The sequence below is a fragment of the Salvia hispanica genome, chromosome 3 (assembly GCF_029641045.1).
Source record: "Salvia hispanica isolate PSC_SH4W2 chromosome 3, Shi_PSC_v1, whole genome shotgun sequence".
Lineage (NCBI taxonomy): Eukaryota > Viridiplantae > Streptophyta > Magnoliopsida > Lamiales > Lamiaceae > Salvia > Salvia hispanica.
Genome location: NC_142694.1, coordinates 30,353,884 through 30,470,205, shown reverse-complemented (window position 1 = coordinate 30,470,205; position 116,322 = coordinate 30,353,884). Strand labels below are relative to the sequence as shown.

The 116,322-nt window shown below is 36.0% G+C and overlaps 17 protein-coding genes, 1 long non-coding RNA gene and 1 pseudogene across 27 annotated transcripts; 9 read left to right on the top strand and 10 right to left on the bottom strand.

The window, feature by feature from the left end:
• The first annotated feature begins 19,569 nt into the window (after window positions 1-19,569).
• LOC125215274 (beta-fructofuranosidase, insoluble isoenzyme 1-like) lies at window positions 19,570-23,719 on the top strand. 2 transcript variants are annotated; one of them, XM_048116646.2, is made up of 7 exons: window positions 19,570-19,790; window positions 21,540-21,548; window positions 21,638-22,497; window positions 22,585-22,743; window positions 22,880-23,124; window positions 23,192-23,288; window positions 23,371-23,719. In XM_048116646.2, the coding sequence occupies exons 1-7, from the start codon at window positions 19,619-19,621 to the stop codon at window positions 23,554-23,556; spliced, it is 1,728 nt and encodes a 575-aa protein (XP_047972603.1). In that variant the 5' UTR covers window positions 19,570-19,618; the 3' UTR covers window positions 23,557-23,719. The 2 variants fall into 2 exon arrangements, with proteins under 2 accessions (XP_047972603.1, XP_088923953.1); XM_089067827.1 differs by lacking the exon at window positions 19,570-19,790 and having other exon boundaries at window positions 21,091-21,548.
• Window positions 21,782-26,231, bottom strand: LOC125215273 (pentatricopeptide repeat-containing protein At2g01510, mitochondrial pseudogene; annotated as a pseudogene). Its single transcript, XR_016136785.1, has 4 exons — window positions 24,315-26,231; window positions 22,567-22,639; window positions 22,328-22,481; window positions 21,782-22,219 (listed from the first exon to the last, which is right to left on the bottom strand). The product of XR_016136785.1 is annotated as a pentatricopeptide repeat-containing protein At2g01510, mitochondrial pseudogene (transcript).
• A 3,378-nt stretch (window positions 26,232-29,609) lies between these two features.
• On the bottom strand, window positions 29,610-30,460 carry LOC125215689 (uncharacterized). The gene is made up of 2 exons (XR_007175295.2): window positions 30,345-30,460; window positions 29,610-30,187 (listed from the first exon to the last, which is right to left on the bottom strand). It is a non-coding gene; the product is annotated as an uncharacterized LOC125215689 (long non-coding RNA).
• Window positions 30,461-30,964: 504 nt separating this feature from the next.
• On the bottom strand, window positions 30,965-37,203 carry LOC125210996 (P-loop containing nucleoside triphosphate hydrolases superfamily protein). Its single transcript, XM_048110666.2, has 23 exons — window positions 37,007-37,203; window positions 36,790-36,919; window positions 36,371-36,529; window positions 35,931-36,280; window positions 35,703-35,841; window positions 35,453-35,550; window positions 35,196-35,352; window positions 34,927-34,996; window positions 34,754-34,830; window positions 34,475-34,528; window positions 34,319-34,399; window positions 34,138-34,249; window positions 33,967-34,053; window positions 33,710-33,885; window positions 33,396-33,557; window positions 33,203-33,310; window positions 32,961-33,119; window positions 32,793-32,876; window positions 32,508-32,713; window positions 32,331-32,432; window positions 31,932-32,041; window positions 31,632-31,783; window positions 30,965-31,381 (listed from the first exon to the last, which is right to left on the bottom strand). The coding sequence occupies exons 1-23, from the start codon at window positions 37,063-37,065 to the stop codon at window positions 31,184-31,186; spliced, it is 3,030 nt and encodes a 1,009-aa protein (XP_047966623.1). The 5' UTR covers window positions 37,066-37,203; the 3' UTR covers window positions 30,965-31,183.
• A 4,919-nt stretch (window positions 37,204-42,122) lies between these two features.
• Window positions 42,123-45,317, top strand: LOC125209071 (uncharacterized). The gene is made up of 3 exons (XM_048108669.2): window positions 42,123-42,940; window positions 44,341-44,506; window positions 44,725-45,317. Exons 1-3 carry the CDS (start codon window positions 42,155-42,157, stop codon window positions 45,189-45,191), a joined length of 1,419 nt encoding a protein of 472 aa, XP_047964626.2. The 5' UTR covers window positions 42,123-42,154; the 3' UTR covers window positions 45,192-45,317.
• Window positions 45,318-45,974: 657 nt separating this feature from the next.
• Window positions 45,975-48,973, top strand: LOC125211196 (uncharacterized). Its single transcript, XM_048110906.2, has 3 exons — window positions 45,975-46,830; window positions 47,531-47,699; window positions 48,377-48,973. Exons 1-3 carry the CDS (start codon window positions 46,042-46,044, stop codon window positions 48,823-48,825), a joined length of 1,407 nt encoding a protein of 468 aa, XP_047966863.1. The 5' UTR covers window positions 45,975-46,041; the 3' UTR covers window positions 48,826-48,973.
• Window positions 48,974-49,858: 885 nt separating this feature from the next.
• LOC125210607 (auxin-responsive protein SAUR21-like) lies at window positions 49,859-50,460 on the bottom strand. The gene has a single exon (XM_048110148.2). The coding sequence runs from the start codon at window positions 50,451-50,453 to the stop codon at window positions 50,070-50,072; it is 384 nt and encodes a 127-aa protein (XP_047966105.2). The 5' UTR covers window positions 50,454-50,460; the 3' UTR covers window positions 49,859-50,069.
• A 2,324-nt stretch (window positions 50,461-52,784) lies between these two features.
• Window positions 52,785-57,331, bottom strand: LOC125208971 (phosphoribosylaminoimidazole carboxylase, putative / AIR carboxylase). The gene is made up of 17 exons (XM_048108520.2): window positions 57,141-57,331; window positions 56,755-56,972; window positions 56,266-56,481; window positions 56,073-56,184; window positions 55,853-55,915; window positions 55,596-55,734; window positions 55,301-55,356; window positions 55,135-55,208; window positions 54,885-55,032; window positions 54,628-54,801; window positions 54,395-54,482; window positions 54,192-54,308; window positions 54,015-54,112; window positions 53,792-53,909; window positions 53,615-53,709; window positions 53,335-53,441; window positions 52,785-53,214 (listed from the first exon to the last, which is right to left on the bottom strand). The coding sequence occupies exons 2-17, from the start codon at window positions 56,952-56,954 to the stop codon at window positions 53,121-53,123; spliced, it is 1,899 nt and encodes a 632-aa protein (XP_047964477.2). The 5' UTR covers window positions 56,955-56,972; window positions 57,141-57,331; the 3' UTR covers window positions 52,785-53,120.
• Window positions 57,332-59,169: 1,838 nt separating this feature from the next.
• Window positions 59,170-60,677, top strand: LOC125211897 (putative small nuclear ribonucleoprotein G). Its single transcript, XM_048111857.2, has 4 exons — window positions 59,170-59,308; window positions 59,392-59,414; window positions 60,266-60,387; window positions 60,495-60,677. Exons 1-4 carry the CDS (start codon window positions 59,274-59,276, stop codon window positions 60,555-60,557), a joined length of 243 nt encoding a protein of 80 aa, XP_047967814.1. The 5' UTR covers window positions 59,170-59,273; the 3' UTR covers window positions 60,558-60,677.
• Window positions 60,678-60,997: 320 nt separating this feature from the next.
• Window positions 60,998-66,383, bottom strand: LOC125212090 (signal recognition particle subunit SRP54, chloroplastic). The gene is made up of 15 exons (XM_048112133.2): window positions 66,175-66,383; window positions 65,945-66,080; window positions 65,365-65,432; window positions 65,185-65,286; window positions 64,881-65,033; window positions 64,690-64,767; window positions 63,919-64,044; window positions 63,747-63,849; window positions 63,288-63,388; window positions 62,838-62,975; window positions 62,601-62,744; window positions 62,223-62,298; window positions 61,771-61,856; window positions 61,563-61,688; window positions 60,998-61,432 (listed from the first exon to the last, which is right to left on the bottom strand). The coding sequence occupies exons 1-15, from the start codon at window positions 66,328-66,330 to the stop codon at window positions 61,328-61,330; spliced, it is 1,698 nt and encodes a 565-aa protein (XP_047968090.2). The 5' UTR covers window positions 66,331-66,383; the 3' UTR covers window positions 60,998-61,327.
• Window positions 66,384-67,169: 786 nt separating this feature from the next.
• Window positions 67,170-72,332, top strand: LOC125212091 (RNA-binding (RRM/RBD/RNP motifs) family protein). Of its 4 annotated transcripts, none has more exons than XM_048112137.2 (9): window positions 67,170-67,297; window positions 68,764-69,198; window positions 69,274-69,390; window positions 69,503-69,643; window positions 69,769-69,939; window positions 70,434-70,641; window positions 70,753-70,925; window positions 71,852-71,937; window positions 72,020-72,332. In XM_048112137.2, the coding sequence occupies exons 2-9, from the start codon at window positions 68,800-68,802 to the stop codon at window positions 72,162-72,164; spliced, it is 1,440 nt and encodes a 479-aa protein (XP_047968094.1). In that variant the 5' UTR covers window positions 67,170-67,297; window positions 68,764-68,799; the 3' UTR covers window positions 72,165-72,332. The 4 variants fall into 4 exon arrangements, with proteins under 4 accessions (XP_047968094.1, XP_047968093.1, XP_047968095.1 ...); XM_048112136.2 differs by having other exon boundaries at window positions 67,182-67,297; window positions 68,178-69,198; XM_089067379.1 differs by having other exon boundaries at window positions 67,218-67,297; window positions 68,189-69,198.
• Window positions 72,333-73,503: 1,171 nt separating this feature from the next.
• On the top strand, window positions 73,504-74,761 carry LOC125209729 (uncharacterized). Its single transcript, XM_048109314.2, has one exon. It carries the CDS (start codon window positions 73,717-73,719, stop codon window positions 74,581-74,583), a length of 867 nt encoding a protein of 288 aa, XP_047965271.1. The 5' UTR covers window positions 73,504-73,716; the 3' UTR covers window positions 74,584-74,761.
• A 5,382-nt stretch (window positions 74,762-80,143) lies between these two features.
• Window positions 80,144-82,455, bottom strand: LOC125212255 (alpha carbonic anhydrase 1, chloroplastic-like). Its single transcript, XM_048112363.2, has 6 exons — window positions 82,310-82,455; window positions 81,789-82,006; window positions 80,950-81,056; window positions 80,771-80,873; window positions 80,512-80,691; window positions 80,144-80,404 (listed from the first exon to the last, which is right to left on the bottom strand). Exons 1-6 carry the CDS (start codon window positions 82,374-82,376, stop codon window positions 80,276-80,278), a joined length of 804 nt encoding a protein of 267 aa, XP_047968320.1. The 5' UTR covers window positions 82,377-82,455; the 3' UTR covers window positions 80,144-80,275.
• Window positions 82,456-91,277: 8,822 nt separating this feature from the next.
• Window positions 91,278-93,570, top strand: LOC125212514 (myb-related protein 2-like). Of its 2 annotated transcripts, XM_089067244.1 has the most exons (7): window positions 91,278-91,401; window positions 91,479-91,697; window positions 91,779-91,855; window positions 92,104-92,161; window positions 92,247-92,319; window positions 92,408-92,477; window positions 92,733-93,570. In XM_089067244.1, the coding sequence occupies exons 1-7, from the start codon at window positions 91,383-91,385 to the stop codon at window positions 93,441-93,443; spliced, it is 1,227 nt and encodes a 408-aa protein (XP_088923370.1). In that variant the 5' UTR covers window positions 91,278-91,382; the 3' UTR covers window positions 93,444-93,570. The 2 variants fall into 2 exon arrangements, with proteins under 2 accessions (XP_088923370.1, XP_088923369.1); XM_089067243.1 differs by lacking the exon at window positions 91,278-91,401 and having other exon boundaries at window positions 91,421-91,697.
• Window positions 93,571-96,347: 2,777 nt separating this feature from the next.
• On the top strand, window positions 96,348-96,761 carry LOC148930539 (uncharacterized). Its single transcript, XM_089066519.1, has one exon. It carries the CDS (start codon window positions 96,348-96,350, stop codon window positions 96,759-96,761), a length of 414 nt encoding a protein of 137 aa, XP_088922645.1.
• Window positions 96,762-97,551: 790 nt separating this feature from the next.
• Window positions 97,552-100,699, top strand: LOC125210297 (iron-sulfur assembly protein IscA-like 2, mitochondrial). 3 transcript variants are annotated; one of them, XM_048109850.2, is made up of 6 exons: window positions 97,552-97,710; window positions 97,812-97,962; window positions 98,401-98,594; window positions 98,886-99,010; window positions 99,126-99,234; window positions 100,208-100,699. In XM_048109850.2, exons 3-6 carry the CDS (start codon window positions 98,418-98,420, stop codon window positions 100,268-100,270), a joined length of 474 nt encoding a protein of 157 aa, XP_047965807.1. In that variant the 5' UTR covers window positions 97,552-97,710; window positions 97,812-97,962; window positions 98,401-98,417; the 3' UTR covers window positions 100,271-100,699. The 3 variants fall into 3 exon arrangements, with proteins under 3 accessions (XP_047965807.1, XP_047965805.1, XP_047965808.1); XM_048109848.2 differs by having other exon boundaries at window positions 98,396-98,594; XM_048109851.2 differs by having other exon boundaries at window positions 97,557-97,710; window positions 97,809-97,962; window positions 98,396-98,594.
• Window positions 100,700-103,001: 2,302 nt separating this feature from the next.
• Window positions 103,002-103,846, bottom strand: LOC125212948 (protein BIC1-like). Its single transcript, XM_048113260.2, has one exon. It carries the CDS (start codon window positions 103,507-103,509, stop codon window positions 103,195-103,197), a length of 315 nt encoding a protein of 104 aa, XP_047969217.2. The 5' UTR covers window positions 103,510-103,846; the 3' UTR covers window positions 103,002-103,194.
• A 6,476-nt stretch (window positions 103,847-110,322) lies between these two features.
• On the bottom strand, window positions 110,323-112,306 carry LOC125216203 (uncharacterized). The gene is made up of 4 exons (XM_048117859.2): window positions 112,228-112,306; window positions 111,603-111,761; window positions 111,325-111,410; window positions 110,323-111,226 (listed from the first exon to the last, which is right to left on the bottom strand). Exons 1-4 carry the CDS (start codon window positions 112,303-112,305, stop codon window positions 111,208-111,210), a joined length of 342 nt encoding a protein of 113 aa, XP_047973816.1. The 5' UTR covers window position 112,306; the 3' UTR covers window positions 110,323-111,207.
• A 48-nt stretch (window positions 112,307-112,354) lies between these two features.
• LOC125216202 (protein ABSCISIC ACID-INSENSITIVE 5) lies at window positions 112,355-115,120 on the bottom strand. Of its 2 annotated transcripts, none has more exons than XM_048117858.2 (5): window positions 114,873-115,120; window positions 112,983-114,053; window positions 112,833-112,904; window positions 112,719-112,748; window positions 112,355-112,628 (listed from the first exon to the last, which is right to left on the bottom strand). In XM_048117858.2, the coding sequence occupies exons 2-5, from the start codon at window positions 114,009-114,011 to the stop codon at window positions 112,527-112,529; spliced, it is 1,233 nt and encodes a 410-aa protein (XP_047973815.2). In that variant the 5' UTR covers window positions 114,012-114,053; window positions 114,873-115,120; the 3' UTR covers window positions 112,355-112,526. The 2 variants fall into 2 exon arrangements, with proteins under 2 accessions (XP_047973815.2, XP_088925530.1); XM_089069404.1 differs by having other exon boundaries at window positions 112,983-113,998.
• Window positions 115,121-116,322: the final 1,202 nt, after the last annotated feature.

Sequence of the window (116,322 nt, the reverse complement as noted above, 5' to 3'; positions counted from 1 at the left end):
TTTTACTACTATAAAAATTTATATAAATAGTTCGACACACATTCCATCCACTACAATTCTTAAACACCAAGTTGTATCAATGTACGACTTTTTTTAGTATTTGTTGTATAAATGTTAGACAATAGTGTGAGTATTATGTAATCAATTGCCGATAATTGCGGATGTAGGGAGTGTTTACGTAAGTATATGATGAGATAATACGTGAGGAGTATAAAATTATAAACAAAAATTTACTAGTTTAAAAGAATTTCCAATTTTTCCAAGCTCAATTTATCCAAAATTTGAAAGTTTAGGTTTATAACTAAGAATTTTTAAACCCAAAATAAGATTATAATAATGTATATAATTTTATGATTTTATGTTCAAAATATATTTGATGTAAGATAAGATTATTATTATATTCAAATTAATTCAGTTACGATCTCACAATTTTTAATTAAATTCAATACTTTTAATTAAGTACTTCAAATGTATTGTGAATATATGACGAGATAACACTCAATTACGAGTGTGTTTATTTGTAAAAAGTAGAAAATTATAAATAAATAAAAAATAGTTTAAAGAATTTCCAATTTTTCCAAGCTCAATTGATTAGGTGGGTTAGTCCAAATTTTGAAAGTTTAGGTTTATAATTAAAAAATTTTGACCCAAAATAATTTCAGCCCTAATGACTCGTAATCTTATATAGATAGCTTGACAATCCGATAAGAATGCAATTGTGTGGTTATAATCTAGTATTGTAGTATATCTTTATTTTCATTACTTTTAGTTATAATAATGAACTGTATATACTTTTATGATTTTGTTCAAAATATATTTGATGTAAGATAAGATTATTATTATATTCAAATTAAATTTCATACTTTTAAGTAGACTTCGAATATGCCATTCCTCTTGGTACCAAAAGCCATGGAAGTTTTTATACATTTTCTGATTTTCATGCATATGAAAACTTAAATAACGATGAAATTCATCTCTTGACATTTCTAGGCGTTATGTGCATGCTTAAATATTCTAGCTCATGGTCAACTGTTGAACCATTCATGGCGATGAATTGATTATTTTGATTCTCTTTCATTTTTGGCGTTTTCATCCCTCAATTCACTTGAACCCTTAGTAGAATTTACACAAAGATTCCGTATTTTGACTTAATATAAAATTTAAAAAATTCGAAATTTTATTCAATATGTCATTGTTCAAGTACGAAGAAAAAGAAAAGTCTCGTTATTGATAATTTCTACATGGACAGTGACCTTTGGAAGACTTGGAAATAGAACATAATGTATAAAAATACTCACACGTTTCTTATAATTGTGATTGAATTTTGAAACTCTAGATTGGTAGTAATTGATAATTGATAATCATTTCGATCCATCTAACTCAAATATACGTACGTTTCACTATACTCAAACAATGCAAATTTACAATGCAAACAGTGTTTGTTGCTTGTTGTGTCGTTTGGTTTTTGTTTCTTTTCTAAATTTTGTTTGGCAAGGATATATATCTCTTATCTTAGTTGTTTTGGTTTTATTTTTAATGTGTTCTGACCGTTGCTTACTAAGATGGTTAGAGCCTTTTTTTATGTATTGAAAAAGGATTCAAATATTACAGCCTTCCTCCCCGAACAACAAAAACAAATACACAAAGATCCCGTGGAGTTGAATATGTTAGACAAAATATTAGGAGTACTAAAATACAATAACAATAAGCCAAAGTAGAATTTATCTAAGATTAATAGTCATATGGGTGGGGGGTGGGATAATTAATTATGAGATAGAGTGTAATCTAAGCACTATGGAGTCCGACCGAGATACATTTTCATGGGCCAAGTTAATGAGGAAAAAAAGGACAATCAAACAAGAGATAAAATAAACATGACATCCAGTAATGAGCAATAGTAGGAACCGAACGTATCCAAAAGGAATAAACTTTCTAGCTTCAATCTTACAGGCCATAAACACAATGAGACACAATTTGTTAAGATTCCAGCGACCGACGACGAAACAAATCGGAATAAAAGAAAAACGCAGAGAATAGATGAGACGCGATTTATGTGGTTCGGTTTTTCAACCTACATCCACGGAAGAAGGAAGAACGAATTGTATTGATTTTGCTTTACAAAGTGTATCACTCTTGCTGAGCTCTCAAACTAATCTCAAGATGAGATAACCCTCAACAATGATTCCTCACTCAAGACTAACTAACTCTCTCTCAAACTAATCTCAAGATGAGATAACCCTCAACAATGATTCCTCACTCAAGACTAACTAACTCTCTCTGCAACACACACCCTTTTAATCAACTACAAAGCAAGCCGATGCAAAACTAACTCTTCACAATTCTGTTATAACTGCTTCTAATGGCTAGTATGCGATCACTTCTTTGAGCTGAGATCAAACGCGCCTCTGCCTGAGTTAGCCCACGTGGTTCATGCACAACACGTGCATAAACAGCCTTGAGTCCTCCCGAGCCCATCAAGCAATCCCAGCTCGATTTTAGCTCGGACATAGAACCTACAAACTCCACCTTGTCCTAGCAAAAAATCCAACACCATCACTAAGCTTCTTCAACCACCCCTCTTTCTTCAACACTTAACAACATCTACCAAATCCAAGCAATATTTAAACTTGGAAACTGGTAATGCCTTTGTTAACATATCGGAAGCATTCTCCTCTGTGGGAACCTTCACTACTTTGATCATACCCTTCTTCACTTCATCTCTGATAAAGTGTCTCCTAACATCCACATGCTTGCTCCTTTCGTGGAACATTTGGTGTTTGGCCAAGCATATGGTTGAGTTACTGTCACACAAGATCTCCACTCCATCTTGTTGAATGTCAAAATCCTGAAGTATCCCCTGCAACCAAAGAGCTTCCTTAGCTGCCTCTGTCAATGATATATACTCAGCCTCGGTGGTCGATAGAGCAACTACTGACTGCAGATTCGGTTTCCAGCTAATAGTCGTGCCATAGAGAGTGAATATGTATCCACTTTGCGACTTCATGTTGTCCAAGTTTGCCGCATAATCCGAATCACAATAACCTCTCAATGCCACATCCCCTCTGGACCATCCTCCACCTCCAAAATGTAAGCCAACATCCACAGATCCCTTAAGGTATTTGAGTATCCATTTCAAAGCATTCCAATGCTCTTTACCATGATTCGACATATACCTACTGGCCACACTAATTGCATGAGCCACATTTGGCCTAGTGCAGATCATGATGTACATTATACTACCAACTATGTTGGCATAGGGTATTGAGCTCATCTCCCTTCTCTCTGACTCTGAGCTTGGCATTTGAAGCTTACTGAGCTTGAAGTGTGCAGCAAGAGGGATAGACACTGACTTAGTTTCATGCATCTGATACTTCTTCATAACTTTACTGATGTAGTCAGATTGCACCAGCTTCAACTCCCTCTTGCTTCGGACAAGAGGAACAAGTACTGTAAATGCTTGAATGCGTGAATGCACCGATCGATTAGCCCGGTTCACTGATATATGAAGAGTCCAATTAAGCACCAGGAAGGCGAAGACGGAAGCTGCCCGAACCTTTACTTAACTTTCGAAGGGATGTCAACTAGTGAAAAAGTCCTTGGATTGGTGACTAAACCCTGCCAACCATTCTATTTCTCAGAATGTCCATCCCAAGAATCCTCCTAGCATTGCCCAGATCCTTCATGTCAAACTTCTGCTTCAACCCATCTTTAACCACTTGAAGCTCCATCTTGTCAGCTTCTGCCAACAAGATGTCATCTACATACAAAAGCAAGTAAGCCACAACACTCTGCCCCTTTCTCTTGATGTATACACAGCTGTCAAAACTTGATCTTACAAAATCCATGCTCTCCATATGTTCATGGAACTTCAAATTCCACTGCCTACTACTTTGCTTGAGCCCATACAAACTTTTCTTTAACAAACAGACTTTTTGCTCATTTCCAGCCTTAATAAATCCCGTTGGCTGCACCATGTATATGGTCTCTTCAAGATCTCCATGGAGGAAGGCTGTCTTGACATCTAACTGATGCAGTTCCCAATCATGGAAGGCAGTGAGTGCTAGTAATATTCTGATTAATGTATGCTTTACAACGGGTGAGAAAACCTCAGTGAAGTCCACTCCCTCTACCTTTGTAAAACCTCTTGCCACCAACCTAGCTTTGAAACGAATTGTCTCAACATCCCCAGCCTCTACTTTCTTCTTAAAGATCCACTTACAGCTCACCAACTTCTGAGTGCCTGGATTTTTTACCAAAATCCAAGTTCCATTCCTTAGCAGAGACTCAATCTCTTCCTTCATAGCCTTCAGCCATTTCTCACTCTCTTTGCACCTTATGGCTTCTTCATAAGTTGCAGGCTCTGAATACACCATAAGCTCTGCTACACGTAGGGCGAAGAAAGTCATATCATAATCTGAAACTTTGCAGGAAGCTTGGCATTCCTTGTAGACTTTCTGACCAGCTGTTGTTGTGTAGTTCTTGGAGCTTGATGCTGATAATCAGCTCCACCTTCAGTCTGATGCTGGGAACAGCTCCACCTTCACTAGAGCTCTCCCCATCCTTAGACTCATTGTCAGATTCTGCATATAAAGGATCTTCAGTAACAACCTCTGGATACATCAGCTCAATGGTGGCAGAATTGTCCTCCTTTTTCTTTAGTGGCATTTCATCTTCATCAAAAATCGCATCCCTGCTCACCGATACTTTCTGGTCTCCTTTCTCTAGGTTCCACAATCTGTAGGCTTTGACCCCATCTTGATATCCCAACATGATGCATTTCTTAGCCCTTGGTTCTAGCTTGGATTGCCTCACATGTGCATAGGCTGCACATCCAAACTTCTTGAGCCTACTATAGTCACCAAGCTTCCCATACCACCTTTGATCAGGTACATCATTCTCAATGGCTGACGAAGGAAATTTGTTGATCAGCACAACAGCAGTGGATAAAGCCTCTCCCTATAAATTTTTAGCCAAGCCAGATGAGATCAACATACACCTAACTCTTTCTAGAAGTGTCATGTTCATGCGTTCAGCTACGCCATTTTGCTGTGGGTTCTTGGGAGCAGTCCTATGCCGCTTGATTCCCTTCATTTTACAGAAATCCTCAAACTCAGATGACAAGAATTCCATGCCATTATCAGTCCTCAAGCATTTCAGAGCAACACCTCTTTCATTCTCAGACTTTATGCACCATTCTTTGAATTTAGCAAATGCTTGTGACTTATCTCTCAACATTGAAATCCAAACCTTCCTTGAATAGTCATCTATAATGGATATAAAATACCTGCCCCCACCCATGGATTCAACTTGGGAAGGTCCCCAGAGGTCACTGTGAACATACTCCAGTGGGGCTCTTGAGTTGTGCACTGCAGCAGAATATGGGAGCTTCTTTGCCTTAGCAGAAATGCAAGGTTCACACTTCTTGAGTGATCCATTTGTGTCAATCTTGATGGCCCCTTTCTTGGCAAGCTCCTTAATTCCCTTTTCACCAACATGGCCCAATCTGCTATGCCATAAGTCCAAACAATCAGCCTGAGCAAGATTTGCAGATAGTAGAGCCTATTCCTCCTCTCTGCTTCTAGTATAGTTCTTCCACCTTTAGAGACCCTCAGAATGCCAGAAACTGAACTGAAACCACAGCCTTTTGACTCCAACATCCCAAGAGAAATCATCTCAGGTATATACCTCACTTCTGTCAGAACCTTGATGGTGCCATCTGCTAATTTGAGTCTGACCTTGCCGATTCCTTTCACCTTGCAGACTTGATCATTACCCAATAACACTGACCCCTCATGATCATCAAGAACCTCAAACCAAGATCTATGTGAGCATATGTGGAAGCTGCATGCTGAATCCATTATCCAGGAATCTTCAACCGATCCATCATTGATGTTCAAGGCCTCAGCAACCTCAACTTCTTGTGCAACATCGGCTGATTCAACCCCTGCATCCTTATCTTGCTCCTACTTCCTTTTCCAAGAGAAACAATTATTTTTCAGATGCCCCGGCTTCTTGCAATAGTGTCAAGATCTTGTCTCCTTCCCACCATTCTCTTAGCTCTCCTGAGCCTGTTGTTTCTGGCCCGCAAAACCCTCCTTCTTTTTCTTCTTGAATTTTCCAACAGTCAGGGCCTGACTCCCAACATCTTGTTTCAATGAGGATTTTTGCCGCTCCTTTGCTTTGAGTGCACATTGAACTTCCTCCAAAGTGATGGTTGTCTCACGCCCATTCAACATGACATCCTTCAAATGATCAAAAGAAGATGGCAGGGCATTTAGGAGGATGATTGTCTTGTCTTCATCCTCCATCTCAACATCAATGTTTTCTAAGTCATCGATTGCCTTGTTGAATTCATCCAATTGCTCACTAATGGATTTGTCGTCGAGGATCTTGTACGAGTAAAGCTTTTGTTTCATATACAGACGGTTGGCCAAGGATTTGGTCATGTATAAGCCTTCCAATTTGAGCCATACACCCGCGGCAGTCTTCTCCTTCGAGACTTCACGAAGCACTTTGTCGGTCAGATTTAAGATGAGCAGACTATGAGCTCGATCCATCATCTCCTGCTTCTTGACTAGATCTTTCTGATCAAGATCCCCTTCCTGCTTCTCCTTCGATCCATCCGAATCCAGAGCGCCGGAGAGACCTTGATGAACCATCATCGGGCGCATCTTGATCCTCCACAAACCAAAGTCATTTTTGCCCGAGAACTTCTCCACTTCCCATCTCGTCGTCGCCATTGATTCTCCTTGGATTCGTGGGCGATTCCCACAGACGGCGCCACCTGTTAAGACTCTGGCGACCGACGACGAAACAAATCGGAATAAAAGAAAAACGCAGAGAATAGATGAGACGCGATTTACGTGGTTCGGTTTTCAACCTACATCCACGGAAGAAGGAAGAACGAATTGTATTGATTTTGCTTTACAAAGTGTGTCACTCTTGCTGAGCTCTCAAACTAATCTCAAGATGAGATAACCCTCAACAATGATTCCTCACTCAAGACTAACTAACTCTCTCTCAAACTAATCTCAAGATGAGATAACCCTCAACAATGATTCCTCACTCAAGACTAACTAACTCTCTCTGCAACACACACCCTTTTAATCAACTACAAAGCAAGCAGATGCAAAACTAACTCTTCACAATTCTGTTATAACTGCTTCTAACGGCTAGTATGCGATCACTTCTTTGAGCTGAGATCAAACGCGCCTCTGCCTGAGTTAGCCCACGTGGTTCATGCACAACACGTGCATAAACAGCCTTGAGTCCTCCCGAGCCCATCAAGCAATCCCAGCTCGATTTTAGCTCGGACACAGAACCTACACAATTTAGTTGGTAAAATGTTCCGAGTAACCCAGGTCCTCGAAAATATTTGCTTGGTAAAATCCTTTTATTACGTAGTGTTTTGAGTCATCATCACAAGAGCTTAATAAAGGAAATAGTTGACTCTTTTTTAAAATCATAAATTTATGGGCCATAGAATTATCAAACGATCCATTTGTAGTTGTATAATTGTGAACCTTAGCCCATTAAAATATAAACAGTGCAAAATGTATTAGTGTGCTAAATCGCCTTGATTCCTGTGGCTGGTCCAGCCCAATATATTTTGGGGAAAACTATACGTAGTTTATATGAATCAAAAATTTTGTAAAACATTTTTTATTTTTTTTATTTTTATCAGTGCTGTTGGATTTATTGCGATAAAAAAGCTATTGCATTTACGAAACTTTGCTCAATTTTATTTTCATTTATAAAAATGTTATGGTACCAAAATAAAGTTGTTTAATGGTAAAAAAAATTATAAGTACTATGTAAAATCTCTTTATGGTTAAAAAGATCATTTCCATACGAATACTTCACAACTAAATTTTGAAATACAGCCAATTAAATCCAAAAAATTGTTTGGTAGAATATACTCAAACCAATAAATTATACTCCTACTTGAATGAGTGTGGAACAGTGGTACTGGTAGTATATCTTAATGTTGATATGGTTGGTAGTTTTCAATTTTAATTAATATTTTATTTTCTCGATGCAAATTAAAAGTGCACGTATTTATGATTTTTTTGCATAAAGTGTATGCAGTAGTCAGAGTATATAACTTTATATTATGTTGTCTGACCAAGACAACTCACGTCTGTATAAGCTTAAATGTAGTTCTGCTTATTCTTCTGATTATTAAAAAATGGAATACAGTTCAAAAATCTGAATATTAAAGAATGAAATATAGTTCAAAAATTTACATGCATACGACAAAACTTTGACACCACACAATGTTTGTCATTTCTTTCCTTATAATAAATGTTGTGTCACTTGTAAAAATAAAATATTTGATAGATACAGTTGTAATTATCGAATTTTCGATTTGAGATACGACAAAAAATTATAGCGACTTAATGCCGTGAAATCTTAGTAATTGCGAGAAGAAAGATGGCTATCATTTATCAGTACGGACAGAGCCAGGAATTTATATCGAGGAAGCAAAAATATGTATAAACAAATTTTAGTAATTTAAGATGGGGTATTTAGTGACAGATTATGGGTATATTTTTTTAATAATTAGTTAATTAATTACTATAATATATGTGTGTGTTTGGGACAAAATGACATTTTTAAGTTATATTCATCAATATTCCTAAAGTGGAAGCTATACAAATGGATAGCTTATGACTTGTAAGTCCAATATTGACTGTAAAGTATTAATATTATCATTATGCAAAGCAATCAATTCCAAAACAAATTTGCCACTTATTGCATCTCACCTTTTCTCATTGTATCTCGACTCCTCTGACCATTCATAATTCAACCTTGTCAAATTTCACTTATGATTCAAAATTCCTATTTAAGTATACCATTAGTTGGAAACTATTCAGAAAATATTCAGCATCCTTTATTATTCATAATTAATTAAATAATAAAAACAATGTAGACTAATCTATTTTATAGTAATAAACAATAAATTAATAATGCATAAATAAAATAATAGCATTTCATTTCAAGAGTTAACTATTGACATAATGATGTATCAAAGTTTTGTCATAGACGTCAGAAACAAACATAAATGTTCTTCCGAAACCATTAATCTATAATATGATTAAATTAAGTGGAAACATGAATGATTGCATCACGGATATGTAATGCATGGTTTATTATTTCTAATGAATAGAAACATTGTAAGAGTTTGGAACGTCATTTCAACCACCAACCTTATTTAGGTATTTGCTGGCTCATGGGCCTCAAGAATAACAGCTAAGCTATCTTAGCTAGAAGTCACAAATTTAATTCATAATGAATGAATAAAACAATTTCTTTTTTGATAAATATGAAACAATAGATCGCTGATTTAGAGGCTGAAAAAAAAAACAGGACAACAACTATGAGAATAAAACAATGGCAAATTACACCACCTTTATTAGATTATTTTTTATTTAGACATTTAATTACAATATGCCATTTAAGTTTTGACAATTACCTTCTTATTATTACCAATAGTCCCGATAGTGGATGATACTTATAAGCTTAAATGCAAAATTGGTTAAATATGAATATACTTCAAGAGATACTATTTACGGAAGGGAGGAGACTAATTTTTTTGGTGAGATAAGAAAAACATAGCTATTTGCTATGCACGGATTAAGGAATCACTAAAAAAAAAACTAAAAAAAACTTAGTATCTGTTAAGACACAAAAATTTAGACGGTGTTATTAGAGTTTGATTTTTTTTTTAAATAACCATAATTAAGGATGAAAAAAAAAAGCGTCCTTAATTTGAGGACAAATTATCATAATCTTTGGCTTTTTAATGGCGCTTCTATTTGTGTCCTCGAATTTTAGTTGAGATGCCAACAATAAGGATACTTTATGAAGCGTTGGGGATATAATTATACACACAAATTAATGTCTTTAATAGCATTAAGAAAACGTCTTTAGCTGTTTTGTTTTTTTTTGTTAGTGAGGTTCACAATGTTACCATGAAAATGATAGTACTATTGAAACAATGGAATATCTTACTGTCCAAAATTTTATTGCAAAAAAACTTATAATAGTTGTGACGCAATTTCGACGTTTAAAAGTTATGTGAAAGTACATATATGTTTGTTTGTTACAATTATTATAAAGATTAAAATGAAGTAAAAATGGAAGAGTTTAACTCTGATGGTGGAAACTGAAAAGTGGTTCTCCACAAAAGCAGCAGTACTAATAATTTAACAACACGCATTCATTAAATTTGATATATGAAGAAAGCACTAATATTGCATTATATCTTTTGACAAAGATTTGTCGATTTCTCCACTAGAATTCCAAGTTATATACAAACAAAGGTAAAGTGATTTATGTGACAAATGTGGAAACATGTATTTAGGGGAAGCCTACCATGTTAATATTATATGTATATGTTTAAAAAAGTTGTGAGCACGACATTTGTCATGTCCAAACTTGATTTCATCGATATTTTCATGTTACATTCTTTTTGCATTTTATCAATTTATATAGTTATGTTTTTGTATAACATGTATAGAAATTCATAAATAAATTGGTGATAGAAGAAATGTCTCATAAACTTATACTATAATGGTTGTAGTTCTATATCCATCAGTATGAGATATTAAAATATCTGTTACTATATTATATATTTTTATTAGCCAACACCAGTTTTGCACTAATACGCGTACCGTCACTACTAAGACTACTTTTTTTTATGGATGAAGGTATACTACATTTTATTTGTCTATTTGCCAACAAAATAAGATTTAGCCAATTACTAGAACGATGCATAAAGTCAATGCATCGTCATATCTAAAACGAATTGATTCGATCGATGATCTAAGTAGACTTTGGCAGCTAGGTAAGCAACAAGTTAGGTATCAAAGAACCATTTCCACTTTCCAATTGATTCAAAGGTGAACTTCATCTCAGCTCGTTTGGCTTTTGTTTGCTACTGGGATTGTCTTGGTTTTTGGCAGGAGTGCTGCTTACTCTTTGTTGCTTTCTTTGTTGGCGGAAGGTGTGTTGGTCGTGGCTTTGTTGCTCGTTTCTTTTGTGTCTTTGTTTTAGGTTTGTTGCTTGTTCTTGTTTGGCGCTCTTGTTGTCCGTTTTTTGTTGGGTCGAAACATTTCTGCTCACTGCTGTTGGTGGTTTGAGCCTTTTTTTCAATTAAAAAGGTAAGCAACAAGTTTCAAAGCGTCCTATATAGCGTCATTCGGCAGCAACTTGAGACTTTAATTGTGAAAATGATTAACTAATTTAGCCGCGTGATGCCTAAAGTTGAAAGATCGTCGTACTAGAAATCAAATGACTCGCTAAATATGTTTTATACCTTTCCTTTAATACAATGCATTGTGCATATAAATATGGACAAAATTAAAACTTATCTTGATATCTTTTCATTTATGCATACCTCACTTGGATATGAATTTCATTTCCATCCACTATACCAAAATTTGTTGAAATGCTTTTTGTTGTGGTGCTATAGATTGACAACAATGCATGTCTCTTTGGATGCTACATCACAAATGGAGTGTATATGTGATTCAATTATTTAACGAGAGAATCTAAAGTGGGCACCTTACATAGCTTTGAGCATGCCATTTTGCTAACCTTCAATTTCACTTGAATACATATATATAATAACATGGGAAAAGACCGATAAACTACAATTGTGTATATATAAAAACATTATTTGAAACCCTAAATAGTATTGGTTCTATATAAAATGTTTTCAGTTTTAAGAACTACTCCCTCCGTCCCACATAATTTTGGACACTTTGACCTGACACGGGTTTTAAGAAATCTAATGGAAAGTGAGTTGAAAAAGTTGGTGGGATGTGAGTCCTATTTTTAAAGTATTAGTTTTATAATAAAATGTGAGTAGGAATGAATTAGTGGAATATGTGGTCCACTACTAAAAATAGTAAAAGTGAAATGAAACAAATTATGTGGGACACCTCAAAATGGAATACTGGGTCAAATTATGTGGGACGGAGGGAGTATTTATTTAAACATTAAGTTTTTATTTATTTAATAAAAAATGTCGTATGTCCATTTTACGGTATTGGTTCAGAACTAATCGATTCTTTTTATTTTATTCAAAAAAGGATATTAATTTCGTGAGTAATATTAATTTCTAAAACTTTGGTCATCAATTAATCTAAGTTAGTTTATACAAGTAAAGTAGTAAATAGTACTAATTAGGTTTATATCTTTTACTTCCCTTTTAACTTTTACCAACTTGACATAACTCTTCATCACAATATGGCAATGATTTGCATACACACTAAATTTTAGTACATAACTTAACTTGTGTAAATTGATCGGCCAAATCTGTATCTAGGCGAGGAAATATCCATTTATTCTGCTCACAATTTCTTATAAAATTTCAACAGCCTATAAAGTAATTAATTAATTTGTGTCTAATTTAAAATGTTCCACCTAATTACAAATCAACCATTCAAAGATGTAGCTAAAATATAGAAATTTCAAAAGTGTGTGGTGCTATAGTGTATCAGTGACTTATCACAATTATGTGAGTAACAAAGATGCAGATTTTTTTTAAGTGGGTGGTGCTATAGTCCATCAATGAGTGCATACTCAATTATGTAACTTTTGTAACATAATATCTCTTTCATATTTAATTATAAATTTTAAAAACATAATATTGAATTAACAAATTTGAGAATTTGGAAAATTTTCTTGTATTATAATAAAAATAATTTAATTGCTCGTAAATACACAAATTATTTTCTAATTTGGATTATAGGTTTGTGTTAAAATGACAACACCTCTTAAAGTAACACCGTGACACCACATATCCAGCAATATTATGATCGCTACACAACAATATTATAAACGCTACACAACAATCTATAGATTATTGTATAGCGTGTTGGATATTGCTGGCCGAGAAAAAATTGATGTATACAATGATGTGTATTGTTGGCCGAGATTTTTACACTTGAACATTTTTTTATCGCCACATGGCAGCTTATTATTTGTCCACGTGTACAAATGATTGGCTAGGAATGGTGGTATGGTGTTATTTTAAGAGGTGTTGTCATTTTAACGCACCGGATTATAACTATAACTTGATCATTTTGATAATACATGTATTTTAGTAATATTTTTTAATTTGGCTCCGGAGAGTATTGAAAACATCAAATGTTCTCGTTGGAAAGCTCTCTTGATGATAACTTTCTAATGTCACCCATAGGCCATAATATTGAGTTTTGGTCGCCGAAAGTAGTCAAAATTGGCTTGAAATACTTCAATTTATATACCACGTATCATTCGAATAGAGGTTTCCAATTTAAATCTAAATATGAAATAAAACTCGTATCCCCTACTTTTATGGGATAGAGAGATTTTATGGGATAGAGAGAGTATTTTTTTTTCTTTAATTTCACTTCTGTTTTTGTTTCTATTTGTATAATGAATCTCGATAAATCCAGTTAAGAGCATCCACAATGTCGGCTAGCCAATTCGCGTCGCTAGCCGGTCGGCTAGCCGAACCATTGCAAGCGGTCAGCCCCAAATCGGCGAGAAAATCGGCGTGGGCTAGCCGATTGGCTGGCGCTGGCCGCCATTGTGGCGTGCCGATCGGCCAGCGCCCTTTTTCGTTTTTTTATTTATCTTTGAATACCTATACAAACGCGATTTTAATTTCATTTTCATTTGCACCACTTGTTTTAACGAGTTTTCTCTCTATCTAAATTTCTGTACAAGAGCATCATCGAGCGATGGATCACAACAACGAGTCCAGTCCAGCGACGAGTGGATCTCAGACTCCCACGGTACCCGTGGGATCTGGATGGGGCCAGATGGGCAGGCAGATGGGCCCAGGGTTTAACGTCCCTTGGAATCAGTTGATGGGGATGATGGCTGGAGCGCAGGGGAGGGAACCAGGGGGGATGTCGGGCGGCGGGCAGGGGTGGGGAGGTATACCCCAGATACAGCAGCAGATGATGGGGATGATGCCTGTCTGGCAGGGAGTGATGCAGGGGTCGCCGGGGGGGGGGGGGGGGGGGACACGGTCTATCGTCCCTCTCTGTATTTTTTGACGGCTTCGTCTCACACGTCGACCCAAGTGGAGATGCAGTTCATTGGCGATGACCTTTTGTCATTGCATGACATGGGGATCGACACTCCCGTTCCAGCAGGGTAGGCCGCGCCGAAGAAGAAGAAGAAGACGAAGGGGAAGGCCAAGGCGGTCGGCGAGTCGTCGCAGCCCGTTGTTGACGACACCCCAGCCCGGAGGAAGTGGACGGAGGATGAGTACGCCGGGGTGGCCAAGGCGTGGTTGACGGTGTGCGACGATCCGCTGGTTGCCAACGACCAGCGGGTCGCCAACATGTGGGCGAAGATTAGAGCTGCCTAAAGGAGGAACTGTCCACACGGGAAGGACTACAGCGGGGAGGAGTGCCGGAAGGGGTGGGAGCACATCAGGGCCGCGATCGGCCGTTTTTCAGGGTTGTACTCCAACGCCCTCCGTCAGCTCACTAGTGGGCAGAATGAGGATGACGCCCGGAGGATAGCGGAAAGTCAGTTCCCCTTGGCGGGGAAGTATAAGGATTTCAACTTCTGGGAATGTTATGTGTTGCTAAAGGACTCCGAGAAGTTCCGGGCGGGGTGCGACGCTGGGTGGCCGAAGAAGCAGAGGCTGAACTATTCCGGCGACTACAGCGGCAGCAGCGGCGGATCCCACGACCTCCCCCCGGATGCTGAGCAGTTTCCGTCCCCTCCGTCCTTTGCTCGTCGCCCTCGGCCGGTTGGACAAAAGCGGGCGCAACGGGTAGCGAGGGGAGGATCCCTCCTATCGCCCCAGGAGGTCATCTCGGCACCCCCCCACGCGAGTACACCTTATTCTCGCGTCAAAAAACGGAGGAACGGATGTACAAGGTCTTCTAAGAGTGGAAGGCCGCAACTGACCCCACGGAGAAGATGTTTCTCCACTCGATGCTCGAGAACATGCGGGTGGATTTGAATGCCTCGAGGGCACTGGTGGGGGGTTCCGACGTTGGCTCAGATACCCCGGGTGGCGGCGGCGAGGACGGCGGCGGCGGCGACGAGGAGTAGAGAGTGGTGGGGCTCGTGTGTGGAAGCCCATTTTTTAAAAAAAAATCATGTATTTTTTTTTAATCTTTGTACTTTTTTTTAATGAAATGAATAATTTTCCCGTATATGTGTCGTAAATTTAATTCCGTAATTTAATCGTAATTTTAATTCTGTATATGTAGTATTTTTTGAATTATTTTTATTGCGGCTGGCCTATGGCTGGCCTAAATCTGATGTGGCAGGTGGATTTTTAGTGCTGCTGACGTGGCAGGGAGAGACAGTGCTTGACCTATGGCTGGCATAAAGCCAATGTGGATGCTCTAAGAGCATCCACAATAAGAATAGGCCAGCCACTCTCTCTCTTTGCCACGTCATCAGCACTAAAAATCCACCTGCCACATCAGCATTTTACTCAAATAGGCTAGCCTTAGGCCAGCCATAGGTCAGCCGCAATAAAAATAATTCAAAAACAACTCCCTCTGCATTCTAAAACGCCGCCTGAACATGTTGGCAGGAAACCACGGGTTCTCTGAGAAGTAGTCGTCAAATAGCCGCTGATGCGCAGCTACGTGATCCCGATCAATCACTGCTCGGCGGTGGACAACGGGAGGAGGGCGAGGTACCGCCTGCTGTTCGACCCTTCGCATGTACCGCTCTAGCTCGCGGTTCATGTAGGCCTCCATCACCTCGTTCATCTGCCGTTCGTACTCCTCAGTATCCCCACCACTACCACCACTGCTACCACCCGCGTTACTCATCGCTCGATGTTGCTCTTGTACAGAAATTTAGAGAGAGAGAAAACTCGTTAAACAAGTGGTGCAAATGAAAATGAAACTAAAATCGCGTATATATAGGTTTTCAAAAAAATTTATAAAAAAAACGAAAATTGGGCGTTGGCCGATCGCTGGTCAATCGGCACGCCACAATGGCGGCCAGCGCACCCAAATCGGCTAGCCCATGCCGATTTTTTCCCCGATTCGCGGCTGGCCGTTTTCAATAGTTCGGCTAGCGACGCGAATCGACTAGCCGGTGGGCTAGCCATTATTGTGGATGCTCTAAGACTATGTTTTAAGATTTTGAAAGTAAGCTGGGCACTATGTGACTCTTCAAGAGGCCAACAACGTGGACAGAATTTTTTATCTTCCAAGAGTATAGTAAAAGGATTAATTTATTTTTTTCTTTGACAGCCACTGACTGGCTTTAATTAAATCAAAAATATTATTAGTACTATTATCTTGAGTGAAAACAAATTAATACTACAATTATTATCACTTTATCAACCTAGACTATTCTAGATTTTGTCTGCTAGAAAAGGTGTGCGTGTTTCTTTTCCAATATTAAAGTATGCCACGTTTTTTGTCATCCATAATAAAAAATTAATTCAATTGTTAATTACCTCGTAAATAATCTATTGTCACGTTTTTTTTCTTTTTCGTACATCTTTTTGAGATTATTCATTTACTACTGTTTCAAAAGTGGAATGGCTCTCAATTGTGGTTCTATACTAGGAAAGTCAAAAATGGCAAGTTCCTTTTTCAGTCTATCATAATGATAATTGGATTTTAAAACAATTATATTTCATGAATACTCGTATCATCTATGCTCTCACGGGGCAAAAAAAGAAACAAAAAGTATAAAATTGGATTAGTAGAGTTATTGAATTTTTCCTTCAAAAAAAAAGAAGTTATTGAATTGTCAAATATTGAACTTATTAGATAGGAGTATCTAGCTATTATTCACAAGGTTCAAAAATTTGAAGAGATAAAAGGAGTCCATTTTTTCTTTTCTATTTCAAACTAACTACCGTGGAACGTAATAAACAAAAATCCATTTTTTTCTCATAGGGAAAATATAAATGTACATAATATTGCATTAGCTCTGAAATTTTAAACTGGTTTTGTATTGCTAACTCTCCCTATTTTTATGCATTTCGGCATCGAGTTATAACTGAACTGAAGTCAAATCTTAAATTTAAAATATGGATTACATGTACATAACTGGACATAATTTATAAACTTAAGAAAACATTTATCACATAATTATTTCCAAATTAAGCTCAAAATTGTACGAATTTATCATAAAAATTTTATTCATCTATTTTTTAAAGTTATATAAATTTAAAGTATAAGGGTGATTATGTACGTGTACATTCATCTTTATTTTTAAAATATTGCGTCGTACTCGTACATATATTTAGATGGAATCAGTCACACTGTTTCAATGTATATAGACAAATTTGACACTTGACTTATAAGAATCTCTTGGTACTTTAACTTTATTACTTGAGTTAGGCTTCTTTCTCGATAGAGTTGACATGAATCAATCAACCAAAATCTTCAACATAGATTTTATGATGGGTATGAATAAATTATTTATGTTATCTATAATGTACATATTGTTGTGATTATACCATACTGTCATTTAATTTATTTGGTGGATGCAAAATTTGTCTTCCGTACGTGGCAATTTTTGTCAGGTATGTATTAATGAATTTCAGAAAATTAAGAATCAATAAATTGATCATGAACAACCAAATAAATAATGTACTTGAACGTTGGAGTGAGTCAGTGAACAACAATATGCATTCTACAAATTAATTTCAATTGAGTTTAAAAAATTGAAAACAATTTTCTCTTAAAAATTAATATTAGAGCATCCGCAATGGTCGGCTAGCGACCGGCTAGCCGATTCGCCGCGCTAGCCGAACCATTGCAATCGGCGAGGACGAAATCGGCGAGCGGATCGGCGTGGGCTGGCCGATCGCTCGTCGCTGGCCGAAGCGCTGGCCGATCGGCTAGCCGCCATTGTGGCGGCCCGATCGGCCAGCGCTATTTTTTAATTTTTTTTAATTCTTTTTTAATTATTTTTTTAATTCTTTTTTAATTCTTTTTTTAATTCTTTTTTTTAATTTTTTTTTATTCTTTTTTTAATTTTTGAAAAATTATATAAACGCGATTTTCTCTATCTCTAAATTTCTGTACAAGAGCAACATCTAGCGATGGACAACAACAACTAGCCCAATACAAAATTAAGACCTAAAACAAAAACATGTCATACCGTCGGGTGGACAACAACAGCGAGACCCCCGTTCGGCTAGCGGCAAACTATAACGGATTCAAGGCATACTAACATTTTTTTATGTATTTTTTTAATAAATTAGTGAGGAGTAGAGTGGGGCGGTGGCTCGTGTGTGGAACCCTGGATTTTTTTTTATTATGCAATTTTTTTTATTTTTAGTTAATGTACTTTTTTTAAAAAATAAAATTAATGAATTTTCCCGTATATGTCTCGTAAATTTAATTCGGTAATTTAATCGTAATTTTAATTCCGTAAATGTAGTATATTTTGAATTATTTTTATTACGGCTGGCCTATGGCTAGCCTATGGCTAGCCTAAATCTGATGTGGCAGGTGGATTTTTTAGTGTTGCTGACGTGGCAGGGGAGAAAATGGCTAGTCTATTACTGGCCTATGGCTGACCTAAGCACCATTGCGGATGCTCTTATAGCTAGATTTTGCGTTACATGTATTGCCTACCACCCACGATATATTTATGTAGTAGAATTTAATTTGGAACTTTCTTTATTCTGTTTATACTAATATTATTTTATTTCATTATTTCTTGACCAATCTATGATAGCAAAAATTTCATTGATTTGTTTACGGCAGCACGCGACCGGTTGGGATTTTTATTTTTCTAATTCTTCTTAAATTTTATTTCAAGGAATCCAATTTGAATTAATAGGTCACATAAACTATTGAAAAAAGCAAAAAAGACAGTAAATCAATTTTAATTATGTATCCATGAAATTGGACCGGGATTAAAAACCCAAAGCATGGTTCTATTTAATTAGACTTAGAAATATTTTTTTATTATATTAGATTTAGGTAGTTTGAACGTTGTTTAACCTAATCATTATGAGCAAAACTGAATTTATTTTATTTTATAAGTCCAAAAACATAACTTTATCACCATGATATTAACATGATACAAAACTAAATTTCTAAAACAATATTTTTATCATCATGATACAAAAGTGAATTTGTTTTACTCCATTTTAGAAGCAAAATATTTTAACTTTAGCAAACTGTTGAGGGAAAAAAAGAGAGAGAGAACCGTCCCTAAATTTCTACTTTTATTATAAGTCATGTCTTTTGTCTTTTATTAAAATCCAAAATGTTGCTCCTATCTTATTTATTTACGAGAATTAATAACTTAACTTTTTAATTACAATCATAGTCATAATTCCTGCACATATACATATATTCTCCTAATTCTTTCACTAGCAATAGCTTGAATATCCTATCCAATAATCTCACATACAAAAAGGTTAAATAACTAAATATAAATTCTACAAAACATTATTTTATTTTGACTAAAAATAGTGTGATCCGATCCTTAATTTTTTTTTTTTAAAATACGAAAAAAACTCTATTGACTTTTCTCATCATATACCAGCTATTTTCCTCAGTTTGTTTCCTATAAATTCTCATCTTCTTCCTCCATAATCGCACTCAACTACTTATCTTTCTCTCTCTCTCTTCACTCATTCCTTTTTTTGGTAAACATGAAGCTCTCTCTCTGCCTCTATCTTTCTCTTTCAGCTCTGATTTTACTCAACCATGGCGTCGACTCTTTGCATAAAATCTACCCCGAGTTTCAGTGCCTCGCTGCCACTGATGTGCAGCCTCTTTACCGAACCGGCTACCATTTCCAACCCGCTAAAAATTGGATGAATGGTACGTCCAATTTCTCCCCCTCGTTTTAAACGTCACCAAAAATGTCGTTTTGTACATGAGTGAGACAAATTATAGTACTAAAGAGCTAAGAAATTTGACCAGATTTCGTGATTTAAATGACTGTTCTCATGTGATTATAATAATGGAATATGTAGTACATACATAATTGTCTTAGTAATTTTTTTATTTTTTTATGGATTCATTTTCTTGCATTTGCATGTGTGTTTTGTACGTGAAAACGTGACTAGATTCGATAATTGGATCAGATTTTTTCTGAGGATACAACAAATCTAGTGTTTTTGTTTGAATAAAAGTAGTGTAGTATTTTCAATTTTGTTATGCGATATGTTGCATATACTGACATTTATTTCACTGTGATTTGATTTTGTGTTTGCTGGGAATTTTTGTCTTGTTTGGTGGAAGTCAAACATTTCAATTTTACTCAATTTCTTGGAATTTTCGCATATTAATGTCTGGATAGTTTTGATTGACTAGAACTATTAGTATATCTTAATTAATCTGTCCAATGAGTTATTGTAACTTGTCACATTTTTATTTATGTGCATGCGTGCAAGTATAATAGTATATATGACATCTACCAATAAACAATTTTTATAAGCACCAAATTCAAAAGAGACTGAATTTATACAAAAGATGGCATGGGCAAGAAAAAGGTTAAACTACTAGTACAAAATATAAGGTGACTAGTGCTAAAAAAATCTATATGATGCACTTTGAAAGTACTCGAAAAACTTAACGATGAGCCTAATAGAGCACTATTGTGCTCGGAAGGTGCTTGGTATTTTTTGTTTATTGACAACTGTCAGGCTTATACTTACTATTTTTTGTGCTAGGTAAACAAAGTTTTTCACGTGACTGATAATTATTTTCTAGCTGTATATTTTAACTGCTCATAAATTAACGCAATTAGTAGGCCCTTTAAACAAAGTAGTAGCTCCTAACACAGTTATTACTTATTAGTGTATTGCAATATCATTATAAATTAACACACTCTAAAACTATATACTCCCTCCGTCCCAGATAATTTGTCCCAGTTTTCTATTTCGGTTCGTCCCATAAAATTTGTCCCACTTCACTTTTACCATTTTTGGTAATGGACCACATATTCCATTAACTCATTCCTACTCACATTTTATTATAAACTAATATATAAAGGTAGGACCCACATTTCACTAACTTTTTCAACCCACTTTTCATTACAATTCTTAAAACCTGTGCCCGGTCAAAGTGACCCGAATTATCCGGGACGGAGGGAGTATTCCACAACCAGAGGGTCCCACCAAACTCAAGTAGATGCCAGCTAATTTTGAAGTTAAGTATGATTAAGGTTCTGAAAATTCTGTAAATTTGCATGCATGCAAGTATTATATTTATAGTACTACTACTATATGAAATGTTTCAAGTATTTCTTCTGTGGTCCCTATACAATTTGAATCATACTTTCTGGCCATTTCAGAAGCACATAATGCAAATGAAATTTATTACAGTAGTTATGTCTATGGCTGAATCATGCATTATTTTCAGACTGTATATACATCAACTTCAAAAAACACACACATAACTTACTCTATTGATTGTGTGAATTTACTCCACTATAATTAAGTAATCTGCTTTAAATTTGATGAATCCCAACACTCTAAATTCTTGGCCCACTGTAGTATGTGATTCTAATGGATTTACCTCTTTTCATGTACCTCGATGGCGATTTAAACGGTGCACAAATACCAGATCCGAATGGTGAGTTCTTTCTCCTTCTCCGTCTACGTCTCTTGGTCTGTTGTTTTTGTGTGACATGTGGCTAAAAAACTCGGTCTGGTCTTGAACAGGGCCGATGTATTACAAAGGATACTATCACCTCTTCTATCAGTACAATCCGAACGGTTCTGTATGGGGAAACATAGTGTGGGCTCATTCCGTCTCACAAGACTTGATCAACTGGAAAAAATTAGACGCAGCAATCTACCCATCACGGCCGTTTGATAAATTTGGGTGCTGGTCGGGTTCAGCAACGGTTCTTCCTGGTGGTAAGCCCATCATCCTATACACAGGCATCACAGACGAGCACAACACACAAGTCCAAAACTATGCTATCCCGGCCAACCTATCAGATCCATTACTTACTGAGTGGATCAAGCCCAACAACAACCCCTTGATCGTCCCAGATAGGTGGATCAACAAGACTGCGTTCCGTGACCCAACAACAGCATGGTTGGGGAGAGACGGTCTCTGGAGAATAACCATAAGCGGTGTTGTTAGGCAAATGGGGATCGCTCATTTATACAAGAGTCGGGATTTCACGCACTGGATTAAAGCCAAGCATCCGTTGCACGCTGTGGCTGGGACTGGGAATTGGGAATGTCCCGAGTTCTTTCCTGTTTCAGAGACTGGAAGCAATGGACTCGACACTTCTGTTTTGGGGCCAAGAGTTAAGCATGTGTTGAAAATCAGCCTTGACGATACTAGATATGAGTACTACACAATAGGGACATATTACACCATAACTGATAGGTACATACCTGATGAAGGCATGATTGATAACCGGAATGGATTGAGGTATGATTATGGCAACTTCTATGCCTCCAAATCCTTCTTTGACCCTTCTACGAATAGAAGGATTGTGTGGGGTTGGGCGAACGAGTCAGATTCGGTTAACGATGATGTTAACAAGGGCTGGTCAGGAATCCAGGTAATAAATGTTGATAAAAATTAGCTTAAATTAAATATATATACATATAAATATACTAGTTTCACTCACATGATGTTCATATTGCAGTTGATCCCGCGTACAATATCTCTTGATCCCAACGGCAAGCAATTGCTATTGTGGCCTATTAAAGAAATAGAAACACTAAGGGCAAACATGGTTGAATTGAACAACAAGAAGCTTGTAAAGGGTGAGATGGTTGAAATCAAAGGAATAACAGTTGCACAGGTATTGTTTTCTCTCCAAATAATGCAACCACTATTGCTTTGATGCTTTATACTATATGGGAAGTTCGTGTATACATGACTGCTTTCATGTTAGATACCTACTACATATGAATTGATATGGAATGTAAACATGACAGGCCGACATAGAAGTGACCTTCTCCTTTGATAGCTTGGACAAAGCTGAACCATTTGATCCTAGTTGGGATAGATATGATGCGCAAAAACTTTGCAAGCAAAAGGGTTCAACTGTTCAAGGTGGATTAGGGCCGTTTGGGTTATTAACATTGGCTTCAAAAAACCTTGAAGAATACACCCCGGTTTTCTTCAGAGTTTTTAAGGCCCTAGACAAGCATATAGTCCTTATGTGTTCTGACGCAACAAGGTTAGTTTACATATATTACAAAGGCATAGATTGATAAATATGTGACGCATTTGAATTAATCTTACAGGTCCTCTTTAAATAACGAAGAAGGCGCATACAAGCCATCATTTGCAGGATTTGTAAACGTAGATCTGACTCAAAAGAAACTCTCTCTCAGAAGTCTGGTATGTTTTTTATCTTAGCTTCTGATGAAGATTTTATATTCCAAAATAAGAAATATGCATTGATCATAATTATCATTTGCAGATTGATCATTCTGTTGTAGAGAGTTTCGGTGTTCAAGGCAAGACTTGCATTACATCGAGGGTTTATCCCGCGCTAGCATTAGGCGATGAAGCACATTTATTTGCATTCAACAACGGCACTCAATCCATCAAAATTGACAATTTAAAAGGTTGGACCATGAATAAACCAGAACATATGAACCAATAGTTAATGAGACAATGTATCATTAAGAGTAGTAAGTGAGCATAGTTTCGCATATGTTGCTGCTATCTTTATACGCAAGTTCTCGAATTGCGGATGTAACTTTCAAAGCCTATCATTTTCATTGGAACCATGACTACTTAATACATATGACATGTATTATGTATAATTTTCTGTATTGTCTATGTTCAAAAGATAGATAGGAGAATGCTTAACAAATGAACCTTCTTAAACAATGCAACATTGTAGAAGTATTGTGCCTTTAGGGATACCAATCAATGGTGTACACAATATCAAACACAACTATCTCATTACAACCACATACCTAATGCCATATATATAAGGAACACGGGTTAGTTCTAGGATAATCTAGTTCATTTCACAAATTTGCAACTTGTTTAGTGTTAAAGGCTCTTAATTGGTCCAGAAAGTTCTCCAAAATTTAATTCCTGTTGAATGCTCTCCAACATCGGTAGGACCCTTTTTCAACAAAACTATGTTTTTATTGAGTTTACGTAGAGGAGATAATTGGTTAATTCTTACAAATAAATCAAACATCACTTAGTGAAAGTACTTACTACATGCAAATTGAAAACATTATCACACTATGAATAACTCATTTCGGAATAACCATCAACTGAGTAACCCTCAAAGCAAACTACGCAAAGATGGCCATGTTTCATACTTCCGAGATATCAAAACAGTTGCATAAAGGAGAAGAAACAAAGCACGAAGGATAAAGGAAAGGATAGCTTTTAGCATACCAGACAATAGCAAAACATTCACCAATAATCACTGCAAGAACAAGCTCCGTCCTTGAAATGGTGGAAGCGATTTGCATCACGAACAACAAGTAACCTTTTCATGATCAGAGACACAAATTTGATGAACGTGTGACAGTCACCACAAACTCTAAGATTTTTCGTAATTCTAATGGGAGTTCCCTCAGGTGTGGCAATTAGTCCAAACGCAATTGCCAGCTTCTCGCTGTGTGTATGCAAGATATCCAACTTCAGTTCATCATCAATGTCATGTAGCACGAAATTCGTATCTGGAACATAGCCAGCCAGCTCCAGTTTCTCACGCAATTGCTTTAGTTGCTCGTATATCTCTCTCGACTGAACATGTGTATGGTCTCCAACGCCAAACTTATGAATCTTGTTTTCCACTTCAATCCAAGTCCAACCCGGAATTTTCTTTATACTTTGACGAGTCATTAGTTCCCTAACCTTGGCCACTTCTTTCCATCGACCAGCTTTGGCATAAATATTGGAAAGTAGTATATAATGCCCTGCATTCTGGGGTTGTAATTCGAGGAGGGACATTGCAGCCTTCTCCGCCAGTTCTACATCACCATGTATCCTACAAGCACCAATCAACGCAGCCCAGAGCCCCGCATCTTTTTCAATATTCATATCTTCAATCAAACTTAAGGCTCGTTCAAGTTTTCCAGAACGACCAAATAGATCAACAACGCAAGTGAAATGCTTCACATCCGGCCTCACTCCATACTTCTCTTGCATTAGCGAGAAAATCTCTAGACCCTCGTCAACCAAACCAGAGTGACTACAAGCGTGCAAGAGGGAAACGAACGTGATGTTATTAGGCAACACTCCATTTCCCAACATCATGCCAAACAAATCAAGAGCTTCCCGGCCTTCCCCATGGTAGCCATACGCCGCAATCATCATGCTCCACGACACAACGTTCCTCTCCCTCATCCCGTCGAACTTCTCCCTCGCCAACTCCAAGCTCCCACATTTCGCATACATAGCAATCAAAGCAGTACCAAGAATCACATCCAACAAAAACCCCATCACCTTCACGTAATCATCCACAACCCCCGCCTTATGCATCGACCCCACCTTTGCAGAAGCATTGACAACATTAACCATCACAATCTTATCCGGCACAATTCCACCCTCTCGCATCCGATCAAACAACTCCAACCCCTCCTCCGGATTCCCACATTCAGTATAAGCCCCAATCATCACAGTCCAACTAACAAGGTCTCTCTCAGGCATTTCATCGAACACCCTCCCCGCATCCCCAATCACCTTGCACTTCGCATACATATCCACGAGCGCCGCAGCAACAAAAGTATAACAACAAAATCCACACTTGTAGACAAAACAATGCAACAATCTCCCCATTCCCAAATCCATAAAATTCCTACAAATCTTTATAACCACAGGCAAAGTGTAATCATCAGGCAAATCACCAGACCTCACATAATCCCTAAAAACTCTGCAACAGCTGAAAAAATCACCAGCTCTGGCAAACCCACCAATCATAACACTCCAAAAGTAAGAATTTTTCACATTAACATCACAAAACAATGCATACGCACTCTCCAAATCTTTGTGGAGTGTGTATGCGTGAAGAATTTTGTTAGCGGTGGAAAGCTCTGAGATTAAACCGTTGACAATCAGCTCGCAGTGAAGTTTTCTCAATTGGGAGATATTTTTGCTTTTAGGGAGTGAGGAAAGGTTGAATTTTTTTGAAAATTCAGATGCTGGAGCTTGAATTTGTGAGTGGGCTGCGGATTCGAGCACGGAGAGGAATCGGCGGCGGCCATGATTTGAAGGTAAGAGGATTTGTAACGTGAATTTGAGCATTGTTTATTGTGGCGGGAATGACAAATTCTGTCGTCGGAAACTAATTGAATGCGAAATTCGATTTAAGTTTTTGAAAAGAAGATTTTCGATATTAAAATTATTAAACAGAACAGTGAAATATTACGACCAATCAAGCATTTTCCATTTGATACGGGCAAACATAATCATAATTATATTGATAAAAACAAGCATGGGTTAGTTGTTAAATCATTACTCAATTTTAACTAAATTTTTATTGTCTTCACATTTTGATAAAATTTATGGATAGTAACTGTGAAATTAAATTTGGTACTTATGATATTAATTAAGGAATTAAGCCGTTAATATAATTTTAATATGTGGGGCACCATGAAAATCTTAATTTGTTTTGCAAACATTCTTGTTATTTAAATCCAGAAATGCAACACAAATCTTGGCTATAGGATTAAGTATTCTAATGATCAATAATTAATCAAAAATACGGAGGGTCATTACTAAGCAATTTTAGGTATTCTGATTTGATGTCGTGTTAAGATCATTTTAAGTCATCCCTTGTTAGGAGAAAGAATTGACCTAAAAATGTCCTATATATGATTTTGTTATGCGATCATGTATTTCCTAAATCTAGTTTTGCATAGATCAAAGCTCCTTCACCCATAACACATTATTTACAACAAATCTAAACATAGCTCACCATACTACTCTCTCTATGCAAATATAGATATCACGTTTTCCTATTTAGTCTGTTTTATTAAAAATATTATACTATTAGAATACTATATTTTCTTTTTCCATTAAAAAAATACTTTACCCACATTTTTCCTATTTTTTTGGAAAATATTTCTCAAATATTACTATAAAATTATATTTTCTTTTTCCATTCAACAAACAACAATATACTCTATCATCAATCAACTTTATTATGTATCAAATGAAATCTAGTTTGGGACGAAAGGAATTACTGTGATAAATTGTGGTCATTTTGTCCAACTTTTATTAAAAGATGTGTTATACTAGTAGACAATGCATTTTTTTTAATATCCAATGGAGTACTTGTAATTTATTCATGAGATTCTCATCATATATTGTAATTTTCCATACAATTATAATTTATCTATGAGATTCTCCTCATTTATACATATTTAAAAGGTGAATTTTGGCCATCATTGTGAACATTTGTGAATTTTGGGCAAACTATTAAATATTTATAAACTTTGGATTTTGAATGTAATTTTTTATTTATTTTGTTTATAACGTTGAATTCAATCATGACATTGTAACTGAATTCTCAGCTATTAAATACTCAATAAATCACATGGAGTAACAATGAACGATTAAATTAGACATTAAAATATAGCCGTTACAAAAACTCCCTGAATTCTCAGCCATTTCCATTTCTTCTTCTCAAACATTTATTGGCCCTATTAATTTTATATAATGCTCTTAACTTTTTTCTCCCTATAAATATTCTCATTTATCAAATCATCATACATCATCAAACAATTCTACTTTCGTAACTAAAAATATCGATAGAAAAATTCACGAGCTTTCTCTAATAAATGGTCATTGTGTTAGCATCATCTACCATGATTTCAGCAAGAAAAACTAGAGTTGAGATCGCCTGAAAGTACAACTCAAAATGACGATGAAATGTTTGGAAAAAAAGACTTAGAGATGGTGCTTTGGCAACTAGGTCATCAGTTTCCAACTTTTATATGTACTATTATAAAGTATAATGAGTAAGGTATTAAATGTGGTAATTGACATTAAAAAAATATTGTGATTGACTAAGTAGTGTGGGTAATTGATACTCCACTAAATAAGAAATTGTGATTTATTTAGTTTTCACACTAATTACTTACTCTTCTTATTGATTTAATTAGTATAGATTTAAGGATTTGATTAGTATAGATTTGATTTTGCAAAATAATCCGTGAGATTGCAGGTCACGTGTTACATGTATGTATGTTGTATTTTATTTTTCTCCCAATGTAAGTTTCCAAAGCTATATTTATTGAGTATTTTAAAATTAATTTTGTGTGTTTTTAGTATTAATTTATTTACTTTTAGAATAGATAATTATAGATATTGTAAAAACAAAAAAAAATATCAACTACTAATATATTTTATTTCAATAAAAAAGCTATTTGATTTTTTTATTTGTTTAATTATTTATGTTTGTAAATTCCTATATTTTTGAGCATTTAATAGTTAAAGCTAACAAAATGCGTGTACTAATACAATTAATATTCCTTATTTGAAAATGTTATTAAATTGGAATTGCATTAGACAAAGCCACGTATGTGTAAACATCGACATTTTAAAAGAGTTAAAGAGCAACGCTTAATATAATTAATTATATCAGTTATATTATCACATAAAATCAGCATCTAAAAACTCTTCAATTTATCGCATTAATTAATAGAAACGTAAATTATAAAGCGAAACGTTAATGAGTTTAACTTTTTTTAATGATAACCTATTTAATCTAGAAAAAATATTTTAGCAGCTGAACAACATTTGGTTTCTAACTCTTCTTTAATTTGATTTGGATGGTTTTTGTTATGATGTATTAACCTTCATTTAATTTAATTAAATTAATCTTTCTAATTGTATATTGTTGAAACTCACAGTAGAATCCCAAGTTGGCATTTCCTTGATCTACTACTATAAACATTCATTGCTTATTATACTACAATTCACAACCGAAATTATTTGGGAATTAACTCCAAAAATGTGTCCTAATGATTATTCAATCCTATTATAATTAAACTCCAATAACTTTTGAATCTTGAGATACAAAACGCAGTAAAGTTTAGAATTGATTGATCAATCCATAAATAAGTCCAAATGAATTTTCAAATCTTACTATAATTAAAAATTATTAATTAATTAAGTTTAAGATAGATATTTTTAGATTTGGTCGTTTAGGGTGTAGGGATTAAGTAACGGTCCATTTTATTTATACTCTTGAATTATGAAATATTTTTGAAATAAAATAAAAAAAAATTTATATTAATCTAAAATTATAAATGTATTTAATTAGAAATCGTATGTAATAATGTATCTGATGATACAAAATTATGAGTTCAGTATAATTCGAGTAAACATTTTGAGATAAGAATTAATTCTATTATATATACTTCATAAATGTGAATCCACAATTTCAAATTAATTAGTCTAAATATACCAGTATACTATAATTTTCAATATAATTAAATCAGTGTGTGCGGTGATAGTAGAGGATGAGATTCACTTTTTCTCAATCCGCATTTTCTTTTATTCGGGAAGCTGAACACAAATAATCATTAAATTATTTCCAAAATTAGACAAAACTTATTCATTAAATCATCAAAAGAATATTCTCCAAAAGGATTTACATAAATAAGATATACAAATAGAACATAAAGATGAAAGGATCTACGAAAATAAAGTAACTCTAACTTGAATGACTTGAATGAGTTATACGAAAATAAAGTATCTCTAACTTAAATAGTATAAACATTCTAACTTAAATAGTATAAACATTCAAGATATCACATTCTTATCCTCCAAGATGAATCTACGAAAATAAAGTAACTCTAACTTGAATGACTTGAATGAGTTATACGAAAATAAAGTAACTCTAACTTAAATAGTATAAACATTCAAGATATCACATTCTTATCCTCCAAGATTCAGTGAATGCACTGAGGATGAATGGATTGATAGCATAAACATTAGGTTTGCAGCTGCATCTTTACACGAGACACAGCTTTGCATAACCCATTAATCAACACATTATATTCATTAGACTCACACAGTTCCTCTTCCAACAATTTCCCCATGAGATTTGCAGCCACAAGGATCTTTCCAACCAATAAAAACCCTTTGACAAGAGTGGTAAAGGTGATTTACCAAATCAGGCTCGCACCAACCCTTCAAAAAACTGCCTGAAACCGGAAATCCAAAATCAGGTCCTTTCCAACTGGAAAAGGACCCAATCGCAACCCTCTGAAGCATTTCGTCAAACATATATAGTCAGCATCACAGGCAAAGATCTGAAATAGAATTTCGGATATGCTCAAAAGGAGTATCTAATTTGGAAAAATAAAATCAAATGGATCTGTGTTGGAAAAGAAAAGGCATAACAGAATATAATAGAAATAGCTAAACTGATTGAGCGATAACAACTAACAAGCGTAGTTGCAGAATTACCTCGGCGGCGGCCTTGACCTAGTGGTGGATGAATTGTGAAGAATTGGTGAAGGGAACGACAAATAAATAGGGAAATGGAAAAGCAAAACCCTAATCATAATAAAATAATAATACTATTAATTAATAATCGATATAAATTTAACAAATACTAGTACTAAGATTTAAAGAAAAATTGGATACGGTAAGATTTAAAAGCAATTAATTATATCACCAAATTTGATCAAATTCTACTAATCACAAATTTAATTTCGAACATATACAAACAAAACTATGGATACAAATTAGTATTGAACAATCTACATATTCATGTTGAACAATATGAAGATTTATCATTTATGCATATTCTTTTCGTAGTTTAGTCAAATTTTAGATGATTTCATAATAATTTGACATTAAAATATTAAATTATAGTTTCATTTTTTAAAACTGTCAATAATCTCATTCGTATATAAAACGGTAAGTTTTAGTTATGTTAAAAACACTTAGTAAAATTAACATTAAAAAATATTTATTTTAATCATTTTAAAAATTACCCAAAGTCAGACCGTGTTTTATACACATGATAAGTACAATTGCAATCATTTTAGTCATTTTTTATCTTTCAAAAGAAGATTTCAATCTGACAAATTTTCGCTCTTTCTTAAATAAGAGTGGCTAATGGAAAAATGATAAGTTTACAATATTCAGTAAATCCCAAGAAAGGATCCATTTGTATTGGATAATCCCTACAACAAAGACCAACAACTTTTCCCAATTCATATTGATGTATACAAGAACAAGTACAAATCCAGAGTTAGTGAGTGAGTCATCATGCCAAAAAGGTGAAGCCATGGCTGCTCCTAGTTGATCTCCGACAGCGGCTCACGAGGAGCAACCGGAGGCCTCACTTGCTTTGCATGAAAAGATTCAAATGGATGGTTTTCCCTGAACTCCTCTTGAAGGGCCTCCATTGGCACTGCTCGCAGTGACTCGATAGTCTCCTTGCCCGGAATATCAGGCTCACTTCGAACAGGTGTCATGCCAGTAGGCTCGTAATCCTAGCATCACGAAAGCAAAACCGAATGTCATTTTTGAGTAGGCTTAAACAGATTGACTGATATTAATGATGAACACAAGCTAAATGAAGCAATTAAACTGTGATATGTTTCGTGTCATTTCTTAAACTACACGAGATTTTCAAGAAGGATATAACCTGATGAAACTGAAACTTGCAAACTAATGAGACAGAAATTCTATACACAGCAGTTTGACAGGATAAGAATACTAATGAAGTAGAAAAGAACATACCGCATATTTCTGCCCAAAAGTATCAATAGCATGTTGCTCGATGCAGGCTGACTGCTGGGAATGATCGTTGACAAGATTCTGAATCGTTTCTGAGTGCTCTTTAGAGGTAGACAACACTTCAGAAACAGATGATTTCTCTTGTTCTGACAAGCCTGGATTAAAATAGATATAATGTCAATCCGAAGTGCATACCCATTTTAAGGTATAAACCATTCCATCAAATGCACAGCAAAGAATTCCATAACACAAGATTAAACATTGTAATTTTCAATTACTGTAGGAATATCAGGAAAAACTGACCATCAAAACACTGAATAATATCATCGCTATTTCTTTTGATGTCCTCCTCAACCAATTCTCTTGCAGACCCAATTTCAGCATCATGCTGTTCATTGCTATAATGCATATTCCTGAAAAGATGCATTCCACCAAGAATAAAGCACTTAATGCATACAATAATTTCAAACAGAATCCATTAAAATCCATTAAGATCATATATCGACAGAGAATGAACACAGAGTGTTTGATACCTACTGATCTTATAGCTATTAAAAAGGAGCAGGCGTCACAAATGGATACAAATTGTAGGATCCAGAAAGTAAGATGGTATTTGGATTAGCCAGTGAGTGTAGCATTTAGTCTGTCCTTTTTCCTTTCAGAGGAATAATCGAACAAGTCTTTTATAGTAAATGAACCAACCTAACATGTGCATCAATGGCTAATGAATTTTGCTTTCCCATGTCATTTAAAGATTCTTGCATTGTATGCCACCGCTTCAAAGCAGTATCAGCACTGCTTCCACTGAGTAAGAAAGGACAAGAAATCAGTAAAAACGGATAAGACAAAACAATGATTTCATAGCAGCAATATTCTCACCATTTCTGCATGAGCAACTCCATACGACAATGCTTGGCTGCAGAGAAATCAGCATTTTCCTTAAAACTACTATCTGCATGTGAAAAGGAATCCTGCCACTTTCTTTTAAGATCTGTTGTAATTCCATCAATTGTAGAAACATGGCCATCCAAGAATATCTTATTTCCGATTGCACTATCCTTAAGACTATCCAGCTTTGCTTCCACCTGTAAACAAAAGATTGCATATCAATAGAATGCAAACATAAAAAACAGACAACTGAACTGAAGAAAAAAATATCAGAACCATCTCTTTCTGACGAAGCATGCATTTAGAAACAAGAGAGGTCATATCAGCAATGAGCTTCTCTGCTTCTGACTTTGATTGTTCCTGCAAACATCAAACGTGTTAGAGACTTAGAGTAAAAAGAGAGTAAAATTGAAGCATAGTAAAAAATGTCAACTAGAGGGAAACCTCATAAGAATTCCGAAATTCTGCTATGCTCTTCATCTGAGTTTCATCAACTTGAGTTGCATGACATTTGAGGCTTTTAGATTCTTCCAAAATCTTATCAACACATCCATGAATAGATTCTGATGTACTTGTTAGGTGTTCTGTACTTGCAATAAATCTCTGCATATACAAAATGTATCTACTTAGGATAAAAAATACTGGAAAGAGGCCCAAAAAGATTCTACATAGTGAATATCCAAAACCTGTCGAAGCTCCCTTGCCAAGTGAGCCATTTCCCCTTGATGACTAGATAAAATATCATGAAGATCATTGAAAACTGATTTCACTTCAACAGCTTCAGCAGCTAAAAACTGAACAATTCAGAAGCATTAGACTCTACCTAACAAAGCAATGACCACCGGTAAAATAATCAGTAAAAGGAAAGTGTTCGCTTACTGCTTCAATAGACTGTGAATTACAAGAAGCCAAAGCAGAAAGTTCCTCCAGAGCAGCATTACTACCAGCTTTGTGCAGATGGACAACATTTTGTACTGCCTCAAAATGAGATACATACAAAGCCCTTGAAGAACTCACTTTCTGTTTTAGTTCCACATGAGCCTACGAGAAACATCCAGTCAGATGACTGCATATACTGACGTGCTAGCTTCAGACAAGCAGAACTAATGTTCCAGATCACTCATTAACTTAAACTACAAGGAAAGATGCAAAATTTTAGCGAGTAGCAACCACCTAATACAGTTTTTGCAAACCTTATCATGTATCTGTAGAAAAGAGTTGCAGAGGTTTTCAACACACTGGAGGTGCTCTCTTTGCCGGGATACAGATGCAACCAGTGAGCTAGAAATGGTATTAAGCTGCTGGGTAAGATCAAATGTGAATGTATTCACAGTCGATCTGTTATCAGCATTCAGTTTGTCCTCTCTGGCTGAAAGAAATAACCATTGCAAGCTCTGAGTTGTGTAGGACTAAAATCTCGAAACTAGAGGATACAAAAAAAACTGCTTACCAATTTTGAGAAAGAGTGAAGCATTATCCTTCTGAGACTTCTCAAGATCAGCTCGCAAAACACATGCTTGATGAGCTAATGCATTCTCTGTAAAATTATCAGAAGACTTGTTAGACACTAAGGAGTGGGCACCATACAAGAAAAGTCCAACTGCAGGTTATAACCAAATACCTGCTTTTTTCTGTTCAGAGATGATAAAGTCTCGCTCTTTTAGGGAATATTTGCAAAGCCTTAGCTCATCTTCAGTGTTTGATAACAACTTGGTAGTTGAGTCTAAATCTTTCTGCAAACATCTAGGCATAAGACTCAGGAATCATATAACACAAAACAGCAACCTGTAAATATAACTTACTTGGGTTGCATCAAGTTTGTTGCTCAAAGCACAGCATTGTTGGACCTGGTCATCATATTTTCCTTGCAATTCCTCTGTTTTCTGTGTACATAATCAACTTTTAGATTTTAAAGATTTCACTTTTAGCTAGATCCTGAAAAGAATCAAGTGTGTTACCTTCTGATGGTTTTCCATGGTCACTGTCATTTGTTCAATCTGATCAGCCATAGCCTAAACAATAAACCAAAAACAATAATGATGCAATGACAAATAACATGATGTATATTAATTCATTTGCTAATTCATAATTTTAGTTAAAAAAAATTCAAAAGGAAATATGGTTATTCTGAGCAACATATGCCTCTCACCATGGAATAATATGTGAAAATATTCAGTGAACCAGAAGGCCAAAGTTGAATGGACAAAAAAAAGAAAAATTATTCGAAGTATGTGCACCTTTCTCTCACTCTCCTCTTGATAGTACCGCTCCTTAGGGATGTACACACCATTCTTCTCCCGTGCAGCATATACCTCTGTGTGTGTGGGAGTGAATTAAAATCTAAAAAGTAGTATGACTTTAAAAGAAGCTTAGATGAATGAATAGCTAACTAGAGAAAAATAAGAAGTACCTGTTTTCAGTCTTTCTATTTCACCATAGAGATCTTTGATAAGAGTCGACTTCATCATTTTTTGGTTCACCTATAAGTAGAGATATCACAGTGTTAGGATGAGCCATCCAAAATTACATATTGTCACAGAAATGCAAACCAATCAACAAGATCATAATGTTCAGGATCAGTATTTTATCCCAAAGTTAACTGTGATGAATATGAGAAAACTCTGTAAGTTCAGTTAGTATGTCAAGAGGAGCTATGAAAAGATAACTGTTACAACGGACCTCAGGCTTATTCTTTATGTTCTTAGCCCTATGGGCATAATCTAGTGTGCTGAGGGTCTCCTCAAGACAATGTACAGCTGGTGATACTGTGGCAATGATACATGTCTTTGTTCTTCCCCCCAATGAATCTCGTAGAAGACGTGTTAGCTTGCTGTCCCTGTTGAGTGACATAAAACATAGTACTCAGTTGTACTCATAAACAAACTGCAATAATGCAATTTGTTTGAAACAATCAAGTTCATGATTGAAGATTCAACCTGTAAGGAATATGCCCGCCATGCTCGACAAGAGCATTTATTACACGCCCTAAGGTAAGTAAACTTTTGTTTATTTCTCCAGCCTCTCTTGCCCTTCCCTAGAAACATTGATGAATAATATATAAGAAAAATGAAGAGATAATTATAAGTTATAACTAGAGAAAATAAATTAAGCACTATGATATTAAAACTTCAACAGATTGTCTAACAGATTATAACTAAAAGACTTCAGCAAGATGCGAGATCTTACCTCCCTAGCACCAGAACGTGAGATGTTCTCGGAACCTGCCAAATCAACCAAATTCAACTTGCCACATTTTATTAGTTCTTCGCCTTCAGGGGTTGCTTCCTTTATATGAATTGTTACAGAAAATAGAGAATGTGACCGACTGCAACCAAAAACAATAAAAGAAAGGGAATCAATTTTGATTTATTTCATCAGAATATGTAAAACCATATTCAGTTCAGAATGTAAAACCTTGATTGTTTATTCAACAAGGTTTCTGCAGTTCGACGCTTTGCAGATCCCCTTTCAAGTAACGTGAAAATCTCAAAAGCACTTGTCACGATCTCCTCTTCGAGTCCTCTCACAAGAACACCACCTTTGCCATCTTCCATGAGTGGCAATTGTTTTTTCTGCTTTTCTTCCAAGGCAATTTTAGATATTTCATCAGGGGCCAGCAAATCGGTTATTTCTTCATTGTATAACTCCAAGAAAGTGACTTTCACGCTATACTCTGCACATTGACCTTCTAGAGTATCGAATATTTGCTTTACTGCTCTGGGTATGACTCCTGCTCCTGGAGGCAATTCTCCATTTGGACCACTCTTCAAGATAAAAGTAAATCAAGCTTCAAAACAAACTCAGCCACCCAACAAAAACAAAAAAGGTAATTGAAACTGGATTATGTAGTTTACCTTCGACCTCTTGCATTCTCCCTCCATGGTGTATGTTTTTCCAGTTCCAGTTTGTCCATAGGCAAAGATTGTACAGTTAAAACCATCCAAAACCTCATTTACTATCGGGATAACTGCTTGGTCATATAGATCCTTCTGCTGGGAATTAGGCCCAAACACCTACATATGAAAATTAACTAAAACACAGTTCTTGTAAATTTGAAATGCGTGCCAAAACCCTAAAGCTACTCATTTCTTCAACAACACTCATTTTAAACTCAACTCGATTCGCCCCAAAACCTAAAGCCAAATGCTTCTACAATATTTTATTTCAATTGAATCATAAAGAAAAAATCACTACAACAACAATACACCATACAAATCAATGCTCATTCACGAAAACTAGGAAAATGAAATCGTATTAGAATATGAAAATTAACCTTGTCAAACATAAAAGTTCTATCGATATGTTTTCCAGCGATATTCTGCGAAACGGAGACCTCTCTCTGGTACTCATTGCACGTAACCACCTGCGGCGCATTGTTCCGCAACTCATCGTCGCTAAACGGTCTGAGAAATGGCGAATTAAATCATGTCGAAATGAAACACAAATGCAGCAAGAAAAAAAGCCCTAATTTTCAAATTGATGCGCGCTACCTGCAACGGAGGAGAACTTGAACATTGACGCCTTTCTCCTTCTCGTGACGAGACGACATATCTGAGCTTCCCGCACTTAGGTATGCGTCTGAGATCTGCTATCGATCGCAATTGGTTGCTCCACTATGTGTGGTGTGTGAGAATTGAAGAGCGGAAAGTGGAGCGGGATGAATCTGGTTTGATAATTTGAATTTTTGAAGAAGCGCTCACTCACACTCTCTCTCTCTAAATACACTGTGTTAACTGTAGCTGAGCCGTCAGATCATGAAGTTGAGATCGGACGATTCAAGATACATCTCAGAATTTGGGTTTAAATTCTCGCGACTCAGTTTAGTCGGGTTGGGCCTTCGGATCCGAATTATGTGGGTTTGCTGTGAGTAGTTCAAGCTGGGCTTAGGCCCATTCGATTTATCTGAATTTTGGGTATAACCTTTTTTTATTCGTTACGTGTATTAATTTCAAATTTTGCTTTTACAAGAAAAATTTTGCCACTTGCCAAATGATGATCAGAAAATTTCATTAAATTCAAATTTTTAGAGATATGGTTGATCTCATGCTAAGGTAGCATTGTCCTAAGTCCTAACCTTTTGAGATTAGGATTCACTTTTATTCTTCACTCATTGTTTATTGCCAACGACCTACCGCATTGCCTCTGCCTTCGACTGCCACCGGCGACTTCTTCATTCAGTCCGGCCACACAAATTTTGTTTCATGAATCTATCATTGTTGCCAGAGTTGTAGTGTACCTCCTTATTTACATGCGGTTCAAACTTTACTTGTCATTTGCTACAAAGAAATATTATATGTAACTACTAATTTATACTAATTGTAGAAGTTATTATATGTGTATCGGCTTCTTTGGTAGTCGTATTAAATTATAACTTGGACTAAAATTTTGTTTGGCTAGTATTAATTATTTTAGCACGAGATATATAAAGTCTCAAGTTAAATTTTGTATTATCTCTGTCTCATGGAAAATTGTTCTTAATTTTATGTATTACTATTATTTTGTACAGTTAAAGAAAATAATGAGATATAAGTAGATATTCGTGTTTCCATTTTAAGAAATTAGTCATTTTTATTTGGTAAGCTTATAGTATTACTTTGTATATCAAATTATAAAATGTCATTTTTATTGTTAAAAACAAACAATTATAGTATTAATTGAAAACAATACACGTGAGAAATTTTGACAATCCTTCTCCGACTTATTTGCCATTGAGATTCAATGGAATGTTTGGTCGATTGTTGACATGAGAAAACATGTTCCATGAAAGCAATATATGTTTAACTGATTTATCTATGCCTTGATAAAAAAAATTTAAAAAAAATAAAAAGAAAAAGAAAATACTTAGAAATCTAACATCAAGGTTGGAATGTAACAATTTTATTATAAAAAAAATCTATTGGATTAGAGTGTTCATACATACCACATTACCTTAAAAGATAGTAGTACTATGTTCATTCTATTCATAACATCAAATAATGCTACGTACTTTCTATTAGCAAAAATCATTAAGTTTAAATTCGACTAGAACAAAAATAAAACGAAAAAAATTTCAACCCTAAGAAGTTCCACCCACCAAATTTAATCCTAACCACAAATATTTGGGAAGAACATGAAATAGCTAACCCCCACAAATGAAAAATCAAATTTTGTAACGGTGGAGTTAGGGGATTCAATATTCTAAAATTGAGTTGGGGCAATCAATGATCACGTGTTTTATATTTTCTGATTTGGGAGATTGTAGACCTTTAATTTAGTTAGGAATGGAGGATGTGATAAAAATTATGACCAATTTACACATGTTGCAAGTCCAATTTACATTGATTGATATGCATGTTACTTTGTTTTTAGACATGAAAGGTTCCAAATAAGTTGGTATTTTGGAACCTATCATCTTGCCCCATGCAAATTAAGGATAATATTTGTATATGAAATAAAATGTCCAAACTAAAAGGTTGGTATTTTGGAGTTTATCATCTGGCCCCAAATTAAGGATAATATTTGTGTATGAAAAAATGTTCAAACTAAAAGGTAGAGCAACATGTTTTTGTCACTCCCAATCTAAAACAAATAAGAACGACAACGGCAAGGTATAGGGGCACCCATGGCAAATAAGCAAATGAACAAGAGATATAAACAAGATTACTGAGACTTACAACAATATGACTGTTTTTTTTAAGGATATTATTTGGCTCGTACACATGCCAAGTCACTGAAAAAGTCAAAAAGTCGTAGTAACAAATTTGCTTTTGGTTAGCAAAATGACTGTTTTAAATTGCGATTGAATGAAATAAGTAATTAAATTAATGTGTTTCTGTACACGTACATTTTTGCTTTGCATGGTATCGATAACATTAAAACAAATTAACCAAAAATTAAGAATTTGATTAGTACGAATAAATGAAAATAGGTCAGAATGGAATCAACATGGGAAATGAATGATGATAGAATAGGAATTAGGAATGATAACGGAAAAGGGCTAATTCCGAAGAATAAAAGGAAGGTCTAGTTCCTACGTAAGGTATACCAAAAAAATTAAAAAGTATACCAATGACCCTTTTATATTTCAATAAGTCTTAAATTTGGCTGAACATAATTTATTTTTTGCTTTTAAAAACTTAATCATATAGACTGGTACAGTTTTACAGACAGGATAGTGCAAATCATATCAGTCTAAACAATATTGAACGTTGGCTCAGATTAAATTAAAAGTCACTACATATAAAATCTAAAATATATAAGGATGATTTCGAAGAAAGGAATGTGTTATTCCATCTTTATAGAAAATTGAGATTGTGGAATGATAAAATATTGATTCCTGACCAAATTAAATCATCAAATCAACGGAATTTGAACGAAGCTAGGCAGCAATTAATTGTTCTATTCTAATATCATCATTATTAATTAATTTTGTGTATAAAATTCAAAAGATCTGGTTTGTTATTCAAAAGGCCACGCCTTGGGCTAGAATTGAAGGTAGAAAATAAATCTAATCCCTCCATCCCACGTAATTTTACATAGTTTGACTTGACACGGGTTTTAAGAAATGTAATAGAAAGTGAGTTGAAAAAGTTGGTGGGATGTGGGTCCTACTTTTAAAGTATTGGTTTTATAATAAAATGTGAATAAAAATGAGTCAGTGGAATATAAGGTCCACTACTAAAAATGGTAAAAGTAAAATGGATAAAATTATGTGGGACGGACTAAAATGGAATACTGGGTAAAATTATTTGAGACGTATGGGGAGAGAGTATAAACATATATATGTACTCGAAGTCAACAAATTATCGGTGGCCTAATTATTTATACGTGACAATGTGATATGCGTAGTTGTAGGAATTACACTATTTAAGTAACCTATTAATTGTGATACATGAACATTAATAAAGTCTTAATTAGATAGAATGTAATTAAGAATCAAATAATTAAGTTTGTATATATATATAGTTCAAAATATGAATTTTAAACATTAATTATACTTCCAAATATGCTAGGGCTAGTCATGAAAGCGTATGAATTCAAGTATAGCTGAAGTTTTAGATTTATGTGAAAAAAAAAAAAAAAAACTATATATGTAATGAAAAGTGGAGATAATCGATTTCTTATACTATTATTTTGTAACTTAGATTTTTAATGTACATCAAAGCTCACACTACCATATTGCAAATAAAAATGGTGGGGCATTTGGCTTATCATTAATAAATGCCATTTAAGAATAGTTTGGACCCTCCATGGCTCCATCTATCTAAAATAGAGTGGTAACACCACTTTCCCTATAATAAATTGTCATTTGGGGCCAATGACTCTTAATTTTGACAATACAATAATATATAATGCAATGACAAACAATTAACTTCGATTTGTGATTAGGTCAATTTGTCCTAAAATAGGATGATAAGAATATGGAGAGGTTGACGGAAGAGCAAATCTCTATTGGTAAGAAACGACTTTTCATCCAATTTTAGTAGAATGAGTATTTACGTTATGTATAATAATTTTTGGGGCTGGAATGATTTTATGCTTGTACTGTATATTGTATTAATTGAGTATTTATTTCCCTATAAAAGTCATTATGTAATTATTTTCCATGATACATTTCAATTTTCCCATTTTAAGGAATAAAATCTAATAAGAAAGGTTTCACTTTGATCTTATTTTTAGTTATTTATTGGATTAGCCATTTGTAGAGTCATGTATTATTGGCTAGGAAAAGTGGTCACCAAAATTATTTGGAAACTCTGTCGCTATATATATGGACTTTAGAAAATCAAATGAAACCAAAAGATAAAAGTAAATTGTAGACTATGTTTCAATATCCACATAGTGTGAGGGAATTGGGAGATCTCTGACTAATCCCATATTAAATTCATTTAAATTCAACTTTTGGAGTTGTCGCCGATTTCATAATGCAACAATTCGTCTTTTCTTTACGACGTCGACGACGACCTTTTTCACTGGTCCGTTTCCGACATTTGACATTGAAGCTTTTCCTATGGCACCTAAAATTACTTATCTGAAGATTTTGTAGCCTCTTGTGAAGTGGCTTAACCTTAATAGCAACTGTACTATTGTGGATCCAGGTGGTTGGGGTTGGTGTGGACCGATCTCATTAACAGATCATGAAGGCTGAAAGATTCATTTAAATTCGACTTTTGGAGTTGTTGTCGATTTCAAAATGCAACAACTCGTCTCTACCTTATGACGTCGACGACAACTTTTTCACTATGTCCGATCCCATAACTTCTGTTTCTGATATTTGATATTGAATCATCGTGATAAGTCTAGGTTGACCAAAATGAATATTTGTGTGTCTAAACAAGTTATGAAATTTACATAAAATCCCCAATCTATCCTTGATGGCTCTATAATGCAGTAACTCATCTCGGTCCTACAACATCAACAACGACCTTTTTCACTGTCTCCGATCGATCAATCCCATAATTTTCATTTCCAATATCTGACATTGAATATTTGTGTTATAAAGCAAAAATGAATATTTTGTGGCTCACATAAAATCCCCAAACTACCCTTGTATACCTCCATCCTCAACTATAAATGCATGCCCAGCCCTAAACCTTTTCCTCATCCCACTCCAAACCTCCACACACCTTTAACATCTCCACCACCACCGCCGCCGAAAAATGGCCGCCGCTGCCATCCACACCTCCGAAAAACAATACTCCCCTGCCCGCTCCCTCGGCAACACCGAGCAAAACTGGTGCCGAGCAGTCGCCTCCGGCACCGGCATCACCGTGCTAGCCCTCCAAATGGCCATCCCGCCGCCGCAGATCGCCGCCTCCCTGACCGGAATCCTCGAAAAACTCCAAACGCGCCACCCTCTCCTCGCCGCCAAACTCCACTACAACCGCGCCACAAAATCCTTCTCCTTCCTCCAAGCCCCCGCCCCCGCAGCGCCCCACGCCGTCGCGCTCCACGACGCCCCAACGACGGCGAAGATCCTCGCCGCCGCCGCCGCCAATTCCCCGCTCCACGCAATCCTAGAGCACGAGCTCAACACCAACAGCTGGTCCCACCCGGGCTCCTTCCCATGCAGCGGGGCCGAAATCCTCCACGTGGCCGTGTACGCGGCCACGGGCACCGGGTCCGTCGTCGCGCTGCGGTTCCACACCTCGGTGTGCGACCGCGCGACGGCGGTCTCGGTGCTGAGGGAGCTGATGGAGATGGTGGGGGGCGCGGGGCCAAATGCGGGAATAGGGAATGAGGGGGAGGGCAAAATGGGAATCGAGAGTTTGATTCCGGTTGGGACGGCGAAGAAGACGCTGTGGGCCCATGGGTTGGACACGTTGGGATATTCGGTGAACTCGCTCAGGTTGACGAATTTGACCTTCCAAAATACGAAAATGCCGAGGCGGTCTGAGGTGGTCAGGCTGCAAATAGCAACCAAGCATACTGCTCTGATTCTTGAGGTAAACTTGAATTCAATTTCTGCTAATTGATCATTAATAATTTAATAAAACATTACGTGCTATCACGTGCTGATAATTAATTACTCCTATAACAAATTAGTCCTACCTAGCTATATATGTCTACAAGTCTTATAATGCAAATTACATTATAGTAGTATAAATTAAATATGTATAGTAATTTTATGCATAATTGCATATGATAGAAAATGTGTAACGAATAGTTCACTATGTAATACGCCATATTTAAGTACTCCGTACTAGAAGATACGTGGAGAACACAGTTATATGGTTGTCACTAAAAAAAATAAGGACATATTTTCGTACGATAAAGAATGTTATCTGTGTTTCTAAATATACAACTAACGCTTTAAAAAAGTCTTTATTATTAGTGTCCCAACGAATATTAGCAGACACAAATGAAAGTGTTTTGAAAAAAAAGTTATTAAGTTAATTTATCATTAATTTAGGAACGTTTTTTTTTGCATCCTAATTGTTATTATTTTAAAAAAAATTCCAACGCAAGTAATAGCATCTTAATTTTTGTGTCCTTAAAAGATACTCTATCTGTTCCACAAAATTTGTCTCGTTTTATCAATTTTATCATCCCATACAGTTTGTCCTTTTCCAAAAATAAACATTAAAATACACCATTCAATCTCCTTAATGTGAGACCTTTATTCCACTACACATCTCTATTTAATACAAAATCAAACAATTTCTTAAAACTCGTGCCGAATTAAATTGGGACAAATTTTATGAGATGGAGGTAATACTTTTTTTCGTAGTGAGTGTACTATATTTTATATATGTAGTTTAAAATATTAACAATGCTAATAACAATTTGTAAAATATTAAAATAGAAAATAAATATAAAGAATGACAATTTAATCAAAACGCAAATGATGCTAGGGAAAAGTGGTCATAGAGCATAGACTATAGACTATCTATACCCTACCATGGAGTGACAACATAACATTAATAACTAATTTAATTTCTGACAATAGACAATAATTTGATTCATTTAAATTCTTATGTGAATCAGGTAATAAACTGAAGTGGTACTCACAGAATTTGTGTGCCTACCTTTTAAGTAGTATTGTATCTACTCCAAATTTCTATACAAAATAAAAAGGAAAATTAGGATATTTGCATTAATATCTGATAGAGAGATATATAGTACGATGAGGTGTTTTATGCGGCGTATAAAAAGAGAGATATTTCTTATTATCGATGCTATAGTATATCATTGTCTCTTTTATAATAATTGTAGACCATAAAAATTGATGTTCTAAATTAATTGCTTTGTAGTTAACACATGAAAAGGAAATATGTGTTCTGTCTGCTACCTTAATTTATATTATGCATTATAATTATCATTTAATCGAATAAATATTTTTCAGAGGTGTAAGTCCAAAGGGATCAAGATATGTGGAGTTCTAGCAGCAGCTGCAATAATTGCAGCAAATTCAACAAAACATCACACTTCTGACACTAAGAAATATGGAGTCGTCACTCTCACTGATTGTCGTGCTATTCTTCAACCACCTCTTTCCCATCGTCACTATGGTAAATTACTTCTCTAATTCATCAACTATATCATACTACTCCTTGTTTATTAGTGTCACAATTGGTAAATACGCCCATTGTAACATGACGACTATTGTGACACAAATAAATAAGTGCCTAGTATTCTCTTATATTGGTGAAAGAAAATAGTACAATAAAGTCTTATCTTACCAACTGAGCTACATTTCATCGTCTGATTAACCTCTCTCCGACGACAGGATTCTACCACTCAGCCATCCTCAACATACACAAAGTAAAAGGATCTGAAAATGTATGGGATTTAGCCAAGACATGCTACATGGACTTCGCCGATTACAAGAAAAGCAACAAGCATTTCTCCGACATGGCCGATCTCAACTTCCTCATGTCGAAAGCCATCGACAACCCGGCTCTCACCGCCTCCTCGTCCCTCCGGACGTCGCTTGTCACCGTGTTCGAGGACCCCGTGCTCGACGACTCCCTCGAGATGCAGCGGAGCATCGGTGCGGAGGACTTCGTGGGGTGCGCCTCGGTCCACGGCGTCGGCCCCTCCATCGCCATCTTCGACACCGTCCGCGAAGGCCGCCTCGACTGCACGTGCGTCTATCCCGCGCCGCTGCACTCGAGGGAGCAGATGAGTGAGCTTGTTGAACGGATTAGTAAGGTTTTGATCGATGGAGTGACTGAAGACCGGACTGAAGTTTGAATTCTAATTTGTGTTTAAAAAAATGTATTTCGATTCATTGTTTCTTATGATCGGCTTGATTAATCAGCTAGGATCATTGTGATATACTTTTACACTATCATATAAAAAAAATTGTTTATCCTTAAATATTTTTTAATCATTTACTTAGTTCACCTATACTTTTCTACACTACTCACAATACTTATAATTTTAAATTTAAAAATTACTAGTACTACATAATTAAGTAAAAAGATTCAATAGAAAAACAAAAAATGGCCGTTGTAAGTAGCCGTTTGGCTATTTATTTATTATTCTTTTAAAATCAAGATTATCAATAAAAAAAACAATCATAAGCTACGCGCCCATGAAATCGAATATCAACCACATGCTTAAGATTCTACAACAGCATGCGGTATCGCCTTTTTTTTTCTGAAAGAGAATCAATAATGCTTTTTCGTCTAACTCGTGACGACTCAAACCCTTAATCTATTAAATAAACGAGAAAACGTGTTATTAAGTGAGTTGTGCTATATGGTTTGAGCATGGATACTTTTCCCTCGCCTAGGCACGCCAGTTACGCATGATGCCCTCTGAACCGAGCCCAAATAATTAATGGCCCAAATTATAAGCGAATATTTCTTATCTAAACTATCACATCAATCATAATAAAACACTAGAGATAATAGAATAGACTTGTAGTAGTGACACTAGTACAACAAAAATGGGCCAAATTTGTCGCAGAGAAAGCGAATCCCACGATTACCTCAGTATATACGTATATTCCGCACATAATCACCTCATATTCAAGGATTTAACAATGATAAAATAAATAAAATAATAATATCGTTAACGTCGATGAACAGAAACACACATGAGTATATCACCATCATCACCACCTTCATCTTCGTACCTGTCATTGTCAAATCCCAACCCAATGTCGCACCAATCCCGCGCCGTCTGCGCCACCGAGCTGAGCTGGTGCCGCGCCGTCCCCGGCGGCACCGGCATCACCGTCCTCGCCCTCCTCTTCTCCAAGCCCCCCGACCTCCCCTTCCTCCAATCCGCCCTCCGCCGCCTCCAATCCTCCCACCCCATCCTCAACTCCAAGCTCCGCTTCGACTCCTCCTCCTACGTCACCTCCCAATCCCCCTACCTCCAAATCCGCCCCATCGACGCCCAATCCACCGCTCAGATCCTCCAATCCCACTCCTCCATCCCGCCATTGCAGTCAATCCTCGAGCACGAGCTCAACAACAACTCCTGGCAGGATCCAGACCCTTCCTCCGACGCCGATCTCTTCCTCGCCAGCCTCTACCATCTCGAGGGGAGCCTGTGGGTGCTGGCGCTCCGCATCCACACCTCCGTCTGCGATAGGGCTGCCGCGGCGGCGCTGATGAGTGAATTAGTTGCTCTGATGGAGGGGAATCGAGCGGAATCCGTGGAGGAGAGTCAGGAGATGGAGGTTAGTTTGGGGATTGAGGATTGCATCCCCGCCGGCGTGGGGAGTAAGCCGTTTTGGGCGCGCGGCGTCGATATGTTGGGATACTCTCTCAACTCTTTCCGCCTCGCCAATTTGAGCTTCAGTGACACGGATTCGCCCAGGCAGTCGCGCATCGTGAGGATGAGGATGAATGCGGAGGATACTGGCCGGATTCTGTCTGTGAGTCAATTTTTGTTGAGATTGTTTTATTATCTGTGATTTCATGATTGATTTAATGCGACCTAATTAGTTAGGAGCAAGCTTTGATTAGGTCTCAGGTTGTTTAGAACATTGCATTTATGCAATTATGCTTGCTTGATTAGTTCGTGGAAGGATGTTAGTGGTTTCTTTTACTAGTTTAAGTTGTGATAGAGTAACTATCATGCTCAGCACTGAAGTTCTAACGCAATGTGGATGATTGAAGGTTTGCAATTGTGTGGTTTTGTTGCATTTTTTGTTCAAACACTCATCAGCTGAAACTGTGTTATCCCACTCTGTTATCCGAATTTTTAGACTCTATCATTACTTAAAACCCATACACTGGCTAATTTTGTTGCTTTTCTAGATATGAGTGGTTTTGCCTGCTCGGAGAAATGGATAGGCGTATATACGATCAGGTTAAGAAACAGTAGGGCTTGCAATAGTTTTGTTTCTGACAAAGGGTGATAGGATTTTAAATAACGAACGTTTGCTCCATTGGTTTTTCTACCTGATTTTCTTGACTTGCATCATTTGACAATTCAGTACTGTTTATATAAAAAATGGATGTATTGCCTGGTTGGATTCAAGTTGATCTGTTAAATTGCTAACTTATTTTGATCTGCCATTGCATAACAACTATTCCCGCTTACTGATTTCAGTTTTGGCATTACTTTGGCAGCGGTGCAACTCTAATGAGATAAAGTTAAGTGCAGCTTTGGCAGCAGCCGCATTAATTGCTTGTCATGCGTCAAAAAAGTTCCCGGGTGAACAGTGGGAGAAGTATGCGGTTGTAACTCTCACGGATTGCCGGTCTGCTCTTGATCCCGTGCTTAGCAGCCACCATATGGGTAGGTTCTGTTGGGTTCACTGTAGAAGTGAAGAACAATTGAATTGCGAGGATGTTATGATACCAATGAATAAAAGAGGAAAAAAATGACTTATAAGTTGGCATTCGTGAATGTATTAATGAAATAATATGAATGAAGCAGAAACAACATAATCCTTGAACACCTTCTCTGGCACTCTTTAATAGACCATTCATTCCTGATCCATCCACCTTAGCTTCTATTAGACTTTTCAATAAGTCGTCATGATTCATAAGTACATCAATGTTTGCTTAGCCGGATTTGAAATTCTGGCTAAGGATCGATTGTAAATAAAGATATACTGTCCTACTTGGTTCACTAATATCTGAGGGTCAAATGTACATGCTTAAATATATCAAGCCCAAGTATAGTTGACTGAATATACTGAAAATCCAACATAATCAAAACCAGGTGTTTCGGGTGGCTCCTAAACAACTTGTTCAAGAAATGTTGATTTTAATATCAATGTTTGATGAAATGTTTTGGCTTTCTGAACATGGTAAATCTGCCCTATATTTCTGCCACATTATCTATTTAGTATTAGGGGACTTTCACTTTGTTTCTCATTATCTTGATTTTTGTCATCTTGAGTAAAATGTGTGATCAGCTACTTCTCTAGATCTGCACTTGTTTTCACCATATCGGTCGAAAATTTTCAGGTTTTTATCACTCTGCCATTCTGCACACTCATGATATTAAAGGAGGGGAAGATTTGTGGGAGCTGGCAAAACGAGTCCATTCTTCGTTCATGAACTTGAAGAACAAGAATAAGCATTTCACAGACATGGCCGATCTCAACTTCTTAATGTGCAAGGCAATAGAGAACCCCAGTCTGACTCCATCGTCATCTCTCCGTACTTCACTAGTATCCGTCTTTGAGGACGCTATTTTTGATCCTCCAAACAAACTGAAAGAGGCCCTCGGGTTTGAAGACTTCATTGGATGTGCCTCGGTTCACGGAGTAGGCCCGTCAGTTGCAGCATTCGACACGATAAGGGACGGGAAACTAGATTGCGCCTTTGTGTATCCATTCCCATTGTTCTCAAGGGAGCAGATGAATGAGTTTGTAGATGGAATCAAAGAGATTCTATTGAAAGGAATAGCTTAATCGGCTGATTCTACTGTGTAGTAATCCATATGTTTGCTGTCTCGAAAAATGTTGTATGCATTGCTCCAAAAGAGGAGGTACTCTGATAAATTAAATTCTCATCCCAACTTTTGCTGGCCAAAGAAAAAGTAAATGCCCCTTGCAGTTATGTTCTTTCTCCTTCATTTTAGTCTGTATAATTTGACACCCGGAGTAACTATGACTCTATTAAGGTGGCCAGAGCCTCGTCATCAAATTAGTGATGTCATCTAATTAGCGACGTTAGTGAATAGATTGATGAGATTTTTGTCCCTATCTAGTATCCAGTGAAACAAACACCCAAGGTAATGACCTAAAAATATCAATGCGCGAACTTGATTCGACTTTGTGAAATGGCTCGAAGGTGTATGGTAAACAAGACTTGAAAGTTACATACCAATACTTCTTTTAACATTACGGCCAAACTGCAAACAAATCCAAACTTCATGATTATCCGACTAATATTAAAATTCTAGAACTGTCCAGATTTGATCAAATTTCATAATTTTTCCGACAAATTACCCTAACATTATTTAGTTATTTCATGAATCGGAATATCCATGATTGATTTGGGTCGTAGACCGGCTCGATTTCAATATCATGTTTTATTTTTGGGTTAAATTATAAAATTACAAAGAATATGTTATTTCTAGTTTGTCGAACATCTCTCAAAATTATAAATTAGGCAGTGAAAAAAATTCTCAATTGTCTTGTTCGATCAAATTTGGTTTAATTTATTTTTTACTCAAAATAACGCCGTTTAGCCTTTCACGTTGTCACAGTAACACACTATATTCACCAACATCACCAAATCATCGCGAGACAATTGAGAATTTTTGAAATTTCATGATTTGTCATCTAAATTTTGAAAATAAAAGTAAACCAAAATTTAACCAAACTTTATAATTTTACAAGCAATTAATTCTTTCTTTTTTATGAAACGCTAAAACTGTATGATGTCATTTTACAATCATTAGCATATAAAAGATGAGATACGAAATGCTACAATTTTCACTTGTAAATGTAATCAAGATGTAATTGCAATTTGCAATGAATCTGTCACATCACTCTGATGATGCCGCCGATGAGAGTAATGGACTGCTCGTTACCTAATTAATTCCGACAAATTACTAAACTAGATTACAAAATGGCTGAAAACAAGACATCATTGAACGACATCAAAATGGTTCCAGTTTTAATTGATCTAACACAACCTAACAAAAGCACTAAAGAAACTCATGCACGAGGTCCCCAAACTCGAACCTGCCGTTGCAGCACTCGACCGCATTGATCACTTCTCGAAACGCATTGACGCTGCACGGCACCACCAGCCCGTTCCTCTGGTTGAACCCGAACTCGCTCTGGGCCTTCTCCAGCAGGATCCGCATCAGCGGGTGCGACAGGTGGCTCGTTGGCACCACGAACCTCTCTCGTTCGCCCCCCACGTACACCACGAACGTCCCCGTGGGCGTGGTTGTGGTAGGTGAGTGCGACCCGCACTCACCTGCCCTGAGCAAGCATTCGTAATGCGAGTCCTCAAGGGCGGCATTGGCTGCTGCCTTTGCCTTCTTGCTTCGTTTTCCCATTGAACCGAGTTTTTTCCCAAGCATGTTTGGATTTGGGGGGAGAAAGTGGGTGAGGCTTCTTATGTAGAGGGTGGGGAGGTGAGGTTTTGACTTGGACTTGATTGATTACTCTTTGGATTTAATGATGTTTGTGGTGGGTGCATTTGTTTTTTAGAGTGTGTTCATTTACTTTGACTAATAAAATTGTTAAAAGAGGTGTTAGGTAGTCTTAAGCTAATTGGATGATCTCTTAACTTAAATCATCTAGTGACAAATAGTATTTTGAGAAGCAAGTGTAAAGTGCTAACTAAATAAAGATTCTCAAATAGTTAAATTGAGAATTTGGGAACTTATCAGTTGGAAGCATAAAACATAGTATTAATTGGAACAACTGATATGTTAGTGTTGCGGGACTGATACATTTTATACTACTAATTGATAAATTCTAAAATTCTTATTTAACTATAGTTATGAAATGATCCATCCCGTCCTTAGATATACATCTTTCAATGATCCAACCTTTCAAAATTCATTGTTTTTTAGTGTTCCTTTTCTTAGAAGAGTATATCAACTAAAACTAAACTTATGATTAGTTATAACCGTTCCATTATTGAACCAACACCATATTTTTTAAGGTTCAACTTCTTTATCAATTTAAAAGGCCAAACATTCTATAATTCTAACTATTATCCAAATTAAATGCAAATTAAGCAACCACTCATAACCACTTTTCTTTGCTTGAACCGAACACAAACCTATATTACGTGGACGGCTGAAAATGGTGGATTACATGAAATTGAAGATGTGAAATTAATTACTACTACTAATCTTTTTTTAAACAATAAAAGAATGATTTGCGGTATCATAAAAATAAATAAATAGTCAAACTACCAACTATTCGCATAAGCTAGAGTGGTGACCTCCATGATGATGGGGCCAATGAGATAGAAAATGTTATATAAATGGGGCATATTCGTTTGATTATTATAATAAAATAAAAACAAGTAAACAAAGACGGCAATTTCTTGCAAATTGAAAGAAAATTGGGGTTCTTTATTGGTTGGATTATGAATGGTTGGCATGTCTAAATATCCATTCACAAAGAGACAAGAAGAGAGAGAGAGTGTAGAAAGTAAATGGCTTAGTGCCTAACATTCTAGTTATTTCTACCCAAGTCAATGTGTACCATGAGATTAAATGAACGTTTATTTATTTGTGAGTAAATTATCAAATAAATTATGAAAGTCCATCAAAATTCAGTTCACCACGTACTTTTAAAAATTGAATGGTAAATTTTGAGGTTTGCAATTTTCGAAATTATCTCATCCACATCCTTTTATAAATGAATATATGATGATATGTTAGCTGATTTAAAGATATCATTAATCATGGTACTATCACTTTAAGGAATTAAGTTGATATTGTCAATCTAACGATAACATTTTCACATGTTTAAATTGCAGAATGTCATATCGCCACGTATTTTGTCGAAAATTAGACGAATGAGATACTTCTGAAAATTACAAAATTCGAGATAAATAACTTGGTTTTTGAAAAATGTGAGATGAACTAAAATTTTGACCTATCTTTCGTGATATACATGACAATTTTTACTTTTTTATTTATATCATTTGATTATTCTTCGACTTCGAGTAGGAAGAAAAATGAAAGGCATTGGACATATTATAAAGTCAGCGTTGATGAGGGAAGGAGACCTTTTAGTTGATTAACATTTTTTTTTCATTATATTGACAAATGGGTGTACGTCAATATACTCAAATTTACGGAAATTTGGTGGTAGAAACTTCTATTGAACAAACCCAATGAATTTTCAAGATTTTCAATCAATAAACAATAAAATTATATGACGCATAACTTATGTAGAAGTAGTATAATATCTACATATGTGAGATACGTGCTTGCCGTTTTCGATATTTTTATTTGTTTGACAAAGGATAAGCTACAAGTGAAGACATAAGCAGGCTAACCTCTCCTATAATGTCAAGAAAATAATATGTTATAGTTACAAGTTTTAATAAATAAATTGTCAGAAATATTACAAAGCTTGTACTATTATACTAGCAGTATTAGCACTGAACCCAGCCCGAATAAGGGTTCACGGTTACGATTGAACCACGAGAGTCAGGTTACAATTCCGACCCTAGTTGAAGATTATTCCGGTTATAACTGCGCACGTCTAACTAAATCATTTCATTCATATCAAGTTAGTATAAAATTAAGTAAATACAAACGAGACTCAATTCCACTCACTTTTTTTTGCCATCCATTTTTTCACTTGAAACCCGCACCAAGTCAAATAGAGTATCTATAACAATAAATAAGTATATCTTCTGAGGCTCGTTAGAATAAGAGTAATTTGTGGGCAAAATTTCATATTACTAAGTGAAAAATTGTTTTGATTCAATACTAACATCCTCACTTTGTTTACTCCAATCAACATAGGTTAAATTAAAAAGGACTCTAATTCTACATCTGTAAGTAACAACAACTTGTCATCACAACAACACACATACACCCTCTCCAAAATATCTCACATTTGTTGACATGTATCAAAAGTCATTGGTTGAGCCATTCTATCTACTTCAGCATCACCATAAGTTATGTTTTTAAGAAATGCATCATTCATTTCTCAAGAATTGTAGATTGCCGTTACCTAGCTGCTCGGAAAAAATGCTATCGATGTTGGAATCTTCATGAATTGAGGTAGTCCTCCCAGCCACCCTTTTCCAGCTTATCATCCTTGACCAAAACCTCATCTCTTCTATCTTCTTGGTACTGTGCCATCCTATAAGGATGGAAAAAGAGTCACTCCATTAGCAAACGACAGACATGTAACTTGGGCTGGGTTAGGAAAGGGAGCATTTATGCTATCTATAACAGACGAGACGAGACGAGATAGCCCCACCTTGCTTGCAAATCAAAGTCACTGATTCCTAGTAACCTTACTGCTAGCAGACCAGCGTTGGTTGCATTGTTTATTGCTACTGTGGCAACTGGGACTCCCCTTGGCATCTGAAAAGAGATATGAGCTCGAGTTAGGTCATTTTGGTAAGGCCCTTTTCGAATGGAAAATAGAATTCCAATCAGATAGTAGTATAAGATGATTTTTCGAAAAACTACTCTTTCAATCCCAAAGAATCCAAGCAATTGCCAAAGGCTAACCAAAAAGACGGAAACAGTTATACCTGTACAATGGACAAGAGAGAGTCGAGTCCGTCTAATGTAGATGCACGGACAGGAACACCAATTACAGGCAAGGGGGTCAAAGCAGCTACCATGCCTGATCCAGTGCACAATGTTCAAAGCGTGTACACTTATATATATGTGGTTATATAAGAACATCATTCTCAAATAATTCCTACCTGGCAAGTGAGCTGCACCTCCAGCACCTGCAATAATGACCTGGATACCACGCTCCCGAGCAGATGAAGCATAGGAAAACATCATTTCAGGGGTCCGGTGTGCTGAGACTATTCTTACCTGTAAATCGGAAACTTATTTGAAAGGGGAAATGCATCTACATTGTGAAGAAACTAGTCTTCAAACCAGAAAAAGAAACCACAGAAAGGGAGAAAATGTAATAACCTCCGCTGGCACGTTAAACTCGCTCAAAATCTTAGCAGCGTCCTTCATGACAGGGAGGTCAGAGTCGGAGCCCATTATAATTCCAACACGAGGAGCAGCTGCAATAGTAAGAATTTGTTAATTATACCCAAAAATCATCACCCAAACAAATGTGCACTGGGCGGTGAAATCTGTGACCTGCAGGCTTGTCTTGTTTTGATTCTTCTTCCAATATGGAATGCAGTCGTGTTTCGAGAAGGCCCATAGAAGAGCCAACGAGGGTGATGTGGCCCATCTTTCTTTGTTTCCTCATGTCTAAAAATTTGAAATAATGAAATGTTACTATAATAAGTATGAGGCAAACACAAAACACAAGTATGATGCGCAAATTGTTAACACACCTGGTTTGTCATACCAGTGGACCGTCGCACCAGGAATCCTCAATGCCCTTCCAATAAGTTGATTAGCAAGAAGAAAACCAGCTTCTCCCTGCAACCAAATTTGGTAAAGACCACTAAAAACTGACAATGCGGGGGGTGGGGGTTACAGCCTACGAATTCTGGAATATTCTGACATTTTAAGATTATTGATCATTCCATCACTATAACCACATCTACTGAAAGAGTATAACAACCTCATCTTCACCAAGTATATTATACATGATAGCCGCTGGAACTTTCATTGATGGATCACCAAGTGGAAGTCCGACAACAGCTCTCAGATGCTGCTCGTATTGTGAGGTAAAACAAGACTCGATTGTATGATGTCCACTATTGTGAGGTCTGGGAGCCACTTCATTCAGCAAAATCTGAGAGAATGAAGAATGATTACGTCATCTAGATGTTCATATCAAGATAAGTAGCCAATACAAATGAAAGATCAATGTACAACCTGACCATCGGCTGTCAAAAACAACTCAACCGCAAAAATACCAGCACCTTCCAATGAACTCACGGCCTTGTATGCAACTTCGGTTGCAAGTTGTAAAAACTTCCAAGATACACTGGCAGGTGATTTGACAATGTGACATATGTTCTCCCTGCACATAGAAATAGTAAAGTTTTCACAACATTTATACCTTAATAAACATGAAAAATAATATTTCAATTTTAAGAAAATCAAAATAGAAATATTAGCTCGCCTGTGGATAGTTTCAACAACAGGATAGCATAGAACAGAACCATCTCTTCCTCTTGCCACAACAACAGAAAGTTCCTGTGTTGGACGGACATAAAGTATTTAATCATTTTGTCAATAGTCTAGACCATATAACATCTCAAAGAAAGTATGTAGTCATAATAAGCTACCTTTACGAATGGTGCCCATTTCTCAATATATAAACCACGAGCATATCCTCCAAGTGCTGAAAATGGATAACAGCCAAATTTGATATAATTATCAGCAACAAAAATGTGTAGTCCCATTTAACAGTTCTAAGCATGAAATTCCTAGTTTCTACTTGTCTTCCAAGTATCTATCATACAAGCCCAAAAATAAAAAGCATGCAGAAATAGGACGTAATTCATGAAGGAAGCAGAGTACGTAATTTAACTAGTATAGCCAACATGCCAAAACAGAAAATTCATATTGCTTGTTGGATACCATTTACTGCTGAAGAAATCCCATCTTCATTTTTAGCGACAGCATTGCCTCGTCCATCATAAGCCAGCCTTCTGCTCTTAATCATAAGAGGATAACCAAATAGTTCTGCTGCTCTTTTAGCACCTTCAAGATCATCTATCTGCATGGATATTTTCCATGGCACGATTAATATGTTGGAAAACAGTAACTTATATGTTATTTTAGGTTATTATTCAACTTAAACTTTGGAGCACAGTTTATCTGCTGATCTGAATTACCTTCATGAACTTAGGCAGTGGAATTCCATGTTCAGAAAAATGGACCTTCTGAAGGTACTTATCCTGTTCCAAGAGGCGGTACTCAAAGTATAAGTGATCATACAGAGAATAGGGCTGCAAAACCCATAATATACTGCTTTCTAGTAGATTAATCCCACATATAGCATCATACATTCCTAAGGATTCTTTAATGTTCTCCCTGGTGGGAAGAGAGTAAAACCTGGATGATTCGAATAGTTGAAGCTTTAGGCTGGCAATCCACGCCTTTTTGTTCAAGCTTCTCCAGAGTTGCAGCATCCACGTGCTCAATTTCAACCGTTAACACCCCACATCTACAAACCTCATCCAAATTAGTAAATCAAACATTACTTTCACATCAAAAGCAAAACAGCATATACTTTCACAATCCAAACCTCTTAGCAAATGCTTCAACTGTAGCACTATCATCATAGCTTCCCACCATATGATGATGGCATACATTACTCGCTGGACAGTTCTCCATCGGGTCTAGTATGACCACCTTTATTGCCAACTGAGAAGCTGCTTCGCATAACATTCGACCCAGTTGCCCTCCACCAAGAACGCCCACAACCGTTTCTGACAACCCATGGACTGGTACCTCAGTGCTACTGAAATCACATACAGTGTAAATCAAATTTAGCAGCACTCTGAATGGTAAACACAAGTCCTTCAAATTGTACTAGCAAACCACATATTGCAGAACAGATAACAAGCATCTAATAATAAAAATTAAAATTGGAATTCAACAAAATACATTAAGCTTTGAAAATTAAAAAAACTCCAATACCAATTGCACCAAACCAAAACCTAGACATTTGGAAAAAATCATATTTCATAGTGCAACAGAAGTAGGGAAAAGAGACTAAATCCTACTACATTACCTAGTAGAAACTTCCAAAGAAGCTCTGCAATAAGCTGGAGGAGCTCTGAGCGATGAATTCTTCAATGACTGCATGCCTAGGTTCATTGGAACAAAACAGGTCCTGTAAACTGCAGGCTTCTTAGGATTGAAGAAAGCTAATGAAGTTGTAGCCGGCCTGATTGCCAGTGAGCTTTCAGATAAGGCGTTCAGGCCATGCATTGTCTATCCAAACTCAAACTGCAGATTTTTCCACCAAAAAAATGATAGTACTTTGTAAGATGTTGATCAATTGAACTCTCCAGCAGACGGAATTTGCTGATAGTTGAAGAATATGAATGGAATTGAACAGGCGATGAATTGAAGATTAGATAAACTTGCAGAGCTCTACGAACTACTGAGCCAAACCTATCTCCCGCAGAGTCGAGCTGTTGGCGCAATCTCTTTAAAGTTAATTACTTCCTGCTAGCAATGAGCTGTTATCACCGCTTCTCGAATAGTATTTCTGTGCGGCTCGCCGGTGTGAATTCCGGAGAGGAGGCGGCGTTCGGCTTTTAGCTTGGAGAGATTCTAGACACAGTCTGAGTTAGTCTTTAGGTTTAAACATATATTCCCACTTGTTTAGATTTATTAGATTTAATATTCCATTTTGACTAATAAATGGAGTAACATAAGAATAATCCAAAATAGTATTTCATACGGGATGTAATCAATTGCTAACTAATTACCATTCCCAAATTGAGATCAATTTTGAACCATTAAATTAGAAGATTTTATAGTTAATATAATGCCAAGTGTAATATATTTTAAATTTAAATAATTATTAATTAAATTAAAAGAGTATTAATGTCAAATCCTATATGTAGTAATTATAACTAACTACTTTCTCTCTCCTCAAAATCATCTCAAATCTTTAAATTTACGTAACTCTCTCAATTTAAATTATTTTTTCGCAAAAAATATATCAAATTAAAGATAATTTAATAAGGATTCCAACGAGATCTCAATTGCATATGTTCCGACGATGTTCGGGTGATGAAATTTGATAAATTATATTTCAATTTTCGTACATGTTGATAAGCAGCTATTTTCAACAAATGCAACAAAAAATCTCAATATATTGTAGGCAAAATCTCAATATTATGCATGTCCAATCTCAATAAAAATGTGTTGATATTTTCTTGTCCTTGTGTTGATATTTGTAATACACAATATTGATATAAAAAAACACTCACGAAAATTATCATATGATAACATAATGACGATATTACCCTTTTGTTGATATTTTGTCTACTATATATTGAGATTTTGTGAGCTTTAATCTCATCCACTCATTTTAAAATCCAAAGATGAAGATTTAGTCTTAATTTTGGATTAGGGTGCTAAAAGCATTAGAATAGTACCCTCCTCCGTACAATATTTATCATTCCTATTTTATGTTATTATCATTTAATTCATTATCCATATTAAAAAAATGACCCAATTTAATTCATTATTCGTACTAGTATACTTTTATGAGAGGGATGAAATATTAAACCGAAAGGATGAGGCGTCGGCTTTAGCTTGTTTAGGTTTTTGCATGTGTATGTGTTACATTGATAAATTCAGAATCATAGCCCAATGGATTTTTTTTTATTATGGGACAGTTTAAAATGATGAAATTAATCAGATTTTTATCAAAATTCATGCTATTTTTTTTAATAATTTGTCCTATCATGATATTCTTCACGTCCCAAAAAACATATAGATTTTTCACATTTTGAGTCCGTCATATAAAAATTAGCCCATTTTATTTCAGGTAACTTCTTTATCTTCTAGTAAGGTGGGTCACGTTCTCCACCAAAGGATTGTTCACCCTATAAGATTTGGTCAATTCTTGATCCATTTATGAGAAATCAAGGTGTTAACCTTCCACTTTTTAAATCTTGGAATCTTAAGCTAAAATGGTCGGTCCGCACTGTTTATGCAAATTGGACAAGAATTCAAATCTGGGTGTTGATTTTTCACATTTGCCCTTGCTTTCCACCTCATCATCTTATCGCTCACACAAAATTGGTGCTAATTTTGTCATTCAATTTTTTGATTAGGTCAAACTCAGAAAGTTGGGCTACTGTTTGGCCCATATTTGAGTCAAAACATGTAAATTGATAATAGTGGTCGAGATTTATATATGTGGGTCGTTTCTTGAAAAGAATTCATTTCTTTAAGTTTTTAAAAGTGGAATTCTTATAGGGTGAACATGCCCTAATAATTACGTAACTACTATTCTTTATTAATTATGCATTAAAATCTAATCATCCCGAATCCATATATTTATGAACGGAGAAAGGAAGTATTTGGGTATTTTTCTCACCCATGGACCTGCAATTGGAGTGGCCCAAGGAGGCCCAAATTATTTAAGCCCACACAATGACAGGCCCAGATCGGTTTTTCATTAAAACCCCCAATTTCCATCCAATTTTCTAGGGTTTTGCAATTTGAGCTGCAACAGAACTTCGACAGTCACTGAATTGCATTCTCGCTTCATTCCAAGTTTCCGCCATGAGCAGATCAGGACAGCCGCCGGATCTCAAGAAGTAAGCATCGTGTTTATTCTCTCTCTCTCTGTGTCTGTGTTTCTTTTGAATATATTCGTTGACATTTCTTTTTCGTACCACAGGTACATGGATAAGAAGCTGCAGAGTGAGTTTTCGTTCCTTTTTGTCAATTCTCTTCTTAAATATGGTGCAAATGTATCGTTTATATACGCATATTTTGAAAATGATATTTCATTAAGTTAGTTTTGTGGACTCTATGCTTCAAATCATGTTCAAATTCATAGTGTAGCATGTTTTTCTCTCTCTCCGTATTGGATTGTGGGGGAATTTGTCTAATGTTGATGCTTATTGATGAGAAATGAATAGGTTTTGATTAGGATTTGAAGCATAGTGTGCAGTTATTTTGTTTTATGTGATTTCCACGCCCATCCGTGAATTAGTTTTTAAAATAAGCTTCTCTCTCAATGTATCTGATTCTATTTTTAAAAGTGAGTTGAATTTGTAGTTGGATAATCCAAGTACATATGTTATAGGAACTTATATGTTAAGGAACTTAATTGTGTGTTCCTGAATCTTCAAATTGCAGTCAGTGTTTAGATTGAAGCTGTTTGTTTTACTATTGTTTTAGTTTTTTTAAGTATGTGGAGTAACTTGAATTACAAAAAATGATTATGCTTGCTGATTGTGTTTAGTGAGTTATTGAAGTTTGCTCCATCTTGAAATCCAAGAATGCTAAATGTCTCTCATGAATAATAAGCTTTACATTTTTTAAAATCCAAACATCTTTTAGTCCAGTTTAGTAAGTTGTAGAATATGTTTGGCTAAAAAATGCTACACGAGGCATGCTACTGAATGGCTTCCTTGTGTCTTACATTAGTAATTTAGAATCTTATAGCTTCTGTCCAGTGATAGGTGTAGTTTTGTGTGTGTCTGCGTGCTTTTAAGTCACTGTTGTCCACCTTGACATTGAAGTGTGAAAATCTGTCTTTTTTCCAGTCAAGCTTAATGCCAACCGTATGGTAGTTGGAACCCTTCGTGGCTTCGATCAGTTTATGAACCTGGTGGTGGACAATACCGTTGAAGTGAATGGAAATGAAAAAACTGATATTGGCATGGTGGTGAGTAGTATTAAATTCGTCATGTGCTTTAGTCCATACATATTTGCTTAGTTGCAGTATGCCTAAACTCTTGATTTGTTTTTGTTTTTTCGTTTTCTTTACTGCAGGTCATCAGGGGAAACAGTGTGGTTACCGTTGAAGCTCTTGAGCCAGTCGCTAGAGCACAATGATTGTACATGTCTATGCATCTGCGCCTTCTAGTTTAGCGTTGCATCTGTATTTTTTCCCTCATGTTATGTGGTGACGGGTTATATGAATTCGGCAGTTTTAGATTGATAAACATTACCTCATCTGTGCCCAGCTGATGCCCTTTAATTCTGTGCTGAACTGTTGATTTTGATTTGGCACTTGTTAAGCTATCCAAGAATTATGTTATAAGTGTTAAGTAAAAAATTATTTTACCAAGTCAAACTACCCCAAATTTGCAATGATCCTACTAAGTTTTCATGTATATAAAATTAATTAATGAATACATTGGCGTAATTTCATACATCTGTATTATATTATTCTTTTTGGGATCACTGTTAAAATCCAACTCCATTTAGAGATTAGGCTCCAAGCCAACAAAATCACTCTACTGATCTACCGATATTTGCAATGGATATTCAAATGCTAAAAAAGGCAAGACAACGAAATTTACTCATCTTTCAAAACAAGTTTACAAATTGCAGAGAAATATGCAGGCATGTTGCTACAATAAAACTAGCAATGAAATGAGATATGCTACAATATGAAAAGCCAAAGGGAAGCATGGTGAGGTTTCGCTGGCTATGGAAATGCTCGTCACGTAGACTGAGAGACAGCAACAAGGTTGTCGAATTCTGTTACCTCCAGCAACAGCAATTGAAAACCATTTTCTTGTCAATAAAGATGTGCAGAATTTTAGACTAATGGTAGGCTGGTAGCGGACTTTGAGGGTGAATATGAAACAAGGAGTTGTTTAGTTCTTAGCCCCAAAACCGCGAGGACTAGGCCGTGCACCCGAGTCTGCAAATTGCTTCCTTGATTCTGCTTTTTTCTTTCGCCTTCCGGTACCAGGGGGAGCCTGAAAGTTACAGAAAAGGTCATCCACACATCACAAGAAATAAGAGAAGCTGTGGGAATCAAAATTGAGTTTCAGGAATTAAAAACATAGCAAAAAAAGGAAACAAATAAAGCAAACAAAACATGATCACCTTCTGTTCATCCCTCATGGCCTCCTCAAGATTGCTCATTGTAGGAAGTGACCCACCTTCCATAATACCCATCAACTTCTTCATTCGTGCGCGCATTTGGAAAATTTGAGCAATAAGTTGACTCACCTGAAATGGATAAAAATATGAGAGTCCCAATAAAAATGTGTATGATAGAGATACTCCTATCAACTTATCCTTCTATATACACCTGTTGCTCTGTTTTCCCAGATTCTCGAGCGATTCGCTTCCTCCTTTCAGGCGATTCTGCCAATAGTTCTGGTTTTTCCCTTTCCTCTGCATTGAGATGAGGAAAATCAGACAACATTAATTATAATAGAAGGTAGCTTAATTCATGAGCGCAACACAAGGATTTATTAGAAAGATGCTGAAGTTTCAATTATCTGAAAATTGAACATTTCTTAATAGACAAATAAATCGGCCAAGAATCTCTATTCTTTTTTATGACTGGAACATATAAGTTGCTTGTAAGAAACTATGCGATATTTTGCACCCTGATGGAGAGCATATCAAAAAGAGGATACTGGACGAAAAAATGTAAACATTATTATATCAGATATTAATCATACTCCTTATATTTAATCATACTATCATCCAGGATAAGTTGTTAGGTCTTGGTAAAATGAAGAGAAGGGAAAGTACCTGGGGTCATTACTTCAATCATAGACTCCATTAATTGCAAATTCTTCTCTGCCTCTCGAATTTGTGCAGGACTAACCTGTTTGAATACCATGATTTTGGAGATTAATTATGATCCTAAAATGCCTAGCAGAAACTTATATCTTTAAATTTGATGAACATGGATAAATATTTACTGGACTGTCTCACTTGCTTACAAGTAACCTTAGAGAATCAGCTTCACCGATTGCTATTAAAGAACAAACAACAAACTAGGGTCCAGGTGGGAGGGAAGAGATGAAATTCATTTTCAGGACTTAGTGTTAAGCAAGACTCTACGCCCTGAAAAAGTTTGCTTGTTTGAGAATACAGTCGTTATCTAGCAAACATCAGACTTTATACCTTTCCCATACCCGGAATCATTCCAATAACACGAGACATTGAGCCCATCTGTGCGACTGCACGAGTTTGCTTCAGGAAGTCGTTGAAATCAAATTTAGCACTCATTATCTTCTTCTGCAAGTCTTCCGCCTCTTCTTGTTGCATCTACTCAATATATCAGAACTTGAATCATTATTTTGCACTAAATATAAGGTATGCATGTATTACAATTCAGATGATGGGGACTATGGTACTCACAACTTCTTTGGCTTTCTCCACAAAAGATAAAACATCACCCATTCCTAAGATACGTCCTGCCATGCGATCTGGATAGAAAGGTTCAAGATCTTCCATACGCTCCCCCCTTCCTACGAGCTTGATTGGCTTCCCCGATACCTATGTCAGGTCCAATTGCCCATGACTAATTAAAATTATAAACCAATCAACATTATCCAAGTACTCTTGCATCTATTTACACAAAGTATTCAAAAATGAATATAAGAACATCTCTAGACAACAAGTAGCAAAATACAGGCTGATAATTTACACATACAAGAACATTCTGTTCATATATATAATCATAAAAAATGCTCAAAATCCTCTCCTGTTTTTATGCTTTAATGTTCGAGAGGTGTAAATCCAAGACATTCGTATTACTAAAAAATTACAATATGAGAAAGGAAACTTCATGAGTTAGAGATGTCTGACCTCTTTTACACTCAAGGCTGCTCCGCCTCTAGAGTCTCCATCTAGCTTTGTCAAAATGGCACCAGTAATTCCGATTTCAACATTGAATGTTGTAACCAATGCTGAAGAACAGGAAAGGAAACTATGAGTGAAGTATTTTTTTTCTTCTTATATTAGGAAATGCTTCATTCGCCCACTTAGGTAACTGTTTAACCATTGATCACTATCAGGATGTTATGGAGAAAGCACAAGCTCTAAGATTAGAGTTCATGAGGAAAATTGACATAGATGAGTAGTGATCATAGCTCATGGATTGCTGTAATATTTCTGAAAAGAAGCATGAAGCTCTAACCTTGAAACAGCTCAATTAATATACATGAGGGATATTAATATATGTTAAAGCATGCTTCTAATGGAAGGGTCTTCTCGACTTTTAACAAAGCCATAAGTCCTGTTAAAGACTATGTGAAACATATATACCAGCAGCCTCTTGCCCAGTCATTGCATCCACAACAAGCAAAACCTCAGTGGGATTTAGTACTTTTTTTACATCTTTCAGTTCATCCATCATAGCTGTATCTATCTGAAGAGAAAAAGAGTACTTGGTCATATGTTCAAATTCTCATGGCTAATGAAAGAGCTGGAGCCTTACCTGAAGTCTTCCAGCAGTATCCATTATAACTACATCTACATTCTTCTTCCTGGCCTCTGCCAAACCTTGCCTTGCTATTTCTGCAGGTTTAACGTCTGTTCCAGCAGCATAAACTGGAACTCCAACCTACTCAAAGCTTATACGTCAGTGAATGAAGTCAGGAGAATAATTATAAAGATGAGAGACAACAGATCAATCTACCTCAAGATACATTATTGAAATAAATAGCAATGTGTTACAGAATTTCCATCGATGATAAGACACATTTTCGCATACTTAGACATTCACCCAAAACACCAAACAGAATCATTACCAACTAGATAGACTCTCTCAGATGCCTGTGGTAGGCCTGCAATATAGGCTTTGCCTGAAAACTCTACAAACAGTTCATACACATCTTTGTGTGTGAGAAAAACTGACCAAACTAAGATACTAACAAATATCTTCTTGAACCATTTATAACAATGAATCAAGAGTTTGTGCTAAGACACATCGTAATTCTTAGGTTTTTGCATGTGCATGCCTAACTTCACTTAGGGTAAGCTTGTTGTCCCTATCAAGCAATCATATATACATTTAACCAAAGAATTTAAGTGCAATAATTATTGCTTGGCTGGCGAACTATATGGGGCTGGGGCTGGGGCTGGCATTTATTTTTAAACTATATTATCACATAAAATATAATGCAATGATGACATATATTATTGGCAAAGAATTTAACACTAACACTTGAATCTTAAACTGGGAAAGAAGCTACTTTCAGAAAACTACCCTTTCGCCCAGAATAACCAGCTGGTCGATAGCAGCAGGTCTGTAAACGTCCCCAGCAATTAGCATGCAACTCTTCCCCTGTTGATCATATCATTATAGCTCAAGCAAGGCCAGGTCAAACATTACTTAGACAGTAAATATTTGGAGGTGGAAGATGTCTGCTAAAAGTAATATGGATTCAAGATGATCACCAGCTTTTTCAGATACAAAGCTAGTTTTGCGCTGACAGTAGTCTTTCCAACTCCTTGCAACCCGGCCAACAATATGACACTTGGTTTAGTTTTTGAAAAGACCAGCTCCGAAACTTCTCCTCCCATTAGTTTTACCAGCTCATCACTAACTATCTGCATAGATTAAAAAAATATAATACTCATTCCAGATTAAGGCCAACTCAGGGAAAAACTTTTACTAGCATCGTTATACTGATTCCTCATTGGAATTTGGAAAACGGAAACGTTTCATATAATTGACGACCAATTACTAGATAACCCATACCTTCACTAATTGCTGATCTGGTCTTACTCCACGGATCAATGCAGTACCAACAGCTTGGTCGCTAACATCCTGAATAAATCTTCTAACAACAGGAAGACTGACCTGCCAACAATGAATAAAACGTATGTGGAATACATATTGGAAATCACAGTGTAATTATCACTCAAAAAACTCTGTTACATCTGCTTCCAGAAGAGCTCTCCTAATGTCTCTCATTGGTTCCACAATATTCCCCTTGGTCAAGACCTCTGTATAGTTGAAAAATAAGAAACAAGTTAAGTGCAGAAAATCCCTCAAGGCTTAGATTCATGTGGAGAGTTGGAAAGGCACAAAATCAGTCAATATCAAATCATTAGAAAAAGTGGAGCTTCTTTCGAAACAAGACCTGTAAAGCACTAGTTTTAGCGGTTGCCAGGATCTAACAGCCACTCCTGTTGTTGTCTTAGACTTCCTACTTGTGACCTAATCTTTTATATGCGTGATGGTGTGTGCATAAACACATAGCTATTGATCCGCATACTTAAGCTTCTCATAAACATAGAAAGAATAGTTGCAAAGCTCAAGCAATAAACAACATATGGATCCAAGTGCATGACAAATTTACTTCAATTAACATATTTTCTTTATCATGCGACAATAAGCAACCAATTCCTCCATTTCTATACACTATACACGATTATTTGATGAAGGCTGGAGCATTCCACTTAAGCAGGTAAAAGTAGCACGATCAAAACAGGAAAACGCGAAATAAGCGAAAAACCTTCTCCCTTGAGCTTGTTCCAAGCGGATTCTAGGCTGCTCGTGAGCTGCCCAAACATCTCCGCTCTCACAACGCCGCGCATTTCCCTACTCTGAACAGCGCAGCTTCTGGAATTTATCACTCCCCACACCTCTCTCTGTATCACCGGAAAAGAAGTAGAATCAGGAGTAAAATTATAATCGACTGACAATAACGTGAGTCGAGGAAGCTAACGGAGCAGCGAAACCCACCGCAAAGGAGTTTCCGGCGGAGAAGGAGAGTGATTGCGGCGAGCAGGACCTCCTGGGGAACAGTGAGCTGCGGAGAGGCAATTTTGGAATTTGGAGTGAGGAAGAAGCCGGGAAATGGCGGGAGGCAACGCCTGAGAAGTGGCCGGAGACCTCCATGATAGCACCTTCAAAGAGGGAGATTCTGTTATCCGGTATTTCATCTGCTCAATACGGAGTATTTTATTTTTATATTCACATATAAAAATTATTGTAGTACTAGTAATTAAGAAATTAATACAAAAAAGTGAATATTAAGTTACAAATTACTCGTTTCTTAGTGAGTTTTACTTCTCTAACCTCCAAAATTCAATTAAAACAGTCTTTTAACATAATAAATCATGCATTTATTATTTTTGTTTCAAATATATATTCTTTTTGTTCCGTTATAATTAAACTTGAATTTTTATAAATCTTGTAAAATAAAATATAATACTCGTATATCCTAGAGTAGTATTTAAGTTGAACCGTCATTTTATTCTTATATAAACATATAAATATGATACTAATAAATATGGATAATATCCTTAATCAAATGGTCAGGAGATCATCGATCTACAAATCAGTATGAGGAATAATTACTGAGCCGGGTAATCACGCAAAAGAATAAATATGGATAAATAATCTCAATTTAATTTCAATTTGTAAATATGGATAATAATCTCAATTAGGTAATTTCAATTTATTTAATTTCAATTTATAAATATGGATAATAATCTCAATTAGGTAATTTCAATTTATTTAATTTCAATTTATAAATATGGATAATAATCTCAATTAGGTAATTTCAATTTATTTATTATGCGATTAAATTCAAATACACGCATCTCATAAAAGTTACAACTTGTCGATTTAAAGCACGCAATGACAAAAGTACCCACGAAATCACATCCCATGCTAAGGGAGCAGCAGGGTAAATCCGTTATATCACTACATGCGGGAAAATATCCCCAAATTTCAAAACCCCTAAATTCAGCCAGTCAGAGTCGCTTCTAGGGTTCGTAGATACGGTAAAGAGGATTTAGCTGCCCACTCGAAGAAAACTACAATCTGGGCTTCGAGAGTGAGAAAGTGACGAAATTTGCTGGTAGGTTTGATTTTGTCATGACAATTTATGCATTTTTAACTTGCGTTATCGGTCACTTACTGAGTTACAATTTTTGTTCGATGGGAGTGTGGTGAATTTCTTCTCTTCTGTTAATTTCAATTACGCCGTGATCCTTTGTTTGGAGACGAGAGGGTTTTGTTACCATTAGAGTTAGGGTATTCTGCATGTCGGATTTGTGGCGCATTTTGAGCTAGATGCCGCATGAATTTTGTGAATGAATGGAATTAGGTGTTCTGGTGCTACATTGTATATGGAGTTCATATTCTTGCTCCGGAGGTGTTCAAGATTGTAAATTTGAAAGCTAAGCAAAACCTTCGGCTTGGTTTGGTTCATTTGTTTCCGATATATCTGTCCAAAAACAAATGAAGAATCTGGTTTATATTTTTAAAAAACGCAACCATGTTTTCCAGTTAACATTGAATAGTTATGTTTTATTTTCTTCACTTTGAATGCCCCTAGGATAAGCATTAGTAATGGTGCACTGTTTAGTGCAGTTCTGTTTTTGGTGGTTTCTGAAATGCGAATGTTTATATACGAGGAATAATGGCTTCATGGTGTAATTATAAGTGGTTAAGATAGGTATTGTCTGAATACTAACAAGAGAAATATTAGAATAAAAGGAAGCTACTTCATCATAATTGGGCTACAGTAGATTGTAATGTAAGTTTGAAGCCCCCACGACTATCCACTTGCTGAAGGTCTGTATATGCTATGCATGGTTTTGCTAATCAAGTTCACATCAAAATATTCAAAGTGTCGTGAATTGTCCTAATACCTAATACGAGAGATGTTTCTGTTAAATGCATTTAAGATTGCTCATTTGTCACATTTATGGTTCCTGTGCATTATATGGCTGCAGGAAAATTACAGACTGGACATGTATTCTGGAAGTGATATTAATCTTTTAAGCAAATGGTCAATCTAATTATCCACCTGTAGCTTTTGACTTATTGGGGATACCTCTTGCACCATTCCCTGTTTTTTTCCTATTGTATAAATATGGTCAATCATGATTTTCATTTCCTTTTAAACTGTTTCCCATTTCTAATTACTTGCTCATCCCCTCCTTTTGTTTGCTCATTTGCTTTGAGTGCATTGGTCCTATAAAATTGATATAGACTGAATGTTTGGCCTTGTTCTTTCTTTTCCGGCATTGGTCATTGTCTATATTTCAAGATATTCAATGCTTCGTTGGTTTTGTACCTTATTGAGCATCATGCTCCTACAATTGAGCATTCTTTCTTGCCTGTTCTTGTTTGTAGTACATTTTGTCACCCCTTGTTTTAACTTTGTTCACTTTGAAACTCCTCGGAACCATACCTCATGGACCCAATTCAATCAATTTTCTTACTCTGGAGCTCCTTATGCCCTTTCTTTTTGCTATTGCCGATCCACAATTTTCTTCTTTCTTTTGCAAATGTATCCGGCTTCTGCACTTTCCTCAGAGCGGCTATAGAAGTTTGTTTTCTTGGAGATATAAGATGCCAAGAACCAGGGCCAGTGCTGCTAAATCTGCTGAACCTGAGAAGCCTGTTGAGGATGAAGAACAGGTTGAACTTGGTGCTGACAATGACATGGATGAGGAGGAAGTTGAGTATGAAGAAGTAGAGGAAGAGGTAGAAGAGGAAGAAGAGGAAGTTGAGGAAGAGGTTGAAGAGGAAGTTGAGGAAGAAGAGGAAGAGGAGGAAAATGATGCACGAAAGGAACCTGATGGTGATGATGAAATGGAAAATGCTGAAGGTGAGGATGTGAAGAGAGTGCATGCCGCACTTCTTGCACTTCCTGAACATGGTTCAGAGGTGTACCTTGGTGGAATTTTGCAAGATACTTCTGAAGATGAACTGAAGCGCTTTTGTGAATCAATTGGGGAGGTTACAGAGGTAAATAAGATTAATTTCTGGTAGCGGCTATATATCTGGATTCGTAATTTACATGGACAGGCATGTTATCGACAGGTCAGAATAATGAAGGGAAAGGACTCAACTGAGAACAAGGGTTATGCTTTTGTAACCTTCCGGACCAAAGAATTGGCCAGTAAGGCTATTAAGGAGCTTAACAATAAAGAACTAAAGGTTTGTTAAATAACATGAATTTGACATAATTTGTATCAGGAAAGTGATGGTTGTTGGAAAAGATCATTTTATATTTAAATTTCATTCTGATTCTATTCTGTAAATATTTCAGGGGAAGAGGCTGAAATGCTCTACATCTCAAGCAAAACATAAGCTGTTCATAGGTAATGTGCCCAGAAATTGGAGAGAGGAGGATATCAAGAAGGTTGTGAATAAAGTTGGGCCTGGTGTTGTTGCCGTGGAACTTTTAAAGGTAGGGATGCTTTTTTTTTTTTAAAACTTTTTTTCTTGAAATATTTGTATAAGATGTATGTGTGCGTGGTTAGATATCATATCCAGAAATATTGTAGGTCATCTAGGAAACTTATTTTCATACAGGACCCACAAAACTCAAGTCGGAATCGCGGTTTTGTGTTCATCGAGTATTACAATCATGCATGTGCTGAGTATGCCAGACAGAAAATGTCAAATCCAAATTTCAAGCTAGACGATAACTCTCCAACTGTGAGTTGGGCAGATCCTAAAAGTGCAGAATCTTCGTCTTCTCAGGTCTTGGTTATTTGCTACAGTATTTCTATGTAGTGATTATGATTAATCTATATTCTACATGATATTGTTAGAACTTGCGATAAATTGGATCGTTTGATTACTATTAGCCTATAAACAGCCTCATCATCTCCTGAAAAAATAATTTTCCTCATCTGGTTCTGGTGCTTCTATTATGTGTACTCTGCCTGTGGAGCCCCACGTTATTGGACTTGTAAACGAATAAACAAATATCTTGAAAAAAAAACCTTTTGTTGATGGCTTTGCAACACAATGAAGGCTTGTCGATATTCATTTTTCCTCGCGGTGCTTTCCAGTCCTTCTTCCGCATAGTCACTTGAATGAGCTTTTTGGTAATTGGTTTCAACGACCAAGAAAAAGTTAATTTAAAAAAATTTCTAAGAGAAACCCTCACTTCAGCTTCAGTTTCTAAATATCTTTGTAGGGTTGTGTGTATAACAAGTTGTTCTAACATTCACTTGTTTCCTGTTGTACAGGTCAAAGCAGTCTATGTGAAGAACTTGCCAAAAGATGTAACCCAGGATCAGCTTAAGGAACTGTTTGAGCATCATGGGAAGATTACAAAAGTTGTTCTTCCTCCAGCCAAACCTGGTCAGGAGAAGAGCCGATATGGCTTTGTTCACTTTGCAGAAAGATCGAGTGCAATGAAAGCTCTGAAGAATACAGAGAAGTATGAGATTGATGGTAAAACCAGTTCCTCCATATTTCTTAGTAATTTGCTCCTCAATAATAAGATTTTTGTAGAGATGATTCTGCTTCTCTTAAATTTTTATCTTAATTTGGCTTTGTTGACAGGTCAAGTTGTAGAATGCTCACTTGCGAAGCCACAAGCTGATCAGAAATCTGCTGGGGGTTCGAACTCACAGAAGGGTGCTATATTTCCATCCTATCCACCTAATATGGGATATGGCTTGGTTGGAGCATCTTATGGTTTGGGTGCTGGATATTCGGGTGCAAACTTTGCCCAAGTAAGAAGCCTTTTGTTTTCTTTCACCTGTATTTTCCTCGTGCACGTTGAGTTTCTGGCCTTTTACTTCATTCGTGGTTAAGATCTTAGAGCTTAGTAGGTCTGTGACCCCCTGAGGCTGATCCTACATTTTTGGTTGGGTATCTTTAAACATGTTACTTTTGGAGTTTGAATGACAAAAGCTTGAATTACCTTAGTAGGTCTGTGACCCCCCTGATGCAGATCCTACATTCCTGCTTGGGTGTCTTTAAACTTGTTACTTTTGGAGTTTGAATGACAAAAGCTGGATGTATTTTCTGACAGATTTGTGTGATTGATAACTGTCAAACTATTTTCACTTGTTTGTGTCAATATTTTGGAGGCATAATGTGATTTGGGGTAACTGTTGAATCACTAATCGAAGTGTGATTGTCTTCATTGATGAGCTTTAGTGGGTACTCACTGCCATCAATTTTTTAGGTTTGATTTATGACTTCTCAGTGTAAGATGGGTGATTTTGAGGTGGGTAGGAAAGTAGTAGGCAGTTCGACTCATTGAAGTTGTTCTGTTGTTGTATAGAATTCTTAGAAGTAATTTGTATTGGATGATTTTGTACAGTGCTCCATGAAACCACCTTACTTTGATAAATGTTAAAGTGTTTCATCTTTTGACCTAGCAACCCCTAAACAACTAGCCTATAACAATTATTCACGTGTAAGTTGTGACCTCTTTTTCATTGAATGACTGCGTCAAGGAACTCAATTTCATGCCCATCTATTTCACTGATGAAGATGATTGTTTGTTAATCATTGTAATTTGTTGGCTGGCATCCTCTTTTATATTTTTATCTTAAGTTTTTTTTTGAACTGTCTAATAGTAATATGTACTATGATACTATCTGTTTACTGTTTATCATTCTACCCTGCTGACAGTGCTTTTGTGGTGCAGCCGCCGCTGATCTATGGAAGGGGAGGTGCTCCTGGAATGGCCATGATGCCCATGCTTTTGCCTGATGGGAGGATTGGATATGTCATGTAAGTGCAATTAGTTTAATTGCTGGAGTTTCTGATATTTGTTTTACTCATGGATTGTGTTTATCTCGGTTCCGTTGTCTAGGCAACAGCCTGGAGTGCAGCCACACACCCCACCACCACAGCAAAGAGGCGGCCGTGGCAGTGGCGGAGGCGGAAGTTCAGGTGGGGGAAGACGTGGCCATGGTCATGACAGCGGGCGGGGGCGTAGCCGTTATAATCCTTATTGATTCTGATTTAAATTGGCTTCTGGTGTCTGTTGTGGTGGAGGAGCATGAATTGTGTAGTCTCTGAATTTATTTATGGATCGTGGGAGTGAGTGTCATATTATATTGAATCTATCATGAGAAGTGAACATGCCAACGCCAATTAATGCAAAAATGTAGTTCAGTGCATAACCTCTCCTTTTTTCCCTTCAATTCATTTCAAATTTTACGCTAACAAGAAATGCAAAGTTCATACTCCGTAAAGGAAAATAAATTAAAATATTAATAGAATAGTAGCATTACACTAATAAATAATAAAGCTAAATAAGTAATAGTAATATTTTTGTTAGGTCACTAGCATGCACGTCACATAATACAGAAAAATGAACCATGTTTGATTTCCACTAAGTATATTTGATTCATGGGACATAAGTAGATTATAAAGTGGGGTTTGAGTCAACATTGGTGAGTTTAAACAATTAAATATGCAAGTTGAAAATGGAATTGCTTTAATCACCTATATGATTAGTTTAAGTGTGGAATTCTTGGACCGTAGCCCATTTCACTTCAGAAAAGTACCATGGTCTTGGTATTTTTTTTTGCAAAACATTGATAATAAATAAATAATAGTACTACGTATATATGAATATATACCGAGTCACCGACTACAGAAAAGAATGCAGTATCTATTTATATAAAAATCAAAATAATTTTAACATTTTTATTAATGAATACTTTAACAATTGACTAAGAATGAAACTATACCTACAATGTAATATGCATAGAACAAATTTGTAAGAATTACCATGACCACAATTCATATTTACTAATTTATTTTTAAAATCCCACGTAATCACTTTGCAACTTTGCAGCTTACATAGCTTCTGCTAAATCGGTTACTACTCTATTTGATAAACAAAAAATTTGTATAATTATCTGATAAAATCAAATCTTAAGTACATTAACCACCAAAAATATTTTACCTAAAAAAAGTTCTAGAATAAAAAGATTAAAGACTATTATTGGTAGATGTGAATGGTGACATAAATATCACTACTTGTATTTCATATATGCCACACGCTACTAACACTAATATAATTATTAGCCTCACAAAATTTAAGGGAATAGCTATATAATAACCAATTAGATGAGATCTTTTTTTTTTCATAAAAAGCTAAAGTGAATTCTTGAAATCCAACCCACTCCCCTTTTATTTTCAAAATATACACTGAAACACATGAAATTCATTGACTATTACAACGTTTAAATAAACTACAATAAGAAAACTTTTAGAAAGTGAAGAAAATTGATGATTCACATATCCATTCTCTTCTCCATAACTTTATACCTTTTTGTTTTATTTTGACATGAGAATTTGAACCTTCTTTCCCTCTTCACTTCTTTTTTCTAGAATAAAAAAGTGGCTTCTCTCTACCAAATCAGCAGCCTACTATTGAAAATTTGAAACCTTATTAACATGCATTAAATTCCACCATTCTCAACTTACCCTCAAATCTCAATCATTCCCCTCTCTCTCTCTAAATCACACCATTTTTCTCTCTCTTCAAAACCTCCCATGCCTCCGGTTGATCTCGAGAATCTAGTCTCCGCCTGCGCCGGCGGCATCTGCAGCGACAGCAAAGTCACCTGCGAGACGCTCGCAGGCGACAGCGCTGCTGTCGCCGCCGTCGCCGATCCTGACCTTCCGCCGGAATCCTTCTGGCTGTCGAAGGACGCGGAGTACGATTGGTTCGAACACCACACCTTCTTCGAGCGGAAGGACTCCGGCGGCAGGGGCGGCGGCTCGAGTCTGACTGCAGACGCGCAGTCGAACTCGAGCTCGCAGCGATTCTCCTTCAGCAGGAAGTCGAAAGCCGCGATCCTCGGATTGCCGAAGACGCAGAAGGCGACCTTCGTCGACCCAAAGCGCCGGCCGTGCAATAAACCGGTGACCGTCCGGCTTTTTCCAAAACGACCCGAACCGGCCGGGAAATCGGCGGTTCCGGTAGAACCGGGTTCGCCCAAGGTGTCCTGTATTGGGCGGGTCCGGTCCAAGCGCGGCCGGCGCCGGTCCGGTTCGCTGAGGAGGAGGGAGAAGGCGGCGGAGAAATCGAGTCGCGGAGGAGGGGAGGAGGAGGAGAAGAAGCAGAAGGCCGGTTTTTATACTAAGATGATGGGGATGTTCCGGTCGAAGAGGAGCCGGAGTAAGAAGGGGCCGCGGTCGGGGAGTAGGAGGGCCGGGGATGAGGCGAAGGCAGGGGCGGAGCTGCAGCGGTGGAGCGCGAGTTCGAGAGTGCGAGAATTGCCGGGTGAGGCGCCCGGTTTGGGTGGATTGAACCGGTTTGCTTCGGGTCGGCGGTCGGCTTCTTCGTGGGCGGCTGAGGATTTGAGTGAGACGGTTTCCGGTTCGGACCGGCACGTGGGAGTCGTGAGTTGGAGCTGACGTGTGCATTGAATGTATCTTGTGGTTTTACTTGCGTAGAGTAATATTTAGAAAAAAAAGAAACAAAATGGACAATGAAAAGGGGAAAGGAGTGTTAATTTGCATATCAAATTCATGTAAATAATGAAGTACACTTGTTATTTTGGTGAGAATATAGAAAAAGTGAGTTGTTTGCTTATTTTTTAGGTGGGTGGAAATATATTTTAAAAGGGGATTTAGTGAGAAAGAACTATTATTAAGAATATGTTACAAACTCAATTCCCACATCGGTTGTGAGAATAACAGGTGTTGGGTAGATAAATTAAATTTATTCTCTTATCTAATTGACTAGTCTTTTCGACTGAGTTCTTCTGTTTGGTTGGACTGAGTTCTCCTGTTTGGTTTGTATCAATTGGGGCCAACGAGTACGTTTTGGGCCGACTCGGAGTGGTGGCCGAGCAAAGGATCCGTCGTGATCAACGAGAACTCAGAGTGGTAGTCTGGCAATGAACCAGCCATGACCAACGAAGACGTTGGCCCCTAAAGGAGGATCGAATGTTACGGACTCAATTTCCACATACATCTAGCAATATTAGGGTAAAATCCGTCGAATTCCATTTTTTCTATGCCATATCATCATTTTAGATTTCAACCCTACATCTGTAATAACGCAAGCTCTGACTTATTTTTGCGTCCAACGCCCCCCTTCTCAACACATGCAATAGAGCCCCAAAAATAATTATGAATGCTTACCAAGCACATTTTGTAACTGCAATTTATGAGGTGTGACTATCTATCTGCGTAACTTTGTTTGACCAACTGATTGCTAAATACTCCCTCCATCAAATAATAATCATAATATAAGTCTTATTTTCTTCATCAATATAAAATTTAGATTGAAAAATTCGTGAAATGCTACATATTTGACTATATTATACTCCCTCCGTCCCAGAGAAGTTGGCATACTTTGAAAATGGCACGAGATTTTAGGAGGTTTTGTTTTGTGTGTTAAATGAAGAGAGAAAATATAATTTTTATATTCATGTGAGAGAGAACTTTTTCCAAAAAGGTAAATGTGACATCTTTTATGGGTCAAACTAAAAATGAAAGTGTGCCAACTTCTCTGGGACGGAGGGAGGAAGTAGTATTTATGACGTGATGTGACACTATAATAGTATTGCACTAAGAATATTATAGAACATATATATACAGCATAGTGTGGTGGTGACTGTTGAGCGAATGATTTCAACCCATAAATTAATAAAATTAGATGATCGAAGAGAAAAAATCAAGTGAGGTGTGAGTCAACAATGGTGGGTTAGAAAAATGCCTAATTCGAAATTGGAATTGCTGTCATGTATAGGTAAGTGTGGACTTATGTGATTAAATAATTCGAGTGGCAACATTTTGTTGACTTTAAATAGTTTGGTTTACCCTTTGTGGTGTCTCTCTCCAAATAGAAGATTTTTTGAAGATGATCCAATTATTAATTTTATTTTAGTTTGGTGGATGTTGGAATAGAATTACTATAAATCTATAATCAGTATCAAACTAATTTTTAACTTTGAATAGTTTTGCATATATCACAATTCTTTACCATCAAAATAATTTATTTATCTAAAATAATAAAGTATACTTTTTTAGTAATACGTCAAAAGATATTTCAATTCTTAATAAGTTAACAAATATTGCAATATTAATTAATACATTAAAGAATATAAAAAACATGAGTTTTTTCCCTCTTTCATCCTTACGTTCTTATCTCATTCTCGCCCGTCACACTCGTTGTTGCCAATTGAGAAAACTGACGTGTGCAATGTCGCTCCGATTGAAAGCAACTAATGCAACAATGTGAGGGCAAAAACACTTTTCCTTCCCTTTTTTTAATCTTTAATGAATCTCACAAAATTGAATTAAAAATTTTCTTAATTTGAAGAGAATATTAGTTCGTTCACACGGAATTAATGGTTTAGATGAAGTTTTATATTGGATTTGGATCTTTAGAGTGTCTCCAGTGGCGGACATCGGCGACGTCCGACCGGACGTCCGCCGTAGTGAACGGGAAGGGCGCGCCCACGCCCGTCGGATGGGCTCGCCCCTCACCCCCACGTCCGATCCGGACGTCCGCCACTGTGGCGAAGGTCAGACGTCCCGGTCGGACGTCCGCGTTTTAATTTTATTTTTTTGAAACTCTATAAATAGGGCTCGGTGAACTTCATTTCATTCACACCACTTGTGTTGACAAATTTCTCTCTCTAACCTCTTTTTTCAAGTATATCTAGAATGGCGAGCAGTCGTGCGGGTGGTAGTGGCGGAGGCGCTAGTGATAGTGATGGTGATAGTGATAATGAATTGGATCTCGCTGTGCAAGAGGCGATTGATCGATTGCTCCGGCAGCGGCAGCAGGCAGCGCCGGCAGTACCTCGGCCGATCCATCGCCGACGTCATGTACCCCGGGACCACATTGCTGCACATATTCGGTTGCATGAGGACTACTTTGCTCCGCAGCCGCGTTTTGGGGATGCCTTATTCCGACGACGTTTTAGGATGCATCGTCATCTGTTTATGCATATCGTGGGTGCGTTAGAGAGAAGATACGAGTTTTTCAGGATCAGAGAGGATGCGGCTGGCAAACCCGGACACACGGCAATACAGAAGTGTGCTGCCGCAATCAGGCAACTGGTGTATGGAGGCCCGACCGACATGTTCGACGAGTACTTCCACATTAGCGAGTCTTCAGCCGTTGAGTGTCTGCTGAATTTTTGCGCGGGCGTTAGATCGATATTCGGGGATCAGTATCTACGGCGTTCGAGCCCCGAAGACTGCCAGGCGGCTGATAAATATGCACGGGTCGGTGCACGGGTTCCCTGGGATGTTGGGCAGCATAGATTGTATGCATTGGGAGTGGAGAAACTGCCCCGTCGCCTGGAAGGGGATACACACTTCCGGCTTCAAAGCCAAGCATCCCATGATGATCCTTGAAGCTGTAGCTGACTACCGGCTGTGGATATGACATGCTTATTTTGGAGTCGCCGGGTCGAACAACGACCTCAACGTCCTCCAGTCGTCGCCCCTGTTCAACGATCAGTGCAATGGCGTTGGTCCCGCCATCAGTTTTGTCGCCAACGGCAACCAGCACAATATGGGATACTATTTGGCGGATGAGATATACCCAAACTGGCCCGTCTTTGTGAAGACGATCAAGCATGCGGTCGGACCAAAGAAGTCCTACTTTGCGAGCCGTCAGGAGGCAGCGCGCAAGGATGTTGAGCGCGCATTTGGTGTGCTCCAGAGTCGATGGGGGATGGTGAGGGGTCCGGCACGGCAGTGGTATATTCCGACATCGGCGACATCATGTACGCATGTATCATTTTGCACAATATGATTGTCGAAAGTGAAGGGGACGAACTGACTCAGTGGACCAACGAAGATGATACGGGTGCCGGTCCAAGCCACGGCGTGGCCAGCGCGAATGTGAACATGGGGGTACCTCATGGAGAGGTTGAGCGGTTGCGCGCATTTGCCGACATGCGGCAAAGAGATGCCCATATTCGACTTCAGGAGGATATCATCGAAGAGGTTTGGACGCGAAGGGGTGGACGTTGATGTGGTTGCTTTTTTTTCTATCTACTATGTAATTTTTTTTTTGAATGATGTATATATATATTTTTAATGAAATATTCGCATTTCCCCATTCGTATCCGTGTCGAATTTTAATTCTGTAAATTTTAATTTTAATTGTGAATTAATTTTATTGCGGGAAGTCCTAGTTGAAGTCCTAGTGGGAAGGGCGCCACCGGAGACACTCTTATAGGATCGATCCAATAAAAATCTGATGATTTCAGGTTGAGTTCGGGTTGGGTCGGAGTATATATTTTAAAATCGTGATAAAGTTTTAATTATGTTTCACGGGTTTTAATAGTGTAATATCAAGTATTAATCGTGTAATATCATGTTCGGATCGTTATCGTGTTGTGTCAAACTAAATTGTATAGTAATAGTAATTTACTAACATCAATTAATGGTAGGACTGACAACTTTCGATAAGACACGATAATCCGCAGGAACACACATAAAGTTAATGGGTTGGAACCCGATAAGAATCCGACGATTTCAGACTGGGTTAGAGTTTAACTTTATTGGATTGGGTCGATATTGAATTGGTCCGATAATGATCCAATTCACACGATTTGTCAGTCCTACATTTAGAGACTATGTAGACCGGCTTAGACCCCACTATCAACTAAAAATCATTGATTTTTTTTTTCATTAAATTCTACTGTATGTCATTATAGTTTTGACTAATTTATTTGTCACTACATACAAAACATCGTGTTATGTGGTCAATTCTATTTTGCTAGACAAGTCGTTACAATTCTGCAATCTCTCATCCCAATTTTGTCGAGTTGCCAAATTTTCATTGGCTCAACGTCACGTTTGAGTGCTAAAATTATGAAAATTTAAAATTTTAGTATAGTTTTATTTTGGTTGCATTCGAATAATGATCTTATCCTTTTGGTCTATATAAAGAACAATTTGCCTATTTATAGTTGTCAGTATAGAAAACAATTACTCCCTCCATCCTAACTTATTATTTATTGGGATGTCCAATTAAATTGAGTCATTTTCTTTTTTTAATAAAAAATAAAATATCTAATCACTATTATTTTATTCCACTATATATATACTTTACTCTCTCTTTATCTTTCCTACTTTATTCCTTTCTCCTACTTTTTAACACAATTTCATAATTTTTATGCCCAAAAAGTTGTCTCAACATAGTTGGGACGGAGGGAGTACTATTTCCTTATGCCACAAAAGAAATTATGATTGTTTAGTTCGCATAGTGTTTAAAGTGTATAGAAAAAATATAGTCAAATGTATTCATGGAAGGAGAGAAAAAAAAGTGAATTATAATAATCATGGTTTTTTTTTCAAAAGTAGAAATATATTGTTGTGACATATTGAAAAAGAAAGTAAGATATTTTGTTGGACAAAGGAATAATAATTAGGGGATATTTAGCAAAGCTTATTGGAGAGAGTTTAAAACCCTCAAAAAGTTTATAAAATATTTCAAGTGCTTGTAGGATAGAGTTTACGAGTTACTATACAAGAGTATTTGGATAATTAAGATTATAAGCTATAAAAAGAAAATCTTAATTACAGAGAAATTACTTTATTCTCTCCACTTAAATCACTAAATCTCATTTTCTTTAATTATTACTCAGAGAAATACATTGATTAATTTGAGACAAAAGAATCACTTTATAAGATGTACTATTACCCCATCCAAACACCCTCTTATAAAGCCCCAGAGCCCAAAAATGTAAGATAATTGGGCCGAGCCCAAATATGATAATGAACTTGGATCACACTGGGCCATGAAAGTGATCACAATTGTTCTATCAAATGTAATCAATAAAAATACCTAAGTTGCCATTGTATATTTGCTTACATACTTTCTCTAGTATACCTAATTGAGCAAATTTCCACCTTTTTACATATTCATTATTTTTTTTTATTATTATTCATAGATTTTCGTATTAGTAATACTTTGATCGATTTGAAACATAAAAGGAGATTTGTCTAAACATTTAAGCTTTGGTATTATAGGTTGATTTTATTTTTAAATTTTTTTGAATTCATTATTGTACATTAGTACATTTCAATTTGTCAATGCCATAAACCATGTCACAAATGAGATCTCTTTGCACTACACATCCTCGTCGTATAGCTCCACATGTCGCCCATTCATTGGTTGGCAAGGCCTAGCATTGTTCTTGCATCTCAAATCCAAGGGGGCTCTCAGGGCCTCTACTTGGGCTTTGGACACTGATCTCACCTGCACACATGGATAATTAATCACTATTGTATATTTAAATCATAAACACAAAAATTAATCCTACAAATTGCCACTACAAAAAGATTCAAATGATATTTGTTTCTTACCCTAGCAAGAATGTACCAAGTGACATCTTGTGTGCAAGGAGGTGTGGTGAAAGAGCCAACATATCTATAGTACTTATGACATCTCTTCCTCACTTCGGTCGGGTGAAACGGCCCGAACGTGATCGGGCTGTCCTCGTGCCTCTTTACCTCGTACGCAAGCTCGTTAAGTGCTTTTTGCATCTACAAAACATGTAGCAATTGAAAATTAAATTACAACTTTTTTGTGAAAATTTTTTTGTTGCATAAGTTAGTGTTCTACCTTGGCAAGGAGTGGATCAGCATGGCCATAGTCGAAGAGAATAGCAACAACGGCAACGTTCCCCTCGTCGGTAACGTGCACTAGGTGAAGCTCTGCAGCATACCTGCATTACACAATTCACATTTAATTCACAAAAATGGCAACAAACACACACTTGGATGAGTTGTGTTGTTGCATACTGCTTTCCGTTGATTCGGTGCTCGGAAGGGGAATGCCAGTGCATTTGCTTCAAGCTGTACATCTTGCCATCCACAACGACTCCCCCGGTATGATCTGGATATCGTACCTGCAGTGGCAGAGACAGAAAATTAGTTTTTGGAGAAGTAAAATCGTGACAATGAGAGTTTTGCGATAAATAAATAAATAAATAATGTTTGAATGGGGGTGCTTCAATTTTAAATTTGAATATTGATATTTAAGAATTAATAATAATATTAGTATTTCTAACTTATTTTAAATTTGCTATCTAATTATAATAAATCATAGTTAGATAAAATATGTTGTTTATAGATTAAAGTATAAAGTAACAAATTAGAACAAGTTACAAAATCTATCATGCATATTACTATTTGTTAAAAAGATAACACTCTTATCTCACCCTACAGTGCTTGTGGGCCGGACCCAACCCAAACCCAACTCGGCCCCTACCTGAAATTGACCCAAACGCTGTTTCATAAATTGACACCTATAATAATTTAAAGTGATTGTTATTCAAATTAGTTATAAAATAACTAGTCTTACTATTTATTATAAGCATGAAGAAAAGTGGTCACATTAAAAATTATTGTTGTTATACATAAAATGATTATGTTAATGGATAAAAGTTACTTTTAAAAATATGTCAATTCGAGTTTGACCCAAGTCCGGTCCGGGTGAGCTGGTCTGACCCACTCGAGCTTAACTAAAAATGAGTGTTTTGGTGTATGGTTTGAGATGGTCTTATCACACAATTCTTTCTTCAAGAACAGAAACGTAACTAGAAAAAAAAAAGTTTTCTAAGAAGGAAGAAAGAAATTACCCCAACATTGAACTTGTTGTTGACCAAAGTGACATTGCAAGAGCCGTATGATCTGATCAAGGGCTTCAACTTCTTGTTTAGGACAGCTTTGTCAGTCAAAATATTAATCGGCGACTGCGTTTTCCCACTCGCGCACGTGCTGAAATTCGGGTTTATCTTCCCCCACATGTTTGGGCCAGTCCCTCCCGAGTACGTAAACTGAATAGATCCATCAGCCTCTGCATCATTCACACACACAAATTCATTTAGTTCGATACGATGTGTATTTATGTCCAGGATCGATGACAGGCCGCCAAAGATTATAACTTTCGAATTGTGCCTAAAATATAATTGCACAGTAACTAACTTCTTTTCAGGCTTCATACTCAACTTGTTTTACAAAAACAACTTAAATCATAAGTGAAAAAAACTTTTATTTATGGTCCAAGAAACTTGGAGCTTAGGCAAGAAAACACACACACACACATAGTAAGCAAGCAAGAAAGCGAGAAAAATGCAGAGAGAGAGAGAGAGAGGCATACGTTGGGAAGAGGCAACAAAGAGAAGGGAGATTGTGACAATGAAGAGAGCTAATGGTGGAGAAGCCATGGTTGAAATTTTATTTGATTTACTACCTAGCAACCTATAATGGGGAATAATGAGGATGATGTTATATATATATATATATATACATATATATGAGTGTGTGTGTGTGTGTGTGAGAGAGAGTGAGAGAGAATACAACAAGCAACACTTCATGTTAGAGTTTCACCACTGCCACTCTTTGTTTAGCTTTATGTCTCCGTCTTTTTTGCTGCAGACAACTCACCCCACCTTATTCTCCACTTCTTCTTTCCTTCTCTATTTTTTAAAAAATGTTAAGTATAGTATACTATTCAATATTTTTTTTCGTCATTTTAAGTACTATAGAATATTTTTTTTTCTTCATTTAAGATAGTTATATTATATTTGGTTTAAGTGAAAAAAGAAAGAATGAAGGATTAAGTTAGAGAGATTAAAAGTGTTGATTTTGTTAAAAAAAAAGAAGAAATGACTCGTTTATGTTGAAACGTTCTAAAAAGAAATATGAATCACTTAACAAGGGACATATGAAAGAGCATTATTTTCATCTTGTATTTTAGTATACTCCATCCTTTCTAAGTGTGATTTCTATGTTATGTATAGTCGTGCCTAAGGGCATATTGGTTGAAGTAGATTTCTCTTTTTGATCAAGACGCCCTAGCTAATTTATCGACTTTGGTTTAGTTATTGTTTGTCTTTATCGATTTTATATTTCTTGATATATGTGGTTATTAGATTACTATTGTTTGGATATATTGCCTGCATTTTTTCATAAAATACTTTGAGCATAAAATACTTTGCGAAATTAGTGTGAAAGAGATCAGTTCCAATTTTAACATTCTATTCGATTTTTTAGCAGGTCAACCCAAATTGTTTTACTACTCCATTAGCTAATCTATTGACAATTAAGGTTATGACATTTATGTGATAGTATTACTTCATTGAAAAAAACATTCATAGGTTTCAAGCACATAAGATTCGACGTTTTAATTAATGATAATGCTTTCATGACTTGCTTTAAGAAATTAACATTAAAAAAAAATTGCGATAAAAAGAAACGTGGAATTATGGGATATTTTTTTTGAATATATATATGCCAAATCAAGCTAACAGATAGATACCCGTGATAATAATAAAAAAAGAGACATTATTATTATTATTATAATTAAACTAATTTTAATGCATGAAAATTGTGACAGAGCCAATTGTCTTGGTTGGACGGCTGAGCACATTAGCTCTCCGAAATTTGAATTTATATACGACAGTTAGAGACCAATTAAATAAATACTTATTTGGACAAATTGTTTAGAAAATTATGATCAATTGGCTGTAAATGGATCCTTAATTGTTAAATAATTTGTTTTATTGTTTTTAAATGTGATTTGGTGGAATAATGTGGATTTTGCTAATCTTGTGGAAGACTCGATTGCCTTGACCTAATTCAAAGGTCTAACCAGGGGAGGTAAACATGAATTGAATTATGTTAGGTGAAAAAGAAGTTAGGTTAGTTTATATATGTTGTCAACTTTCATTATATAAAAAACAAATAACAAAGTTGTATGATGTGGTGTTGCTTTTGTGCCTTTGTAATAACAACAAGCCCCTTCCAACTGATTATGGTTTTATAGGTACTAGCATGATGAGACGTGTGACAAATTAAATGTGCAATTATGAATATAGTAAATAAAATACTTGTATTTTTTTTCTATAAAACAATAAACACAGTGTAGAGATATATGCATGGTAGTTAAATTCTAAACTTTTCTTAAAATTAAAATAAGTAAGGTTATTCTAGGTATACAAAGCTTGTAAATATACATATATATGTGACACATTTCACATTTTAAATATGAGATATTGACACCTAATATCATGAAACTTTTAAAAAGTTGGATTTTTTCTACGAATTTTGAAATTGACAAATAATATCACGAACTTTACCCTGAGTTTGTTATTTCCTACCAATGAAAAAAATAAGGCAAATAATTTTATTTTACGAATTTTTTTTCGTAATTTCTCGACAACAACTTCGAGAGCTTCAAAATTTTCAATCTTTGAAGATAGTTTTTCTTGAAGCACACTCTCCAAAATTGTTCTTCAATCTATTAATATAGCCTTAATTTTTTCATTTGTGGGAAATAACAAACTCAGGGTAAAGTTGTTGATATTATTTGTCAATTTCAAAGTTCGTGGGAAAAACCCAATTTTTTTAAAGTTCCATAATATTAGGTGTCAATATTCCTTTAAATATCAATGTCAACACGGTATATTAAAAATATCAGCTAAATTTTTGCTGACATTTCAATGTAATCGTATTGATATTTTTAATAAATTGTATCTATGAATTAGCAGACAGAAAAAGTCAGTAACATATCAATCTTTATAAATGTAAACTTTATCAAATTGTTAGAAATTTCACAAACTGAATTAGGAGTATTAATTTATTCAGTCTAATTTTGACCAAATATGTGAAGCGACTTGCTCATAACTTAACCTTCATGTTTGACTTCTCAAAACATGACAATGTCTTCTTACTACAAAAGCATCTAAATGCTATGAGATCAAACTAATTCAATCGACTAAGTCAATCAAAATCCTATGTGGAAGTGGAACATAATTTTGGGATACTCAAAGCCATTAATGAAATCCAAGAAATCTTATGCATATTTTCTTGAAACTAACAATATTCATGGCCATGAATCTTCCATTGATTTTGAATGTACCCTGTTCTAGATGATGGAGATTAAGGTGTCACAAATCACAATTACTATAAAAGACTCTTAGCAATATATTAATGTCAAATCTTGCATTTATAATAGATAAAGACCCAAAGTGGGAAGCCGCAACTTCCACTATGGAAATATAATCACCCCTTTGGTAACAAATTATTCATTTTAAATTTTTAGGTATAGTCTAATTCGTTGATTAAGATTTACAAAATATCGAAAAAGATCGCACATAAGAGTGGAATTCCATTAATTCTATAATGAATATATTCAGAAGGACACGAAAGAGGAGGGGAAAAACACTAATTTTTATTTTTAACATCAATTTTCACCCGAATAAGGCTGTTAAAACCAATAAAATTGGGTTAAAACCGTTTAAAAATTGACGGAATTGTTAGTGTAAGACCAATTATGATCCGAGTTGAAATATTCAGGATGCAAAAATTTAAAAGATAAAGTATGTGACCAAAGGATCCTATTCTAATGCTTATAGCACCCTAATCCAAAATCAAGACTAAATCTCCATCTTTGGATTTTAAAATGAGTGGATGAGATTAAAGCTCACAAATCTCAATAAATAGTAGACAAAATATCAACAAAAAGGTAATATCGTCATTATGTTATCATATGACAATTTTCGTGGGTGTTTTTTATATCAACATTGTGTATTACAAATATCAACAATATGACATTAGAATATCAACACAAGGACATGAAAATATCAACACATTTTTATTGAGATAGGACATGCATAATATTGAGGTTTTACCTACAATATATTGAGATTTTTTGTTGCATTTGTTGATAAAAGCTGCTTATCAACATGTACGAAAATTGAAATATAATTTATCAAATTTCATCACCCGAATATCGTCGGAACATATGTAATTGAGATCTCGTTGGAATTCTTATTAAATTATCTTTAATTTGATATATTTTTTGCTAAAAAATAATTTAAATTGAGAGAGTTACGTAAATTTAAAGATTTGAGATGATTTTGAGGAAAGAGAAAGTAGTTAGTTATAATTACTATAGGATTTGACATTAATACCCTTTTAATTTAATTAATAATTATATAAATTTAAAATATATTACACTTGTCATTATATCAACAACAAGATCTTCTAATCTAATGGTTAAAAATTGGTCTCAATTTTAGATTGCTAATTAGTTAGCAATTGATCACCTCCCCGTGACAAAAATCGTAAAATAGGTAATATGTTCAAGACCAGTTTTGGCATTTACTCAATTATAAAATAATATCCATGCAGATTCTTTCCTATCTAATTTAATCGAGAGAGAGGGGGAGGGATCTTTTGGTTGATTGAATACGCCCACCACATAAAATGGCTCTTGTTAAAAGGTGAACCACTTTTATAGCTTTGTGATAATACAGAGATGGGTAAAATAGTAGAAACCATATAAAATGGGAGGATTCATAATTGAGAATTGTGGAACCACAAGCACAAAGCACAGTGATGGAAGAATGTTCTAGATCATATTGTGTCCTTTGCTTTTGGCCTTTTGAAACTTGATTAGTCACCACACAAACTTTGTCTAGACAACCTTACATCCTCCAAATTGTGCCCAATAATTAGCCAGATAAAGAAACATTGCACACTTTGGCACATTCGATAACTATATTAGATAGCTTAAGCTTTAATTAAATTAATGATTAGCCAATAAGAAACTAATAATACTAATACAAATGTCACACACATATACTACCATACGAGAAAATAATAATATTTTTGGGAAAATTAACCCCTCAAAATTGATGAAAAATGAATAGCCCACCACCTATCCAAAATCATTACACAGACATGTGATCATCGACTTGTCTCTATTGCATCATTACTGATTAAACTATGACACACACATATAAAATGAAATCAAATAGTACTATATGCCTAAAAATTGCAAGCATTTCTTGTGAACATTTATTTTGAATAATTGGTTGATTTTATGTCGCCAAATTTCAGGTAACGATACAGTTATGATAAAAAAAAAAAAAAAAAAAAAGAGAAGAGAGAGGGAGAATCTTAAGGAATTTTTATTTTGTGGCCAAGCAATGATTTCCATTATTTGTAATGTTGGGCTAATGGATGGGCTCTGTGATGTTGGGCCCATTTCAGTACTTGGGGTGGGTTGATGACCAACAACAGAAACATTTTAACCAATAAACCCAAATTGAGTATGATTATATGTCTGGTAGTGTTTTTTATTTTTATGATCTGCCCAAATAAAGTTTTTTGAGCAACGAACAACAATTCAACATATATACAACCAAGAAAATGCAAAAACTATTATAGAAAGCCAAGTCGTATGATGGGGTTGCAAATTTACTCTATTAGAAGGGAAGTGATCATTTTGAATATAAGATCATGACAAATTTAACCATTTTTCGAAGGGGGGAAATTTAACCAATTTTTGGGGTTGTGAATTATATACTCCACTAAAAGCACTAATACACATGGGATAGAATCCTCCACACTTAATTATGACCCTAATAAAGGATTTAATTAACTCTAACTAGAATTATAAATTTCTAATGATAAGAAGATAAAATGATTCTAGTCAAAATTCTAGTGATGGCTATTAATTCCCTAATTATAATTAAGAGCAAATTGCCAAATAAATTACTACCAAATCTGGTCAATTATGTGTCTATTATATAACATTTTTGATATTTTTTTCAATGGTCTTATAATTTTGGTTTTGGGGGTTATTATAATGTGGCAGATGAAAAATACTATATGGACAAAACCTTCGACTACTTAAAATGAAGTCAATTAAACCTAGTTAGTCACATCTTTAACTTTTACACGTACACGCTGACGTTACGTCAATAAATTCAGACATGTATCATGTCATATGATAGTACAATCGAAAAAAAAGTCAAAGTTGTGATATAAACGTTCATTTTTATAAAGTTACGAGATTAATCACAAATTAACCAAACTTGACGGTTTTTCCAGCAATTTGACATACAGACGGGAGTCTTTAATTATATTATACTAATGAAACATGAACCGTGATATTTCATTAGAATAAGCCAAAGTTATTAAGCATATGCTCTACCACAAGCCCAACAACAAATCTCAAACTTTTTTCAACAAATATTTGATCCCAACAAACCTCAATTTGCATTGACACTCGAACAAATGCTTCTTTCAATCACCCACCTTTTATTGCCCTTTAATTCGTTCAAATAACACTCCAATCGACCAACTTTTTTTCAGCACAACCACTAAATTCACCTTAGTTTAAATCCAACCAATATTATCTCCAATAAATAAACTGACTCCTGTTTATTTCTATGCTAAGCTTCTAAAATCTACAGTCACTTTCCATATAAAAGTAGCAAAATTATGTAGATAGTTGCTAGATCCGATGCTTTGGTGATATATAATAAACCACTGATATTAGTAACCTAGAAATAGAATCAGTAGCTATCAATTAATAGTGATATAATAATTTTTAGTCCTTTTCACACCACTAGACAACTACTAATTTGACACTAAACAGATGCATAATATATGGATGTGAAATATTTTTGTTTCCTTTAAAAGAATTTGAGAAAAATGAGCATATGTGAAAGAATTAACCAAAAAAATATATAACTCCAAATATTCTGGGAAAAAGAAACTGTGCTTATCAGGTAAATAATCAAGCCATAAATGTTTGGTGCAAGGAATCTGAAACTGTTAAGCATAGAGAATAAAGAATGGAAAGGGAGAGAAAGAACCCATTTTTTGTGGCCTTGAGCAGGAAAGAATAAGCAACATTCTTGACTTGAGAATCTGGCTCGCCACCTTTACTTTGAGTTAAGATTCCGATATTCCATTCCCTTGGAATCTCGCGCTTTCCTGCACCGAATAGCATCCCGTGGTCGTTTTTATCATTCCGGTTTGGTTTCAGCCAATACGAACACCCAATCAGCACGGAATGATTAAGATGTCATAAGGTCCCTTCTCAATGAAATTATATGAAGTCCATAAAAAAGGAAAGTGGAGGTACAAGAAAGAAGAGCCCAATTTTAAAGAGGAGAATAATACTATTGTACATGCATGCAAGAATCACTTTAATTTAGAATAGTACTAAGGTAAAAGTGAAAGTTGCCTCTAGTGCTGTAAAAATGCAACGGATAATAGCAGTAATATTCTTCATGGCAACATCAGATAACGGCAGCTCGAATACTTTCTAATTTTACCAATTCAGCTACAGAATGTGGTTCCTAACAACTGTTTTTTCTGTATGATTAGTACACAAACTTATTCTGTAAGCCATGATATCGAAGTTTAATAGCACAGAACCAGCAATTATTCTATTCCCGTACCATATTGAAGTAGTTAATTACTAAAATGGAAACTGTGAAGCAGCTATTATTGACTGAATAAGTAAGTTAATTGTCAATGAACATAAAGATATGCTCTATTAGTGTGCAACATGCCAGAACCAAGTTTATAAGAGGCATTGGGTGATGGTGCTTGAAGAGCATCTGCGTCGTTTCCTATCTTCGATTCATTCCTATCCACTTGCCTGCAAACTATGAGGAATCGGCTTTTACCCCTTTTTTGTAAAGGTTTTCACAGATTCCGTTAAACTGCATAAAATACCTAACCTATGAAAACATACATCCACACAGGTGAGGAATATTATTTACTTGGCATCGATCAGATCATTATCTGTTAAACAGGCAGCATTGTTATCAGTTGGTGATCGGTTCTCAGTCAGAGAGATTAAGCAGATGATCAGATCGACCTAGCTATAGTTCATGAACAGATTTCCCAACCTCCAATGATACTAAAGAAGTTAAACATTACTAGCATGTGAACTCCAAGTAACCACGAAACGAGCTATGTAGTCCCGATAGGGATTCAACTAAATCAATTTTTTTTTATTGTTGAGAGATTGTAAAAAAATGTCATACAAACTTAGACAACAAGTATAAGTTTGATGGCTGAAATTACAGTTGCAAAATGGCAGTTTATGACTAGTCATGTTTACAGGCTATAAGAAATGAAAGTATAAATGTAAGTACAGACCCTTCTCTTTTCTGGAGGGCCCCACTGAAGTGCACCAAATTCCTTGTGCCATTTATTAAAAGATCTAATTCAGAATTAAGTCCATGATGAATAAGTACCATACTTACTAAAGGAGACAAAAAAAGAATGTGTTCTTTATGTTATTCCTGGCCTTCAAACAAAGCCAAGAAAAAGCATTTTTCCCACTTTTATGACTTGATGAACTAAATTATAGTATAGTATATAAGAACACTTGCTATAATGAATAGAAATGATTTTGAAAGAAAGATATACCCAAATCCATTTATTTTAAAAAGGGAAACAGGAAGAATCTAAGTGGGTGAATCCAGTGGATGAGAGAGGTAGCAATCAAATACTATTTATTATCCTCAAGACAAACTCATTTTATGTTGTCTATATAAAAAAGTCTATGGTCACCAGATTACTGAGTTACTATTTATGTCAAGTTAAACATGCAAACTAAGTTTGATGTATGTTAGAACCTTCACATGCTTGCATAGTGTTATATCCTATGACTCTGAAAACAACCACATAGAGAAGAAACAGGCTAAGAGGAAAGAATTGAATTTCTTACCCAAATTTGGACTTGAAAGAGTTAAACAAGGAGCATCAAGTCACTGGTATTGTTAAATATTTGTCCCCCCCTCAGAAGGATTGTAGCAAATTTGCTGACTGGGTGCTTTTGTCAACAGAATCTTCCATTTTTAAAAAAATGACTAGAAATGTTTCAGGACATCGTAGATAGTGGGATTCCTCAAATCCGCATCAGATGGAAAAGAATTCCACCATACATTCCTGGAATAAGGTTCGAAAACTATGCATATGACAAGTATGAGTGAAACGAAGGTGTATCTGTCTGTAGCTATCAGAGGATAATACATTTCTCATACAGCCATAGTGTAAGGAATTTTAAATATGCAGTGCTGTCAGAAATCGGAAAAGAGAAGCTGGGGACCATAGATACGTTGAAATGGAAGGACGAGATTTTAGTTCAAGCCATTACAAAGATTGGATTGCATCTGATCTGATATTCTTTTACCCCTGTCAAAGATTCTATGCCTCACTTGTATCGCACTCCGAACACCCCCCCCCCCCCTCCCCACCCCAAACCAAGTAAGCTTATAAGGCATCCCTTGGTACATTTTCAAGTATGCATAAATTGATCAAGTAATAGATAAGAGCAGTACTGAAAGCTTCCTTTTACCAAGAATCATAACTCAGTCTTGAAGGTGGAAGCAGATTTTCATAGAGAAAATTGTATGGGGACATCCTTTCCAGGTATAGTGACTTCTCATTAATGAAATCCTTCCACAATCTGCACGAGAAACTAATGCTCATGATTTATCATATCAAAGATACCACAATGTATCACTGCCGTCACCACCAAGAAAAGAATGTCCATCCTTCCTCAAGGGTGTCTATTCCACCGGAAAGACACATGTTTCTTCAAGGTGTGAATGGCACAGGAGATTCTGGTCTTGTACTATCAAGTGATGCTAAGCCGAGACTGAAATGGACTATAGACCTCCACGAACGATTCATTGAAGCTGTGAATCAATTGGGTGGAGCAGAAAGTAAGCATACATCCAAACTCTGAATCTAGATATCGTATTGCATTATCATGTAGTATTTGGCTAATTATGATTTTCTTGCAGAAGCTACACCAAAATCAGTTTTGAAACTTATGGGCATTCCGGGATTGACCTTATATCACTTGAAGAGTCACCTTCAGGTATATTTCAAGAGATACACCTCCAAGTTATTTTAATTTCTTCCAAAGACTTGGACTTTCCATCATGCAAATTTTCTCCTACCATATATTTTTAACAAAATCATCAACGAAACATAATATTCATATAAAGGTGGATATAACCTAGAATTAGTTTGTCTATATGTCTGATTTCATAATTCATTTCTGCTACAAGCATGCAATAAATGTAAGAGGCAGACACTCATTCATTCTCCTGAATTCATATGCAGAAGTACAGATTGAGTAAGAACCTCCACCAGCAAGCTAATAATGGGAGCAATAAAGCTTGTAAGCAATCATATTATTTCGCAATAGATTGAATCTGCACAAATAATTATACATTTTGCTTACCTTGTTGAGGACTGAATTGCAGCCAAAGCAGACAGAGTGCCTGAAGTAAATGCACCTCATGTGTCTAACCAAAATATTTCAAACCAAGCAACAAGGTTAGAACCAGAAAATCTCGGTATACAAATTTCTTGTTATTTTGTATGTACATTTCATCTGACACTACTATTGTCTATCTCATACCAGTAACTTACAATTGGGTGAAGCAATACAAATGCAAATTGAAGTGCAACAAAGACTACACGAACAGCTGGAGGTAAAGAACTCAAAATTATTCAGTTCGATTCACTAATAACTGATTTCACTTAGTTTCAATAACAAAAATAAATCATGCATCCATATATAGGATGACAAGGAAAGAAAAGGTGCTCGATCAAGTACTATAAATATACATCTGTGGTGATTGTCCCAACAATATCATCTGCTATAAAATAAGCCTCTACCTCAAAATAATCTATAAGTTTTATCCTGATGTTGATTACAAGGGCTAACGGTTCGTCTATTTCCATAGGTACAACGTCGTTTGCAGATGCGAATAGAAGCTCAAGGAAAATACTTGCAATCTGTACTAGAAAAAGCACAAGAATCCCTTGGAAGACAGAACGCGGGAACACTTGGTCTAGAGGCAGCCAAGGTCCAATTATCCGAGTTGGTCTCCCAAGTATCGAACCAATGCCTGAACTCCACATTTTCAAGAATAAACGACCTCTCAGATTTGTGCCTGCAGCAGCAAGCACAAGCAACTCAGCCAAAAGATTGTTCGGGCGAGAGCTGCTTGACCTCATGCGACGGAACCATAAGGGACCATGAGCTGTACGATAGCCGTTTGGGCTTAAAACCAATGAACTTCAGAGCACCTATAGAGGAGGAGATGATCGACGACAAAGATAGCGGTCCACGCAAGATGGGGCTTAGATGGCATGAGAGCCTGAAAGACTGTGGTAAGTATCTCTCAACAGCAAATGACAATGTGGAGAACACATGTGCTACAGAAGCGAATCCAGGTAGTTTATCGATGAGCATTGGCCTTCAAAGTGGTGAAAGGCTCAATGGAGCAGGAGCAGAAGCAGAGGCCAAATGTTTAGACGAGAATAAGCAGAAGTCCTCCTCAGAATCAAAACTACCATTCTTCCCAACAAAATTGGACCTCAACACTAACTATGAAAAGGATGCTGCTTCAAGCTACAAGCAGCTTGATTTAAATGGCTTTGGCTGGAATTGAGATGCAAAATTGAAATCTAGAATAAAGAGGCATTAGTCACCAGCCTCCATTTTGTAATGAGATATGATCATTCATCATTCCAAATTGCATAAAAAAGGAACACAGATTCTCCTGATTTTCTCGACCACTGTTGCATTATGTATTCTAATTTTTCAACACTGATTCCAAATTACATCATACCAAGTCTCTAACAACACATTCAAATGCAAAAGTATTTCATAAAAGCGATCGAATTTGCAGATACTGCGATGATACGATCGCCGCAGCTGTGATTTAATGTCTTGTTCAGATTGAATCGATCACTGAAGATCAGAACTAAACTGGATAAAAATCATGAATTTTAAAATCAGTTAGTTTTAGTGATTTTTTATTTATAATATGTTGTTAATTTATTGTGCATGTGTTTCAAATTGATAATATAATTAAATTATTTACTAAATGTATTGAAAATTTTTTTATCATTATTTCGGATACAACATCGATGCAATTTTCCTTTAATTTTAATGTTCTTCCCACACAAGACCTTTTTTAATTAATGCTCAAATAATTTTATTTTAATGATTTATCCGTAATTTAAAATCAAAATTTTAATATGCTTGCTAGATTACATGACTGCTTACATAACTCTCTATTAAATTATATTTTAAATTTTAATTTGTAAAACAAAATTTTTAAATAAGCTTGTTAATTTAGTTCCCTCAAATGATAATAGAAATAATAATATATTGGGATAGTGGATTTTGTTGGATCCTAAATAGTTCAATTTCAAATCATATCGATATTTAATAGATCAAGCATGTCATATTTAATTTTTTTTTTAATGTGATTTACCTCTTATATACAATTATTTCAAATGAAATTAATTTACTCAAGTGAATACTTTGATAGTGGCGTAGATAATAATAATGATGAAGATAACAATAATACTTATTGGTTTCCCTATTTCTCTCACTTTCTTCGGCATTTATATTTAATTATTAATTATTCACTCCATTAATACTAACAAGTGCGCCATTTTATTTCGACTTTCACGAGTTCATAATTTTTCCCACCAAAATGCCCCTGTTTTCTCACACACTAAAAATTTTAAATGAAACTCATAAAAATATTTATGAGTTATACCATTAAATACTTTGTAAATGTCTATTTTTTTAATATAATAAAGGATAATGATAATTTAAATCACAAAATTTGGTCAAATTATAATCAGTTTTATAACGTTCGTAAAAATATTAAATTATGAAGTTTTCTATTTTTCTTAATTGGCCAATTATATGCAAAACGATATCTTTAGGTGATGCTTGAAACAATGTTATTATTTCATAAAATAAATATGTCCTTTCTTTTTTTATTTTAATTAAAAACTTAGGTTGAACCTCTAAGCATTACTGAAAATGACATTTTGTACATGTACGAGAGTTTGAGACAGTTCACAAAAATTGAATTTTTTCAATTCAATATTTTGTTTCAAACGTTATGAGATGGATTAGAATTTTAAACAAACTTTGTAACTTAAATAACTATATTATCCTCTAAGTAAAACATGTATATAGTAGTAACACAGTATTATAGATAGATGCTCTCCCACCCAAGAGTATTAAATTAGCTGCCATTAATACCCATAAAATTGGCTAGATTTTCGTCAGAAACATCAACACACAAAATCAAAGTTTTAGCAATTTTAGACGTTCAGATTTAAAATTTAAGATCTAAGTTGTTAAAAAAAAAAACTATATCTATCAAATTCAAATACAAGAAAATGGAAGAGAAGAATGGTGAAACGGATTCTAATTTTCATAACTAGAAAAGCAGAGCTAGTGATATTAGTAATTCTAATCTAACAATTAATGTCTCATTAATGGAACAAATTGACCAAACTACTAAGTTAATGGTAGACATAAGCCAGAAATTAAGGACATATCAAAGTGGCCCTAACTATAAATTAACTGATAAGTTCATTTCGACACTGAAATCCAAAAAGATTAAATAAAAAGTAGTGTTTGGTGAAACTCCACTTATTTCTTATCCTACTACAGTGACAGTAAAAGTAAGTAGAAATTATGATTGCTCAAGAATTTAATTGAGAAATATGCATAATTTCTCGATGGGTGGTAATCAAAATTTTAAATATTCATGATCTGACACCACGTTTTATTTAAAGTGCTAGTACTACTTTTTTATAGCTCAAAAGTTATTGAACTTTGGCTGAATTATGATTTTACATACTTAATTATACAAATATTTTATATGTGCAGTAATCGATTTCTGTCGTCAAAAGTTTAAATTTTGTAGAGTGCAAAACTAAAATTGGGCTAATGTTGGATGATATTGACCTTCTTAGGTAAGAGAACAAATTGGATAAGAATTAAAATAATTTTCAATAATGAAAAATGATGATAAGTGATTTAATTTTATAACCAAAATCATCAATATATGTCATGTATCTTCCAACACTAGCTACCATTCACATTTTTAGAACTGTTGAATTGATTTTGTTAAATACTAAAATAAAGTTATTAATTGTGTATACTCCACTAGAAAAAGTAATGTACAAATACAAGTTGCTTGCCCAATAATAAACTCTAGTCCACAAAATGTGCAAAATACCAAGAAAGCAATACTACAATACATCGACAAATTCACCACATTATTTATCAATGTGGATAAATGAATGTACATCCACTTGGGAAATTAAATTATACACAACCACATATTACTGCAAGCACTCATAATTCCAAGTAAAAACAAAAACATCAAAAATAAGGTACTCCAACAATTAGTGCTATGTGGTAATATTGTAATATTTACAAAATACAAGGCCTTCATCATGGCTCTGCCCATATAAATATTACTGCAACCTTAGTTTAAATACAAAATCCAAAATAAAATTGTTGGCTCAAAGCAATGGGGAACTGCATAGTTCTTGAAGAAAAGGTGATGAAAAAAGATGGTTATCAAATCCTAGAACACAACTCACCAATCAAAGTTGGTCAACATGCATCATGTGATGAAGTAAAAAGCATGAATCCAAATGTTCAAAATCACATGCACTTTCCCATCAAGACAAAGAAGACAGTTTGCGGCTCAGACAGAATATCTGAAGGCGGAGACAAAGGAAGCCGAGTTATGAGGATCAAGCTTGTGATCAGCAAGAAGGAGCTGCAGGAACTGCTTAGCGACGGAGGAGAAATTTCAGTTAATGCTTTGATTCTTAAGATGAAGAATCATCAAGAAATCACAAACAAAGTTGAATCTAGTGTGAATTTTGCCAAAGGATGGTTTCCAGCCCTTGAAACTATCCCAGAAATAATAAACTAGTTTTTTTTTTTTTTTTTTTTTTTTATAATTTCCAATCACAAAAAGAAGAAGGATTAAAAATGTTATTGAGTATTATGTCAATAGAGTTATAGAGACACTCTAGTTTGTGATCCTAAGGTCAAGTACTATATAGCAAACTCTAATCAAAAGATCTTGACTAAGCAACATCGTATTTGCATATAGACATATATATTTACCAATAAGATAAATAAAGAAATCAACGAGATATGTCTATAGGGCAGCACCGTTAGTTTCAGAGGTGCAGATTTGCAAGAAGAAAATAACGAGACAAGAAAGTGGACAATGAAGAACCTAGACTCATCGCCTGGTCCACTTTCAAACGTTGCCGATCAAAGATCTTGGCCAAAATGGAAGTTAGATACTACTCCCTCCGTCCCAAAGAAGTTGGCATACTTTGAAAATGGCACGGGATTTTAGGAGGTTTTGTTTTGTGTGTTAAATGAAGAGAGAAAATATAATTTTTATATTCATGTGAGAGAGAACTTTTTCCAAAAAGGAAAATGTGACATTTTTTGTGGGACAAACTAAAAAGGAAAGTGTGCCAACTTCTCTGGGACGGAGGGAGTATAATTTAACTTATGAATAAACTCAGATTACTGGATATAATCTGCATTTGAAGCTACGAAATACTTTTATTCCGACTGTAAACAAATTTCACAATTATATATCCATAAAATATACTATTTTAAAGACAATAAAAAATCTTAATTCAACAAACAATTCAATTAGAGCTAGCATCTCCAATAAAAATAAAATATAGAATTTCCAATATAGCTGTAATTAATTATAGCACAAAAATAATCATTCATCACCACAAATACTACAATCCATTTCATTCTCCCAATTCAATCATTTTTGTGGAAGATCGTATCAGGATTCCTCCGCAATCAGAGGACAATCGGTGGATTGGATGCTCTAATCGGCTACCGTAAGTCTGATTTTTCTCTTTCCCCCAATTTTCGTTGGTTTGATCGAAAGAGGCAGATAAATTTTGTTCGTATCTAACTTCGATTATTAATTTGCAAGTAGCTGTTGATTTCACGATTGAAGCTGGAGATATGTATGGTGAAGCCGTAGACCTACTTCCAGTAATCAATCTCTCTCAGTTCTAACCGATTCAACCGAATTTCACCACACAAAAAGTTTTTTCGCCGGCGCCACCATTTGCAATTACAATTAGGTAAGTTATGAACTCGCCACCAGATTGTTGTGTGTATCTCATATAGCTCATCGATTGTCACGGGTTTCCTGTTTTTGCAAAATTCTATTGCAAATGATTTGCCCCTGTTCTGCTGGTTGTAATTGGCGTGATTAGTAATTTTGTAATTCTGCTATCAAATTATATTCTCCATATCTTTTCGATTTCTTGTTTCGAATTTGTTCTGTTTCTGTTCATTGTACATGAGTGTTTGGCCTTTCTGGAAAAATCAATCCAAAATAGAATAGGATGTATAGAACTCCTCATAGTATCTGTGAGTTGTCTGTATTTTTGAAATGCTTATGTTCTCTTCAAATTTTTGGCCCCAAGTTGTGTTTTCCGTTAATGCAAAAGAATGAAATGACATTCTAAAATTTCATCTACTATGAGTTAATCTGATATTTCTGATTGGTAGAGTAGCATGCGCTGAAGCAAGCATGGCAACTTCGTCCAGTTCAGTAATCCGGCGCCTTGTGCCCTACTTTTCTGCCCAAATCCGTCGGAATTCCAGGCTTCTCAGTTACTCCTCCGCCCTCCGCGAATCAGAGCTTTCTTCATCAGAATCTTCACCCCCCTCGACTGACGCCGTTCATTTGACCGACAACTGTATTAAGGTAATGTTTCATGCCATTGAATGTGGTGTTCTATCTTCTTCTTTCTAGCTTATTTCATCTTCTCAATCAACTGAATGTGTTGGGAAACTCATATGCATTCGGAGATGGCGTGGTTAGATTTAAGAAACATTTACTTTATACCATTGGCCTGAAGAGTAATAACTATATAGTCTTAGGTTTAGAAACGAATTGATACTTATAGGTTCTACATTTAAGATGTAAGTTTTCCAAAAATGAGTTAGTTTATTGATTGTCCACTTGATAAGTCAGTGGATTGATGTTTTCATGCAGAGAATGAAAGAGTTGCAAGTTGAAGACCCCAGTAAGAAGTTGTTGCGCTTGAGCATAGAAGCTGGTGGTTGCTCTGGGTTTCAATATAACTTTTCACTTGATGATAAGACCAATAATGATGACAGGTTATTGTATTTCAATTTTTTAAAGATTTTTCTTGTGGCGGTTACTTCCCAGTTTACGGCAAATGAAATAAAAACTAAATGTTGATGTCATTAACTTGATGCTTTGTTGATCCAGGATCTTTGAGCAGGATGGAGTTAAATTGGTGGTTGATAATATATCATTTGACTTTGTGAAAGGTGCAACTGTTGATTATGTTGAAGAGCTTATACGTTCGGCTTTTCAGGTACGTTTATAGTGGCTGCTTATATTTATAGTATTTAAATCACTGCTTTAATCAATCCTATGCAGTAAAGATCTGTGATCTTGCCTTTGGTTAGAGAAGTAACAACTGCAGATTTATCATGTAGTTAGTCGTACATGAATAGAACAACTAACAAATTGTGTCCAATGTAAACTATTTTCTGAGGTTCTGCACTTCTGAGATGGTACATCTTGAGTCATGACATAGCTAACAACCCATAAGCAAGTGATGTAGTTTTAGGACTTGTTTGCATCACCTTCTGGATTTGTGTAATAAGGATGTACTCTGACATTGGAGCAAAATGGAAGGATGCATAAGTTCTAGTTTCCAATTTCAGGGGTTGACGCGTTATTTTGTTTTTCCAGGTCATAGAAGCTCAAATGATATTACGTTATGATTCATTATCTATCTAAAGTTTGTTTCTTTCTTCACCCTTTTAGGTTTCAGAAAAGACTTGTGCATCACATGTTCATATATAGCTTCTTGGTAGAAAAAATATCTTTGCTGTTTACTAGAATTAATCACCTTGAAGGACACCTGTTTATAACACCAGTTATTTCGTTTATGCTCTCTCTGTTGTTTCAAGAATCGACTTTGATTACAACTGCAAGTAGAATTATGTTACAATTATCAGTATTGGTAGCATTTGCTGGCTCTGAATAACCAGCTTAGCAACCATTGGTTTTAGGAAAGTAATTTGGATACCTGAGAACCATTTACGCACTTGCGTATTCTTAGCTGCAAAGTTTACCATGTAAAACTCAAATTTGTCAAGCATACAACTGTGTTTGGTCTTTTCTTCTTCCATCCCCCGTGGTGACTGAGATTTCTGACCATCTGGTGTAGTTGTTTAAATTGTGACTCTAACTTACGGTAGAAGTTGATTTTACTGAATGCAGATTTTTTTCGTTGCTCCCGCTACCTATAAATAAACCCTTACTGTTTCAACATGCAGGTGTCCACAAATCCAAGTGCAGTGGGTGGCTGTAGCTGCAAAAGCTCCTTCATGGTGAAGTAGCTATCTCCTTTTTTTGAATTCTGATTTTGTTATACCATCATTTTCCCCGGCTAGAAAATGAAGACCAAACGTCACTCTCTCCGGTAAAAGCTACCCATTGCCAGGTCTAATTGATAGTTCATCCAATATTTTTGATGCATATGTACTACAAACACTAGAAACTGAGAATATCTCAGCTCTATCGCACCTGAGTAGCCGTAGTTCTGCTATGCAACATGTCCATTGTATACGCGTATAAGAGTAGCCGTAGTTCTGCTATGATTCATGTCCATTGTATACGTGTATAGGAGTAGTCGTTTGCAAATTTGGACGATTTTGTACACTTCATTAGCGCTTCTTGTTTTGAGATAACATAGCAATCTGCCTACATAATGAATAATGTACGATGAGTGAAGCCAAGGTCATCATGTTACATGTTTTGTATGTTCATCTCATGCTGATGTTTGTCTTGAAAATCAATAATGAGATTGGGATGTTACTCCATTTGTGTACTCAATGTTTTTAAGTAAATCTATCAGCATCTAAATGTTCAATGAAATATCTAAAGAATACTAAATGGCCTTGTGAACAAAAGGCATACCTCCCATCCATTACACTATCTATGGCCTTATTTTTTTTCCCTCTCTCCTCACATGAAACAATTTTCTTCATTATTACTGTTCATGGCCTTTTTTAAATTTGAAATTGTGTGTATTTATTGTATATTCTAGTTAAACTGGTATGTGCATAATCAAACTGTACAAGTTTATTAAAATTTTAAAAATTACCTAATATTTCGCTCATTTTGGAGTCGATCCAAATTTCAAAAGTGAAAAGTAAATCAATCACATAGAAGATTACATAACTTAAAATTTAACTATACCATTTAAGAAAGAAAGGTGAAAAATGAGAGAAAATGAGAAAAATAATTAAGGATTAATAAATTTCTTTGGGTGATTGTTTCATGAATTTTATAAGGGTGAATGCACACGTGTAAAATGGCGAAGGGATATGTAGATCGTACCATATGGTCTGATGTTAGACTAGTATTATTCTCCATGTCCTACAAAGTTTGTCTCAGTTGAACTGCCGTGAGCTTTAAGAAATTAATTGACTTTATATTAAATGAATATGTAGTGGCATAGGGTTCCACATTGAGGAGGTTGAGATGTGTATTTAATGTCTATTTTTGAAAATATTCCTATTGGGACAAACTTTGTGGAACGGACGAAAATTATAAAATGGGAGAAACTTTGTGGGCCGAATGGAATATAAAATTAAGTTGTTGGAAATGTTTACCAAATTTGTTATCCAGCTGCACGTCACACGTTGCATCACCACAAATAATGTGTGTTGCAAAATAGCCCCCAAAACCCCCAAAACAGCCCACCACCAACATATTACACCTTCATTTAATCATACAATTTTTTCTCAATATTTAGTCTCAGTGTCTCACCATTGATATTATCATTGCACGAAAATCTTAAACTGGAAATTATTATGGACCGAATTTTTCCATACAACACTCCTAAGTTATTCTCAATCGAAACGAAATTTGTAAAAATTTAAAAATAAAACATTAGAGAGGGAGTTTGAATAATTTTTTTTCTCTGATCGGCAAAATCTTTCTTTACTCACCAACACCAATCATGGTGGCGCGTGGCACATGAAGCCCCCCTATATTGCTCATACAATCTAAAATATTCTCTATTAGGATGACGAGAATTTTGAGGTAAGTTAGGGTTTGAAGCCTTGCGTGGAATCGGCCATTGACGAATTACTTTCATCAATTAATATGAGTTTCAATTATGTGCAATTATCTCAATTTTTTATGAGCAAAGTTAGCTCATAAACATAAGTGTACATTTACCAAACAAGTAGTACCATTGTAGAACCATGTATAAGACTATAAGAGTATATATATGTGAATTAACTAATTAGGGTTTTCAACGATCAATGAGGTCATGGATTTCCAGCTCAAATGCTTGTTATCTGCATTACTATTATACTTTGTAGACGCATGTTAGTCCATTTTACACGAAGAAAATGTTACTCAACGATGAATTAAGAGACGGAGCTACATGGAGGGTGTGAAGTGTGGAAGCTCGTGGGTCTTTCAACAATGGAAATTATCATTCTTTGGAAGATATTCTTAGCTAAATCTAGAGTGAAATTTGTGTCATGCTCATGTTGGAGCTTTAATTCATATCTCTTGCTGAGTTGTTCTTATTTTGTTTGTAGGAGCTTTAATTCATCCTCTAGCTATTCTTATTTACTTTACTATTAATATCAAAAAGTTATAGTACTCCACTTTTTGTTCCATTCAAACTAACACATTTTCTTTGTGGCTCTTCTTGCTGGTTAATGCAATGACAACCGTACGACTCTATTCTTTTATACCTGATGAGTTGTGACTTTTCACCCTTGTTGTAAATTTTTGTTCTTTTTATTGGTGGTCTTTTGACTTGATCGATGTTCCACTCGAACTTGCTCTTTTCTAGCAATAAGGATCACCTATAGCATCTCCTGCTATTAATTTTTGGTATTTCTTTTACTTTTGAAGAGTTTTTTGTTTATTCTAATTTTTATAATCCTTCACACTGGTTTTTAAATGGTTTTAACCATTTCTTTTTTCTAAAAAAGCACATTTTTTAAGTGAATATCATTCTTTCCATTTTTTTCTCTCTCCCTTTTAACATGATTATAATATTTGTGGCTAATTTCTTTTCCGCTTTGAATAATACAAAGGGAGTGACAAAAACATATATTTTTTAAAAATTTGTTAAATTATTTTACAATGAAATGTATGCTTTGAATATGAATCCTCATAAAAATGTGAGGAATATCACTACACATACATAGATAATAGTAATAATAATAATAATAATAATAGTAATAATAAAAGTTTCAGCAATAGTAAAAATATGAACCTAGAAAACTCATCATCAACAGCTCTTCTGCTGTATCCTGTATCCGCCGGCGGCGGCAGCTCTCCTCCCTTCCTCCATCAGCGCCGCCCTCGCCGTCGTAATCCCGCCGCTCCTCACCGCAGCATCGAACACCGTGGAATCGACCCAGTCCTTGAGGAAATCCTCCTTCCCCCACGTCTCCGGCACCCGCACCCTCCCCGCCACCTCCCCCCGGTGCCTCTTCAGCCTCTCCCGCCCGCTCTCCGCCGCAATCACCTCTCTCCGCTTCTCGTGCCCTAATTTCGATTCCGATCCACCTTCCTTCGCCGCAATTACCTGATTCTTCTCCATCACCAGTTCAAATCGCGCGATCGAGGTATCAATCAATTAACACTCCCCTCTCTGTCTCTAGATCTTAATTTGTGTATGAATTGATGCAGAATTGAGAATGAGTAGGTGAATAATGTGTGTGTATGTATAGAGATTGAATTAGGGTTTGATTGGGGGAAATGAATGGGAATGTTGGGTACACGTCAGCAGAAAGTGTTGTGGTAGGCGACAAGTCTACGTGTATCTTTTCCAGATTTCCATTCGAATTTGTGTGGGTTTCTTTTTGTGTTAAAAATAGAGGCTGTGTGTGGTTCAAATTCAGATCTTTCTGAGAGAAAAACACACATCACCACATTCTTCTCCTCATCTGTAATTGTTTCTTCCTTCTTCTGATTTCGGACTGTAATTGAAAACAATATAATTTTAACATAAAATTATTAAATACACTTATAAATAGTATATCTCGTGTTGTTTTAACTTATTGCTAATTCATTTCTATATTTTTGGTGTGTTTATTTATTTTACAGTTAATGTTATATGTGGCTTTCGGTAATGTTATATGGTTAATCATTTATCTTTCTTTGAATATCAAGAAGCTATAATAAAAACGTAGTAATATCATAAAGCATTTGTAAAGCATGATAAAAATAGGACAATTTCGTTAAATTTCTATAAAATGAATTAATTCTAAAATACCCCTCCGTCCGAATATACAGAATATAATTTTTGGGAATACTATTATGATTTATGAAATTAATACCCCTCCGTCCATTAAATATAGTCCAATTTGTGGACATACCAATTTTAATAAGAAATTGATAAAATAGGAGAGAATGCGAAAAAATAGATAAAGTAAAAAGTATCACTACAAAAATAGGGTATTTACTTAGCACATATTTCCGAGCAGCAATATGTGCTTAGAATTTTCCTAGCACTTTCTGACAGTGCTCGGAATGTTGAAGTAAATATGCACAATCCGAACACATTTCGAGCACGGTCAACGTACTAGGAATACGTATTGCAAATTACGAGCACAAATTGACTATGTTCGGAAACATTTCGAGCACAATGAGCTCAGAAAAATTCCTAGCACAATGACTGTGCTCGGAACATTTTGCTAGCACAATGACTATGCTCGAAAGAATTCCTAGCACAATGACTGTTCTCGGAAAAAAGCCTAGCACAATGACTGTGCTCGGAAAAATTCCTAGCACAAATTAAGGGAAAAAATGAATAAAGTTTGGAAGAGAAGAGGAAAATGAATAAAGTGCGAAAAGAGAAATTTTTTATTTTTAAAAATGAGATTATCTTTTATGAAGATCCCTTTAGACAAAAACGCGACTATTTTTCGTAGACAAGTGGAGTATATTAGGAAGCTTCAATGCATATTCCTATATTGGAAGGAAAAAATAAAATCAAGACAAAAGACTGTTGCAGCCACTCAAATCAAAATCATTTAATGTGAAGATGGAGACTTGATTTGTTGCCACTTGCATATAGTGGAGTAGTAATCAACCTTCTTCACTTCACAGATATTTTCTCTTGCACGCCATCGCCTTCAATACTTTTCTCATCATTACTCAATGAATTTTCGCGATTGATTCTTTTTTCCTCAGTATCAAATTTTATGATTTTTTTTCATAAAATTTATTGCCAGAGAAATAAAAACATACCCATACACGTTGACGCTCTTGCTAATTTGCGACGAGGAAGATAAAAAGTTTTTGCAAGAACACGATCTGTGGCCACAAATTTGAAATGTTTATTAATTGCATTTAGATCCCGTTACTTGCATATTTTATTGAGGAAGAAACCAATGATCATTAATAATAGAAATTGACCCTTTAAAACAAAACTCCAACGCAAATAAAAATTAAAATTCTCATTTTATTTGATATAATTATTTGATAGGAGTAGCTCATACTCCTATCAAATAAAAATGAGAAACCGAAATCCTATACAAAGGCATTACAAAAGAATTGAGTAAGCAATTAAACTCTTGGATAGCTTTACCTTCCTTTCTTCCTCAAGAACTCCGGCATCTCCACCACGCCGCCTTCTAGAAACGACGATGACAGATGCCTATTCGAATCAACTTGTCCAACCAGATTTTCCTGCAATTCATTTCATAACCCACGGATGTAGATATATATGTATATAGGAATGTAGACGTCACCAAACCGAACCGGCCCGTCCGAACCGGCCCGGAACCGTCACCGGCGGTTCGGAACCGTGAACCGGAACCGCGGTGGCGGTTCGGAATCGGATAGGAGTCGGCGTTTTAGGCGGGCCGGTTCAGGTTCGCGGAAAAATAAGAACCGTAACCGCCGGTTACACGCCGGAAACCGGCGGTTCCGGCAGCTTTTCAGGCGGCAGGTGGTGGCAGCGTAGGGTTGCAGGCGGAGGGTGGCAGGAAACCGGCGACCAAACCGGCGGTTTGGTCTGGAACCGGCCAGAAACCGCCGGTTCCGGCAGCTTTTCAGGCGGTCTAGGCATAGGGTTGCAGCGTAGGGTGGCAGAACGGCTAGAAACCGCCAGTTTCGTGTCAGAAACCGGCGGTTCAGGCGGTAAACCGACCGGATTCAAATTTTCGAAAATTCACATTTTTTTTTTTTAATTAAATCTGATTTTTTCTCCTATAAATACCCCCTCTCCCCTTCATTTCTACTCACCCCATTCTTGTGTTAACAAGGATTTCTCTTCTCAATCTCACAATTTCTCTCATCTCTATCTCCATTCTCTCTAATTGCTCAAATTGTTTACTATATTTGTGCAAATTGTTCTTATAATTTACTTCAATTGTCTATCATAATCATCCGGTCATCCCTCACTACTCTTGTTATACTCTCTCTTTATTTTTCAATTTGCAAAAAATGTCTTCATCTCGTCGTGGTGGTGATCGGGGCAAGGGAATTGCCCAAGACCAAGATCAAAGTGGTCGTCGGAAATCAAGGCGCCCTAGTCGTCGTGAGGTTATGGATGAGGTTTCCCGACAAACCGCTATGCGTTTGCAAGTAAGTTGTTCAAATATTAATTTTACAAATTCTTATTTTTGGTACTATACATTATTTATACTGTTTATACTTTATATATAATATTTGTAGGCCGAAGAAGATCATAGGGCTGCCATGGTACTTAGCAACATGAGCGGCGCCGAAGGTTACGAGTCTTATCACTCTTATGGTAACGTGAATTTATCATCCGATGACGACGGTGGTAATGGTGGAGGATCTGCACAATATCCTCCGACGAGCGCCGGACAAGTTGGTGAAAATGATGAAGCGGTTCCTCCTCCTGAAACTCAAACCGAGCGGGATAAGGCTAATAAGAAGGCCTTGAAATCGGATATTTTTGTTAAACATTATAAAAAAGTCCCGGTACTAGATGGAACCACTCAAAAAGAGACCAATGAATTTGTCGCATATTGTAACTATTGCGATAAATCCTACCCCTTTTTTGCCGGTGGGGGCTATGGTACTCTCCATCGTCATTTAAAGGCAAAGCATCCGATCGAATATGGGACCGCCAAATCCCAAACCCAACTAAACTTCCCGTCCGGTGCGTCTGAAACAACAGGTACGCCTCTTTTTAAATATGATCATAAAGTCGCTCAAGATGCTATGGTTAGATGGGCTGCAATGAAGCATTTGCCTTTCAATTTTTTTGATGACAAAAAATATGAATTTACTATGCAAACCGCTTTTAATGTCGGTGCTAAGAGAATACCCGCAACTTCACATCAAAGATCTAACAACAGACAGTTTTTTGAGAAGCAAAAAGAAGTAACACGTTTTTTGTCCACCTTGGGTCACAAAGTAAACATTTGCTCTGATGTGTGGACTGATGCTTTTCAAAGAAATTCTTATATGGGCATTACATGTCATTTTTTGGACAATAGTTGGACGTTGCACAAGCGTTTGATTGGTTTTAGACAATTTCCTGCGCCACACACCGGCACCCGCAATTGCTGCTTTAATTATTCAAGTTTGAATGAATATAGATTGTGCAATAAGGTCTTTTCTGTTGGTTTTGATAATGGAACCGCTAACACTGCAAGTATTGCCGACTTAATTGCGGCTTGTGCCCCGGTTATAAATGGTAAGTACTTTCATCAAAGATGCATTTGTCATATTTTAAATTTATGTGTACAAGATGCTCTTTCTTTGTGGCAAAAACATGTTGATCCTATTAGAACTGCCGTAAATTTGATCCATTGGAAGCCTCACATTGGTAAGGCTTGGAAGAAATATTGTCATCAAAAGAAGATCAGGTACACAAATTTTACAATTGATGTGTCTACTAGATGGAACTCCACATATGATTGTTTGAACTCTACTTTGGAGCATATAGATTATTTGATTGATTTTTTTAGGACTTATCCCGTTCCTGATTTATATTTATCGCATGCATGTTGGGAGCAAAGCATGAGTTTGTTTAAATTGTTCAAAGGTTTCAAAAATGCGACTGTTGAGTTATCGGGTGTTTATTATTGCACATCTGTTCGTGTTTTAGAACATTGCATGTATATATCACTTGGTTTTAAGACGGCTATGAAAAATTCCATTACAAATCCTGAGTTGATGTGTGTTTTATATTATATGATTGACAAATGGCTTAAGTATTTCAGTGAGATTCCAACGGTGTTTTTGATTGCAAAGGTTTTGGATCCGAAATGGAAATTGGTCGGTACCTTGAAGATTTTAGAATTTTATTACAACAATTTGAGTTCTATTGATCTTCAACCACTTCGGGATTTGCAATCCGAAGTCAATGAGGACAACAACATACGTTTGTCCGAAACATTCCAAATAAACCTCCCCAATCTCTCTGTCATCAAACATGCATTTGAGTTTGAGTTGCGAACTCTCTTTGCCGAATACGAAGCCAAGTACAACAGTACCCACCAAGTGAGACAACGACCCACCCCTCATCAACAACACAGTTTTGGGTTCTTTCAAGTTGATGACCCCGACGCACAATCCCAATTGGCCGACCTATACGGTTACACCACCAGCGGTAGTTCGTCGGCAAGGAGTACGGTAAGTGAGTTAGATTTATATTTTGACTCACGCTTTTCTTTGAATGAAGATAAAGTTCCCGTTCCCAACCAAATCGACGTCCTCGATTGGTGGGGAACACATGAGAAAGATTTTCCCATCCTTGCATCAATGGCCAAGGAGATTTTTTCAATTCCGGCTTCCACTGTCGCCGTCGAGTCCGCTTTTAGTGTTGGAGGCAACGTCTTGGACGATAGAAGAAGTAGACTATCCGGCCAAAATATGGAAGCCACCATGTTACTTGACGATTGGTGTTCGGCTGACATTAGAGACCAAGAGCTAGATTGGAACACCCAAGTACAAACCGACCAAGACTACTACCCCGACGAAGAAGAAGAACAACAATAAGGTGGAGTGGGAGGTCTACCGCCAATTGCCGAATAGGTAAGTAAGGTAAGAGAACTACGTGGACTTTGATTCCTTAATGTAATTGAGCATTAAGGATACGTAGGCAACCCAACTTAAATTTTAAATTTAAGTTGGGCTCAAGTCCTTTTCCTTTATTTCTTTTTGTTTTTCAATTGTTTCAACTTTAAAATATACAAATACAATTATATAATTGTATTTGTATATACTCTAATCGATGAAGAAGACTTCTCTATAAGACTAAATCCGGGAGACTTTTGACAATTCTACCATGATTATTGATGGTTAAATTAAACTCAACAATTAAGGTTGAATTGCTAAAGGTATCCTCAATTTAGTTATGTAGAAACATCTCCTTCGCCGACTAAGAGTATATATATAATATATTATACTATCTACTTGCATTTATAATTTATTGTTTTTTACTTCAAGATTTTTTATTTAAATTGTTATACAAGCTAACAAGTAACAAGCATGTATTATGTTATGTATTAAGTCTTTTGACTCTTTTGTAATTTCAATTTTCAACATTTGTATTTGTAATATCAACATATCGTTCAAATTTGTATAATTGTATTATTGTAATTTGTAATCATTGTATCAATAAAATTCCAATTGTCCAACTCCAATGTCGACTTCTACTCTATTTGTCAATTGTCATTTTCGTTATATTTATTTATTTGAATAAATAAAATTTTGACAAATAACTAATTGATTTTTTCTTTCAGTTATTATTTTTACCGTCCTGGCCTATTAATAACCAAACGGATTTTTCCAATGTATAAAATAAAAATTCCAATGGCTTTGGCTACTATAACCTTCCCGACCACGATTTTTTGGTATTTTACTGCAAAATAGCAAAGAAATAATAAAATTTCTTTTGCTAGGTGTCAAAAATTTAGTAAAAAAAAAAGAAATAGAAATTAAATGAATAAAGAAAAAGTGGGTTTCCTCGTTTCTATGGTTACTTCTTAAACGGCGAACTACAAGATGTAATTTGTAATTAGCACTATAAATGAATAAATAAATAAATAAATAAATAAAAAAAACGAAATTGAACCGGCGAACTGGCCCGGAACCGTCTGAAAACCGCCGGTCTTGAACCGGCTACGAACCGTGAATGAACCGGTTCATGAACCGGAACCGCCGGAAGCTAGGCGGGCCGGTTCAGGTTCAGGCTTTTTTTGAACCGGAACCGCCGGTTCGGAACCGGGAACCGGCGGTTCACGAACCGTGGTGACGTCTATAGGAATGTAATAAAATGCAAACTCTAAATATTGTACAAACTCCAAATTATGATCTGGACCGTTAAAAAATGTCAACAGTTGATAAAATAACATCAATAAAAAATTTCAACACAGTTTCAACGATTGATACCATGTTGACATTGTGTTGACATATGCTGACATCAAAATCTTGATATTGTGTTGACATTGTGTTGAAAAGTTTGAAGTTTGTACAATATCCCACCGTCCCAAGTTACTTGAGTCGTATTCCATTTTGGATTGTCCCAAATTACTTGAGTCATTTTTCTTTATGGCTAAGAACAAAACATCTAATCACACATACTTTATTATTTCTTTTGCTTTACCTTCTCTCATATCTCTTACTTTATTTTCTCTTCTACTTTATATTACTTTATTTAACTCATTAAACACAAATTTCTTAAATCCTGTGCCGAAAAAAAACGCCTCAAGTAACGTGGGACAGAGAGAGTATGAGTTTACATTTTATCACTAGCATGTATATAAGTATATAACTATATATAGACCCGGGGAGTCCTCCCATCACCTACTTCTCGGCGTTTAAACCAGTGGCTATCAAAGTTATGCTCACCCGATTCATCACCAATCCGAATCCATCAAGCCTCAAAACAAGGTCCCTACATTGACCATCATTATCATCCGAAGTGATGCAAATTTTGGATCTTTTTGAGAGCACGGGAAGTGGAAAGCGGTGGAATTCCTAAACCAGGTACAGGGAAACAACAGAGCAATCAAATTCACTTCTGTTTTCTAATAAAAAAGTCTTGATCATTGTTCAAGATCAGGGTGAAATGGAACAACTTGCAAAGAAGGTCACGAATATTTGAGTTAGTTCTATCGAGTAGATGAAGTTTTTGCTTAATTGAGCTCTGCTGCAGAACCGGAAAATTTACAAAGCAACGCACATGTTATCACGTTCAAGCAAGAGCCTGCGTAATCATTCAGGCGTGCAAACCACCAACATAATTCACTTACCATATGCTTGTTATAAACTCCTATTGTCATTCTTGATCAGTCATACCGTGATAATGTCAGAGAAACCGCGAAATCCTAGTCGAAGAATATCACCAGCAAGACTGAATGCATGGTGTGGATGGAGAAACTAATGTCAGCAATTTATCATCTGGAATGATAATTAGGGTAGCAACCTTTTCTCTTCTTGCGCTTGAACAGCTCTTCCTCTAGAATTTGATCTCGGGAATTCGTTCCGAATTTCACAACAGGACATCTGAACCTGCATCATAAACAACATCGAGGCTTGGATGTCAAGTTAACTATCCAGAACTCGACCCCCTTCATCGCACTCTCTATCACACGATTAACAACATATACGATCCACCGCCTCCAATCCCAATAACCTTGATCTTGGCTTCAGTACAATTGTTCAAAGAAGGCCAATCTCTCAAGACTCTCAGTAACATTTCACCTCTAAGCATCCACAACTTTGAGTTGCACCCGAAAACCCAACCCGGCCTAGAACAGCCAATACCCCGACCTGCCTCCGAGCATCAGGAGGTTTGAAATAAGGGGAGCTGGGAAGTGCAGGCAGCCATTGATGAAAATAGAAAACTCCAACTTGGTTTATCTGATTGCACAACCAACATATGCAGAAAACCTATCAGCTACATCTCAATTTCAACCTTTCTTCCTGTCTCTGATTCCAATCAGGAAATTGAGCATAATCAGATATAACATGAGTGCAATGCCATATGATATGTTCTCTCACGCATTTCCACGAACGTGTGGTGGCGGAAATGGATTTGGATAAACACGGTGAAGTCCGACCACCGATTAAAGCTTCGTAAGTCTCCAACTAATGATTAAAGCCTTTGATTTCGTATTCGATTGAAAATACTTAGCTGAAAATTCGGAAGAGCTGTAATTCTAGGGTTTTTTCTTCTTACGTTATCGGGCGGATTCAATCAATTCAGCCATTGATTTATGAGCACAAGGATAAATGGCAAATACAGTAAATTGAAAACCAGAGAAACAGAGTAATATACTCCATTCATGCTGATACAGGTAGAGAATAATATGTTGATCTGTTCTACCTTTATAGCTTGGGGAAACCTAATTAGAAGAAACACCAAATGCTTTGCTTGATCCGAACATAGATAGGGGATCTGCATATCAAAATATTGATGCTTTTGCTCTGTTCATATCTTCTACAATGGAGAAGAGAGATAATACCTGGTTCAGATTTTTGGTATAAGATAAGATTACATATCCCTATAGAAACAACTTTCCTCTTCTAATTGCCCTACCAAATATGTTTAGGAGACTCATGAAAAAACATACTATAAGACTATATGAATTCTATAGCTGCCCTCAAAAACTATCCTTAGCCTCCTCAATAAGAACAGCTCAAGCACCTTCTCATTGCTCTCAATTTCTCATTAGCTTTGTATGATTTTGACTGCATTTGTGCTTGTCTTGCCTCTTCCTCATAGTACTGTTAACATTCATCAACCAAATCACTAATCAAGCTTCTTTTTTCCCATAAAATTGAAACACATTGGAGATTTTACTGTATATGATTTACCTGCTGTTTTCTCTTTCTCTCTAACTCAGCCTGTTGTAGATGAGGGAATTTGAATTGATTAGCATCTATAAATTTGCAGTTGCGTATTTTTTTAGCACTGTTTTGTTTGCTTACCAGAGCTTGCTTGAGGTGTAGATTCTCTTCTTTGAGTTGGTTCAGTTCGGCCTCGAGCTCGACCGTGTAAGCCTGCCGGAGAAGCCATACGCTTCGTTAACGGAGATATCGATTTTGGGGAATGGAACATAAGGAATAAGGCTAGTTTACCTGCTTCCTTGCTCTGGATCTTGCAGCAGACTCCCTGTTCTTGATCATTCTCCGTTGCCGCCTCTCCACGACCTTCTCCACCGGCCCATCTAACGTCCGCTTCCGCCCTCCTCTCATCCCCTCGATTCCATCAACTTGGTTCGCTCCCATTCCATCCGACAAAGGGCTGACCGGTGACCCCATTCCCAACCCCCCGAACCCCCCTCCGCTTCCGTTCCCCACTCTCCCTCCGTAGCTCCCCACCGGAGGAGGAGGGGCTTGTGGCGCATATCCACCGCCCCTTTTCATCCCGCCTCCATAGCCGGTCGTGTCTCCCACACCACTCTGTAGTGGCTGATAACCCGAAACAGAGTTGATCCCGGAAGCAGCAACTCCAACAGCCATCACCGGCCTTTGGGCGAATCCCGGCCCCATCGCGGGATGGTTAGTGTTCTGGTACATTCCGAAGGGCGGCTGCTGTTGCTGAGGTGGCGCCATCGTGAAATTATGTTCCCTCACAACCCCGGCCCGTATCAAGAAGTCTTCGAGTGTCATCTCTCCAAAAGTAGCCTGTTTGTGAGTAGTAGTCCCGGGATTCGGAATATGGCCTTGGCCGCCATTCCCGTGATGCTGACTCCCGTGAATCTCCGACCACACCTCGTCTACCGTCTTCCTGCACAGAGGCTCGGGAATGCTGAGTGACCCCTGCCTAGGCAAGCTATGCTGCTTGGCTATTCCCTCCCCATTGCTTTCTTGCAGCTGAAAATGCTGGCCCGGGATGGCGCCAGCGCCATTCATGGCGTGTCCTTGGCCGTGCGCATGCGCATGAGCATGAGCTTGATTTTCCTCGGCGGTCCATATGCTGTTGAGGAACTCATCCATGTTCATGGATCCAAAATTCTTGCCATTCTCAGAGAGAGTGTGTTGGAACTCGTCGAGCGTGAGGGAGTATATCGACGACTGCCGCCCCAACGACTGATTCTTAGGCTGTTGCTGCTGATCTGATTCCATCGGTGAATCCATTTCTATCTCGGAATCTGTTGTTACCATGTCGGAATTATTGGCCAAGATTTCAAGGAACTTCTTGGATCACTGTTCCACCAATCAAGATCAAGAAATTAAGAAACAGACAAATGAAATGTCCAATTTCGGCGCACATCTTTTATTTTGGAGTTGGTTATGGTTACATAGAGGTAGATGATCAAATTAAATTCAAATCAACCTGATATACTATTATAATTAAGTTACATATTTGTTCATTTTCTATCACTATAGCCACATAATACAAGAATCGAGAAAAAAAATTATTTTCAACATCTAGTATTTTTTTTCCTTTTACACCTAATTAGGCCATGTTCATATTGCTTATGTGGGCACAATCCAATACATCTTACCTATTTATATCTTAATCATAATTAGCAAATTTAATTACAAAGAATCTTTTATTATCCTAACTATGCTTAATAAACCCTAACTGAAAATAAGTGAAACTCAAATTAATTAAATTGAACGGATTTAATTACGATTATGCACACAAATTTTTTGCCATATCAAATCCTATCCAATAACTGTGTCTACACAAAATTAAAACCTAATGTTGCACACTATTATCATTGAATTATTAACATATAATTATATAACTGAATTACTGAAGGAAGAAAACCTTATTCAATTCAGACTTGAAAAAGAAGATCATAAGATCAAATATATACACTAAAGATGAAAAAGAAGATCACAGCAAATCATAACTCATTTATGAATCATGAATCACAAAATGAAAATAAAGATAAACAGTAAACCATATCTTCAAATAAACAATGAGTATCATATGCCAAACCCTTGATCACAAACAATGGATATAAAGGAAGAATAATCAGTATCTTCTGAGAGAGAGAGAGAGAGAAGGTTTACATTGGAATCCAATACTTGTAGAGTAGTGGCTGAGCTTGCAAGGGATTGGTTTGCTCAAGGGATAAAGGTCAGATCAATTTTCTAGCTGGCTAGCACCCTATTTTTAAATATCATTAGCGTTTAGCAAATACACACAAACATAAATATATATACGGAAATAAATAAGATTGTATACAACTAGAAATTTTAGTAGCTAGACGACGATATTATCTATATATGTGTGTATTTGTAGAGAGAGAGAGAGGGAGAGAAAATGGTTGTGAAAATGAAGGGGTTTTGAGTTTTATATGTCTGAAAATGGAGTGAATAATTTTGCATGGCTACTGGACACGTCGTGGACACGTGTCGCGTCTACAGCTCCCCTGAGCTACCATCTGCCTTCCACGTGTCCCGTCTCTATCGCAATATAGGCACGTGCGAATTTCGGCCGCCGGACTTCTCCTCTCTTCCAAAAAAACAAAAAACAGTTTAAAAACGGAGCGGATCTCCTAGTCCATATTCTCTACTCCAACCCTAATACACACTCACAACTTAATAAAATAATACTACCACCACTTGACCATCACTTACATATTATAACATTATTTTATTAAGTTGTGAGAGTGTGTATTAGGGTTGGAGTATGAAATGTGGATTAGAAGATTCGGTCCGATTTAAAAATGGTAGTATTATTAAGTACTTAAGTTTTAGTTGATGAGTCTTGACTTATTCATAAGTCTACAATTATCATATTCTCTCTGTCGTTCCACAGTAGCGGAGATGTTTTTTTTCGTCATACAATTTAGAAAATAAATTGTGTAAAAAATTAAATAAAAGAAGAATAAAATAATAAATGAAAAAGATAGATAGATGAGGAGAGAATAAAGTAAAAGAGGGTAAAGTAAGTGAGAAGAAATGTGTTAACTTTTACTAAAATGAAAAATGATTTCACTATTATCGAATGTATCAAAAAGTAAAATGATTCCAATACTATATGGAACGGATGGACTAGATAATATGATTTATGGGCTGGCTAAATGAAAACTTAAGGGATTGAAGCTCTTACTAAAGGGAGTGAGTTTTTAATTTCATTTATTTAATTAATTATAAATTTATTAAGTTATGATGCAAAAACTATATTAATGTACCAATATCTTTTTTTCTCTGTCCAAACCTCTAAATAATTTTATTTGAACCAATTTAATACTATCAGATAGTAATATTTAACAATTTAATCAACTGAAAATCGATCCTTTTATTTTAATTTCTATTCCTTATTGTTTGAAAACTTTATATTATTAGATTAATAAATCCTATTAATTGACCTCGTTTATCATGCTTTGATCTGTAAGCGATGCTGGATTAAATGTTTTTGTCTTATTCTAGGTTTGCAGAAAAAGATTGTGTGTGGTCAATGCACATTATTACAAAATATATTTAGAATATATATGTATGCTATCGGAAATATTGT

What these genes read in the sequence shown, in the direction of transcription:
- LOC125215274 (XM_048116646.2), top strand. Translation starts at nt 19,619, where the DNA reads ATGAAGCTCTCTCTCTGCCTCTATCTTTCTCTTTCAGCTCTGATTTTA. An exon ending in AGGGCTGGTCAGGAATCCAG is followed by an intron (nt 22,498 to 22,584) that starts GTAATAAATGTT and finishes TTCATATTGCAG; the next exon opens with TTGATCCCGCGTACAATATC. An exon ending in ATGTGTTCTGACGCAACAAG is followed by an intron (nt 23,125 to 23,191) that starts GTTAGTTTACAT and finishes TTAATCTTACAG; the next exon opens with GTCCTCTTTAAATAACGAAG.
- LOC125210996 (XM_048110666.2), bottom strand. Translation starts at nt 37,065, where the DNA reads ATGTCGTCTCGTCACGAGAAGGAGAAAGGCGTCAATGTTCAAGTTCTC. An exon ending in GAACTTTTATGTTTGACAAG is followed by an intron (nt 36,530 to 36,789) that starts GTTAATTTTCAT and finishes TTTCATATGTAG; the next exon opens with GTGTTTGGGCCTAATTCCCA. An exon ending in AAGAGGAGAGTGAGAGAAAG is followed by an intron (nt 34,529 to 34,753) that starts GTGCACATACTT and finishes TTTATTGTTTAG; the next exon opens with GCTATGGCTGATCAGATTGA.
- LOC125209071 (XM_048108669.2), top strand. Translation starts at nt 42,155, where the DNA reads ATGGCCGCCGCTGCCATCCACACCTCCGAAAAACAATACTCCCCTGCC. An exon ending in ATACTGCTCTGATTCTTGAG is followed by an intron (nt 42,941 to 44,340) that starts GTAAACTTGAAT and finishes AATATTTTTCAG; the next exon opens with AGGTGTAAGTCCAAAGGGAT. An exon ending in TCTTTCCCATCGTCACTATG is followed by an intron (nt 44,507 to 44,724) that starts GTAAATTACTTC and finishes CTCCGACGACAG; the next exon opens with GATTCTACCACTCAGCCATC.
- LOC125211196 (XM_048110906.2), top strand. Translation starts at nt 46,042, where the DNA reads ATGAGTATATCACCATCATCACCACCTTCATCTTCGTACCTGTCATTG. An exon ending in ATACTGGCCGGATTCTGTCT is followed by an intron (nt 46,831 to 47,530) that starts GTGAGTCAATTT and finishes TTACTTTGGCAG; the next exon opens with CGGTGCAACTCTAATGAGAT. An exon ending in GCTTAGCAGCCACCATATGG is followed by an intron (nt 47,700 to 48,376) that starts GTAGGTTCTGTT and finishes GAAAATTTTCAG; the next exon opens with GTTTTTATCACTCTGCCATT.
- LOC125210607 (XM_048110148.2), bottom strand. Translation starts at nt 50,453, where the DNA reads ATGCTTGGGAAAAAACTCGGTTCAATGGGAAAACGAAGCAAGAAGGCA.
- LOC125208971 (XM_048108520.2), bottom strand. Translation starts at nt 56,954, where the DNA reads ATGCATGGCCTGAACGCCTTATCTGAAAGCTCACTGGCAATCAGGCCG. An exon ending in AATGGGCACCATTCGTAAAG is followed by an intron (nt 55,209 to 55,300) that starts GTAGCTTATTAT and finishes CGTCCAACACAG; the next exon opens with GAACTTTCTGTTGTTGTGGC. An exon ending in TTTTGACAGCCGATGGTCAG is followed by an intron (nt 54,802 to 54,884) that starts GTTGTACATTGA and finishes TCATTCTCTCAG; the next exon opens with ATTTTGCTGAATGAAGTGGC.
- LOC125211897 (XM_048111857.2), top strand. Translation starts at nt 59,274, where the DNA reads ATGAGCAGATCAGGACAGCCGCCGGATCTCAAGAA. An exon ending in CAGCCGCCGGATCTCAAGAA is followed by an intron (nt 59,309 to 59,391) that starts GTAAGCATCGTG and finishes TTCGTACCACAG; the next exon opens with GTACATGGATAAGAAGCTGC. An exon ending in AAACTGATATTGGCATGGTG is followed by an intron (nt 60,388 to 60,494) that starts GTGAGTAGTATT and finishes TCTTTACTGCAG; the next exon opens with GTCATCAGGGGAAACAGTGT.
- LOC125212090 (XM_048112133.2), bottom strand. Translation starts at nt 66,330, where the DNA reads ATGGAGGTCTCCGGCCACTTCTCAGGCGTTGCCTCCCGCCATTTCCCG. An exon ending in ATACTGCTGGAAGACTTCAG is followed by an intron (nt 63,850 to 63,918) that starts GTAAGGCTCCAG and finishes TTTTCTCTTCAG; the next exon opens with ATAGATACAGCTATGATGGA. An exon ending in GATTGAAGTAATGACCCCAG is followed by an intron (nt 61,857 to 62,222) that starts GTACTTTCCCTT and finishes ATCTCAATGCAG; the next exon opens with AGGAAAGGGAAAAACCAGAA.
- LOC125212091 (XM_048112136.2), top strand. Translation starts at nt 68,683, where the DNA reads ATGCCCTTTCTTTTTGCTATTGCCGATCCACAATTTTCTTCTTTCTTT. An exon ending in AGAGAAGTATGAGATTGATG is followed by an intron (nt 70,642 to 70,752) that starts GTAAAACCAGTT and finishes CTTTGTTGACAG; the next exon opens with GTCAAGTTGTAGAATGCTCA. An exon ending in GGGAGGATTGGATATGTCAT is followed by an intron (nt 71,938 to 72,019) that starts GTAAGTGCAATT and finishes TCCGTTGTCTAG; the next exon opens with GCAACAGCCTGGAGTGCAGC.
- LOC125209729 (XM_048109314.2), top strand. Translation starts at nt 73,717, where the DNA reads ATGCCTCCGGTTGATCTCGAGAATCTAGTCTCCGCCTGCGCCGGCGGC.
- LOC125212255 (XM_048112363.2), bottom strand. Translation starts at nt 82,376, where the DNA reads ATGGCTTCTCCACCATTAGCTCTCTTCATTGTCACAATCTCCCTTCTC. An exon ending in CTTTGTTGCCTCTTCCCAAC is followed by an intron (nt 82,007 to 82,309) that starts GTATGCCTCTCT and finishes TGAATGATGCAG; the next exon opens with AGGCTGATGGATCTATTCAG. An exon ending in CACCGAATCAACGGAAAGCA is followed by an intron (nt 80,874 to 80,949) that starts GTATGCAACAAC and finishes TGTGTAATGCAG; the next exon opens with GTATGCTGCAGAGCTTCACC.
- LOC125212514 (XM_089067243.1), top strand. Translation starts at nt 91,421, where the DNA reads ATGAAATCCTTCCACAATCTGCACGAGAAACTAATGCTCATGATTTAT. An exon ending in TAATGGGAGCAATAAAGCTT is followed by an intron (nt 92,162 to 92,246) that starts GTAAGCAATCAT and finishes ACTGAATTGCAG; the next exon opens with CCAAAGCAGACAGAGTGCCT. An exon ending in GACTACACGAACAGCTGGAG is followed by an intron (nt 92,478 to 92,732) that starts GTAAAGAACTCA and finishes CTATTTCCATAG; the next exon opens with GTACAACGTCGTTTGCAGAT.
- LOC148930539 (XM_089066519.1), top strand. Translation starts at nt 96,348, where the DNA reads ATGGGGAACTGCATAGTTCTTGAAGAAAAGGTGATGAAAAAAGATGGT.
- LOC125210297 (XM_048109850.2), top strand. Translation starts at nt 98,418, where the DNA reads ATGGCAACTTCGTCCAGTTCAGTAATCCGGCGCCTTGTGCCCTACTTT. An exon ending in AAGACCAATAATGATGACAG is followed by an intron (nt 99,011 to 99,125) that starts GTTATTGTATTT and finishes TTGTTGATCCAG; the next exon opens with GATCTTTGAGCAGGATGGAG. An exon ending in TTATACGTTCGGCTTTTCAG is followed by an intron (nt 99,235 to 100,207) that starts GTACGTTTATAG and finishes TTCAACATGCAG; the next exon opens with GTGTCCACAAATCCAAGTGC.
- LOC125212948 (XM_048113260.2), bottom strand. Translation starts at nt 103,509, where the DNA reads ATGGAGAAGAATCAGGTAATTGCGGCGAAGGAAGGTGGATCGGAATCG.
- LOC125216203 (XM_048117859.2), bottom strand. Translation starts at nt 112,305, where the DNA reads ATGCAGATCCCCTATCTATGTTCGGATCAAGCAAAGCATTTGGTGTTT. An exon ending in GGTTTCCCCAAGCTATAAAG is followed by an intron (nt 111,762 to 112,227) that starts GTAGAACAGATC and finishes TTGTGCAATCAG; the next exon opens with ATAAACCAAGTTGGAGTTTT. An exon ending in AAAGTTGTGGATGCTTAGAG is followed by an intron (nt 111,411 to 111,602) that starts GTGAAATGTTAC and finishes TTTATGATGCAG; the next exon opens with GTTCAGATGTCCTGTTGTGA.
- LOC125216202 (XM_048117858.2), bottom strand. Translation starts at nt 114,011, where the DNA reads ATGGTAACAACAGATTCCGAGATAGAAATGGATTCACCGATGGAATCA. An exon ending in GATCCAGAGCAAGGAAGCAG is followed by an intron (nt 112,905 to 112,982) that starts GTAAACTAGCCT and finishes CTTCTCCGGCAG; the next exon opens with GCTTACACGGTCGAGCTCGA. An exon ending in TACACCTCAAGCAAGCTCTG is followed by an intron (nt 112,749 to 112,832) that starts GTAAGCAAACAA and finishes CATCTACAACAG; the next exon opens with GCTGAGTTAGAGAGAAAGAG.